This window comes from Dryobates pubescens, chromosome 1, assembly GCF_014839835.1.
Source record: "Dryobates pubescens isolate bDryPub1 chromosome 1, bDryPub1.pri, whole genome shotgun sequence".
NCBI classification, from domain to species: Eukaryota; Metazoa; Chordata; class Aves; order Piciformes; family Picidae; genus Dryobates; species Dryobates pubescens.
In genome coordinates this window covers 4377225-4499120 of record NC_071612.1, presented here as the reverse complement: position 1 = coordinate 4499120, position 121896 = coordinate 4377225, and the positions used below count along the sequence as shown (strand labels likewise).

The 121896-nt window shown below is 47.1% G+C and overlaps 3 protein-coding genes and 1 long non-coding RNA gene across 5 annotated transcripts; 1 reads left to right on the top strand and 3 right to left on the bottom strand.

Annotated features, from left to right (window-relative positions):
- Positions 1-506: 506 nt before the first annotated feature.
- Positions 507-12456, bottom strand: LOC104305112 (SRSF protein kinase 3-like). Its single transcript, XM_054167816.1, has 12 exons — positions 12388-12456; positions 10056-10167; positions 9771-9879; positions 9331-9418; positions 6945-7032; positions 6586-6692; positions 4350-4512; positions 3064-3146; positions 2535-2642; positions 2053-2122; positions 1875-1967; positions 507-694 (listed from the first exon to the last, which is right to left on the bottom strand). Exons 1-12 carry the CDS (start codon positions 12454-12456, stop codon positions 507-509), a joined length of 1278 nt encoding a protein of 425 aa, XP_054023791.1.
- A 5773-nt stretch (positions 12457-18229) lies between these two features.
- Positions 18230-102298, bottom strand: PLXNB1 (plexin B1). Of its 2 annotated transcripts, XM_054180065.1 has the most exons (38): positions 102279-102298; positions 78587-78648; positions 60871-62014; positions 55349-55531; positions 54805-54933; positions 52899-52999; positions 52103-52235; positions 51205-51361; positions 48286-48394; positions 48084-48192; positions 46618-47481; positions 44545-44670; positions 43312-43434; positions 42263-42356; positions 41758-41924; positions 40574-40725; positions 38593-38698; positions 37113-37249; positions 36400-36576; positions 36034-36202; positions 34704-34946; positions 30862-31038; positions 30383-30531; positions 29887-29987; positions 28774-28991; positions 28405-28583; positions 27616-27682; positions 26924-27070; positions 26236-26413; positions 25259-25362; positions 24541-24625; positions 23647-23813; positions 20731-20891; positions 20336-20483; positions 19584-19648; positions 19416-19491; positions 19004-19078; positions 18230-18478 (listed from the first exon to the last, which is right to left on the bottom strand). In XM_054180065.1, exons 3-38 carry the CDS (start codon positions 62002-62004, stop codon positions 18374-18376), a joined length of 6615 nt encoding a protein of 2204 aa, XP_054036040.1. In that variant the 5' UTR covers positions 62005-62014; positions 78587-78648; positions 102279-102298; the 3' UTR covers positions 18230-18373. The 2 variants fall into 2 exon arrangements, with proteins under 2 accessions (XP_054036040.1, XP_054036050.1); XM_054180075.1 differs by lacking the exons at positions 78587-78648; positions 102279-102298 and adding an exon at positions 78376-78568.
- Positions 102299-110505: 8207 nt separating this feature from the next.
- CCDC51 (coiled-coil domain containing 51) lies at positions 110506-114641 on the bottom strand. Its single transcript, XM_009905904.2, has 4 exons — positions 114166-114641; positions 113691-114038; positions 112804-112968; positions 110506-111365 (listed from the first exon to the last, which is right to left on the bottom strand). Exons 2-4 carry the CDS (start codon positions 114006-114008, stop codon positions 110589-110591), a joined length of 1260 nt encoding a protein of 419 aa, XP_009904206.1. The 5' UTR covers positions 114009-114038; positions 114166-114641; the 3' UTR covers positions 110506-110588.
- Positions 114642-116184: 1543 nt separating this feature from the next.
- LOC104305087 (uncharacterized) lies at positions 116185-120447 on the top strand. Its single transcript, XR_008462876.1, has 4 exons — positions 116185-116315; positions 116395-116450; positions 118780-118867; positions 120273-120447. It is a non-coding gene; the product is annotated as an uncharacterized LOC104305087 (long non-coding RNA).
- Positions 120448-121896: the final 1449 nt, after the last annotated feature.

Here is a 121896-nt window from a genome sequence, read left to right as displayed (position 1 = left end):
ACTGCGGGCCCGGAGAAAGAGCCGTCGCGGGCGGCCACAAAAAGCCTTCGCTTGACCTTGCCCGATGATTAAACAGGCTTCAAGACCACCGGACGTTAATTACCGCTTCCAGTTCGCGCCGCAGGCGGACTACATGATAAACCGACGCTTAAGAAAGGCGAATGGAGCCCGAGTACGGGAGGAACTGCGGAGCGAAGCCGGAGGCTGCGCACAGGGAACGGCGGCGGCCACGGTCTCGCCGCCGAGGTCGCTCGGAAAAGGCTGTGACGCGTTGTGGGGCGGGCCGCCGGGCGCCAGGCAGCGCCGTGGGAGACGAGGAGCCGCCAGTGCCCGAGGGGTGGCCTGGTGCCACCGCCATCTTGTGCGCAGCGCCCGCCGCCCCCCGCCACGGCAGCCAGCCCTGGGCCTCGACACTCCAGCGGGAGGGCGGTTCCGGCTGCTGCGGCGCAGCCCGCTGGGCTGAAGGCGAAGGGGCGGCTCCGGCGCTGGTTCTCGCGAGGGGCCGGTTACGGGGTGCTGAGCCAGGCGTGCTGCAGGCACTGGGCGGCGGTGGCGCGGCGCTCGGGCGCGTACTGCAGCGCGGGGAGGAGGAAGCTGGTGAAGGGAGTAACCGAGTGCTTTGTCCAGCCGTGTCTGTCGGCCAGGATGCTGTGGAGGTCGCGAGGGGAGAGCCTGGAGATCCGCAGGAGAGCGCCTGGCAAAGACAGTGTAAGCGTAGTGCATTCATTACGCTTGCAGGTCCCAGAGGCTGCAGCTCTCACAATGCAAAACCTGAAGGATCGCTGTTGTCACCTTCGAATATTTCGCCTGTGCTCCCCCTTGCAGGTTTGTTCTCAGGCATTTCTCAGAAACGATCTTTCCAAGCCCCTGTTTAGAGTGTCCCTATTCATGTGTACTTAAATGAGCACGTGCTGATAGTGAATTAAGTGTTCGCAGAACAAACATGCCAAAGCCCTTGCCACTTGTTCCTTCTGCCTCTCCACATGCAATCCACAATGCGCCAGGCTATTTCAGTGCCAGAGCTCACAGGACATTAATGCTTCGTATGTTTTGTGCCTTCAACCTCTGTCGGGGCCCAGAAGAGTTGCTACTGACTGAGAAGCTATCCTTGTTCCCAGGGATACATGGGGTATGCGTAGTGATTCAGGTCATGCCACTTTGGTTCTCACAGAATGAATATAGAGCAAGAATTGGTTTTGATTCATTCCCTTTGAGCACCATAGAAGGAGCAAGTGTGAGCACAGGATGTGAAAGTGCAGGAAGGTGCTTGCTGAACTGCAGCATGAGACTAGTACCGCTGGATTGTGGGTAGGCTGAGGCTGTGTGGCTAGTGAGTGGGAAAGCAGGGGAAGAAGGTGCTAGGGTAAGTTGCAGGGGGGTGGAATTGTGCTGCCTTGCAGTCAAAAGATGAATTGCCAACCTAATGAGTTGAAAGGAAAGGAATTTGGGGGGATAGAACAGAAGAGTTGGGTTAGAAAACTAAATGCAGCAATCACATTGGAAGGATACGAGTGGCCCATTCCTGATCACCGGCAGTGAATGGGTGAAATCCAGCTAGTTATATATGCTTTAGTTTTCATGGCATGCAGCTGTTTCCTACCTGCATTTCCAGTCTCCCAAAGGAGAAAGAATGGGAGTATTTTCCCTGTTGGGTTTTTGCTATGATCATTTTTTCAGGATTTTGCATTCATCCCTGGAATGCTCTTGGATTGCAAAGGCAGGCAGGGCAGGGAGTGTTACTGCCTGTCTTTTGTCCCTGCTTGTAGCTTCTGTTGTGTAACCTAACTTTGGGGGAGGTTTCAGTGTGAGCTGAGTAGGAGTGTGTCAGAGATCCACAGTGGTTTACAGTAAAGTTCCTTATGCTTAGTTCCTACCTGGCCTGCTGAAAAAATTTGTTGACTTGTTCCAGAAGAAAGCAATTTGAGGAGGAATTCTCCCCAGGAGTTCGATAATTTGAGCAACATGGTCTAGAGAGAGGGAGAGAAAGCACATCTAGATGCAAAGATTGTGACACTTCTGTCAGTGAAATAACTAAAACTGATGAAGTCTTACCATCATCTCTGGAGAAATACTTTCCAGGTTGAGGATCAAACAGGCGCTCCCCAGTTGCCATTTCAAATGCCTGGAAGTGAAGAAGCATTGTTAATTCAGTGACTGACTTGGAGTTTTTATTCCCCTTACCTCTGACAGTACCAATTTCCCTCACTATCACACAGAACTGATCCTAAAATATGGAAATGCTCTGCTTTGATCTGTACCATGGTGAAGCAGCACCTTCAGCTCCATCAGTGTGGAAAGCAGTATGTGCCTGACTCAGTCCAGTCTGTGTTAACATACTTGGAGTGTGACTTGCTTGATAGCTTAAACCAATTAAGAGTGAATTCTATCAGCAGCATACTTGTGCTCCAGAGTGAGTGCAGACAGCCCCATTTTATTCCTCAGCAAGGAAGTTTTCTTCACATGCAGCATGTATAGGTGAATGCTGAGGCCATGCTACCCCTGGCCTGTTGGTTCCAGTCACTTCCCGGTCCTACCAGGCAGGCTGTGCTCCAGATGTCCGCAGGAGTGCCGTAGTCTAATCCAAGCAGCACTTCCAGGGCACGGTATGGCTGGGTCTGGATCTTCTTGGAAAAAGGTTTGTACTGAAACAGAAACAAGCTAAGCTCCTGGCTAGCTTCCATAAATGAGTAACAGCATGGCTTGCCCTCACAAGCTTCCTGCAGGGTGAGTAGGACACTGTGGGGCAGGACCAAATGCATGCACTAAACACTGCACAGGGTTTGGCTGGCACATTCTCAGCCTCATTGACACCAGCATGACCATCTCTCCCCCAACATTTCACACTGGACATGGTCTTGAATTTCTAATTGTAAGGACTAAGTGCAAGCTGAAGAAACATCCAAAATTGACAGTTTCCAGGATTCCCATCCTGGGACACTGAAAGAGCTGTGCAGCACACAGACAGCTATAAAAGGACAGACACAGGAGAGGGGGGTGGCAGGGTGGAAAGAAGCACACAGCATCCCTGCATCATCATGGGACTGAGACTGGGAGCAGACTCACCGTCCAGCACGCGCTGCCCAGATCTGCAATTTTCACTTCTATGTTCATCAAATCATCTTCTTCCAACTGACTGCCAAGATCACCTAAAAGGATAAGAAGTCAGGTCTTCCTGAACCAACAAGCACCACTACCCCAGAGAAGGCATAGATGCCTACCTTTACTGTTTTTCAGCCTAGGAAATCCTAGTATTTCTTATATCATCAATAAAATGCCCCCTCTCTATTTTTTTTGAGGAAACACAAGAAGGTGGTATCCAGTCAACACCTAAGAGGATGTTCAGGAAGAGAAGCATCTTGGACTAGAGTGGTGTGACCATGTACTCCTGTCCTGCTGCCAGGTTCCTCTAGCACCACAGTTAAAAGTACTGTGGGCTCAGGAGAACACAGCCTACCTACTAGTCAAGCACAAAATATCTACCATACCTTCTTAGCCTTCAGCAGGCCTGGCTGCTGTGGACCTTGGGCACAGCCTGCTTGGCAAGCACCATAAAGGGTTGCATTTTCATACGACCTCAAAAAGGGTAATTTCTAGTTCATTGCTTTGCAGTGAGCTGTCAGACTGTGCCTAATATTGTGCCTTTGTGCTCCAAGCAAAAAGACTCAAGTCACTAATTTACCATTCCCTGATTGCCCCAGAGTTTGAGAGACAAAACAGCATCCCTGTGGGAGCAGTGCTCATGGGAGAACATCATGCAAGGATAACATAAAGGGTCTCATTGCTAGGAAAAGAGCTGCTCCCTAGAGAAACTCTCCAGCCCTGCTTCTTATTCGATATTCACACTATTCTCTGCAAATAAATGGTGTCTCAAAATGCCTTGAAGATTAGCAGTAATACAAATCACCCACAAACCTCAGAAATATGGGAAATAAAAAGCAGAAGTGGTTTGCAGCTTTCTGAACAAACCCTGTTGCATGTAAACCTTTCAATGGTTGAGAACACCAGAGACAAGGGAGCTCTCCTGTACCTAAAGCTTTAAGAGCAAGCTCTGAGGTTGTGGTGTGGCTGTTAACAGCTGCCTCTGATCCGTAGTTGTCCTTCACACAAACCTTCCTGCAAGGCCACATTTCTGTATGTGCCTGGGGTAACCTGTAGCCCCTCAACCTGATGATTGTATTAAGCAGAGATAGGAGAGAGATCTCTCAAAAGCATAAACTGGCTGTACTGTTTTGTACTGGGCCTTGCAGGAGATGGGAATCTTTGCTAAGATATCACTACCTGCTGCCTGTTTCCCTCCTGGCAATAAATACACATTTGTTTTCATATCAAACACCCTCTGGAGTGCTCACCTGGTCCTTTTAGCCTCAGATCTGTTCTCTGGCCACAGTCAAGCGTATTGGGCTGCAGCTTTTGGAGGCTTTTGTCACGGCTGTAGAGCAAGATGTTCTCAGGTTTGATGTCCGTGTGGATGATGTGGCAGCACCTGTGCAGGAAGTGCAGGCCTGCCAGCACCTGGGCCAGTAGGCAGCACATCACATCAGCATTGCCAGGGTCCTCACTGCTGCCCCTGCCCCAGCTGCTCTCAGTAGCCGGGCACAGCAGGCATGCAAGGGGTGGACATTCTGACATTGAAGGGAGTGTGCCCTGGTGCTAATCATCTGCAATGAATCGTTCCTGTGTAGTGAGGGCCTTGCATTCTGCTGAAAGTGCAGCCGGCAAAATCGTGGTGCTGGCTGAGGTGGCCTTGTGGGAGAAGGCACAAGAGGTTTCATTGCACAATGTGGCAGGAGGAGTGGGAACCATAGCCCCACCTTCCTAGTAGGCAAGGGGCTGCTTCTGGGAGGTGGGGGTGACATGCAGCAGAGGCAGTGTGAAAATCCACATGCATCAGCCTAAATGAGCAAGCTCAGGCACACAGAAAGGGCATGGAGCTATGAGGAGGCATTATGATCACAAAGCTGAACCTTCCTCCTGAAAAAGCACTCCTGTCTGCGTGCCTTCCTGCTGCTGCTCATTCAGACGGAAGCTGGGGGTCGGTTACACAGCTGGTGACACAGCCTTGGGAGGCACACAGAAAGACGAGGAGGTGCAGTGTAACCCAGGCAGGAGGAGGGGGAGGCAGTGAGTGAGTGAGTATGTGCGGAGAGAACTTAAAGGCAGTGCAAGAAGGCCATGTAGGGAAACAGCAGCTTATGATGGAGTGGGGAGAGTCTGGCCTGTCACAGGGGAGAGATAAACAATGCCTGCCAGAGTGAAACAGTCGCTATCTGAAATCAATAACAGCAAAAACCTCTGCTGGGAGAGTTACATTTGTTTTTTAAACACTCTGGTCAGTCATAAAGGGCTGGCAAATATCCTCTGTATTATCAAATTCTATTCTGGGATGAACACCAGCCCCAGGGAAATACCAGCCTTAAATGGTAACTGTGAAACATGGGGAAATATTTAAACAGCTAAACTGGAATGAATCAGAAGTAAATACTACCCCTGTGCTGGGCTGAAGGGGGGGAAATGAGTCTGAGATTCTGCAATTAAAGCAGATAAGGAAATTAATCAAGCAAAAAGCTTGGGTGTGAAATGGGGCACAGAGATCAATGCCACCACATTTTTGGCTAACTTATTCAGGTGTTAGTAGAGCTTCTTTGGAGGAAGAAGAGGCTGTTCCAAGGAAGAAGAGACTATTCCAGAAAATAGGAGAAAGGAGAAAGTGGTTTTCTTTCTTAGTGTCCCTAGAAGGGCACAGACACAGCATAACAAATCTTCATCTTGGCAAGCGTGCAGACTTCTGATAAATCTCAGCATGAGAGGCAAAATGTCTGAGGCCTTACTCAGGCTTCCCATTCCTCAGCCATTCCCAGCTGATGCATAAGAAACCACATTTTCACCATGTTTGATCAGCACTCCCCATCCTTACAGGGGATGAAGGAGGAGTTGGCTCTGAGCAGGAAGACCTCAGTATGGATGGAGAACCAGCCAACTGAACCAAGCAATTTAGAAAAGCCCTGGAAAGACATCACTACTGAGGGACACCTCAAGCAGCCTTTGGTGGTACCTTGCAGACAGCTGCCAGACCTGCCAGAGGCTGGATGCTGAAGCAAATGCCAGCAGTCTGGCTTTGCTGCCAGGGCAGCAGGAGGACTGAGACGCATGCAGCGTACCCACAAGAAGCAGGCTGGTTGTTCCCTTGCTACTCCTGTGAGCAGCAGACCCTCTGGAGAATTCCATGATTACTGAGATGGTGGGAAAACAAGTGCCACCCCTGAGTCCCCAGTACAGAGCTGTGGGCTGCTGGTGGCTCTGACTCCTTACCAAACCCAAGGAGGCTGCAGGCTTGGGCAGTAACATGCAGTGCCCCTGTATTCATGGAAATGTGATGTCTTCCCACTTTGCATTTTAATTAACATTTTCTCTCCTTACACCCCAAAGAAGTAGCTGTTTTCCTTTAAAAAAGGCACACCTTGAGCACTCACTCTGGATTGCCCCAGTCATGAAGCTCATGGCAGATGACCCTAGGATGAAGACTCTGGCATGCCCCTCAGCCAGCAGTCCCTTGGTGCCCTCACCCAGCTCCAGCTAAGTTCTCACCTGCTGTAAAAACTTTTTCACAGATGGCAAAGGCAGTCCCTGGGCTCTGTAGTTATTCATTAGACATTGCAGGGAAGGGCCCAGCACCTCGAATACCAAGCAGGCATGTGGGAAAGAGTCAGGGATTCACCAACAGAAAGAAGATGCTACTGCCAGCTTTTGCCCTTCACCAGAGCAGCCAAATACCTCTTTATAACAGCCTCTCGCTTCCAGGCACCTCCATGTGCCCCAATCCAGCTGTTGTCCTGCTCCTCCTCCTCACTGGAGCACAGAGCTCAGTTTTACACTATCCTCCAACTCTCCAAGGCAAGCCTAGGCTTTGTTGACCCAGAGGTGCAGCACCCTCAGCGGAAGGATATGGAAACCACTCTCTCCAATCATTCTGAAGTCATCTAACAGAGAGACAATATTTTCTCCTGACCGGTCCTTCTTCTTCATATTGCTCACCTGAGGGGGAAGAAAGCTGCAGTTAGAGACATGCTTGTGCACAAGGACATCATGCTCCTGGTTTATCCCATTCTACAGACTTTCTCTTCCAGGTGTTGGTACTTCATGGCAAATGCCATGAATGCAGCATCAGCAAAACCATGCTCCATGTGCCCAAGCAGAGCCTGTACGTTATCTAACACTTGCTGAGGTAGGACCCTCACAGTGTCCAAATAACTCAACCTGAGCCTGTTAACAGTGTCTAGCATGCTTCTTATTCTATCCCACCCAGACCCAGAAACTTTTCCTGCTTGTGCTAGAAGTGGATTCCCTCAAGAGGACAGCACCCTGCTCCCGGCAGGAACACTTTTCCTTTGCCCTTCTGCAGGCTCTGCTGCTTCTCATTAGAGCAAGGATGGCCCTGCCCCACTCTGGCTGAGAGTAGCAGGCTGGGACCTTGCCTTTTAAAAGCCACACCTTTTGTTCAGCAATTTCTCACAAGGAGCTGCAGTGAGACAGAGTACCTGTGGGTGCCCTTGGCCTCTCAATGGCTCTCTATCCTATTGGGGTAGAGAGCAGCTTCCATGTTTGGAGGAACTCAGCAAAGTAGGCTGCTTTGGGGTGAAAAAGGGTTGGCTATGGGCAAGTAGTGCAGAGATCTGCAAGATCCTGAGTGGTGGCAGAGGGAGTGAACAGATCTTTCATACAAGAAACAAAGGCCATCAAAGCTAGCACTTGGAAGGTTCAAAATAAAAGCAGAGGATAATGTTCATCATGCATCATGTGTAATTGGTGGCAATTTTGGTCACAGGGGGCTGTGAGTGCTGAAGCCTGTCTGGGTTCACAGGAACACAGGGCAAGTCTCTTGAAATCCACTAACAATTACTGCCCACTCTTGGGCATCACTCTTGGCCCAAGAAATCTTCATCTGGAAAGTGTTGTAGGCCAGGGGAACATTCAGTGGGAGCAGCACTTTGTACTTGGCTGGTCTTTAGACTTGTCTGGATATCTGCTGCTGGCCCAGGGTGCCGGGCTGTGTTAACCCCTGGTCAGCCCAAGCACAGGTGTGACAGATCTCCCAGCTCTTGCTCCAGCACCTGTGTGGCAAGGTGTTCCCAGAGTTAATTCTCACAGAGCACAGATCCTGCTGCAGCTATTTGTACCTTTTGTTCTCTCTCCCCACAGCCACAGCTGGCAGGATTGTGGCATGCAGTACAGATGCCAGATCCGCCCGCCCCAGCACCAGGAGGTTTGTGCTGGCACGACAGAGGAGAGCAGCTGTGGAAGCAGGGGAGACGAGATCCTCTCCTGGCAGCTCTGCAGGCACTGACCACCCTGTGCCTGTGGGAACAGCCCTGGGAACCAGCTGTGTTCTGCTGACTGGGAAGGCGTGTCCTTCAGAGAGAATTGGTAATAAATCAAGGGAAAGGCTTGGTCCCTGCGCAGGGTTGTGCTGATGTGTGGAAAAGCAGCCCTCTGATTACACTAAATTAGTGCCACTTGGTACTTCCTCTTGCATCACCCAGTCTGGCTCATGTCCCTTTAGATGGGGCTTACAGATGTGAACTAAACCTTTCTCAAACATGTTGGAGAAAGGCCTCAGAGTACTTTGAAATGCAAAACTGAATGGTTTTTACTCACCTAAAGCTGATGGAACTTCATGTTTAGGCAAACTCAAAAAACTGTAACTGCAAGCCTTCTAGAAGTATCAGGTCAAGCCACTTTCAAAGGTAACTAGCTGAGACCCAGGTATGGGCACATCATTACCACATCCATTAGCAAAGGCAGGAGGAAACTTTCTGTCTTCAGAGGTTTATTACATTTTTGCTACATCCTACCTTTTTGTTGTTGTTTGTGGTTGGGTTTTTGTTTGTTTGTTTTCCCCCTCCAATATTTCCTTTTATTTCGGTATCAGCAATGCCCTCTGAGCTAGGAATACACTCATGCAGTGAACACGCTCCCATCTCCCACCTGAGAACAACATTACCTCTTCTTTTTCTGTTGGTTTTGCCTTCTCTTTCTGCAGGCTCCTCCTATTTACAGGATTTTGGTCTCAGCTGAAAGAAATGGGCTGACAGGGCAAAGGGAGGATGTATGGGGGACCTGTGACACCCCCAGTATGACACGGGAAAGGAGAAGGTGCCTGTTCCAGAGGCCAGTGCTGAGCCAGGCTGAGTACTATGAATTCCCTAACTTGATGGTTTTTCTCCTGTTCATCAACTAACTTCTCAGATTAAGATGTGGAAGGAGAAGACACTGATGCTCAGACCTGAACTCAGTGGTTATCCCCCTGGAGCAAAGCCCCCAGAACACACATACGCAGCGGAGAAGAGCAACTTCATCCTGGGCAGCCTCAGCAAAGCCTTCCCTGCTCTTCAGAATCTTCACAGCTACGTGTTTCTTCTTCCTGGAAAACAATTCACAGCTGCCAGCCAGCATATGCTGGAGTGACCCAGCTGCCCCAGGAACAAGCAAGGGCAGGAAAGAAAAAGGCAGAGCATGAACACTGCAGGGTCTAAATAAGACGAGCCAATATAGAGCAAGGGTTGATCCCACCTCGTTTATGTTCTTTGGTTTCCAAGGACCAGCTCTGCTCACTGCACCCCACTAATTTTGCTACCAGGTTTGTCCTGGCTCTGGGGATGCTGATGTACCCTGGCACAGGCAGCTGTACTCTGCTGCTTCTGTGAGAGGGGATGGTCCTGTCCAGGAGATCAGGCACCCATTCCCACCTCCCCAAAAGCCAGTCAGCCCCTCACCTCATGTCCTGGCACAGCCAGACGGTGGCAAAGGTGCCACAACCCAGATTGTGCAGGGCCTGGTACCGTGTGTTGAACACATCTCCTTCTCGCACAGGGTGGTGGCCTCCTGTGGGGACCGTCACCAAGCAACATTACTGACCTCGCTAAATGCTCTTAGGCTGCCAGAGCAGCTGAGGACAGTTGTCCTCCCAGAGGAGAGGCTAGCTGGTACCCGTGGCCTTCTTTGGCCTGGGAAGAGCCCTGCACAACCTCCGGTCTGGAGCCACACGCCCAAGGACTGACCTGTGCCGTGGGATGCTGGCAGCTCCTCCCGCGGCCGCTCCTCCTGCAGCCGCTCCTCCTGCGGCCGCTCCTCCTGCGGCCGCTCCTCCATCACCCAGCGGCGCAGCAGACCCTGCCGTGGGGGATGGAGGCAGTGGGGAACTGGGTCACGGGGCTCAGGTGGTGTGATCTTCAGCACTTCACTTCTTTGAAGAGAGTTGGAGAGCTGCAGGGCAGCTGTACCTCTACTGCATACTGCACACATTGATTCCCTTTTCTACCCTGTTATCCTCTTGCCCCCTCCCTTCCCATCTGCTTCAGCAGCCTCTGGAGCTGGGCTGTCACAAATGCTTTTGGCACTTCGTAGAAGCAGGGATCATTTTAACAGCTCAGAAGAGAAAAGCTGGCTGGCTAGGGCTGGGCTGGAATCCTGGCAGTATGCTCTGGGCCAGGGCCAGAGCCAGGTGGGAATCTCAGGTTTCCCTGTGCCCAGTGTGGATTTTCAGGGGCTTAGCAGGCACTATGGCATCCACCCCCACAGCCCCAGCCAGAGAAAGCACCCACTCCCATCCTGGCTGAAGAGGGGGCACATCTGGGCTTTTGCTGGCAGATGGGTGGGGAGCAGAACCTGGGACACACCTGGGTTTTAGTTCCAGGTAGGTGGGAAACAGAGCCTGCATTTTAGACTCTGCAGCACTGCCCATCTAGCTGCAGCCCAGGTTTATCACTGACTGTCTCGTGATGCCCTAGAAAGAGGCTGTGCTCGAAGGGGAGGCTGTTCCTGGGGTGTGTTACTATGGCAGCCCAAGGTACAAACACCAAGGCAGTGCAGACAGGCTGATGCAGCTGCTGTCCCCAGCCCTGAAGCAATGGTCCCCTGAGTAGCAGCCAAGAGCCTGTGTTGCTAATGGAAATACAGATACAAGGTACTGTAGCTAGGGTGCTCCCAACCCAGCCTTGCATCATTTAGAAATGGCACTTGCTGTGGGGCCAAAGCTTCAGGCTATCACACATTGTCAGAGCTTGTGACAGGTGATAACAATCCCAGCAGACCATTAGCAGGGGTCCTTCAAATCCAGTAGCTAAATCCAAGAGCCCATCTGCATGGAGGATTTTTCAGAGATAGTTATAGTGGGCTGGCAGTGGTGGTGGCAGCAGGAGCCACCTGGAGGGGTGGTGTTCTAGGACAGGAACATCTTCCAGGTGCTGACAAGTGTGACGTCTTCGAAAGACTAACATTTCTTTCCACGTGCTGATGCTTCTCTCCCAGCACAGCAGCCAAAGGCAGAACCTGCCTTTGGGCACCCAGGAAGCTCTCAGCATGGTTCTAATCAAGGGTCACACAGGACTCAAGACTCTAATCCTCTCAGGGACAAGCTAAACTGCCAGAGCTGGCATTGCTCTGTTCACCCAAGCCACACAGCAGCCAAGAGGAGATAAAAATTCCTCATGCACCTTGTTTTTTTACACCTCTAACCATGCTATTTACACTGATCTGAATTAGTCTCTTCTAGGCACAAACCTCTGGGATGCTTTTCAGCAAATCCTTACTAATGTGCTAGCTATGAAACAGATGAAATAAGAATGTTCCTTATTTGTGCACAGACTGAGCATGCCAGTATCTTCACAAGTTCCTGCACCATCAGAATCTGCCCAGTCCCTCTTCACTCACACCATTAGGGCAGTGAGGGCTGAGCTGAGAGCCAGGCCACAGCCTTAAATCTGTTTTTAATGCACTCACCATTCCTGTGCCAAAGGAAAATGTGGGAGTGTGGAGATGGGATCTCAACAGCATCTTCCCTAGGTGGATTGTTATGGTAGCAGGACACGTCAGTAGGAAAGTAGGACCCACAGACAGTGTAAAACACATCCTAGCACTAGGGCTGATGGAGCTGTTGGGCAGCTCACTGGGCTCTGGTGTTCTTGATGTGGAGGTGGGGCAAGTCTGCCCATCCACCCTACTTCGATGGATACCCCAGCAAAGAATGAGGAGTGTTGCTATGCAACTTAGTATAAGAGACTAAACCGTATTTTTCTAAGCTTTGTGATGAAGGGCAACCAATGCTTTGAAGGCCTTCATAGCTTGACATCTTTACATTAAAATCAAGCTATCTTGCTTTTGTCATTCAAAGCTACATTATGCAGAACTTACTGGCTTACTGAAGGCCCACACCAGGTCAGGGAACTTCATCTCAAATAACATACTGGTCCTGCCAGGTTTGTGAGCGCCATGAGCAGGGAACAGTGGACAACTCCACCTGATCTGCAGCGGTGTAAGGAGCTGACCACCAGCAGCTGCATCTTATAATGCCTGGCCCTCTCGAGTTGCAGAGCTCCCCAGGGCAATACACACCTTTGTCTCCCACATGAACACAGACGTACAAGCCTTTGCTGAGTGCAACATCCCTGCAAGTTGCAACATGCGGCATAAAACCAGCCCTGTAAGAGCACGGGGCTCCGAGCCCCGGGGCTCTGTGCAGACTTACCGTGCAGCAGCTCGCAGGCAGGGCACGCCACTCTCTCATCCAGCAGCTCCCCAAAGTGAGATACCAGCTGGTCCTGCTCTCCTTTTAGTCTGTGCTGCCCGGGAGGGGTGTCCTTGAGCAGACCAAACTCTTCTGTGTCGCTGGATGGACGTGGTGAGGAGCAGGGCAGGGTATCAGATCACAGCACTGCTTCTGGGAACAGCCTTGGCTTTGGGGTAGCAGGAGACCTAGGACAGCTGCCATGAATTCACTTCACTGCTGGCCTCTCCCTGCCTCCCCCAGCTTCCCTGGCAGAAGGTCTGTCAGCCTGCTGCAGCTCCACAGCAACTATTTATAGAGGGAAATTCACAGCTCTACTGACATGGAAACAGAGAAATCCTTTCCCTCTGTTCCACTGTCCCCAGATCCAGAAGCTGTGGGACTGCCTGGCACTTCCCACTGCTCCCAGCAGCACGTCGGCAGGACTTGAGGCTCAGCCTCGGTACTATGGCACCCTCTCCTGCCTGGCACAGCTAACCCCAGCCCCTGCCTGACAGGGGACAAGCTCCACAAACCCACAGCCTTGCTTGCCTGGCAGCCACCGAGGTGGGACCCGAGCTCCCCAGCACCCACACAACACCGAGGAGCAAATGGCCACACACAGTGCAAACTCTGTGGGGTTTTATGGCTTTGGTTTTTTCCTCCTTTTTTTTTTTTTTTTTTAAAATTCCCCCCCCCCCCCCCCCCCTTTTGTTTTTCCTTTTTCATTTGTTCCCCCCACACTGCTGCCCCCCCCATCCCTGCACCAGAGCTGGGCATGCCCCAGCCTCCCCCTTACTGGGGCCCTGGGCTCCTACAGCTCAGGTTTCCTCACTGAGGCTGCAGAGACCCAGCCCCATCCCTGAAGCAAAGGGTTAAGACTGCCTCGCAGTAGCTCTGCTGCAGAGCCGGGTTGCCAAGCTGGGGTCAGGGCCTCCCGAAGTGCTGCTCCCCTTGCCTGTGCCCCTCTGCTCTCACCTGCCTTCCCTGCACTAAAAATAAAAGGGGAGGGGGCAGAGGCTGCAGCAGGCTGTGTGCCCGGGGCAGCCCCCGTGGGATAAAGGATTGATCACCCCTAAAAGGCCAGCGAGAAGGCGCAGGGATGGAAAGGAGGGACTAAAGCAGCTACATGACACAGATAAGGAGAGGGAAGAAGCAGCCTGTATCCAAAACGCTGCTAGAAAAGGAAGAGGGGTGGAGGGAAAGACAGAATAGATAGGCCAGGAGCCAGCTTTATGTCGGGCAAGAGCTGTGTAATTAGAGAATTAAATTGTTTTGCTAATTCAGGGACACTTGTTCTGCCTCATGCTGGTGGATGACAGTGATCAACGTAAACTGTACCTTAAGCAGCCCCCTCCCTGCTTACCCACTGTGGGGAAAACCACTAGCAGAGCTGTAAGATGCCACATGCTTTCCTGCCAGCCTGCACAGCCACAGCCCAGCTCCTTGTCTGCAGAGGGAGGGTCCTTGCTCTGCCTCTGGGAACTGCGTAAGTGCCGCCATGTGGGAGCCACCCCTGCAAGGTTAACTCAAAGAAAGGCAGCTGATACCTCACAGACTATGGAGGGGACAGAAGGGAAGAGTGCCACGCTTCTGGCACAGCTTACAGGACCTGGTGCTCAGGAGTACCCAGTTTCCACTTGGGAAGCAAAAGATGCAAACAGATGCTGAGCAGTTTCATCACCGTGCAAGGCAAGCACGACAGGCAGGTTGTATATTAAAATTTATTGAATTATTGTGTAAGAATTCTCTTTATTAAAATCATTTGGACTCTAAACAGATTATTTACAGACAAAACCTCTTATATCACCAATAGATTCCTACATCTCAGAACAGTATCTACAAACAGTTATTACACTATGTAACAAAAGTCATTTTATCTTTTTTTCTTCAAGCTTTTTATATTAATTATTAATTCCAATTTGAGAAAGACAGTACCTCAGGTGCTCTGAGCAGAACTCAAAGGTGTGACAGGGCAAAAAATGCAGGTCAGGCCATACCGTAACAGACAGAGAGAGACAGCAAGTCACCAGGCTGGGAGAGGGCAGAGTCACCAGGACTGAGGACCAAGAAAAAGACTAGGAGAGCAGATGCACTGGGTGTTCTGGAAACCAAAAGAATCATTGTGGCAGAAAAGGCACCGAGAAAGCAGCATCTTGCTGCAGCTGGGGCACACCCTGAAAAAAACCAAAATGGCATTCCACTGAGGCATCTGAAAGCCCTCTGTTTTCACCAGTTAAAAAAACATAAATCAGCCATCGTTGCTCAAAACAACCACAACAAAAAAATCAAGCAACCAAACAAAACCCCAAACCAACCAACCAACCAACCCAACTGAAAACAACAACAACAAAAACAACCAGACAAAAAACCACACCCCCCCCCCCCCAAAAAAAAAACCAACCCAAACCAAAAACCTTCCAGGTAGAGCCTAAATTTGCCACCTGACAACCAAAAGCAAGCACTCTCACATCGACATGGTTTGGGTGCCAGCTACTCTTAGTCGTGCCAACAGGAGAGACATTCAAATACTCTAATGGATATTTATCCTAATACTGATCAGTTCTCAGCACCTCACCAGACCAGGGTGGAAGCAAGTTTCTGTCTCTGACCCCAGCACTACATAAATCTCAATGCCTGCCACTGAAGGAGGTCACCTTTCCGAGAATAAGATGAAAGCAGCGCCATCCCCTTGCTGCACTTGTGTCTTGCAGAAGGGGAGCAGTGGCTGCGGCAGGGCACTCTCAGCTGGTGCCCACAGACCTTGCTACCTGCAAGAAAACAGGTGATTCTTCATCCTTCAGAAGGAATGTCCATCTCCAGAGCATCTGACAAGCTGGTCATGGAATCAGGCAGAGATTGGAAGAGACCTCAAAGGATCGTGAGAAATAAATAAATGAGCCTTCCCTGCAAGGGGGAATTTCAGAACAAAACCTGGTTTTGTGCAAATTTAAATGCAACAGAACCCTGTCATAGGAATGGATTTTGCCACAGGAGAGGGGCATGGACGGAGAGGGGAGGGCCATGCCTGAACACCCAAAGTTGATCCCAGTGAGGGGCCTTCAGTGCGTGTCTGCAGGGAAGGAAGATGCCGGTATCTAGAACACCGAGAGAGACAGATGGAAGGAGATGGTCACTACCAGCTTTCTGCCCTCACTGCACCTGTGCTGGGCAATGCCTCCTGTCCAGCTGTGCAAGGACAAACTCATGATGTTAAATAAGTCAATGACTTACATTTAGCTCTAGTTTTAAGTCTTGATTATTGCTCTAATAAAAGCAGACTTTCACAGATACACTCAGACAAAGCAGGTAATTTCCAATATCCAGGAGCACTACTGAGAAGCCAAGAGGACACGAAGCCCATTTACCCTGCAGCTGAAGTCAGCCACGTGGGCAAGGGCACCTGGACTCCTGTCACTATTCCAGGAGAGCCACCAAGTCCTCTTACCTTGGCTGATGTGAGGTGGATTCAGAATTAAACCCCAAACCACCCATCTCTGGGAGAGTGCAGAGAGAATTCTGCAAAACCCCAGGGGCAGACACTGAGAGTCTGCAGAACCATAACTCCAACAGAGTGTCTGTGACTCCTGCCAGACACTCAGCGAGCTGGAGAGGACATGAACTACACCTTGCTGCCTAGAGCAGAATGTCCATCTGTCAACATACTCTTCCTCTGTACCTACACCTGCCTCACACCAAGGAATTACCTCCTGCAGTTCCTAAGGGAATGGGCTTTACTAACGTGCATTGCATCTGCTTTTGCTATCTGCCAGTCCTTTCCTCCACTCAGCTGTTTTGGGACTGATTTAACCTGATTTGGGGGAGACAGGGGTTTTGGAGATGCTAAGTTCCCATAAGTTTTGGTGGAAATGAGTGCTCAGGCAGAAGCAAGACCCAAACTGGTGCCCAGCCAGGGGAAGTGATGTAAACTCTGCCCCCTCTGTTTCTGGCTACCAGTAGCCAGCCAGCTTGCCTGCTGCTCCATACAGCAGTATGGGAGCAGGAGGTGGCACAGGGACCTTGGTCATACTTGGGGCATACAGAGTACCTTGGGAATACTGCTGAGAGAGGGTCACAGGGGAGAGCTGGCTCTGTGGGAAGAGATGCCAGCATTAGCTTGCTGTTATATTGCTCAGAGAACAGTTTTGCAACTGTGCAGCACTGGCACAAAGCCACAGGGCTGCCCCAATAGGCCTGGAATTGCTGCTCTATGCAGAGTAGAGAGGTAGGGACATGATCCTGACCTGTTTCAGCTCCGGTCCCTCCTCAGGGACAATCACCACCTCATGGAAGTGACAGAGGAGTCAGACCTATCTACCTGTCCCAGGCATGCAGGACAGCAGTGTGGAATTAGCAGCAGGGGATGAGAACAAGTAGGACATCCTTACACATAGGAATTTAGTCCCAGAAGGGCAGAGCACCATCCACAAGGGCCAGGAATGGAGGGAGGAAGCAGCAAGAAGCTGCCCAGTGACAGCTGGCACCTAACTGTGCTTGTGCCTGCTCCAGCTTCTCCTTCATCACGATTCATTCCCATTTGCAGGACACCTGACACTCCTTGAGAACACCACAGTCGTGTTTCGAGGCTTCCTTGAGTTCATGGCTCACCAAATAACCCTTCTATGTGCCACAACAGGAGAGTCTGGGGCGTGAAGCTGTGAGTAAGGTATAAGGCAAGCCTAAGAGGAGAGCACACAGCTAAGCCTTGCCCTGAGCTGCGGGGAGAAGCAAGCTGCTGTTACAACGACGGGAACATCTATGAGTTATCCCTGCAGACAAAGCAGTGGAGAAAATTTTGCTCCAGTGCTGACAGACGTTTGTCAGTAGAAGTGCACAGAGATACTTCTCCAAGAAGAGCTTTGTCTCAAAGCCAAGAAATTAAACATTCTCCTTTAGCATTTAAATACATTAACTTTCTGAGGGTATTTACAAGTCCAGTTCAGAGCAGCAGAACAGCTAGACACTAGAGGAAGAGGAAGTGGCACAAGGCATTTGTTGTGCTTTTCCAAAAAGAGGGCAACCTCTGCCCATGAGGAACCAGGAGGATGAGTCGTGAGCTGGGTCAGTGGAGACTGAGGCAGGCCAGGCAGCAACTCCTGTATGGTGAATTTGTCCTGAGGGAAAGGGTGAGGGGGTGCTGTCCCTTTACAGTGAGGCCCTGGGCAAGCACACACGCTGGTGAACACCTTACATCCAAGCAGGTGTCACGCACAAACTGTCAGGGACCAGAATACTGGGAAGCAAGAGACCTTCAACCATCCAACATCCGGAACCAGTGGGAAGATTGCCGCAAGGAGGTTTCTCAAGTTGGGTATTTGCAGGAGTGCTTGATAGCTGGGGACAGAGGGTAGCACAGCTGCCAGTGTTGGGAAAGCTTCCTGCATCCTCTCTGAAGTGAGTGGCTGCAATGGGGGAGTCTCCCAGGGCTGGGCAAGGGCATCCATGCAAGGCCAGGGACTCCACAGACATGGTGCTCAGTGTTGTTACCTGGCTCTTCAACGATGCTGTCTGGAAACTTGGCACATTCATGTAATATCTGTAGGCAGAAGCTGTGCGGTCCCCCCCGACAGTCTGCTGGAATAAACCCAAAGTTTGTGGGGGTTTTTTTTTGTCTTGTTTTGCTTTTTAAAAAAGAAAAAAAACCCCAAAAACCTGTAAAAAAATATTCTCTGAGATGCAAGGACTCTTGTATGTGGTACTGCGCTGGCCATCCCTGCTCATTTCACCCGCGGGTTCCTTGGCGAGCCTGGTTCCAATGGCAGCAGGACACCCTGCGTACAGCTAGGATGAGCACTGTCCCTGTTCAGCCAGGGCAGAGCAGTCTGTCTGTGCCTGTCACAAGTCTGTGACTTTATTCTCCACAGCTGCTGCGATCTGTTGTAGCCTATATCCGAGCTGCATCTTCTGTGCCGTTGGGTCTTCTTCCAAGGCGGTGATGATCTGCAACGAGACAGAGCTCACTGGCAGCCCTTCTCCAGCACACAGCACTGCCAGCAGGCTCAACTCTCTGCAAAGTGGAGAGCCCCACACTGGAATCCAGCGTGCTCAGGACTAGAGTGGCTTTGTGGTAATTCCTCTCAAATGAACCCCAACGTTCTAAATTTATCCTAACTACTTCATAATCTTCACAGTACAAAAAGAAAGCTAAACTTCTCACCTGAAAGTGCTGTCTTTAGGAAATTAATCTGAACTAACTGCATCTCTTTTTTTGAGTAGAGTATTTGGACAGTGTACATGAAATCCCAACAGCCTCCAAGTTAGGGATAAGTCTTCCTTTGTGGTCTCCTCCCTCCCTCTTTGATAAGAATAAAGCAAAGGCAAGATGTGGAAGTCAGGCATGCCAGTTTAACAACACACACCACTGTAACAGTCTAGCTGGTCTTAATTATTAATTTTTGGAGGGTTTTTTGGCTGGATGGCAAAAGGAGAAGGGAATATTCATACCTGCTGGCAACACAGACTCACCTGGTCATAGTACTTATTGATGTATTTGTACAGTTCATGTAAAGCCACCAGGGAATTGAGGTCACCTGAGTAATTCTGAACATGAGAGAAGAAGTTAGACAAAATCATAAGACATCTAACAGTCATCTTCTAAATTCTGGGCCCTCACAACTCTTTAGGAGATGTGCCTGCCCCACAAAGTAACAGGAAAGGGAATTCACCACGAGTTCATGGCAAAGGGAAAAATATCACATGTACTTGCTCTGAAGCCTTGACTACCCTTTCCAGTGCTGGACGGGCAGACCCTGGCCCTCCCAGTGGTGCCACAAAGCAGAGCAGCCACTGAGCTCGTTCAGAACTGCACACTCAGCATTACCTTCTCTTAGATGCAGAGGTGAGGGGCAAGGGTGACATCTGAAATGATTGTATTTACCCGTGATAGCTCAGCCAGGGCAGAGTTCATCTCCTGGTCACTGGCAGAGATGGTCTGACGGATGTCCGCGTAATACCTGCCCAGCGGTACACAGGCAGTTAGTTCAGCCTCCTCCTCCCAGCCTCCCTCTCACTGCTTAAACTGTGACTCCTCACACTCACTGCTTACCTTTCTACCATCTGCTTGTAGCGAGGAATGTCCCGGGCATAGAGCAGCTTATTGATCGGAGAGTCCTTGAAAATCCAAAGCCAGAACTGATTACAAAGAGCTCCTCCACCACGCTGTGGACTAACCTTAGCAGGTAACACCATCACCACTATTTTCTGTCATTCATTCAGCAGCAGGACTTTTTGTCCTCTGCATGGAGAGGCACTTCAAATACCAGGCTCTTGTCTAGTAAGGCAGTCTGAGGAACTCTGGCGAGGGGCTTCTGAGACCCCTAGTCTAGCCTTCCACTTGGAGCTGGGCAAGTGTGAGATAGCATTGTCTAAGGCATTGCATAACTAATTCCTGAAATCCTCTAGAGGTCCACCCATCCCATCTCTGGTGACCTCTGCAAGACTTCCACTCTTGGTACAGGGTGAATAGTGGTGGTAAAAAAGTTTTCCTGATGGCCAACCTGAAATCTCCCAAGATGCATCCTGTGACTTACACTGTCTGCCACAGCCACCTAGAGCTGAGATCTGTCCCCTAAGCAGCTGTAGCTATAAATAAAGAGCATCCCCCAACAACAACTTCTATAAACACCACCAACCTCTCCCTCTTCTCTTCCCAGGAGTCCCCATCATTCTCCAGTGGCACATGGGAGCAAGGTTGGGCCTGGCCTGCTGTCCCAGTGGTCCTGCATAAATACCACTGCATTCCTGGGGCAGCACTGCTCAAACTCTGCCAACCTTGCTCCCTTCTCCCTCTGCACTTACCCGCCCTAACTTGTGGTCAGCTATGGTACAGGAGTCCATGAAGGTCTGTGCAATGACAAGGAGCACAGCATCTACGTTATCTGATGTCTGCACATCAAAAACAAACTGGGGATTCTTGATGATGTTGATCCAGAACCGCAGGGGCAGGCTGCAGAGAAGACAGATGTATGAAAGGGTACTAGCAAAGGTAGCAGCTACAGTGCTGAAAGATGCTCTGCACATTACCGCTTCTCCCAGCTCTGCCCTCCCAGCAAAGCCAGCTTTTCACAGCATGCTCTGCTGCCTTCACTCCCATTTTGCTTCTCCTCAGTAGGCAAAGGTGGCTGTCACTTGGCAAGTCATCAGCTCTAGGCAGCTTAGCAGTGCCTCCCCTGGAGCCTACAGGAATACCATACCTGTTTGTCTTCCAGATATGGATGGTCTCGGGGTCTGCGATCCCATAGTGCATGGCCTGCTCATCCAAGAGGTCAAAGAAGTATTTGACTGCCAGAGGGACAGGGCGATTGGTACTGAGGATCACCTGGAACAAGTCATCCACAAATTTCTGCAGAGTGCCCTGGGAAGAACCGAGCAGGACAGAGTCAGCACAGGCAGAAAAGATTGGAGAGCCCAGGTATCAGGCAGATGAGAGGATCCCCTCTTCTGCTCAGCATCCTCCCCTCACTGTTTCAAAGCTACCTTTCCTCCACTGCAGAGAGCAGCAGCACAGGAGGCAGAAAGACCCAGCAGGCTCTAGAATAGAGGCTAGGGAGAAGGTCATGAAGAAAGCAAAATGTGGAGGGGAGTAAAAGGTACTGAGAGCTACTGCAGGTAAAGGGGATTGCTACAGGGAAGAGAGCTTGCACCTTGATGGAATGGCACCAAACCACAGAGGCTGCCTGCTGGAGCAGGACTGCTGGCTGCCAGCAGCTGGATTCAGCCAGACTGAAACAAGGTGAAGGGGTTGGCTCACCAGCAAGAGGAAAGTTCACTAAATATGGGAAGAGCACACCTCCTAGAGAAGGGCAAGAGAAGAGTTTGTACCAAAAGGAGAGCCCTGGATGCATTGGAGTTGAGTGAACACACCCCTCCAAAAGTCAGAAGACCCCCTAAGGCTGTGAGTGACACAAAGGACACCTGTGGCAGTTATTCTGCAGGATCTTAGCACTGCTGAGTAAAAGGTGGATAATGTTTACATGATGTATGCACTGAGTATGTTCTTCCTAATAACAACTTCTGGGGAAAAGGAGCATGACATCAAAAAACCCCCCACATCTTGAGACTGTGGCTCTAAAGATTTAAACAATTGCCCTTGTTATTTAAGGACACCTTTTCATAAGTTTGTATCAAAACCATGTGCCACTGGCCTTTTAAGGAGGACACTCTTTAGAGAAGGGAACAGGATTGCCCAGAGGCAAGCCCTGACCATTATAGTTGGACAAGCAAGCAAGGGGATGGAGGGAGAGTAATTTGGCTGTTTTTTTTGAATGGGAAAGTATCATCTTGGTAGTCTTAGGAACAAGGGCCAAAACTATAGCTTGCAACCTTCTGAACGCAGGTCATGACTTGTCCTTCTCAGAGCACAACAGGACAGGTGTGGGCAGTGCTGAGCAGAGATCCAGCAGGAGAATGTGAGCTCTTTGGGAAGTGATGTCTCACTCAACAGGGAGGCAGTATTCGAGGACAACATCAGGGCACTGCACTATTTTAGAGACTAGGTCTCAGATGTAATTAAACACAGCCCAATCTGGAGTCATCATTGAAGAATTTACAGCTGCTCTTGGGAAAAGGCCTATTCCCAGTGATCTGATGATAGGCAAATACCTACTGTTTATTCTTCTGGAGCTTAGTCACTTTGGAAGTTTAAGCAAGAAGCAAACATTCTTCACTGCCTGTCCTGACAAACCTGGTGATGTTGTTCTGGGTGGTCTAGCAGCAGTGCCTTAGAGAACTCCATTTCAAGAGACATAAGGCCTATGTGTGTATCACTTTTTCAGTGACCACTTTGAATATGAAGTGCTGTTGAAGTGCAGGATCTTACCTGTGCATAGTCACAAACATATTGGTTTCTTTGCCCAGCAGGCTTTGCCTAACATCATGCCAAGTCTCCCAGTCTTGCTTTCTCTGTTGTAGCATGTTCCAAAGGGAGATAGTAGAAGAGTCATACTACTTTGCTCATCAACTATAAGCCATGTAAATAGATGAGTGCCTCATTTGCATGTACATATATCTGATAACAGCATGTAGGGCAAGATTACCAAAAAGAAAAGTAAAAGAAAAAAAATCTCTTTTTTTTCCTCCTGAGGTGGGACTGAATTTCCACAAAGTGTGAAGTAGAGAAGGACCACTCTGGAATTGGCTGGAGGGTCACCCTCAAAGAACTGCAGTCAGTGGCTAGATGTCTGAGTGGAGATCAGTGATGAGTGGTTTTCCTCAGGGAAACCCCAGTGACATCTTCACTGGGGATGTGGACAGTGCACCCTTAGCAAGTTTGCTTATGACACCAAGCTGTGTGGTGTGGTTGTCATGCTGGAGGGAAGGGATGCCATCCAGAGGCACCTGGACAAGTTTGGGAAGTAGGCCCATGAGAATCTCATGAAATTCAATAAGGTCAAGTACAAGGTCCTGCACGTGAGTTGGGGCAATTTCAAGCACAAACACAGGCTGGGCAATGAGTGGATTGAGAGTAGACTTTCAGATAAGGACTTGAGGGTATTGGTAGATGAAAAATTGGACACAAGCCTGCAATGTGCGCTTGCAGCCCAAAAAGCCAATTGCACCCTAGGCTGCATCAGAAGAAGCATGACCTGCAGGTCAAGAGAGCTGATTCTCCCCACTTCACTCTACTCCTGGAGTGCTGTGTACAGCCTTGAGGCCCCTAACATAAGAAGGACATGGACGTGTTCAAGTAGGTCCAGAGGAGGGCAATGAAGATGATCAGTGCGCTGGAACACCTTCCCTGTGAGGACAGGCTGAGAGAGTTGGGTTTATTCTGCCTGGAGAAGAGAAGGCAAGGCTCCAGAGTGACCTTATAGCAGCCTTCCAGTACTTAAGCAGGGCCTACAGGGAAGATGAAGAGGGACTCCTCCTCAGGGAGTGCAGTGATATGATGAGGGCTAGCAGTTTTAAACTGATAGAGGGCAGATTTAGACTAGACACAGGAAGAAACTCTTTACTGTGAGGGTGCTGAGGCATTGGAACAAGCTGTTGTGGGTGCCCCATCCCTGGAAGTGTTCGAGGCTGGGTTGCATGAGGCTTTTCCATGGCAAGGGGGCTGGAACTAGATGATCTCTTAGATCCCTCCCAAGTGAAACCATTCTGATTCTTCTCACTTTCATTGAGAGTAGACGTGTGAGATAGATCTCCGGGATCGCCTTGGCTCGCTCCCGATCTCTTAAGCTCCCACGCCGATGTTTGGGAAGCTCTGGCTCTTCTGTTGGTTTTACAAGGTGCCAAAGTTTGATGCCACCTTCATCTGCATCCTCCAGCATCGGTGTTTCTAAAACAAGCAGTTGTTTACAGGTGAGTGCTAGCTTTCTCTCAGTACAACTTGGCCAAGTGAGCCCCAAGGAAGCAAAATTTCACAGTACGATAGAAGTGCAAACAGAAAGGAGCTTCTGGCAGCCTTTAACCAGCCTTCTGTACAGAGTACAACTGTTATTAGCACTACAGCAGGTTGCCTTTGTTCACCCAAAACCTTCAAGGTCGTGGAAATTTCTCCTCTCCACCACCACCCTGTGGTCTGTTTCCAGGGCTGCACTCTTTTGCTGAAGAGGGCTTTTTTTCACAGTCTAATTTGAACCTGTTGTGTTGCAGCCTGTGGCTCTTGTCCCTTGCACCACAGGAGTATCCATAGAGCTATTTGCTCTGCCAGGCAGTAAGGTAAGTGTCTGGTGTTCCATCACCACCCTTGGGCCATGCTCAACACCTGAAGCTATTAAGATTCCCACAAGTTGGAGACTGTCCTCATCCCTAGGCAGTCAGAACTAGAGAACTGTGCTTTACCCTGCATTTTCATGTCCAGCCTGGTTCTCCTCTGTCCTTACACTGTTTTTCTCTTCTCTCATCTCACCTCTCCAAGCTTTCAATTTCCTGACAGTCCTATGAGGGTCCAAATCATGTACCAACCTTCTAATAGCAGCATAGAGCTGGGGCTATGGCAAGAGCCTTGTCCCACTCTCTGGCAAGAGCTAGAAAATAATTTTATGAGAACAGGACAAACTCACTCTCTCCTGGTATGTAATCCTGATTCTCCCTATGGATGTGCTTGGTCAGACGTGGGACCAGTGCTACTGTTGCTCCATCAGGTACCTGCAGACAAGCAAACATCAGCATTCAAAACAAATGGCACGCTTCTCATCAGCACAACAGGCAAGTGCTTGTAGACCAGAACACTCTTGAAACAGGGATGGAAACAGGGATTCTGGGGAACCATCACTGTCTTCCCTGAACATTGGAGAAGCTTGTTTTTACCAATTAAACAAAACCAAGAAACGTGTGCAAAGTCCAATGAAGATGATAACACTCAGGGACTGAGGTCATTCACATCTGGAACATGTTGCAGCAAGGCATGATGTATTGCTGCAAGGCAGTTAACCCCACACTCTTTTCACTCCTAGAAGCTACTTCACAGAGCAGTGCTCCATCACCTGCTGCTGATTTGGAACATTAACAGATCCAGCATCATCACCAGCATTGCAACAGCCACCAGCCCTGAACTTGTGCATCTCCTTCCCTGCTCTACACCTGCCCATGTCTCAGAAACAGGTTGAGGAGGGGGCTATGCTTGTTGAAGTCAGAGTGCAGGGCACAGCACTGACACCACTTGAATGTTGCTGCTCCAACCTTTCTGACAGCGATCCATCAGAAGCCAGTCACAACTAGAGCTTAGCAGTATGCAGAAGAGAAGAAGAGAGACAAGGCAATTGTAGACCAAATTCTGACCTTGTAATGCTGAAGAGTGTTCAGGCGTTTCCAAGTTCCTTGAACAACAGAGGTCACATCCTCATCAGACAGTATCAGGTGACCTGCCAGCCCTGATCTCCACTCTACAGCCATTGAGACAGAAAATTAAAAGACACACTGTTCATTTGAGGCATCTTTGAAGTTTGCTGTGCTTTAACTTTGCTGTGCTTTGTCCTGGCTGACCTCGTCACATACCCATCGATCCTTGTCAACATCTACCCATCCTATTTCATACACTGCATAACCTGAGCAAGTGCTTGTAACAACACTGAGTCCTGTAGTCACAGGACAGTCACTCAGCATAGGGACAGGTGGCCTTCATGGCTTCCCAGGTTCCACTCACACACAGTCTGTCAGACTGAGACTCCTCAAAGCAGGTGATTATCAAACCACAACTATACACCCTTAGTCCTTATTAGCTACTATTACCCCAGCAGCTGCTCATCTAGAAATGTCACCACTACTCAACAACAGCCAAAGGGAAAAGGTGGAAAAATGATGGTTTCCCTAAAATGCAAGTCCCACTTTTCACTATGGGCAAAATCCTCCCTGACACACATCACTGAGATGCTGCCATTGATTTCACTGGCAGGAAGAGCCAGTCTATGAATCCAGCATTTCTGTGCTACACTCAAATAATCCTCTTCTCCTCCATGTTCTCCATGCTTCCTATGCCCTGTCCAGCCCGTGTCTAAGCCATTGCCATGGTCCAAGCTGGCAAAGAACAACATGAAATAGAAGGGGCTGGGCTCAGCTGCTTCTTTCCCATCCCTGCCTCTTGCTGTTAACCTTCTCCCTGCATCATGCCCTGTTGGGTCCAGCCAAACTGCAAGATCCTTGGTCACTGCACACTCAGCAGAGAACAATGTCATGCATGCCAGGGTGCTGTGCAGAAACAGCAAGTGATAGCTCTTCCACCTTCAAACTGAGTTTTGGTGCCAAGGAGTTCTGCTCACCGAGGTCCAGGGTGTCTGGGTCTGGTCGGTGACAGTATGGCGTCCCTTTGTAGATCTGATCCAGGATTTTCTCCTTCACCTGTGTTATGGTGTCACAATCTAAAACTTTTGCAGAAATCCCTTGGGAGTCCTCTGCCCCTCCTGCAGCAACTCCTGCTTGTGTCAAAGCAGTCAAAGTCTGGGGAAGAAAAGAGAAGGTCATGGCTACTCAGCCGATTAAGTTTGCATGTTACACATTTGCTCCTTTGACAGCTGGCATTAAGGAAAGTTAACAGCCAGTCCTTTCACTTGAGGTTTCAGACAAGTAAACATCACAGGTATTAAACATTGAGTGCCCAATCTTGAATCAACAGTTGGAAGTCAGTTGTGTTGGGGAGAGCCTTCGATGCCCCATCAGCAATTTCATCCCCATATTTCTAGACACAGAGCACAGCACAGACACCAGGTTACTGTGGTGATGGCTTCTGCTAGCCTAAGGCAAAAATGCCTGAGATTCAGCAGAGCTCTTGCTCATCTATGAAGTTGCCCTGCTGGGATAAATATAGCTCCCAGGAGACAGTGGCAAGATGCTGCACTTTTGCCTCCACAATGTGAAGCAAAAATTCATCTCATGGCATCATATGAGGGCAGAAACATTCAGCCCTGTTGCACTGGAGAGCCCAGAGGGAACTAAAGATTTGGTGCTTACCAGAGTCCGGTACTCCAGGTCCTCTCTCAGGAGGCGGTTGTCGTTCAGAGTGTATTTGGCTTTCCCTGTCACCCAGTCGACTGGCCCTTTGTCCACCTGGTGCTTGATTCCTCGAAACAGCATGTAAAGAGGCTCCCCAACAGAATCCTGGTGCAGAAAGGACAGTGTGTCACCTGAGAAATTCAGCTTGCTTCTCCCAGCAGAGCCCAACAGCTTGGAAAGATGGACACCCAGGACTGAGGATGCAGTGGCTAAGCCACAGCAGGCAAAGACAGAGCCTCTGCCAACAGCTGCTGCTCCAAGCACAGGGCAAGTGCACAGGCCAGTTACCAGGTGGGTGCACAAGACCAAGGAATTGCTCTGCCTCCACATCACTCATATGAGAGACTCTCCTTGCTGCCTCTTCTCCAGGACAGAAATTACATTAGAACCTCCTCTCCCCATGCACAGACTAGCCTATGGCCAGTGTGTCTCAGGATAAAGGAGCTGCACTGAGCCCTTCATCATCTGGTGAGACATCCTGGAAACAATGACCAGTATTAATGCCAGTTTAAGCATTGAACAGCCCAGGTCTCACTTCCCACCCCAAAATACAGGATGATTCTGTCAGTATTTCAGCTACAAGCAAAGCAAAGTTGTGGCTGAGTCTCCCCTTTTGGCCCCTCGGCACCACAAAAGGACAAAGAGCTCACCCTCACAAATGCATACAGGCAGATGGACATCCAGTTGGTTAACAGCTTCTCTACCACAGTTTCTGTCCTGAAAGGGAAAATAAGATTGCTCACAGAAATAAGGTGCAGAGCAAGGAAGTATTTGATGATGATGATGATCACTCCCCTTGAGAAAAGGCCACACTAAGTGATGATAAAGGGAAGGGGGAAAAAAGAAGACTTTAGAGCCCAGTAAGGTTAATGCTTTTGTTACCACTCATTCAAGGCACTTTTCAGCCTGAAGGAGGCACCAAATTACTGAGCTGAAGAGACAAATGAGTAGGGGACAGAAAGCAAGCTTCTGGTGGGTCTCAAACAAGGGAACTTTGTTCAGATCAGAACGATGGGCCAAACAAGAGGCTAATGGGGGTCTAAACAGTGGAGATATTTCAGTTTAGCTTCCAAACATGGCATGACTGTGAGGCCAGGGACCTCTAAATAGCACAGTGAGATTAGCAGACTTTGCAGAGCCCAGGTACTTGAACACAAGGACAGAGTTAGTATGCAGCAGCTTCAAAAGAAGAGGAATCTGGGGTGGGCAACTCCAGCTTCCTACTCCTCTCACACTCTGCTGTATTCCCTGCCAGCTGCTGACTGGAGAGAGAGTTGTCACTGTTACTGCTTCCTCCTGTGTGGACACATGCTGGTCTTGCAACCACAGCCCATACCATGACATTACCCTAGTCACAGGAGTTTCAGAGCTTGCCAGCTGGGCAGAAAGGCTCTGGCCCCTCAGGTAGCTAGAATTAGGACCATGGCTGTCTCTCTTACCTCCGCAGCATCAGCTTGGGGTTCTTGGCCACATACTGCTCCACAAGGTCATTCAGGAGTGTTTTGAGGATGTCAGTGAAGTACTCCAGCTTCCCATGCAGTGACACAGTAAGCAATGATGCCACATAGGCCCGGTCTCTGGGAGAGAAGGTGCGCTGGATTTCCAGGGTGTGGATGAACTAGTGGGGAGAGAGAAAATCCAGGGTGTGAACCCGCTAGAAACAAGGCAGCCAGCCACCAGCTGCTGGAAGCAGTGGTACAGCAGGGAGCCACTCAATGAACTTCAGGCACTGCCTGCTTCCTGCCACCTGTTGCCAGGGACATGGCCCTGACCCCAGAGCAGGCTGCAAGCAGAGAGGGGGACATTACCTTGGTGAGGAAGAGCTTGCTGTTGAGTAGGTTGGAGAGCTGGACCAAGCCCTGCTCCACAGTTTGCCGCCGGCACTCAGGGATGTCCAGGTCCCTCTGCAGAGGAGACTCACGGTGGCCCGGGAAGAAAATGCGCTCTGCATAGGACTTGTAGTCCAAGAAGGGGATTCCTGTACCCACGAGGTCACTTGTGAGGTCCATCATCTCAGTCATCAGGTCTGAGGGAAAGGAAATGCCCCTGAGGCTGACTACATGATCACACCACTGATGGTGCAGAGCATGAGGTGAGTGCAGGAGCTAGGGCCAGCAGGATGGGACTGAGGAAGAGGAAGGATGTTTCCTGTTGGGAGGAGGCACACTGGGATCTCATTGGTAGAACCTGTAAAAATGGACTAGGCACTGGGAGAAACTGCACAAGAAAACTGCCAGCCTTGGAGAGGAACCAAAAGGTGAATTTGGTGGTTATTCTGATTTACAGTCAAAGGCCAGCTTGCAGTTTTATAAAGAGGAAGCTGCTGTTCAGCACAGATCTGTGGTTTACAGCCACTACCTACTTTAGAGATTGAGTATTACGGATCTCCGGCTCCTCACTGCTTCCCACATCAGTTGGAGATCATAGTCTGAGTCACCTGCACAGTTTTCATAGTATCACAGTCAGGGTTGGAAGGGACCACAAGGATCATCTAGTTCCAACCCCCCTGCCATGGGCAGGGACACCCCACACTAGATCAGGCTGGCCAGAGCCAGTGCCCCAAGTCTCCCACGCAAGGGCTCACTGCTGCAAGCAGATGAAGTACAAGGTTTGTGGGCTCAGAATATGGGGTGTAATTCAACTTGTCCTACACAAAGACTCAGCTAGTTTTCTTTACATTCTTCTCTTCATGAGAGTCTGGAGGATGAAGTGGGTGATCAGAGAGGTTGGTATAGGCGTTCTGAGTTAAAGAGAAGAATTAAAAATGGAAGAGTTTGGCTATGTGTTTCAATGCACCAGTACTGGATGAAGCTACTGCGTGCTCTGGGCTACCCAAACAAGGAATGGAAAGACAGGCAGAGGTGAGAGTGGCTCTTCAAGCTTCCCTGAAGCTGCAAGAACCTATGAGGTCTGTGACTGACCTGTGAATTCCTTTTTGCATCTGTCCCGAACACTAGTTTCCAGATTTTCCAGCTGGATTTGAACTTTCTTGTAATCCCTCAGAGCCTGTTTGCTCTTCCTCCTGCAATAAGAAGGAGAATTGTTTCCAGTGGCCCTGGCCCAGGGATTGTCCTTGCTAACTGTTGTGTGGCTGCCAAAGACACCAGGGACAGCGGGTTTTGGATGAGGTTTCTACTGAATATCATCTTTGCAGGATACCAAATGGTGTTCTGTAAACTAACTGTGTCTCTTGGAGGATCCATCAGATGTGGGCTCTGAATGAACCACAGTGCAGGCTGTGACCAGCAGGTCAACACACCTCACACATCCAACAACATCAGGGGGCTCCAATTTTGGCACAAAGTAAAACCTGGGATCTTGTTTAGGTTCAAGATAGACACATTTGGCCACATCCACTGAATGGTGTTAGAGAGGAACTCAAAATAAAAAGCTTTCTATAGTGCCAGTGTTTGTTACCTGTATATGAAGACAATGACCAGAACAATCAGTGCCACGAAGGATGCACCAACACCCAAACCAATCTGTGCTTCCAGGGGGAAGGTGAGCTGGCTTTCTGTGTCATACTGCACTCGGCCCAGGAGGAAGTTCAGGTTTCCCATCTGGACCTGCAAGAAAGCATGTGCCATGATGTAAGCTCAGTGCAGCAGGGAAATGCAAAGCCACAAGGCTTCTCCAGAATGGGTACAGGGGGTACACAGCTCTCTAGCAAAGGTGGCCCCACAGCACAGCTCCCAGCTGTACTGTCTGTTTTCAGGTATTGTTTGGCACATCAGAGCAGAGAACAAGAGCAGCTCCTTGCCACACCTGCTACCTCCGCTGCCCCCACCAGGGTTTTTAACCTTTTCTCCACTTCCCATCCCACTCCCTGCCTCCACCACTTCTTGCTTGTGCTTTAAGAAGTTACAGGATTCCTTGTGGTGCTGCCGATTCCCTACCGTGAACTCTGGGAGCAAGTCTGTACCCTCCCGCTTCGTGCGGTGCCGCGGAGCAGGCTGCTCGGAGGGAGGCTCACAGTAGAGATGATTCCTTGTTAGTGTCTTCACCACACAGATTCCTTCCCCAATCATAGCCATAACTTCGTCCTTGGAAATAGCCAGGTCTAAATTTTCCCCCTGGAAAAGACATAGAACAGCACATCAAATCAGGGGGAAAAAAACAAGTCCACATCAGAATAGAATAGAATTAACCAGGCTGGAAAAGACTTTTGAGATCGAGTCCAGCCTTTCATCCAACACTATCTAATCAACTAAACCATGGCACCAAGCACCCCATCCAGTCTCTTCCTTAACACCTCCAGTGATGGTGACTTCACCACCTCCCTGGGTAGCACATCCCAATGGCCAATCACCCTTTCTGTGAAGAACTTCTTCCTAACATCCAGCCTAAACCTCCCCTGGCACAGCTTGAGACTGTGTCCTCTTGTTCTGGTGCTGGTTGCCTGGGAGAAGAGACCAACCCCCACCTGGCTACAACTTCCCTTCAGGTAGTTGTAGACAGTAATAAGGTCTCCTCAGACCCTCTTCTTCTCCAGGCTAAACAACCCCAGCTCCTTCAGCCTCTCCTCACAGGGCTGTGCTCCAAACCCCTCCCCAGCTTTGTTGCCCTTCTCTGGAAACCTTCCAGCAGCTCAACATCTTTCCTAAACTGAGGGGCCCAGAACTGGACACAGGACTCAAGGTGTGGCCTAACCATGCAGTGTACGGGGGCAGAATGACTCCCCTGCTCTAGAATGACTCCTATAGCTCCAGAGAAGGTGAAAGAGTTCAACACTACAGAATGAAAGCAGCCTTTTTGTCCCTCTCATCTCTGACAGGGCTTGCATCTGAACTGGTTACAGAAATTAATTCTGTAAGCTTTAAAAAAAAAAAAAAAAAAAATCACTTGCATACAACTTTGATTATAGCTTTAGGACCTGTACCATGCTGTGCTAAGTACAGTCATAAATAGGCTGTCTTCTTAAAGCTCTTCGGCCACAGCACAAAGCAGCTCAACTCTTCACTGCGTGTATGTAAAAATGTACTCTCATGTTAGTTAACCTAAGCCCTCCAGTGAGTCAATCAATGCCTTTCAAAGGTGCAACACATTTATGCTGCTGCTCTTATCTGCTACACAAACCTGCTTTCATTTTCATCAAGGGCAACAAGGATGGGGAGGAGTCTGGTGCACAGCCCTGTGAGGAGAGGCTGAGGGAGCTGGGGTTGCTTAGCCTGGAGAAGAGGAGGCTCAGTTGGGGAGACCTTATTGCTGTCTACAACTCCCTGAAGGGAGGTTGTAGCCAGGTGGGGGATGGTCTCTTCTCCCAGGCAACCAGCACCAGAACAAGAGGACACAGTCTCAAGCTGTGCCAGGGGAAGTTTAGAATAGAATACATAGAATAGAATAGAATAGAATTAACCAGGTTGGAAGAGACCTTCGAGATCATCGTGTCCAACCTATCATCCGACACCACCTAATCAACTAAACCATACAACCAAGCATCCTGTCAAGCCTCGCCCTGAACACCCCCAGCGTCGGCGACCCCGCCACCTCCTCAGGCAGCCCATTCCAGTGGGCAATCACTCTCTCTGTGTAAAACTTCCTCCTAACCTCCAGCCTAAAATACATAGAATACATAGAATAGAATACATAGAATAAACCAGGTTGGAAGAGACCTTCAAGATCATCACGTCCAACCCATCAACCAATCCAACACCACCCAAACAACTAACCCACGGCACCAAGCACCCCATCAAGTCTCCTCCTGAAAACCTCCAGTGATGGCGACTCCACCACCTCCCCAGGCAGCCCATTCCAATGGGCAATCACTCTTTCTGTATAGAACTTTTTCCTAACATCCAACCTGAACCTCCCCTGGCGCAGCCTGAGACTGTGTCCTCTTGTTCTGGTACTGGCTGCCTGGGAGACGAGACCAACATCCGTCTGTCTACAACCTCCATTCAGGTAGTTGTAGAGAGTAATAAGGTCACCCCTCAGTCTCCTCTTCTCCAGGCTAAAAGGTGAAGAGAAAGTTCTTCCCAGAGAGAGTAATTTGCCATTGGAATGTGCTGCTCAGGGAGGTGGTGGAGTCACCATCCCTGGAGGTGCTCAGAAAAAGGCTTGGATGGGGCACTTGGAGCCATGGTTTAGTTATCAGGAGGTATTAGGTCATAGGCTGGACTTGATGATCTCTGAGGTCTTTTCCAACCTTATTGATTCTACGATTCAGGGATTAAGACTTTATTTTTTTTAATTAAAAAATAATCAAACCCTGCTGCCTGATGTCAATTACATTTTTATGGTTTAATGCTTCCTAAGGTGAATCCTGCAGCAGTCTTGTCGTGCTTTTGGCCAGAGCTCTGTCAGGGTATGCTGACAGGCTCCTAGATCAACTTCCCTACTCTTTGAAAGCTTACATCTTGTTAGCTCTCTTTTAGTCTTCTCTAATCTGCCTTACTTCTCTAAGAAGCATTCAATACCAATGGCAGAAATCTAGGTATCTCTGGACTAGGATGTCCTCACAGTTTTTACTCATAGGTGAAAAAGAGCACGTGGAGAAAGTGCATTAGCAGCTGCAGCCATGAGCTTTTCTAATGAATACTAGGCTAGAAAACACCTTTCAAGACAAAAGAAATACCTCAGAAATTGTCTTCTCACATGTACAGGAAAAGAATCCATTACCCACCCTGCCACTCTGCATCTCTTCAAGGAGAGGTTTTCCTACCTCCACCTAGTATCAGCTCTTCCCTACTCTCAGGATTCTTTTACTCCTAAGTTACTCCTAGAGGAATCTTAAGAATTTACAAAAAACCCAACCCCACAAAAAACATCAACAAACCAAAAAACAACCACCCAGCAGCTGGGAATAGGATGTGGGGTTTATTGAGTACGCCTAAACATGAGCCAGCAGTGTGCCCAGGTGGCCAAGAGGGCCAATGGCATCCTGGCCTGTATTAGGAATAGTGTGGCCAGCAGGAGCAGGGAGGTCATTGTGCCCCTGTACTCTGCATTGGTTAGGCCACACCTTGAGTACTGTGTCCAGTTCTGGGCCCCTCAGTTTAGGAAGGACATCGAGACACTTGAAGGTGTCCAGAGAAGGGCAACAAGGCTGGGGAGAGGCCTTGAGCACAGCCCTATGAGGAGAGGCTGAGGGAGCTGGGATTGTTTAGCCTGGAGAAGAGAAGGATCAGAGGTGACCTCATTGCCCTCTACAACTACCTGAAAGGTGGTTGTAGACAGGAGGGGGTTGGTCTCTTCTCCCAGGCAACCAGCACCAGAACAAGGGGACACAGTCTCAAGCTGTGCCAGGGGAGGTTTAGACTCGAGGTGAGGAAAAAGTTCTTCACTGAGCGAGTCATTCGTCATTGGAATGGGCTGCCCAGGGAGGTGGTGGAGTCACCGTCCCTGGAGGTGTTCAAGGGGAGATTGGACGTGGCACTTGGTGCCATGGTCTAGTTGTGAGGTCTGTTGGAACAGGTTGGACTTGATGATCCTTGGGGTCTCTTCCAACCTTAGTTACTGTGATACTGTATCTCATACACAAATAGTTCCTTAGGATGAAAAATAAAGTACAGAAGTTTCCACAAGCCCTACGAAGCCCCCAGCAATGATTTATGGGCTCAAGAGACTTTTTGGATGCACCTTTTTGCCCCTCTTGCATACCATCTCTTACTGACCAAAGCAGATGTAAGCCTGGCCAAGGCTTTAAAACCTAGGATGCTGCATGACACCCATTTAAAACACTCAGGTTAGAAACAGCTTTGCACAGGAACATCACGTCCAGAAAGTTTTCGTGCGTTACCTCCACAGAGATGACACTTCCCGGCTTGTGACGATATGGTTTGGCAGGGTCTTCAGCATTCAATGGTTTTAGGATGGGGTTGACTTCATAAGAGAAGGGCATGGGATGCAACGAGTTGAAATCAAAGCTCAGATTATCCAGAATAAATTCCAACTTGATACGGACGCTCCGCAGCAGCAGGTTAATGGCTGGAGTTTTGCACAGGATCAGGTAGGAAGAGTTAACAAGACATGGTTCCTCAAACTAAATGTGAAAAGCAAAAAGAAAAAAAAGACTCAGCAGCTTTGCAATACTTCCCAAGCCTGAGCACAGTCTGGGGCCAGTCTGCATTCCTCTCACCTGGAGCAATGCCAGAGTAACCCTGCTTAATTAGAGAGGGAAAAATCTAAGATCTGAGGAATTCCCCAAGTTGCTCTAAAGGAAGTTTTCATAGTATTGTTTCTGTGGCAAGTACCTAGGTCTCAGCAGTGGGAATCCGCTCTAACATTCCCTGGCAGCAGATTCTGGAGAGCAACCAGCTTTAGCTTTCCCTGCTCTGAAAGAATGGAACTGAAGACCTTCAATGAGAGGCTGATTTCCCAGCCTGAATGCCTCTGCGAAAGAAGTGTTCCTTTGTCCAGTTGCGTATGTTTTATATGTTTGCTGGAAGTACTGGAGTATTTGCTCACCCCCAGTCACTAATGCCTTCCTAAGGACATGAGCAAAATCAGATCTCACTGATGCCCATGCATCAGGAGCATATTCTCCCATCTCATGTCCAGGAAGCCCTCCATCATTTGCACTAATGATGCAAATTCTTCTCGTGCTTTGGCTGTCAAACGTCCTTTACCGGTAGAAATTCTGCTGCATGCTCTGTGACCTTAGTGATCACATCAACATCTTTGTAGTGGCTTATCTCAGGATAGTGGCAACAAGAGTGCAGAAAATATTGGTGGAACTGGCAATATCACTGTATCCCGGGGGAAAACAAGCCCGGGGGCTATAGACGTGGACTGAACTACACAGGGACACACTCAGACACAAAAGTTCTCTGGCTCAGCTGTAGATTTCTTTATCTCCACACTGCTGCCCTGCTGTTTCTGTCTCACATCACAAGTCCTGCACATCTCTAAGCAGAGGCAGACCCAACTCATGGAAGCGTTTGTGCAAGTGTTTAACCTCTTAGTCTGGCAGAGAACACTTCCACTTGGCAGAGACTCTTGGTGTGGTCTGAGCAGCTAACAGCAAGAAGAGGGAGGGGAGAATCCTTTGGGACAGAAAGTCCACCTCTCTAGGGCAGTATGTCAATCTTTATGCTCCCTCAGCTGCACTGAGCACTTTGCCATGCTACCTGTTGGACACTGCACAGGGCATCCTCAGGGCACTCGGAGTCTGGGATGATTCTGCGCCACCGTCCCAGTCCTCGGCGCCGGCGTTCAGATGGAGAAACTGTAACTCGGATCTTTGGTTTCTGTACAACATCCAAGTTGTAGCCATGAACTCTGAGCACTCTTCCTCCACTGCAAGAGAAAAATAGTTGATCTCACCCACCAATTATTCATTAGCTCTATCTTGCCCATACTTCCACCCTTCTGCTTATGATCGTTCCTACAAGCCTGGCTTTACTCCAAAGCGCAGCTCAACAAGCAGCTGCTGTTGCTGTTGTAGTACCTGCCACAGCACACAGCCCCAAGGAAGGTGCACTCAGTCTTTCTACCTGAGGAAGCTTTTAGGTGGCTCTGCAAAGGTGATGTTGGGATCCAGAGTATATCTGAAGAGGGCTCCTTCCAGTCTCCGCTCTTGGTCCCCATATCTGATAGTGACTGGGAGTTCTGCAGACACATTGCTGGGACTTGTCTGGCATGCCAGCTGATCCTCTGTCATCTCAGAGAGGCTTGAAGAGACAGAAGAAAGACCAAGGGATTAACACAGACACTGCACAGAGAGGTTTTATTGTACTACTCTTTGCTCTTTGCAGACAGTTTGCAAGTATCTGCTGGTATTTTCCTAGATTTAATGCTGAAAAGTCTCATGCCTCATTGCTGGGCAGTTGTGAGAGAACAGCACATGGACAAAAAGCTGGTACAGCCACTGTCCACACTGAAGAGACTGGAAACAGGCTACCAAGACACATGCACTTTCTGACCAGCAGTGCTGTCAGGTGTACATTTGTCTCAGAAGGCAAGAGAGCAAGAAGCTCTTAGTTTTAGTCTGCAGGAGCCAACTGCAGTTCCCCACTAGCAAAAGCAGAGGTGTCAGGATGGGATATAGTCCCATCAAGAGATATGCATGATATCCTTCTGGAACACAGAGGAGAGCAGAGCTCCAACAGCCTGTGCTAAGGGATGCTAGGCAGCATTGAACCCCACAGGTCTCTGGGAAGGACTTAGCACAGTGCACAGCCAGCACATCAGCAGGCTCTGGTCTTACATGTGGCAAGGGAGGTCTCCAAGCAGGACACTGATTTCACTAGGATGTCCAGTCAGCAGCTTTGAGCCCAGAAGGGTAAGGCAGGTTCCTCCTGCTTTGGGGCCCTGAGTTGGAACAATGGATTTCAGCTCTGGGTTCTAAAAGAGGAGGGGAAAGGGGCCGGGGGGGGGAAGGGAAAAAAGAAAGAAAAAGGAGGTGAGTGACAAAGGCCTTAAGAAAAGAGCAAAACATGTTCAGTGAATTTCAGTGCTCTGAAATAGAAGCTACAGATCCCAGTCACAGGCAGGCCTCAGCTAGGCTCCAGCAGCTACCCTATGGAGAAGAGGAAACAGTGGAGCAATCAATCACACCAGCATGAACCATGAATCAGGGACCAGCCTCTCCACAGAAGTGAGGAGGCAGATGGATGCTGCAAACAGCAGAGCTGAGCCCCACACACAAACCCTAGGATTAACAATTCAAAGGGATTGTTCAGGTCAGTAACTGGATTAATAACTCAGGTTAGGAAAAACAAGGTGGCAAATAAATTGTCTGTTTGTTTAGTAGATAAGATTACCAGCAGGGAGTCCTAAGAATTTGTCTTGAGACCTGTGCTGTTAAAACACACTCATAGGAGACCTGGAAAGGGGAAATGAAATTTGACAGATTATTCAGAGTAGCAAAAATTTACTACCACTGAGGAGCTGCTGCAACAATTAGAGGAACCAGGTAGAGTGGCCTATAAGTCACTGATGATACATCAAGAGCATCTTGAACATAGTATGCTGCCATCACCCTGCCTCAAAACAATGGTAATAGAACCAAGACCAAGAGCAGAGCACCAAGCAAAATCCTTTATATTGAATGGCTCTGTACAGCCAAAAAAGGAACAGCCTAAGCCTTTCCAGGCATCTTTCTCCTTCCCATGGGAGAGGGAGACATGTAGCTAGGTACCTAACTTGGAAGTTACACAGCAAGGGTGAAAAGTAATTATACCTACAAACTGCTTAAACATTATTTCATGGTTTCTGGGATTAAAACATAAAAAAGTTATCAGAGAGGTGTTTAAAAATAATAGGAAACATTTCTCCATACAACACACAGTAACTTTGGGCTTACTGCCACTAGCTGGTGAAGGTCAGAAGCTCCTGTGTTCAAGCAAGGAGCAACTTGCAAATGAATGGAAGTCAGAAGTCTTAGTAAGATGTTAAGTCATCAATAATTAAAACCCCCTGCAGATCAAGATGGTACCCTGTATTTTTCCTCTTTAAGCATTTCATAGTTACCTTTGTAAAAAGAGGACAACCCCCCAAAAAAAACCCCAAAAAGACTCCAACCAAAACAAACCTACCCAAAATACAGCACAAATCCTAACACAATCAGACAGAGATACCAGCAGCAAGTGCCTAGCAGAGTGCTGTACATTCCTGCAACAGACAGCCATTTAGTATAGATCCTGGAGGAACAGGGAGAGGTATGAAAGAAGCAACAGTTATGTTACCTGATAGGTGAAAATATGCCCAGAAACTCCACGTCCTCCTCCAGGCACTTCCACCACTATGTGCCCAAATTTCTCTGTCCAGCTCCCGCCGGTGACGCAAACGATACTGCAGGGCAATCCAAAAACAGTGTCACAGCATGGAAGGGATGGCGAGCTGTAGCCACTGCATCACGTCCCAAAGCCATCTAGTAACCATGGCTGCCTTCTTTCAGCCTTATCTCATAAAACTGAACATTGAGAAACACCTCTAAAAGATGGAATAGCAGAAAGAAAAACAAACCCACACCAGAGGACAGTCCCCAGCAGGTCCATCCTAGCCAGGATTACTTTTTCTGGAACAGACAGGATGAAACCCACTGTATCACAGATACACAAGGAGTCCAAGAACTCTGCTGTTGTCCAGAGCTGATCAAATCAGTCCAGTCTGGAGTGACCCCAGGCTAGCAGTGGTCAATCCACACATTAATGCTGTGTCTGATGCAGAAGAGAACTCGAGACTGTAGGTTTAGCTGGCATTGGTCTTCAGTCAGGGGCCTCTGGCACCAGCCAGTTCCCCTGATGTGCACCGCTTGCTCTTCCCAGCCCTTTTTCCAGCCATAACTGGGTATGGGAGATGCTGACAGATTAAGAAGTCCATTTGTACTTAGAACAGAGGAGGAAGGGATCCCATGTTACAGCACTGATTTGCTAACTGAAGAACTGCTCTGCAGAAGAAGACTTCCTAGCCATCCCACACAGAGGATAAGTTTTGTCTGGGCCTTGCTCAGGAGCGGATTCCAGGTTCACAGCTATATCTCCTCAACCAAAAAAAGCTCATGAATTTGAACTTAGGCAGTGCAGTCTCAAGGCAAGAAGCTGTGATGCCAGGTGATTTACAAACACAGAATAAAGATAGTGCTAACCCCAGAAAGATTATGCTCCGATTCTAGGATGAAAACAGAAAGCAGATGGAGCCAGACAAACAAGGTGCACAGACAGGACAACACTGCTCAACACAGCAGGCCATTTCCCAGCAGGATCTTACCTGGCTCCCAGAGGGTAGTGTGTTACAACTACTGCTACCATGGAATGGAAAAATGGATTTGTGACAGCTCTGATGAGAGGTTACTCACAATTGCTCTCCATTTCTGCTGGTTGATTGGCTCTTCTCCCTCCCTTGTCCAAGGTTCCCACCTACCTGCCCTGTTAAAGGCCAACTACATAAACACTACTTTCTTCTTGCTTCCTAGCTGCTCCCCAGTTACACCATTCAATAACTGACTACATTGCCTTGTTCTTGGTTCTGCCTTAGCCAGATGCACCAGTAACCCATTTCTGTATCACTGACATAACTAGACTGAGCAGGACAGGTCTTTCTGCTTCTCACCCTCCTCCTAGCCACCACTTTCACCAGCACTGTGTGACCTGCCAGGTGCTCCAAGCCAACATAAGAGTGGCACAGGGTCTACCAGGACTCCATAGTCCTGGTTGAGAGGGTCCTTTCATTGGATTTGTTCCTGGAAGGTGGAATTCTGGCTAGAAGTGAAGAATAACAGGAGTGTGCCCACTCAAGCAGAGGCAAGAATCAGGGCTGTAACTCCATCCTCACCCTGAGTTAACATGGCCAGGATATTTACCTAGCAGTGACACTTGCATAAGTCACGTCCCTCACTTCGTTGAAATCATCCTGTGGTTGGGAGTGACACTCAGGAAACTGCATGGTTCTGAGCTTGTGACTCCCTGATCCAGCTGGCCTGTGGGCTCTGCACTGGCAGCGTGGTTGGTGTACAGCAGTGCTGTTTGGCCATCACCTTGTACACAACCTTATTTAAGTCACTGTCTGAGTAACTAATCAGACAATGCCCTTACTCAAGGGCACTCCCTGAGGAATGGGCAAGGCTCAATACCTGCTGCAGCAAAGCAATGACATCTCAGGCTGGTGTCAGCAGCCCAAGGAAAAGCCAGTGCCTGCCTCTGGGAGGAGGTTTCACAGATACTCTACCTGCTAGAGATCTCATACTCTTGAGCATCTACGGCACAGGGAATTCCTGCAACAGTGACAGTTTCTGCAATGTCTTGATGTTTCTGCCCGAGGTTTGAGCCAGTGATGGTGATTCTAGTGCCACCTTCCACTGGTCCAGACAGGGGGTACACCTGCAAAGACATCCGCGCATGTGTAAATGTCACAGCATCTCAGAGCTCTGCAGTCTGGCAACTGATCTACAGCACAGGGCCCTTCAGCTGCCCCATTGCAAACTCTGCCTGGTCAGGTCACTGCTATGAATTCCTTTTACTGACTTGGACTAGTATCAGGTAGCACTCTCATCAGAGGAAAGGCCATGAAGACCACCACAGTTGGAGCCTTCTTTCCCATCACTCACTGTTGCCAGCAGTTTCCCCAGAGGTGATAATCCACTATAGACCTGTAAGGCAAGTGACTGCTCTGCTTTGCCTTCTCATCAAACATGCTGATCACTCACAGGGCTGCTGAAGAGTAGAATGCACAAGCCAATACACATTACTAGTACTGAAGCAGCAAGCACCATTCCCCCTCAGCATCAGTACAACAATGAATTGCATGCTGCACAACAACAAAGCTCTGTCCCTGAGCAGCACCCAAAATAAACTAAGACAAGATGCAGCACATGGATGTTGTGTGCCACTGGAGGGAGAACAAGCTGACAGCAAAAGGGACACATGGCTACAGACATTCATCATGTGGCAGTTAGCAAGAAACATTTAAAATAAATAGACAAAAAAATCATTAATTCCAGTAAGCTATCATGCCTTTCTCATCCTTGCTGTGCTATTGGCATGTGGTTTTGTCCTCCTTTGGCTCAGACTCAGTTGGGCCAACTTGTTTTAGGATCTGGATTGGGACAGGTGGAGGAGCCAATCTGTGGACCCTTTCCCAGTTCCTGAATGATTCTGCTCCTTTTGGCACGATGGCTTCAGCTCACATGACATAGAAGTGCATCTTTTCCCACTGTTCTCTATCAGCAAAGTGAAAGCCCAGTGCAGAAGTCCAACATCCTCACTACACAGAGGGTTCACAACAGAATGAGATTAATTTGCTCTTCAGATGACCAGCGTATTACTGAGCTGCACTGTTTGCACTCTGATTTCAGTTGAAGAGTGGAGCCCTTCTTACCCCAGGGGCAGTAGACTAATGAGCAAGTTACTCACAGAATGAATGAGAGGTGCTGGACACAGGTCTTCTATCTCTTCCTTGCAGGACCCCCTGTAGATGCAGCTGGGGTTGTCTCCTCCACACCAAACACAGTTGTACTTGGAGTCAGCTGTTTGGCAGCGGCTACAATCAGTGTGTCCCACAGAGCAGTTGTAAAAAGTCACTGCAAGGAAATAAAATTCAGAGGCATCTGCAAGCATTCCCTGGGATGCAGAATAATCCAGCAACTTGGCACTTTCCACAGAACCCTCCCCTCCTTCCTCCACTGTGACAAGCAGCAGAAATGAGGCTGTGGATGTTCAAGCAGCATGTAGACCTGGTGCTTAGGGACACAGTTTAGTGCTGGGTCAAGGGTTGGACTGAATGACCTTTGAGGTCTCTTCCAACCAGATACATTCTATGATAGGACTACTACAGGTGAAAAAAGCCTCATCTGAAGATTTCTCAATTCTTTTTCACCTCATCTGCTGTCTTTTTGCCAGGGAAGTGTTGCACTCCTACCGTGAAGGTCTGCAGCGCTGTCCACTCGAAGGTGTCGTCGCCTCTGCACAAACACCACGGCATTAAATTCGAGTTGAGGAGCTGTGTAACTGTACTGCAAAGACAAAGACCATCAAGACAAAGGACTCAGAGGCACAAACAAGCCAGATGAATAGGCAAAAAGCATTAGCATCCACCCTGCATTGTGCACTGTCACACACAGCTTATGCACAGAGCTTCCTGTGGATACATACAAGCAGCATTAGCTGAGGCAATGGCAGCACAGCACTATTCTCACTGGTTCACAGACTCACAATTCTGCTCTAGAAAGCACAGCAGGCATTGGTTCACTAGAGTAAACACTCAAAACAAATATGTGCTCACAGCAATGCTTGTCTAACTTCCTAACTGCTCTCCTAAATGGATAATTCCTATCTACAAGCCACCTGCTCAGGAAACTGCTCAAGCTGTGATTGCTGTCATTTCAGTAGAGCTCAAGATGCAGGATTACAAGTGGTTTTCAGGGCTCATGGACACTAGAACCTATGCTATTCCTCTCTTCAGTTATAGAAGTTGTGAAATAAAAACATCACCTCTGCTTGCAAATCTTGCCCTAAGTAAAATCCACACATCATCCAGAAATGCAGATGGATGGTTTAATTTTGCCTGTTAATTCTATAATCCACAGGCTAGCTTCCACCACCTAGGACAAAACTGCTATTAATATCAGAAAAGAACCACCACCACAGAAGTTACAAGCCAGAGAATCATGAGCAACAGTGCTTCAAGCTAAAGCAGAAGTGGCACTGTCCTGGCAGGTTGCAATGAGGGGCAATTCAGAGATGGCATCTCCCCATACCACAGCAAACGCATCAACAGGTTGCGTGCCTCAGACTGCTCAATCTTTCTCCAAGCTGAAGATCATGTCAGTTCTGCCAGGCAGCAGCAGCACACATCAGGGGCTCCTAGTGCTCAAGACTATAAATAGTTTTGCAGAACATGCTCTTTTTTGCTGAGCAAAACCAGCAGCAGTGTGAACTTTAAAACTGCATCATATTCCAAGCACTCACCTGGCTCATCTGGCAGGTGATATAACAGAGGGACTGGTTTGTTTCTTCTCCTTCTACATAAGCATCCATCACCACTGTCCTCCCCTCCAAATTAAGGACACACTCATAGTCCCACTGATGGTCCTGCAAACAAGATACACATGGTACCACTTCTCTACTACACAGAGCTTCCTACTACAAGACAGCATACTCCCGTCTCTCTGATTCAGTACCTTTTGGCAAGCCACTTTCTGTGCAAGCAGTGTGCTCCTCACTCCCTTTGCTACGCCAACTCTAAGCTATATTCAGAGGCTCTCTGCTCTCTATGCTGTCACTGCCTCCATGTATGAAAGGTAAGTCAACACAGAACACCTAGAAAGGAGCACATGTGTGTCAGTGCAGGGAGGCCTCAGCACAGCAAGAATGACAGCAAAACCAGCAGGGCTGTGAAGTGATGCCTGTATGTGTGTGTGAAACACTGGCTTGGAAATGAAGGCTGGAGGACATGCATTAGGGGCAGTGCACCTCAAAAATCACTAAATGTATTTTTCTTCCCTCTCTCCAGTAAATCTTCAACTGACTTGCTTAGATGCTTCCTGTGAAAAAAAAAAGATGGATATGCATCTGTAACCAGCTCTGCTGCTCTAAGCAGTGCAGCATATCAGGTTTAACATATGAAGTAACCATCAGTCTGTGGGCTGCAGAGGCAGTTGTTTGCAAAAGGTTACTAAATCAGCCTTCTGTTTTGAGAAGCAAAGAGAGCTTTTATCAGAGGCACACCCAAGAAACAGCTTTCAAGGGTGGTTTTTCCCATTGCAGAAGTTTCAGGTATGACAGGAATGGCCACATTAACCTGAGCATGCCAGAAAGGAAAGGGAACAGATTATTTATCTTTATCTTATGGAGACAAAAACAATCAGCAGAGCTTCATCAGGAAGCTATTCAAAGAGCTACCATTTGCAGCACAGCACAGGTGCAGCTTAACCCAAATGCCTGCAGATCTTCTCCAGCAGGTTGGTGCACACCTGTACTCTCTTTCCTCTGGGTGACTGCCTACCCACCAATAAATGTAGCTATGTAATTCTTTATTCACAGAAGTAGGTCATTCCTCTGGGTGTTTCCACAAATTGGAGAAATCTAGGCAGAGCCACCACTGTGTCTTACATGTATTTTGAGCACTCCAGTGGACAGGGTGCCCAAACAGGTCTCTGCATTCATATGGTTTGTCAGTGCTGATGGCTTTGAGGTGACTACCTGATAGAGGTGGAAGTTCTTTCCCAGCAGGGTTATTTTCCTCGCCACATTGACTGGAAACAGCGAAGAACCCTGGATTCCCTGCACACAGGGGCATGCATCTGGACCCCAGCTAAGCTCTTCATTCTGAAAACAAACACAGGCATTAAAGAAACCTCCCTGGCTCTGATACAGGGAATCAGAGCCTAACATGCCAACAAAAAAACCAAGCCCTGCCTGAACAATGACATGGCTGTGTGTCTTCACCATGAAGTCACAAGAAAGCACAGCAATAGCCCAAAGCTGTGAATACACTGGACATCACAGCAGCTGCCACATTCACATCAGCAGCTTTTCTATGAGACCTGGGAACCTCATGTACACTTTCTTTCCTCAGGCTGACACTTCTCATTCAGTATCACAGTATCACCAAGGTTGGAAGAGACCTCGAGGATCGAGTCCAACCTCACACAACAAACCCCATGACTAGACCATGGCACCAAGTGCCACGTCCAATGTCCTCTTGAACACCTCCAGGGATGGTGACTCCACCACCTCCCTGGGCAGCACATTCCAATGACTAATGACTCTCTTGGTGAACTTTCTCCTCACCTCGAGCCTAAACTTCCCCTGGCACAGCTTGAGACTGTGTCCCCTTGTTCTGGTGCTGGTTGCCTGGGAGAAGAGACCAACCCCTTCCTGGCTGCAACCACCTTTCAGGTAGTTGTAGAGGGCAATGAGGTCACCCCTAAGCCTTCTCTTCTCCAGGCTAAACAATCCCAGCTCCCTCAGCCTCTCCTCACAGGGCTTGTGCTCAAGGCCTCTCCCCAGCCTTGTTGCCCTTCTCTGGACACCTTCAAGTGTCTCGATGTCCTTCTTAAACTGAGGGGCCCAGAACTGGACACAGTACTCAAGGTGTGGCCTAACCAATGCAGAGTACAGGGGCACAATGACCTCCCTGCTCCTGCTGGCCACACTATTCCTAATGCAGGCCAGGATGCCATTGGCCTTCTTGGCCACCTGGGCACACTGCTGGCTCATGTTTAGGCGGGTGTCAATCAGCACCCCCAGGTCCCTCTCTGTTTGGGAGCTCTCAGCCACTCTGACCCCAGCCTGTAGCTCTGCATGGGGTTGCTGTGGCCAAAGTGCAGCACCCAGCACTTGGACTTGTTAAATGCCATCCCGTTGGCCTCTGCCCATCTGTCCAGTCGGTCGAGGTCCCTCTGCAGAGCCTTTCTACCCTCTAACTGACCAACATCTGCTCCTAACTTGGTGTCATCTGCAAACTTGCTGATGACTGACTCAACCCCCTCATCCATATCGTCAATGAAGATGTTAAAGAGGATGGGGCCCAGCACTGATCCCTGGGGCACACCACTGGTGCCTGGCTGCCAGCTGGATGTGGCACCATTCACCACCACTCTCTGGGCTCAGCCCTCCAGCCAGTTCCTAACCCAGCACAGAGTGTTGCTGTCCAAGCCACGAGCTGACAGCTTAGCCAGCAGTTTACTGTGGGGGATGATATCAAAGGCCCTGCTGAAGTCCAAGTAGACCACATCCACAGGCCTTCCCATGTCCACCAGACGGGTCACCTGATCATAGAAGGAGATCAGGTTGGAGAGGCAGGACCTGCCCTTCCTAAATCCATGTTGGCTGGACCTGAGCCCTTGGCCATCCTTCAGGTGCGCAGTTATTGCCGCCAGGATATTCTGCTCCATCACTTTCCCTGGCACTGAGGTCAGGCTGACTGGCCTGGAGTTTCCAGGTTCCTCCATCCGTCCCTTCTTGTGGATGGGGACCACATTGGCCAGTTTCCAGTCATCTGGGACCTCTCCAGTGAGCCAGGACTGGAGGAAGATGATGGAGAGCGGCTTGGCAGCTCATCTGCCAGCTCTCTCAGCACCCTAGGATGGATCCCATCCGGTCCCATGGACTTGTGGGTGTCCAAGTGGCCCATTCCTTATATTACAGTGATCAGCTTCTACACTTTTGGAGGGCACCACCTCTCCTCTATGCTGAAATACATAGAGCAGTCTGTAAGAAAATGTCTAAGTGTTACAGCCTTGGACTGAATTTCAAAGCCCAGCAACTTACCTCTTCCCAAAATTCAGGGGCATCATACTGATAGTCAAGGTCAGGGTGGAGAATCCTGGGAAAGTCAGGGACATCTCTCTCAGAAGAATCACCATCACCCGACAGAAGAGTAGAAGCAGAGAAAGGAGATGTGTCATTCTCAGCCTGCAGCAAATCCATCCAGTCCTCTGTATCCTGGAGCTCTGTGCCTTCCTCCAGCAGCCAGTCTGGAGGAGCTGATGATGGAAGCTCTGAAGCAGGTAGTTCAGTTCCCAGCAATCTGGGAGAAACGTCAGAGGCAGCAGGGCCTTCTGGCACCTGGCTGGGGGTCTGGGGAGATGGGATGGCAGATGTCAGTGCCTCTGTGGTAGGAAAAGAACTTGGAGGCCATTTGAAACTGGTGACATGAGGGGAAGGTGTTGCTGCTGCTGCTGCAGATGTAAGCAGAGGGCTACCGACTAGTGTGGTGGGTGGGTCAGTGTGCCATGGCTCCTGGGCAGTGGCTGGTCCTTCAGTGGGCAAGGCTGCATCATCCACAGCTTTGGATGGGCTGGTGAGAACAGATGTAGCAGGAGAAGTTGTCTCTGGCACAGTGACAGCAGGTTTGTCTGCTGGTGGTGGTAGCGGAGATTCTGTGACAGCCTGGAGAGAGGCTGCTTCAGTCAAGAGAGTCAAGTATGTATAGCTGGGGGTTTCTGCAGGCTCAGTCATCACATCTGGGGCTGCAGAGGGCGTGAAGTGGTTGGGCTCTGTGGGAGGCACAGTGCTTGGCACCACATGCACAGCAGGAGTGATGGGTTTTGTGGCCATGGTTGGGGCTGTGGTAGAGGACTTGGTGAGGGGAGCTGCTGAAGAAGGAAATACACTCGAGGGTGGGATCTGGGCCTGAAGGGAAACAAACAAGGTGGGGTGAGAAGAGAGAAAGACACGAAACAGTAAAATGGAAGCAGGAAAACACTCCTTATTACTTCCCATAGCAGTGCTTGCAAGAGGCTGCTTAGCCCTCTGGATTTCAGTGAGAGCTACGCCTCATGCCATCTTGTCTTGGACTGGGGAATGCTCACGATGCAGAAGATTCAGCAACATTCCCTCTTCTCACAGACACCTGCACTTGCCTTCACTTAGAAGGAGGTCTACCTGCCTTCGTTCCCTTTCAAACTGTGGCAGCCACAAACTGGGCATCAGTTCCACCTCCCTGGTCCCAGCCTCCCTGCCAGCTTGCTCTTGCCCCTTGCTTTGAAAATACAAGCTGGATAAGCCCAGGAGAAGGGTGACCTGCTTCATCTGAGAGCACTTCCCCAGAAACCTAGTGAGGCCTTGTAACATCATGGATGCAGAGCCTTGTGCTGCTCCATGGGAAGGCTTTGCTCCAACAGCTCACTTCCTTGGTTGATGTGACAGCTGCTATTTTACCTGATATGAGATCTGACTCATTGCAGCTCACTGTGGCTGCAGCACACAGGACTAGGACTGGGTAGGAGACGCACCTTTTCATTGTAGATAATGGCTCCCTCCTCGCAGGCTGCTTTGTGAGTGCAGAGGTGCTGCTGGATGCACCAGTTACATCCCCAGAGACTGCTCACACACTTCTGACACCTGAAACAGCAATGGAAAAGCAGCTGCTGAGATGATCCAGGAGGGGACAGGCACCTCCTCTACAACTACAGACAAGAAAAAGCAGGTGCTCACGGTGCCGATTTCCACAGCAGCGCCACTGCAGCACAGTCATAGAAAGAGAAGTCCACAGAAGCAATGAAGATGTCATGGAAACGCACTACGAGCTTTATGGTGACATGATCTGAAAATGAAAACAAAAATCCTTTAGCAATGGAGTCACTGTAATTCTGCCATGTTGTTAAGAGACACAACCTGCTGTAGGAGAGCCACTGTCAACCGTGGAGACAGACTGCCATCCATGCTTCTAGCATTTCAGTCACTGGATTATCCTACAGACACTAAAAACAGGTTGGACAAGTTTGTCAGGAGTAGCTCATGACAGCTCTTGCCAACCCATGGGAAGATAGACTAGTCTGAAGTTCCCTCCATCTTTATCTTAAAATTCTACTGCCATCTCTCTATTAGAGGAAGATTCCAGGCACAAAGTTTATTGTCTTCCTTTGTCACCCAAGGGAAACACAAACCCTTAGAACTGACATGTCCTTCATGTACTGCCTTCATCTTGATCTTTGTTCTATGTCCAGACTAAGACATCTGTCAGTGAAGAGGTTTATAAGACTTATAATCTCACTTGCAATGACTGAAGGCTTATCTGCTTTAAATCCCAGCCTAACACCAGCTAAAAGCCTCCTGACAGCCCAATTCTCTTTTGGGAAGAGACCATCACTATTTTCTGATACATCATATAGCTGCAGATATGCTCAAAACTTACTGCAGCTGATAGCATGAGCCTGAAGGAGATATTTTCCAGATGAGAACATTTAACCAGATCATTAATCTTGTTCCAGACAAGTACCTCCCCAACCCTAGAGCTGGGTAATAGCTCTCCAAATAATGCTCTGCTCTGCTCAGCTCCAGGAGTTGCCATTTCTGTGAGACAGTTTGCTATAAAAATAAGTAACAAAAAGCTTGTCCATCATTCCTCTCAGAACTCAGACCTCCTCTTGCAAGCAAGCTCTATTCACAACAAAACAGTTAGTATGTCTGGTGAAGGATCAGTCAGGCCTAAACTGGGTTCCTGAGAGTGAACAGGTGAACCAATATGCCAGTAAAACAGCTGATGATGAGGTGTGTATGAAAACCCACAATTAGGAGAAAAATAAAGGTATCACATGCAGCTGGAGGCAGGAGTAGCTGCAATATTGTCAGCTCCCACCACTTTCATACAGGTGATTGCATTTGGCAGTGGTGAACAAGCTAACTCCTCTCAGGATTTCAGGGTTGTGATACCATACTTCTAAATATTCCTTTCTCCATCAAGTCCATGACTACTAATAATGCTGGTCAGCAGTAGAGAAGATGAGGTGAAGCACTTGCAAAGGGACAGCAAGAGTTTCTGCTGTCAGCTTGGAGCTCAACAGCTTAAAAGTGACAGATAAGCTTTACCTCTAAACAAAGCTGAAAAAAAGGGCTAACATTTTAGTGAGCTGCAAAAAGTATTATCAGTAGAAAGAGGAAACTGATGGTTTCTAAGGCCTTGATGAGACCTCATTTAGAGAAGAGTGTATGACCCTTGTTACCAGCTTCAAATTCATCTTAGCAGAGCACAAAAACCATGCAAAGAAGGGTCAGCAATAACAGCAAGGAGGAGAGGAAGTCTTGAGTAACAAAAGAACACATAAAAAGCTGACACAGTTAACATGGTAAAACTCTGTTCTGAGTGCACTTGGGCATAGCTCACTGAGTGGGAGAAGGGCTGTGGAAGTAAAAGGACAACACAAATAGATCAAATGGACACAAACCACTCACGAGCAAGTGGGCTGCAAAACAGAAGCAACCCACAGATGCCATATGAAAGTAACATAGGCAAAGCATCTATGGAACCTTGAAGCAAAAGCAAGACTGACTTAGAAATAAGTCATTAAGAATACCTAAAGTCCAGAATAATGAGAACTAGATCCTGGCTTTATCTACACTGATTTTTCACAACTGTGCTTATGTTCAGGCCCACATTTGCAGAGCTAAACAGGGAAGCCAATCCTGCCCACTCCACCTGCAGAGGCATGTGTCTGATCACCCTGAATGGAGAACCTGGTTGATTTGCTCCAGACTAATGTAGTGTGAAGTGCAGATATAACAATATTGAAAATAATACTGAAAATGAAGGAGTTTGATATTGAATGAGGGTGTTGGCTGCACTCTGCTGTCACATTATGTCACTGGAGATTGCTTCAGACCTCCTTCAGACCTATTAACCAGCTGCATGCTTGCACAGAAAGTCTGTTTAGCCATTTGGGCGAATCAGGTGGAATGCTTCCCATCTGGCACCTGCCTTTTACTTCAGATGAAGCAGCTCTTTGAAGAGATCAGATCCTCTGAGGTCACACTGAGAAGCTGGGTAAAATCTAATGGCAAAGACTCCCCAGGTTCTTTAGAGTGGCCAGTTAGCAGTACTCAGCCAGTTATTGTTCACCATAATAGAAGGCTGAATCTGTATTTTCTGAGGTTATTCTGCATTGCAGATTTACTTCTCACTAAGGACCATGGAGTCTTGACTTTCCATATATGTATTTCCTTCTCCCACTACTATGTTAATTTTGAGAAGGTTTGGTTGATTTAAATAATAAAGAATTATTCAATGGAAAGAATTATCCAGGAAACCTCTACAGGTTTATGACAAAGCTGCCAAGCCATCCACCACTCTAGAATACATTTCAGATCATATTTGGCTTTGCATGCAACCCTTCAGCAGGATCTCCTTTCCAACTACCAGAATTTGGCATTGGAATTTGGCAACAGCCCAAAATAGCAGAGGATGTGTGACACACAAGTAGAAAGCAACAAGATATTATGACAGAATGAAATGAACACCTGCTGACAGACCACATACATTTCATGGCTGTTGTCCTGGCAATCTGATGGACCTACAATGTACTTTCCCCCAACAATGTTATCAGAGCTATTGCACTCCATTTAAAGCATTTCACTGACCTGCTCCTGCTGGCAAAGCTGGTGCTTGGCTTGGATCTGGAGAAGGACACATGATCCCTGACTCTGTCAGAACTGCTGGGCTTTCATAATCTTCAAAGTAACATGAGTAAAATTCTTCCTCACGCAGAGAAGGTAAATCTGAGATAGCCAGGAATATCTACCAATTCAATAACATCCAATAAATCATTTGCCCTCTAACACAGTCTTTTTTATTTCAAGTAAATTTTCTGGTTCTATTGTTTCAAAGTAAGAGCCCCATAAAATAGTCAGCTGCATATATACCCAACTGTCCTGCAATGCCTCCCAGGACTAATTGTTCCACTGATCATCTCTCTTGCCATTCTCCAAGTGAGCTTGGTATCCACCAAGAAATTGGCAACTTCCTCCTTTGCCCAAGTATTTAGCAAAAGGCAGGTTTTTGCCACGTCCTGACACAATGTCAGACTTCAAAGCACTGCAGCACCTTCTTAGCTTTCCTACCAGCTCTCAAATGCCAGACTGAGGCTATAATTTTGGGTAAATCCTTTCAGTTCTTCCTAACAGCAAGTGTCAGAAACACTGTGAAACCAGAGACACAAGCATCTTGTAGATATTAAGACAAGGAGGAACCCCCATCCAAGCAGCCATAAAACACTCCAGAATACCCAGTGAACTCTTATCAGGCAAGGACATTTAGTTTTAGGGGAGAAGACTCTTCCAGCCAGATATATTCTGTCATTCTGTGCAATTATCTCTGGAGAGAGCCAAGCTGTTAAGTCTCTTATGTGAAGCAGACATGTGCTTGAAGGCTCAGTGATTCAGCACCCTACTGAAAGCAACAAGACGACTTGGGCCTCCTCAGAGTCTGCAGGGGACTTTCTATATGCTGGAGCATCATCAGAGAATCATCACCCCTCACATTTCTTTTTTCTTCTCTGCTGATGTTGGCTGGAGTTAATGACTGGACAGACAGACACTGCTGTGTAGAGTTAAAGCTCCAGAGCCACTGCTCACTCAGTCTGGACCGTAAGCACTCAGAGCGACGGCTGCACCTGCAGGGAAGTAGGAAGAAGTCTTGTGAGAGATCTGTGCAGCCCTAGCAGGTCACATTCAGCTTTCAAGCTGACAGTGGCTGTCTATATCCTTGCTAGCATACTGGGGAAGCTGCTACACAACCAAGCCTCCCACCACTTTCAGCAACAGGATGAGCTGCTGCCAAAATATAGATGGGTAGACAGATTGTGGGCTTCAGGGGCCACTCCTACGGCATTTTATAGGGAGAGGGAGATAGCAAGTAGATAGGCACACTGGAATAAACCATGTTGCATTAAGCAACATCAGTAGGGGAGAAGTAAGTGAAAAAGAATGCTAAATAAAAGAACAGCAGGAGAGAGAAGTTTGTTTCTCTGCATTTGAAATGAGGCAGTTTGAGAGCTGCAGACTAAAATCAGGCTGAAATCTACTGGGTAGGAGTACAGCAAGCGGTGACCAAAGACCCAGAAAGCAATGGAAAGACACCCTTGTGTGCAACTGTGACCGCTGGTAGCAGTTTAGGGAGGCAGGCAGAGGTAAGTTAGAAAAAATATCCCATAAAGGAACTTAAACTAAACTAAAGCCAGACACACATACACAGACACAAGAAAGAGAGCAAGTGAAGACAACCCCGAAGCACTTGCCCTCCAAAATCCTTGCAGGTGAACAGGGATCTATCTTACCGTCCCTGAAGGACACACCAGCCACAGTAAGGATCTTTCAGTGCCAGACAGGATTCACAGTCCATATACAGGGAACATTCCATTATAGGAACCTTTACCACCTGTTGGAGAAAGAAATTACTGAAATCAGCACATAAACCAGCCCCAGGTCTATGACTTCTGCCTAACTCACAAGTCCCATCACCTGCATGCTTGCTGAAACAGCTTCTCAATCTTCAATACTGCATAAAAACAAAGAAAAAAGATCAGGTTTCCAGAGCCCATCTGAACAGAGTCACCATCCCTGGAGATGTTCAAGAGGGGATTGGACGTGGCACTTGGTGCCATGGTCTAGTCCTGAGGTCTGAGGTGACAGGTTGGACTTGATGATCTTTGAGGTCTCTTCCAACCTTAGTGATACTGTGATATTGGTGAAGTGCATTTAAGTATCAGGCACTGAGGCAAACAAAGTGTACTGCTGTTTATGGGTTACCTGGGACACTTTTTGAAAGGAGACTTTATTTAGTGATAAAACTGTATATTAACAAAATAGATCAAAGAACAGCAGACTGGATGCCAGCCACTCTTTTGCTTTTCTGGACACTATCATGAGAGACCATCTTGCTTGACATAAAGGTGACTTAAGCTGGAGACAGCAGCTCCAGCTGAGGCCTCTGAATGCATCTGCACCGTTGCCCAGCTCTGTCTGGCAGAACTATCATTTTGACTGAATGTAGAACGAGTTTTGATCAACACAGAGCAAAAAGCTTCTCTCACCTGGGGTTTAAGTTTTGCTTGCCAAGCACTTCTGCCTTAACTTGCTATCCTTGCTGATTCCAGTCTCTTGCCCTCTCTTTAATCTGCCACTACACTTCAGCTCCTGCACTGTCAGCTACTTTAAAATACCAACTTTAAATCCCTGATCTATTACTTTGGCTAAGTAAATTGTCATGTGCATTTTTTAAATGACAGAACAATTACTCTTAAGGATATATATATATCATTTCAGATTTCCCTAATCTTCTTCCACTCACAGATTTCAACTCCTTTGAAGTGTTACTAAATTTCTCAATACCTCAAAGTGCACTGGGAGGGTGAAGGGATGTTTTGATTTTTTTCTTTCCTTCAGAGGACATCAAGGGCTGCTTTTCCTGTTGCTAGGAGGACCCTTTCCTACCCAGCTCAAGAAGCTGATATAAGTGGTGTTGCACAAATCCTCTCAAATAAAGCATCCATAGCTGGATTTCCTACTCAGCAGACACCAACATTCCAAGAGCCTGCAATGCTTTCTCCTCCACCTGCCACTGGGCACAAAGAGAATGAAGAGGATGCAGGAGAAGAGGGAGAGGTGCCACTATGATTCTTTACTCAGCCCAATTTCATCTACAAGACTGCCATTATGCACCCAGACAGGGCGCATCTCTGCTGTCTTTTAGCTGATTAAAAACAGGAGAAGCGCCACAATTTTTGACTACACTAAATCTCCCTTTTCTCTTTTTCATCTTTTGCAGAACCAAGGCAGGTCATGTTACTTGTGTCCTCAGAAGGCTCACATTCTTCTGCTCAGATGGAGATGCGAACTGTTGTCCAAACAGCTCCTGCTCACCACAGAGGAAACCAGGAATTTGCAGCCCCTTGTCTTCATGTCAATAGAGCAGGCTTTTGTAAGCCTGCAGTTCACATTCCTCCATCGCTTGACTGACTTAGGGAAATGCACAGGCAAACAGCCCATGGTTTAGGCTTCCTCCATGTTTCCACTAGATTTTGCAAAAGCCCAGTCCCCAGTCTCTGTAAACCAGACTGGCAGGCAGCTGCTGCCTAGCCCAGGTTTAGCTGTACACACTTTGTCTCTCCCACTCCCGTTAGTAGTGTGTCTGGACCTCAAATGCTTTCAGCTCTTCTGTGGAAGGAATTTTCTCACTCTTACCATTGACTGGGTCATGACAAAGAGGTGCTCCTGCAACTGGTCGAACAGCAAGTCTCCACTCACTGCACTGTTTGATTGGATAGGTAAAGAAGCATATGTGTGTGCATCTCCCGTTGCTCCTAAGTACACCTGCAAGAAAGCCACAGTTGTTTGCAGGCAAAGTATCATAGCAGTAGTCATCTGCACTACATGAAGGGCAAGTTGGAACCATTGCTGTGTGTAAGGATTTCAACCTCCCACCAAAATCCCAGTGGAGTGACTTCAGGCACATGAAGCATGTGCCTGGTAATGCCTGTGGAAGCCACAGAGGATGCACCAGCCCTGAACACTGGCTCAGTGCAGATGTAACCAAAGACAAACATGACCATTGTTCAGTGCACCCACATTCTCAACAGCCAGTACAGTGTGAGAAGACACCATCTGATAGTTAGGATCTTGTGAAGTCGGGCTCCTGAGACAAGAAAAACTGCCTTTATGCCCCTTCCATCTGAGCATAGCCAATTACTTTTATAGCTCTTTGCTTCCTGTTGCATCCAGGCCATACCTTGTGCAGCCTCCCTCTGCTGTCTCCCAGAAAAGCAATGGTGTGGCCATCTTCCACATTCACTGCCACAGCTGTCAGACGGGCCTCTCTTTTCTCCAGGACTGGGGCTGCTTCCAAGGGCACCCGGCTGGCCATAGGGCTGGGAGTGTGGTCAGAGCCACAGGGGTATGCATACAGAGTGTCCTTTTTTGGAGGAGTGGAAAAAATAGGGAAATCAGTACCAAAATACAGATACAAGGAACATTAGCACCTTTAACACTTCCTATCATCCTCTGCCACCCAGACTCTTTAAACAGGTGGTCCCAGTAGTGAATTCAGCTTTGAACCTGTCTAGGCCTTTTTACTGAGAGTAAGAGAGCCCAGATTTTAATAACTAGTCTAGGAATGCTGCCTGGTTATACTCACTGAATCCTGCAGGCATTTCAGTAAGTTCATGCAGCATCAGTAATGAAATACACTGAGACTGTACTAAACACTTAAGTTGTCTAAAAACATTATTTGCTGTACACTACCACGACAAAGCTTTGGGGAAGATTCATTGTGTTCTTCAGGCCAAAAAGATAAGAATTCCTGCTTCCAGTGCACAACTACCTGGTCACAAGCATCACCTCCAGCAAACAGTGAGGTTTCGTCGTATTACCTGAAAATTCTAAGCCTGAAGTACAATCACAAAGCATCAAGATGTACACAAACACAGGGTGGAGCATAACCTCCTCCAAAGAGCCTACTAGCTGCACAGAGAAATCACAGAGCACACACAACCGGAGACCCACAAAAAGTCAGCCAGAACAAGAGCTGTCTCCACACACTGCTTCAATTCTTCCGAGTCTCGTGAGATTTCCGAACATCAGCTCCACAGCACTGTACAAACACTCATCCTTCTGTTCCAGTTAGATCCCTCCCAGTCCCACCAAACCTTCCCTTACTGAATTCTCATGGAGAGAGAGTCCAACACAGCTCAGAGTCCAACGGCATGAGATTTAACACATCCAAGTGCCGGGTTCTGCACATTGGCCACAGCAACCCCATGCAGAGCTACAGGCTGGGGTCAGAGTGGCTGGAGAGCAGTCAGGCTGAGAGGGACCTGGGGGTGCTGGTCGACGGTAGACTGAACATGAGCCTGCAGTGTGCCCAGGCAGCTAAGAGGGCCAATGGCATCCTGGCCTGCATCAGGAACAGTGTGGCCAGCAGGAGCAGGGAGGTCATTGTGCCCCTGTACACTGCACTGGTTAGGCCGCACCTCGAGTCCTGTGTCCAGTTCTGGGCCCCTCAGTTTAGGAAGGAGGTTGACTTGCTGGAAGGTGTCCAGAGAAGAGCAACAAAGTTGGTGAGGGGTTTGGAGCACAGCCCTGTGAGGAGAGGCTGAGGGAGCTGGGGTTGCTTAGCCTGGAGAAGAGGAGACTCAGGGGTGACCTTATTACTCTCTACAACTACCTGAAGGGAGGTTGTAGACAGACGGATGTTGGTCTCTTCTCCCAGGCAAGCAGTACCAGAACAAGAGGACACAGTCTCAGGCTGCGCCAGGGGAGGTTCAGGCTGGATGTTAGAAAAAAGTTCTATACAGAAAGAGTGATTGCACATTGGAATGGGCTGCCTGGGGAGGTGGTGGAGTCGCCATCACTGGAGGTTTTTAGGAGAAGACTTGATGGGGTGCTTGGTGCCGTGGGTTAGTTGCTTGGGCGGTGTTGGATTGGTTGATGGGTTGGACGCGATGATCTTGAAGGTCTCTTCCAACCTGGTTTATTCTATGTATTCTATGTATAGCTGTCAACTTATTTACTCTTTGTATGCGTAAAGAGAAATCCCATTGCGATTCCTCTTTTCCGGGCGTAACAGACTTAGTCTTGTCTAGGATAGTTCCTCTGTGTCTTTCTCTACACCTCTCCTTCTATGACCACTTCTCATGGTGCACACAATTTTATACTGTCCTTCTGGAGACAATGCAGGACTCTGCATGCAACAATTACTGTTAAACCCACCGTTGTTAAACGGCTCACCAGCTTATCTTCAAACAACGTGGCTTGTGAAAACTAAGGACTTTCCATCACGAAAGCCCTTCTGCATAACATTTTCACGCTCTTCTCCAGCCCCTTACTAATTACCCTTGCAAAGCTGTGTGTGGAGCAGACATTAACTGAGCAATCCACACTGACTCCAGCCCCCTCCTCTCTCGCCTCAGGCAACGTTGTTGAATTTAGACTCCTTGCGAGCAGGGCTGCGTATTCTTTCTGTCTGGTGCCCGTGGCTTTGCGTTTGGCAGCTCAGAGCCGCACGGTACCATCCGGCACTAGGCAATGGAGCTGACCCCGCTGGAGGTCAATGATAACAGCACAAGCTGGCATTCTTGAGGCATCTACTCATCTCTCACCAAACCCACGGAAAACCAGAACTATTTTCCTCCTTTCCTCCCATTTATCTGTTGGGGTTTTTTTTGTCTCACTCCCCCCACCTTCTGTTTTGTTTGTTTGGGTTTTGTTTGTTTATTTGTTTGGGGATTTTTTTAATACTTAACTGTAGAAACTAAAAGGTCTATGGAGATCCCACAGTAAGATACATTTAACCTGCTGACCTCTATTACTTCTCAGCTGTCTTGCTATCTTAGCAGGGAAGCAAGGCTTGACAGCTGTTCCACCTAAGAAGCCATGCCAGTCAGACTTGCACTACCTTCATTAGGAAGCTTTATTGTTTTCCTTTCAGATACTAATTCAACTGATTTTTCTGCACACTAGTTGTAAAGCTCTGACTTAAAAGCCTTGGAAGAGGTCACAACTTTTAATGATTGTTAATTTTTACTGTCCTGTAAGCTATCATTCATTTTCAGGGGCGGATGCATTTTTCTTATCAGCTCTCTCATTTGATTCTTAAGCTTCTTCCAATCACATTCTTGTAATTGAAAATATTTCTGTTTCTATAGCTGTCCAGTTCCTGTAAGATTTATTAGGAGATGGACCACAGCCAAATTTCCATGCCCAAAAGCATCAAGTGCTTATTTTAAAGGGGGTTATAGCTATCTTTTGCAACCTTTGCATCAAATCAGACAAATGCCAGAGCCTACTAAGGTTGATTTTTCAAATATTGAAGAATTACCTCCCCATGCAAGTCAGAAATAGTTGTACCCCAGTTGTGCTCAGCCTATGTGTGATGCCAAGGATGTCTCATTTCACACATGATGTTATCTACCGTAAACAATGTGACCTGTGCAAGCTTTCCCAGCACTGGCACAGCCTGTCTGTGGCCTCACAGGGACTGTCTAGGGTGCAGTTAGTCACAGTCAAGAGCTGAAGCTTGTTCCATTGTACAGGATTAAGACCATGATAATTGTATGAAGTGCTTATATAAATTTACATAGGAACTGTTTGAATTGTTTTCAGTGGATAACATCTTGGCAGTGCAGCAGAAAAACACACTTCAGGGATCATCCAGCATCCTACTGTGATGCAGCAAGTTTGGATGAAGCTGCTGAGACGAATTTTGGGGTGCTCTTCCTGTGCTGCATAGGTGGGAAGCAACAATAGGAAAAATCTGTATCTGTATCTGTGAAAGTTTACCTCACAAGGACAAATTATATACCTTGACAACTACACCCACAGAAACATGTTTCACACTTCCAGTTACCAAGTCACTAACAGCATCTCAAGACCAATGGGCCTCCAGTACATTGAACAAATTAACTGGTTCTGGTATTCTTCTAAAAACAAGCACTTTTTTCCTCCAGTTGAAGAGACTGTCTCAAACTGCAAAACTCAGCCTTAGCCCCTCCTGGTGGGTTAAAAATGGGAGTCTGTGCAAGCTAGGGGAAAGGGCATGCCTTGCACACAGGCTGGCCTGGAGGAAGAAAAATGTGAAATTAATTAGCATTATCCTTAAGATACAGCATAAGCTGCCACCATTGAAACCAAGTTAAAACTGTTTCTGCATAAAATGGTCATTGACAGCCGCTTCCAGTCGGCATTGAATGGAGCAGGCTGGAGCTGGCACAAACCCTTACGCGTTGTTAGACACAATCTTAATGACAACCGCTACCATGTACTGAATGGTGAAGGATAAAGTGTGTTAGGACATTTACATATCATTGGACACACTTGGTAATAAGATGCCATACTTTAGTCAGCCCACTAGTGCCAAATTGTGCAGCTGGGACCCTGGGATGGAGCTCCAGGATTCACGGAGCAAAGACTGGCCTTTTTCTCCCACCCTGCGTGCTCACTTCTCCACTGGTACATTCGCTATCCTGAATGAAGGACTCTTCTAAACTGCTCACACCAGTCTGACATTTAACTCCCTTGAGCTGCCCTAAAAATCCTTCCATGCAGCCCTGCAAAGGACACATAGGACATGGCTAAGAAATACAGTGAAAGCTGGGCAGTGTCTTGCTTCCCAACTCTTACATACTTCTCCTGACCTTACATTCATCCTGCACCAAGTCTGCTTTTTCCCCTTCCTTAGTCCTACAAGTTTTCTACAGCTGGCTTTAGCTACCAAAATGAAAACTATAATTTTAAAACTGGTTTTGGATCACACATCCAAACTCAGTGACTTCCAGAGCTCTGTGGTACCAGTTTGCTCTTTGTGGTACAAGGCTGGGAAGAGGCAATTATCTGTACCGCCTGTTCTGTAGAAGGAAGACACAAGATAACATGCTGCTCTGCTAAGGTCTAGCAACACCCTTGGTGAAAGCAGGCTACTCATAACCACAGAGCTTCATGCTGGGCCACTGCATCCAGCACCACCCCGAGAGAATGATGCTGCTGTGTTTGTATCACTGTCCCTAATATCACAGCACCTGATAGTGTGGCTGACAGACTGCAAGGATTCAGGGTCACAGCCACTTCAGTCTGCATTTTTATCCTGCAACATCCCATCATGCCTTTGCCATAGAATTTAAAGAAGGATTATCACCTCTTACAGCTCTGGAGACAAAGAATCACCAGGTCAGAAGAAGGTCTTCCTTGAGCACAAAGTTTTGGAGGACTAGTAGGAAATGAGGATTTTGTTGACACTTGGTTTTAAAAGGTCATGTTGTTTTTAGTTTCTGGGTGCCCTTGCAGGAAGTTGTTATGAGGTGTACCTCACCAAAACCATCAGGGAGCCAGCATACCCCTTGAATTCCCCTCTCCAACATACAGGCGCATATGCACATACTCCTCTCCTCCCCTGGCGTGCAGACCAGAAGATGAAGACACTGATAAAGGACAACATGAACTGCAGCTTCATTATTCTTGCCTGGTACTGCCACGAGACAGGCCTTAGGGCCAGGTCACACCAGATGCTCTCCCCACTGCTACATATAGTACACCTCTCTCTGCAAATAAACCTGTCCATGTGGGGCAGAGAGCTGCAGCAACAACGAGACAGATTGCAGTTTTTGCAGTGGGAAAGAAACAGCCTGCAGAGAGGGGCTTTTAACCCAAGCAGATTTCCACATCTAGCTGTGAGAAACAGGCTTACTTTAGGAACACAAAGCAACGGAAGAACACGTGGCAGACTACTCTTTAGCCTGGCAAAGGTGCAAAGCCACTTACCGCTGGCAGCTGGACGCAGTTGGAACTGACGTCGTATTCAATATATGCCACTTCTGTCCCTTCTTCTGACTTCCCATCTCTCATGTAGCAAACATCCCTAGTATAGTTGGTCAGGCGATCCACCTCCTCCATCGCATAGACGCAGAGCGCAGACTCCTCACTCAGTTTGCCAGACGAGGCTTGCCAGGCAGAGAAGGCTGCAAACAGCACTTCTCCCTCGGCCTCCAGCCGCCCCTGGGCCATGCCTTTTCCCGGCTGTGTGACGTAGGCTGCTTGCAGGAGGCTGTAGGTATTGGCTTTGCTCTGGCAGAGCAGAGGTAACTCCACATAGGAGTAGTAATGAGAGTCATCCAGGCAGATTCGCGAGATGTAGGTCTTGTACTCCCGCGACTGAGACTTGAGGTCCCGGCGGTAGAACAGGAAGTAGACGCTGGAGCGATAGGTGAAGGATTTGATGAAGTGGTGGTTGTACTCCGAGAGACGGCCCACGGCCAGCTTGGCTGTTTCCTCGTAGGAGAAAATGGAGTGAGAGTCTGTTGCTTGAACATCCCCTCCGTGGGGCCTCAGGTTTCGGGTAGTGATGGGAGGAATGCCTCCTCCAACTCCTCGGCTGGTGTATCCTCGTCCCACAAACAGCAAGGGGACCTCATCCTTCGAGTAGGCTATGAGTCCCACAGTGGTGATATTGGGATCATTGGCAGCCACGTACTGAGTGTCACCAGGGCTCTCTGGTCGGAAGAGGACGCGGTCAATGGACGTGAGGCTCCTTTTCTCACAGATTCCCTGGTGCACACTGCCACACACGATAAGCTCCTTCTGCACAGTGTTCACTAGCAGCAGCTTGTTGTGATTGTCAGTGTGGTGTGCCTGAGGGCACTCCAGCTTTGAGACTGGGGGGAGGCAATCTTTACTGTCCAGAACTGGTCCAGTCTGGACCACATTCTTCATTAGCAGGTCTGATGTCAGCTGAAAGAGAAAGTTGGTGGCTCCCAAGTAAATGGTGCCAGATTCCAAGTCCATAGACAGGTGGAGGAATTTTGTGGCGTTGCGTGAGAACGTGACATATTGCAGTCCCCGCGGAATTGCTGCTCCCAGGAAACAGAGAACAGGAAAGAAGAACGTTCCCAGAGGCATGGTAAACACTCTGAAAGAGAAGAAAAGCTGTTATGACTCCTCACAAACCAGCAGAGAAGATCAACACTCATCAACATTCTTCACTAGCACTCTTGTTATGAGAGGCAGGCAAAGGAGACGGGGATAACCACAGAAAGCAGAGCTAGACACAGAAGAGCCAACACAGGACATCTGAAGAAACACCAACAGAAAGAGGTTTGCAGAAGTATCAGAGATTTCACTTGGCCACCTCTACATCAGGATGACAGGCATAGCATTCAAGAGAAGCTGGAATACTGCAGGTAATGTTCTTGGGGGCTTTCCCAGAGACTGCTGGGTGGTACTTGGAAAAACTTCTCTTCACAAGCCCAGGACTTGTACTAAACTTGCTGAATAAACATTCCAAAGCACAGATTCATCAATCCAGGGACATAACCTATGGAGAAAGGTTCTATGTGGTAACAGAAGGTGTTCCAAAAGTTGATCACTATTCTTGTAACATCAGAAAAAGCCATGTTTAACCACACTCCTGCACAACTCTATGATGCTATACTGGAAGTTCTCCAGGACAAGACCACATTTCTATGGCAGCCAGCACATCACATACATTGTTAACAAGCAACACCACAGTAAAACAAAACACTGTCCAAGACAAACACAACCTACAGGACCACTGTTTAAACAAACTGCAGCAGGGATCCAGTTCAGAGCAAACTAAAACCCTTCGCTCTTCGATATAATTAATCCTTCTCTCTTCTCACTTAAGACTCTTCCACTAGTGCTTCATGAGAAATCTTCCCCTGCCGTCTCCGTCTCTGAGCACCAACCACCCAAGCAGAACCCGGGTGCCAGGATGAGGCCTCCCAAGAGTCGGTTACAGTGGTACCCAGCCACCCCTCTGGGGCCACCAGTCTGGCCCCGAGCCCTGCTAAGGCAGCTCCTGTAGGTCTCCATCTCCTCGGGCAGATACAGCATGCCTGGGCAAGGGGGAGACAACCTTATCCTGCTCACCTGCTCCTCCACTTTCCAGGGGAGAAGTCTCTTGCTGGCACTCATCTCTCACAGCACCTCTACCAGTACTATAAAAGGTAATCTGAACAAATCCACTTTGTGGATCCACTCCTTCCCTGTCCCATCCCTCAAAGCGCATGGAAGGCCAGATGGGGTGGGTGTCACAACTGACCTGTTCTGTTCCTCTCCAGAGGATCTTTAGATGAACTCCTCTCAAAATCCACCAAGGTCCACCTAAACTATGCCACAGATGGGAACTGTCCTGAACAGCATGTGGAATCCCACAGCATGGTGAAAATGTACCTGTGACATTTAGATCAATGCTTTCCCCATGAAAAAAGGGCAGCAGCTGCAAGTACTCATCATTTACTACGATTACGAGAAGTAGGTGGTGATACAGCTGTGAATCTATTCCCTTCCCTCCCTCTTTCAGACAAGGTATCAAAGCTACATACAGCTACACAGATGCCAAACTGGGCCAGAGGCTCAACACAACTGATGGGTACAGCATCTCTTCCAGAACTGGCCTGTAATCTGCTGTGCTCATTTTGGCAACTCAGCTCCTCAAGGGTGATGTTAATTTTGTAATTAAAGCTCAGAAAACTATCATCATTTCCTTCCTACAACATCAGCCCTCTTGGATCTTCTTGGTAAGTTCAAAGTGCTCAAAGTGCTATCAGCCCAGAAGCACTTGGAGCACAGAGGTGGAAAAAGAAAACCTTAGCATTTATTGCAGCACTTAACCAATTTAGGTCACAAACTTCTCACCATGCAAACTGTGTCTTGCACTTGTTTTGTACAACATCTGCACACCGTGCAGAAAACACAGCAGCAATGCTGACAACAATAACTGTGAGACTCTAGATCCATCTTATTTTGCTGCTATTGCAAACAAACAAACAAACAAACAAATCCCAAACCAAACAGAAAAGTCTGCTCTCCAGCTCCTTTGTCAGGAAAACTTTGGAATCTTTGCTCTACCAAAGGACCAATTGAGAGGATTAGTCTCCTTGTGAAATCCAGCGGATGGAAGGTATTATAAATACAACAGGTTATTAAATATAGGCTTTGTGGAGCTCTGGAAAAGGTCTATTTCACATGGTTATTGTAGGTAAGTAGGTAGCACTGTCAGGATATACCCAGACGCAGGAATGCTGGCTCTAGGCTGGCAGCTTTCCCCTGAGCACACAGCCACCGATTCACACCGGACCAGCGCTGTGTTTAGGTTTTGTGCACACTGGGGCTTTTGTTTGCCCTGATAATGGACACTTAGTGTTTTCTGCTCTCAGTGCTATGAACACACTCTGCTTCACCCAGATTTGCAAACAGCACTGAACGGGCCCTGGAGTCTCTTCCCAGGGTGGTGAGAGAGTGCGTTGTAGCACTTGACAGAGGTCCTTATCACATGGGAGATGTTATCTGTGAAGCCTGATGAGGGATATTTATAAAGCCAGCAAGTAGATATGTGCTGACTGAAGGATGGAGCTCTAACTTAACAATGCCAACTTGGGTTTCTATCAGTAGAGGATATCTTGCCCCACCTCCAACCTATGACTTATTTCTTATGCCTTCTCCTCAGTTTCTACTGGAGAAAACATTACCCGAGGAACTCTTTAATCACACAGCCTCCTTGGTACCTCTGCACAGCCATCATGCACACATCCAGATGGTTCATTGTGCAACTCTGGGTCTGGAGTCTCCCCAGTTTCAAAGCTTAAAATGCCTGCAAACAAAACAATAAGCTGATGACCATCCACCAGCAGGAGCTTGACTACATTGTGACAGAGCCACGCTGACATGGAGAAGAGAGTCTTTGATCTGAAAGCAGCTGAGGATCACAAGACGTCATTACACTACACCACTTACAGGAATCTCTAAGCTTCTTTCTAACTAATGCAACAGTAGAAACAGCATGTGTCTTTGGAATCTATGAATTCTGAAATACTGGCTTTCTAGAGAGAGAGGTTCATGCCTACAAGCTGCAAGACTCTGCTCTGTCCCACACACACCATCATTAACAACTGCTGGAGCAGAAGTAACGTTCACAACAGGCCACCAGTGGCTGAACTCAAAACCCAGTGCAGGACACCACTCTAGCAACGCAAATCTTTCCATAAGCCTTCTGATCTAGATCTACCTCTAATGCTTCACTGAAAGTGTTTTACTGGAAAAGAGATGGAAAAGCAAGGAGCCTTCCCTTCTAGTAGACCACAATCAAAAGCAGATCCTGCTGTGGTCAAAGCTCTGACCTGAAGCTATTCTTTCATTCAGCAATACGCCCCTAGAAATTACTTTAAGAGCTATTCCTCAAAGGTGTTGCAAGTTAGAAACTACTATCTAGTCCTCTCAACAGAGAGAATAGGGCAGTTGAGAAAAAAAAAGGAATAAAGGGAAAAAGGTAGTACAGCATGTTCTACAAGCTAGTTCTAATCTCTCTGAGTGAGGGGTAAACACTGAATACAGTGCTCTTTTCTGCTCTTTGTTGAAGAGCCATTAGCAAATGAACCTGTATTTATTGCTAGGTGAGCAAACACACATTAGAAATGAGCAGAAGCCTGTGCCAGCTATCAGTAGTTAGAAACATTCCCATTCTATATGAAAATTGAGATAAAAGCAGCCAGCAGGGTCTCTTGATTCAACGTTCCAAGCCGTTTGTCAAGCACGGGCATTCAGTGCCTGTGTTTTATTCTTGCTCTTCAGCTAAGCCCATCACAGCCTCTCTGGGAGGACAGGAAGGAGGAGGATAACCTACATTTAAATCTGATGCCTTCATGACAGGCTACACTACTGAGCTCTTTATGGATTTACTGAACCATTCTGCTTCCTGTGCTCACTGCTAGTGTATAACACAGCTGTTGCAGACAGATTGCACTGAAAGTGTGTAGCCTTTAATTAATTCTGAAGGCAATTGCCAAGGCTTAAAGATTCTTTTTAAATATTCCATTTTTGTGATGAATTCCCATTAACTAGGGAAATGCTCCAGACAATACTCTGAACATTGCCTCTAACACACTGCAAAATATTAATATCCAAATGATACTTCTGAATGTCATTTATTTAATCTGGATCACAACAGAAGGCCTAGAGGATTAGTCAGTTCTGCCACAGAATATTTACATCACACCCACAAAAAACCAACCAGTAACATGGGAGCAATGGCACTATTTTGTTACTTGGAATTTGAAATAAGGCCATGTTTTCTGGAGCACTATTTTTACCTCTCTGACCTCACATACCCCTCTGAGAGGCTTCACTCAACACATTAAAGAAACAATCCCAGAACTCAACTGGACATATTTTAACAACATATCAACACAAAGATTATTTCAGTCCTCACACATTATTTCCCCAATACCACATCCTAGCCCCCCAACACGGAGAGATCAGATACGTTCTAAATTCTAGGCTAGATTTTATACTCCAATCACAGCAGGATTATCTTTGAGGGGGTGAAGGTAGGTCCCTGAAATTTGCACCTGCGATTTCCACTGTACCATTTGCAGAGCTAACCCACAGGGAGAGCACTAAAAGGTTCAAAATTTAAACATCTCATTCTTCCAGTTGCATGATGACCCTTATGCTCCAGCACGTTCAAATCCCTCAGCAGCAGGAAAATGACCACTGCTGTGTTCTGTGCACAAAAGCCCTGAATTACAGCCTCCCTTCTCACTTTCGTATGCTTAACAGAGACTTGTTGTTTTCTGCTGTGAAAGATGACATTCCCATTAAATAAATAAACCTTTTTTCCAGTCTTATTTACTACTACCAGGCCAGTTCCCAGCTCTGCTGTTTAAGAACACTCGCAGCAAGCAGTGCTGGCAGAGATGAACACAAACCTCTGTTTCACAAATAAAATTGACCTCAAGGAGAATCCCAAGCCCAAGCCATTCTGTGGGAGCAGGACTGGCAGAGACAAGAGAGCTCTGTTATAGGAGATGTGAGCACCACCAAAGCTGAGGTCAAAGTAACTCAAAAAAAAGAAAAAAAAAAAAAAGACCTCTAAATACAAAAAGCATCAAATCTCAAACAGCCAGGGATGGTGGAGAAAGCCTGGATTTTGGGGCTACAGAATTAACAACATATTAGATAAACGCTTGGGAAAATTAAGCTTTCGAAACCCTTGCTAGTTGTTGCTGACCATTACAACCTGCTGTTCTGCATGGGGGTTGAAGAAGTTATACTAAACCAACGTTGCACAAACTATTTTGTCACCACTGTGGTACTTTGGCCATTTTCAGGATGTTTGTGCATTGTTAGGGTTCCTTGGAAAGAGCTTCTAGAAGTGCTTCTGTACCCCTAGGCCTACTTAAATATTCATTTTAGCCATACTGGAATTAACTGATGACAGTGGATAGGTATTCCCCCTAAAACACATGAAAACATCCCCTTGCACACATGAAAACATGTTATAAGCACTAGTTTAAGCTTCCAAGCTGCTGGGGGTGGGGTGGTGGGGTGGTGGTACCTAAACATTTGTTTCCTGTGGGCCCTTAGCTATTGTAGTAGTTTAAGCTTCCAGTACAAGTGGTTAATGAAGAGCTACCAATTAACAGTACTAAACAGTGACCATTTTATAAATCAAGAAACTACACAAACATTTGCAAGGAACACAAAGCAACCACAGGCTGCTTGCTGTCAAAAGCAGCTTTCCTCAGATATTCTGTCACTGTAAATTGAGGGTTGACTTGTCGCTTTACTATCCTCTCAAACACAAACAAAATGTGAACTTGAGTACCATGTTGTACAGACATGTTGTAAAGGGGAAATAGAGGGAGCTGTTAGTTTCTCAGTATCTTAACACAATCAGAGGATAACTTTCTGTCAGTGTTACACGTTGGAAAATTGAGAGATTTTTAGGACTTGCTCCACCTTTCTGCATAATCAAACCACAGAATGCCACTAAGCAATCTCTTCCTCTAGCCCATGAGGTCCCGACTAAAGTCTTCCACTGGAACTTGACTTTTTTTTTTCCTTAGGGCTCCTAAATTACAGAAACTACCACCTTAATCCAGCAAGCTGATCCCTGAGGCTTCTTTACCCCAAGTAAAATACCTTGTCCTGCTTGCCACAGGATCTCCCAAGTCAAAGAAGCTTCTAGTTGCCTTCTGCATGAACAGTTTGAAAACTAATCCTGCTTCTTAATCCTCCTTGGGCAAGGAGATAACGTCAGCTATTCTAACTCAAAAGGTCCACCTACACAGCAACCCTGGCTCCAGCAACAGACAATAATAGATGCCCAAGTTCTAATATAAGGACGCTTGAGCATAAGGCAATCCTTTCTCTATACATACTGCCAGCTTTGGGTGATCCTGAATCCCAGACTGCAGATCTGTGTAATCCTTCAGATGGATACATTAGGTGGCCTGAGCTTTTTCAGTCAGAAAGAGTTCTTTTTTTCTAGTGGCTCTCTGAGCCCTCTACAGTTTGCCAGCTTCCTTTTTTAATACACCTGACCTAGATGCACACTCCCTTTTCACAGCACCTGTCCCAGACAAGCTCTCCATTTGGATTTCTAATGCTGCACACAGAGTGAGTGTTAGGTTCTCCAGTTCAAGCCATCAGCCCTCCATTTACCTGCCCAATGACCTCTTGCCCTTCTAGCTGGCACATCACATGTCAAGTACATAGCCAGCTAAATACCACCAGTGACTCAAACATTCTTCCAGGCAACTAGTCAGAAAAAAAAAAAATCAAAAGAAAAATAATCCCATTCTCTAGCCTTTAATGTGTAGAGTACATCCAGACTGCCTAGATAGGTTTAATGCAGCTGTAATAGAACCCAGCTGGCAAAGAGGTGCTCACTAAATTTACCCACCCAATTCACTCTGCTGAGCAAATCCACCTTTTCTACACAAACCTAAGCCTGTCACCCCCTGTAGAAACAAATTTGCTTGCAGAAGGTTCAAGAACCCAATTGTGGATCAAAAGGCAGACTGATATTGGAGCAGAGAGAGATCTCTGCAGTACTCAGGAAATTCCAAGAGCAGATTTCTCATTTTCAGTTAACTGAGATAAAAGAGCCAGCTTTTAATCTGTTTAATGTGAACTAAACTGATTTTAAAAGAGCTGCCAATTAAGGCTCTTGGAAAAAGAGAAAAAAGTTATGGTGGAATTAAAGTTACAGTCCCTAGCATGATTCAATAAGTAGTTGAAGGACAGGAAGTCTAAAGTGGAAGAGTTTCCCATCAGAGGAGGGTTATCAGCGAGATCTGCCAAGAATCTGTTCTGCAACCTGTACCATTCAGTATGTTCACCCACGATGCTGGAAGAGAAATGTGTCCAGAAGTGGCTCAGTTTATTAATTAAAACAAATAAGAAAAGGAAAAGAAAAAAAATTACATTGATAAAAGCCTGGAAAGAGTAAAAGAACTTGTACACTCCTGAGTGTATCTTGGACATCAATAAATACCAAACCCAACACCAAATCTACTAATTACATAAATTGGCTGTTACCACTCAGGAAAGCTTGGGAACTTGGTATGTCAGTTCAGTATTTAGTGTGGGGCAAAAAGGCAAATACAACCTTCCAAGTGATTAGGAGAGAGAAAACACACATCACCAGTGTGATGCTGCAGGCAGCTCTGCTCCCCACCTCTGAAAAAGGAGACAGAAGGACAAAAAGGACAAGGAGCGTGATCAAAACCTTTGGGCAGCTGCCATATAAGGAGAGACTTGAGCAGAGTAGGACTTCAGCTGGACAAAGAAACAACTAGGGAAGATAGGGAAGATTTAAGAGATCTGAAACATGAATGTCAAAATGAAACACATGGAATAATTGACTACCATGTCTCACAACACAGAAACAAGACAGCACCCACTGAAGGTACAGATAACTTTTCTAAGCCAGCTCAAGAATATTGTCACTGGGTGTTGAACATTGTAAATAACATTTAAAAGGCATAATTAAATAATTAAATTGTAGAGCTCACTGCTGTAGGATGTCATGGAGACTAGAAATATAAACAAGTTAGAAGAGGGATTGTGTAAATTCATGGAGAGAAGATGTAGGAGAGATCAGAGGATTAGATACAACTCCTGGCCAAGGAGGGCCCTAATGATTGTCATAAGCTGGGAGTCAGGAGGGGGAGAAAGGAAAGAAAACCAAGCCCACCACATTACACATGCCCTGTTTCTTACAGCCCTCATTAAATGTCTGCTCCTGGTTCTCATCAAAGACAGGATACTGAGCTGCACAGAGCTTTGCAGTTTGTCCCAGGATGACGCTTCTATTTAAACTTCTTATTTTTATGGTACATTTATAGATTGCATTTATTTTTAAATATTCAGAGTGCAACTTTAGCTCTGCCTAATCACATACTTAGGAAGCTGGGAACCTGACCTCACTGACTATTTCCAAAGGCATTATCTATCATATTAACATTTAGATACCATCTAACTGAATCCTGACAGCACAGCACAAAAGTTAATGTACAACAACGGCGAAGCAAGCAAGTGTCAGGCTCAGCAGACTGGGAAACCAAAGCAAAGGCCACAAGCCAGGGTGCACAGAAGTGGCAGAATTGAGTTTAATGCACCAACAGTCCTGCTTCCAGGAACAGCTCTTCCTTGTCTGCTAAATGTTTGATGGAAACTTCTCACTTAAACGCTGACTGAACAAAACAGATAACGTGTCTGCTGTACGTACAGCTGAGCACCGGGTAGCATTCAACCGAATTCTGACTGCTAAAAGTAGGTCAGGACTGCTTGTTCTAACCAGGGAGAAAGGAAAGCTAAAGCACACCAGACTGTTTGGCCAGGTATTACAGAAAACCTTCATCTGGGATTTCATCACTACTTCAAACAGACTGATTCATATTTTACCAGCCTCACCTTAAACAAGGCACACCTTCCCAACCGCACTGCCCTCCCCATCATTAGGGGCACCTTTCCCCAGCCTCTGCCAGGATCATCCTGTTCTCAGCTTTGTCTCCACAAACTATGAAAGCCAGAGCTCTGCTCTGTACCAGCTGCCTAAGCTATTCTCTGTTGATTTCTGTAAGCAGAAATGCCCAGCTATTTTGTTCAGAAGCAGCCACAGCAGCACATGATCTTTTCAATGTAATCATTTCTGCCTTAAGAGTTTACTTTCCTTGGCAGGGTGCCTTCCAGAAGGGAGGGCAAAGACCTCCTGCAACCAGCACATGCTTCCCAGAGCACAGCATCATGACCCCTAACCAAGCTCTCACATCCTAGAGGCAAAGGACATACTACCAAGACAAGTCCTTTTGCATCTAGGCTGGTCTTGGAGAGGAAAGCAAGAGAGCAAAAGAGCTTCAAATGTCCTGTGAAATCCCTGTGAAAGGAAGCCAGTCCTACACTTGGACTCCAAGAGAAAACCATGCTTTCCATGCCAGCATCAGCCCTGCAGGGCTGTACAGAGGAAAGGAGAACAGAGACCTCCCACAAAAGGAGTTCATGCTAGCAGTTACAGACCATAAGCAGACATACAAGGACCACATCCTGAGCTTCACCATCCGCTTGTTAAAACGCAAATCAGAACCATTAAACAGCAGAGCCTGCCTTAAATCCTTTGGCTCTGCAGAGGCTGAGCAGCGCAGGGCGCTTTGGGTTGTTAAAGAATAGCACTTCCTTGACACCTCAGAAGTCTCCAATTTTAGTACCACAACTATACAAAGAATTAATGTGCTCTGGGTGGAAGGAAGGAGAATGGGACTCTTCTCCTTGGAGTTCTGCTTCATTTCAAACAAAAATCACTTTTCTGCCCTCCCCAGTAATCTTCTGGGAAACCATACAGCCCCAGCAGCTGTTTGACAGTCTTCCCCTATCACTCCAACACTGTCAGCAGTTCTGGCTACAGCCATGAATACAGGCAGTAACATGCAAATAAATTCAATGCAATGCAACCACACGAGTAGCATCTATCCCCTCCCACTCAGAAATGACAGCAAAATCAACAGAATTCCACATCACTATCACAATCTGCTTGTGGTTTGCCTTCAAACCAAGCTGGAGTATGTTCTATCATCTGTTACTCAACTTACTTTAAAACATTAACAGAAATGAAGCTTTGATCAATTAATCTTTCATAAACTAGTGCCTGAGCCTGGAAGGCTATCAGTAGTCAGCTACAAACTATTAGGCTACAAAACTATTCAGGTAATGAGGTTACACAGGTCTGCTAGATAATCACAGAATGGTTTGGGTTGGAAGGGACCTCCAGATGTTAAACCCCCTTGCAGTGAGCAGGGAATAATGACCCCAGTTGATGTGGCTGACATCATTTTCTTCCACCTCTGCAAGACAATAGAAAGGCTTTTGTAAGGCACAGAACAGAGAGCAACACACTGTTATCCAAAAAGTCTGGGGCTCTCCCCAGCCTGTAGAAAACACAGCAGCACCCACTGCACTACTGCAGAAGACTAAACAGGCTGGCCAGGATCAACTTCACATCAGTCTCAAGAGCCCCAGCTGCTGACCCTCCCATGGAGGCTGGGATCTTTGCTATCCAGTGCTTCCAAATGTAGTCCAACCTGGAAAGGTGTCACAGGAACCATCTGTGACGTGCTCTCAAGGTGCATTTGGTTGACGAGCCACAGGCTGGCAGCCACAATGCAGCATTACCTTTTCACCCTACAATCACAGACCCTCATCCCAGACACTGTCCACATTTGGAAGTTCTTGTTTTAAGGACAAAATTCAGGGCACTAGACTGCATATGCTGGGCATAGGCAATCAGGCAACGCTCTTCTTTCATTCCACTGTGCGCCCACAAACTGGAGGACTAAAAACTTTCAACATGGAAATTAAGCCACAAAGGAAGCAGAAGCTACAACACTGCAAGATTTGGTACTTGGAGAAATAAACCATCTGGAGCAAGACTTCTCCAGTTGCTTTGTTAACAGGCAAACATCCAGTCACACCTTAACCAGAAAATGTAATTTTGTTACAAGACAAATTTCACCTTGATAATTGTTTAGACCATCAAGTGGTTTCGCAACATGAGCAGTTCTTATCTATTTGCTCAGATTGAGGAGATCTGAACATTCTCCTGGCAAAATATTTGAACTCCTGGTCCTGTTTAGGGCTGAGAAAGCTTCTTTGGTGCTCCCATAAAGGCACCTGCTCGTGGTAGCCATGCATTTTTAAGACTTTTCCATTGAGACTCTTCTCCATCTGGTTTGTTGCCCTCCCACCTCCACAGTCTGACAGCCACTGGCTGGGCAGGACTGACTGGCTCTTCCCTTTGCCTTTCAGGGAAAACTCAGACCTTCACCCTAGGGCCACAGAGATGCACTAACAGGTCTTCTGCATAAACTGCAGTGGTAGTCTGAAATGCAAACTTCTATAAGCAGGAATTTCAGCCAGTATAACTGGCTGACTGCTTGTATCTCAAGAGGGTCACCCCTGGACAAAAGTGCCCAGAAGACAGGAAAACCAGATTTATGGTAAGTTTGTTAGGATGAGCACTGAAAGTTTTACATCTGAGTAGCAGCTCTTCTGCTAGAAGGAACAGACAGACAGAGCAGAGAGGCTGGTAAGGGGAACAAGAGAAAAATCTGTACACACGTGCTGAAAAGACAGACCATAGCCTGTGCTTAGCACAGGGCTCTTTGCAGACTGTTCCAGTTCCAGGCACCCTTCCTCTGTTGTTTTAAGCTGGTCTCAGCCTCAGGCCTGTCTGTTCTCCTCATAGCTGTTACCTATGCATGCACTTTCACAGCCAGTCTGTGGAGTGACTTTCATTATACAGCATGAGCTGCAGGCAAGTCATTTTGTGTCCTTGCAAAGGGGCTATAGCTTTCCAAAATACATCAACTCAGATATTTTTAGTCATAAGAGAATGGCTCCTAAGCACACATCATCTTAGCTCTGCTACCTGTCAGCTTTCCACAGCTGTTCCCCAAAGGACCACAGCATCGAAGTTAGTGAACAAAAGGACACTACTTATTAGCAGAGGCTATGTCCCTAGGGACAAAAGACAGCCTGACAAAGTTCTCTTCCTTCTGACAGGGCAAAGAAAAGTTCAAGAGGGGCATCCAGGGCTGTTCTGTACTGTGCTCTCTGCAGATATGGCTAAACATCTAAAACCAAGTGCAAGACCAGACATTCAAGGGTGACACAGAGAAGTGAGCCCTATTTTTGAGTTATATTTAAATGTTTAGACAGGATCTAAAATAAGCCCAGTGTTTTGAGTACTTCTGAAGGGAACCTCACATAGGCCATGATGTTTTTAGCTTGAAAATGCTTTGGAACAGGGATGGTACTGTTTATACATCTGCTTATCACCCATTTTAGCTCAAATGAAGTTACAGTTCATTACCAGGCATGAAACTCTTAAAGGGGAGGGAAATTCTCAGCAGTAAGACAGTCTCTGTAACTCAGTAGAACATGTACCACCTCAGAGCAGCAGGAACAATATATGCCTCAGAGAAAGGCAGAAAATTGGCTTCTCTGCTTAGAATATTTGCCTTCCTATCACCCTTCCCAGGGGTGTTGTTTCCAGAAATACACTCTCCACCCCTCTTTAAACTCCAGTCAATAGTCTGCAGACTCCAACAGCCCACAGGCAATGCCTGTAGCCAGTAAGGTGTGCACAATACATCACAGGCAGCACAGAACCAACCTAGAACACAGGCTGTGCCTGTCTCTGTTTTAACAAGTTTCATTTGCAACCTCCTCCTGCTCCATGCTGACAAACCAGGCTGCAGTTGTCTGGCTCTGGTGAGAGCCTGAAACATAAGAATGAAGTAAGCATATAATAATGCTTTACCTCCCTACATAATCTCTCAGGCTTCAATAATGTGCAGCTCAGGGATTTCTTGGGACAGAGATGGTTTCTATGCATTCACTAATCTTCAGTAGCTTCTTCTTCTATAGAGCTGCCCTGTGTCCTCAAGTACACACAGATGTTTGGCATTCACAATGTCCTGGGGCAAGAAGCTTCCCAGGTTAACTTCACACACCAAGGATTAAGTCATTATTTGTTTTTAAGCTTACTACATGCTGTTTTCCATTCACTACCTATTCATACTTACAATGGAAGAGACAGAGAAAGGTTGCTCCCTCTCTAACCTTCCCATGCCATTCAGGATTTGAAGATAACAATCAGTCAGCACGTTGCAGGTGGAAGAGCCCCGGTTATTCAGCTGTTCTTTGTACGGAGATCTTACCTCTGGTCACTGTTGCTGCTATTCCATTTCTCACAGCATACCTTTCTTAAGAGGCAGTGTTTTGGGTTTTGCTTTTTAAAGCTGCTGAAAACTCAGCTTCCATAAAGGCTGGAGAAAATAGTGTGGGCTTGATTAAAAACAGCAGAGATTCCCAACTGCTATACTCGTACACTGAGTTTGCTCAAAAGCTGGTTTACTTTTAATCCACAGCATCCAGCTACACCTTCTTCCTCAAGAATAGGGTGCATTTTTCAAAAACTGCCTCTCCCCATACACAAATAACACCCTTGTAATTTGATTTAGCCTGCTATGGTGAAGGATATATCCCTTCTGTTGTTGGGTGCCAGAGTTTTATTCTCATGCTCTTTAGGAACGTTTAGAGTCCCCAACACGAGCACAACATTCAGTGATTTCCTGATGCTACACAACCCCCCCCAATATTCTTAACAGACCACATTCTTCTACAGAATCACATAAGAACACCTGGGTCTAGACACTGTTTTAATGAAAATCCTGAGTGATGTTTTTCCCCACAAGTGCAGTGATCCTAATTGCTTCCTACGTGCTTGATTATCATGTAAGACTCTGCTATTTAAACATGGTTAGCTCACTAAGCAACCTAACCTTAGCTGTCAGGCTGAAATATCTGGCTTTTCTCTGTCCTTTACCAGTTTCACTACTACAAGTTAAATAAGCATTTTTAAGATGTAGAAGTGTAACTGGAATTAAAAAAAAAAAGAAGATTAAATGCAGCCATCAAACCCCAGCAGAATTCAAGAGAGGGCAGATCTGTTACTTAGGGTTACAATATTCAGGGCTAACAGTGTTTTTACAAATGCAAGCCTGCCTCAGAATTTAGGGCTTTGGACCATTCTCTAAAAGCTAGAAGGAACACCTCACCCCACAAATTGCCCTTAAGTGGTGCTGATCAAAAGGGAAAAGCCTCCCTTCAAAGTGGTGGATATCAAATGGAATACAGGACCCAAAAGTCTATCTTAACCCAGCTTCCAATTTCTACCGGATCAGATGGGCAAAGCACCTAGCTCTCACTAGACACTGAGCTTCTAGAAAGCAGGAGCGGAAAGGTGACCACATCTTCAGTGACATCAAACTATGCCAGCTCAGAGTTACATAAAACCTGCACCTGGAACATAACACAAGGGTTTATTTTTACATAAGGCCTTCACCTAGCTCCAGGTATTACACCTGCTGTGCTTCTAGAAGCAAAATGTAGACACAGATGGGAAATGTTATTCTTCACCTCACTGTAGATGTACGTATGAAGGAAGTTCAGACACTACCAAAACAAGAAACTACTTGTTGTAGGTTAAATACTTAAACAAAAGGAGTGCATACCTCAGCATGCAGCAGGAGATGTCTTGGAAACAGAATTGCAAGACAAGATTCAACACCAGAGAGGAATTTGGACTTTGATTGAAATGCCACATTTGGAACTGGACTTGGGAGTTTGAAGTAGCTCTGCAGAGGCTTTACATCACTTGTGAAGGAAGTACATGGCCCCAGGTCTAGAAATATCCAGACCTCTCACTATCCTGACTGCTTTGCAGAGAGTACACAACACAGAACTCCACTCCCTGAAGGTGAGAGTTTCTCCTGCAAAGTCTTGCCTGGCACACAGCACAGGAGTTGCATGCTTATCTTTACTCTGAAAGTGATGGTCCACTACACTGTTTAAAAAAGGAGGGAGAGAAAAGGAGGGAACAAGTAACACTCTCTTAGGTAACACTGAATTGCTACTCCAACTGCACATGAATGAGGTAGAGCCCAACTCAGGTAATAACTGTAATTCACATTTCAGAAATTAGTTTGTTCAGCCATGATCTTTCACACTTAAAGGTATTAAAAAGCATGTCCTCTAGTGCACTTCTGCTGGAGCATTTTTCCAGTAGGATCTGGACAAAATTAGTTTGATACTTCAAAGAATAAAACACACAGACCTCTGCCCTCCCCATGGTCTTTTATTTTTTACATACTCTGAAACCATGGATCCAGAAGAGCCTGGCCTGAATTCAAATCATCTCAAGTATTTACTCATTCCCTATTTCAAACAGCTTTGATTTAGTGGTTTTACTTGAACCACCCAGAGCAATGCAAAGCTGAGGAAACCAGACCTGTGAATCTTTGTACATGTGTTATATGTACTCAGGATTTATTCTTGGAGGCTGCAGATTGAAATAGGTTTTTCAAAAACTTGCTCTTTACCGTCCAAGAGTTCAATCCAGGTCTACAACCAAGCTGAAACCACACAGGCTGTGCACACAGAGAAGTCTGGGCTAGGGGTTCCTGTCTGGCTTTGTTCCTTGTTTTTATTTCTGCTGAGTCCTTCTGCTGCTATAGCTGCAAGTCTAACATCCTTCTGATGAAGGGATCCTGTACTCTCAGTGCTCTTAGGAGATACTCATCTCTCCAGTGCAAGAGCTAGTGACTCATCTAAATCAGCACCTAGTATCCAGGTGCCAGAGTTTCACTCCCCAGATCTCCAGCAGCTCAGTCTGGGATCTCTGCTGTACCACCCTACATTTTATATTCAAATTCCCATATTCAAATTCCACACATTCACTTACAGAATGCTTTGCCAGGCAGTCTGAAATAGGAGTTGTAACTATCCTGTTTAACAGGAAACAGCCTGAAAGGAGAAATCAGTTTCAGGGAGACATTTCAAGGGTTATAGCTGTCAACACCACATAGCTCTGCCAGCACAAAGCAGCTCATCACTCTGCATGGTGACTGACAGCCAGATTTGAGCATCACTCCTACTCCAGGAGACAGTCTTCAGATTTGGCTATGCTCACTGGCCCGGTTCTGGCCATAGCTCACCATCAGAAAGTAGCTTTTCAGTTTTGCTTGTTTCCATCTGTAGGTTAAACTCACTCCCTCGCACAGAAAATTAGGGTTGAAAGTTATTTTTCACTTTGCATCAGAGGTGGAAGTGCAGCACTAAAGAGATTCTTGCACAAGGTCTACAGTGGCCTGACCTAGGTGCCACGGCAACCCACAGATCCCAATCAGTCCCTTAAGAAAGTGGAATGCAGCTGGGGATGAAGACCAAAAATGATAAGCAAATAGATAGGCAGCCTTTGGAGTAATTACACCTGCTTACAGCAGAACTCTGTAGATTGAAGCTTGTGTTGGAAGACGTGCCCTCTGTCTTTCATAGCGTTTCCCTGCATAAAGGGAGCCTTCCCCTTGCAAACGGAACAAGTGCACGTTCTCTCATACAGCCACTCACTCTTTCCAGGAGACCACGTGCCTGGTTAACCCAACTCGTCCAGCTAATCACTGGTGCAGTTCCTCAGGTGGGTTCATTCTGCATCAGCATCAAGAGGCTGGCAGCATTACACTGCCCACACAAGCCAACGAGATCAGGAGCACAGAGGAGCCCAGTGGGCTGCAGCAGTCCATGGGCGTCCCAGTGCTGACTCCCGGCGCATCTTGCTTACCATCTGGACTCTTGGGAATGGTGAGACACCTTCGTTTCTCTTATTGAGGAGCGTGCCTCAAGCTGGAAAAAACAATATAACATGAAATGCAAAGACTATTTTTCCAATAAATTAAACCTCTGTTGCATTTGACTCCCGCTGTGGTTCCCTTTCCCCTGAGATGGCAAGGTCTGGCCAGCTGCACAAAGTCCAGGCAGCCCTGGGAAAACAATGGGATCTTTTTCTTGCCAGAATGAGCCTTCTCGTTCACCCTTCCAACCATGGCACAGAGGACACCCCCAGTGTGTCTGCAGGGGAGAGGAGTCTGTTGGCATAGCAACAGTACACCCTAACTCTCTGCTAATGAACAGGGATAAAATGTTTTGTTCTCATTAGGAAAAATACAGACACATTCCTGATTGGTGAGTAATGTCTCTGCCTCTGGGAGATTAGCTCAGAGCTGTGCAGCCTGAAACAGCCTCAATTCAAACCACTGCAGTGCTTCCCTTGAACAGCCACTCTCCAAGGACCTCACATCTCTCAAGGGCAAGCCTACAGAGCTTTCTGCAGCACTTTGCCTTCAGGCCTGACACAGCTCAAGGCAAGAATAATGAGAAGAGGCTTGACAGGAGCAACTCAGCACAGGCACAATAGGAACACACCCCCAGTCCCTGAAGGAGCAGGACAGAAAAGCCAGCTCTTGCCAGTGTGCTTATTGCACCTGAGTCCAAGCTATTGTGGCAGCAGGCAAGGGCTTCTCTTTGTGCATCCACCACAGGTTGGTCTCACGTGGGACTCAGACCAGCCTGACTGCAGTTCCTGCTCTGCCCACATCTCCCATTACTGGGTGAGTAAAACAGAGCAAAGAGCTGCACTTCAAACCATTCAGTGTTTGAGTGCAGAAAACTGAACAAAGGGCTGCTGCCTACCAGTCTTTATTAGGATTTTGGCATCTAACAATCAGCAAGATCCACCAGAAGGAATCGCATTACTGTTTGCAGAGTATTTGCACAGATGATGTTGTTTCATCCAGGCTACTCTCTTGGCCTTGCAAGAAGTAAAGCCTCTGCTCCACAGAGGCAATACAGCTTCCCCAACCCTCTGCCCTCCAGATCTTCCAGCCAGAGGCCATCACAGCAAGTGCGAGGATGAGAGTACTTCACCCTTTGCAAAGAGGATCTGGGGCAGAGGCAAAGCCAAACACCCCATGCACAAACGAAAATCCAGCCCCTAACCACATATTTGTGGTGCTTTTTGGCATAACCTGGTCTCTCACAGTACAAACAGCCCAGCAGAAATCAACCATGGAGCTGCACTCTGAGCCCATGGTCCATCTCTCCTTTATCCTACTACTGGGTCCCATTCACTCACATCAGCTTGCCTTGCCTTAGATTCACAAGCTATGGAGAAGAGGGAATGTGCACCTTAGTTTTCAGAGACTATTTCTAGGGGCTGAACAGGTACACTGACTTCCTTCTCCTTCTGCTGGGAAACTAGTGATGGCCAAGGTTAGTACATAGATTTGGAGCTACCTCACATAGCTCCAAAGCAAATGGAGATGCGGCAGAGACCTCTGCACTACTGATGGAGAAACTGTGGGATTTGGGCTCTGAGCACCCATTAACTTCCTTCCCCAGTCCCTCAGATTTTCACCTGCTCTTCCACCTCTTCCTGCTCTTCAGGGCTTCAAAAAGCTTGACTCAGCACCTCAAAATGGTGCATAAAAAGAAGGTGGAGTCAGCATCAGGAAAGAAAGGCCCTGGTGTCTTACACCTTTCAGAAACTTGCATGTCCTGTAGGGAACTACCTCCTTCAAGTGCTGCTGCACTTGCACAAAGCCCACACCTTAATCTGTGCTGTGATCTGCTCATGGAACTGCTGGGACTTTATTTCCACTTTACATCCTTCAAGCTGGGATATAATTTCTGTCCCCTCAGTAAGAACCTGATGGCCGGAAAACCACCTGGGTCTGCCCCAAGGAGGGAAAAACCCTCATGATTATATCCAGCAGCTGGTCGAGTGGCAACAGAGCCAGCCTTAGCCGGCAACCCCTGTCCAGCCTGTAGTGAAGCTCGGATCCCTCCCAGCCCAACACAAGGCCACAGGGGCCAGTGTGCTGTTTTCCAGCCTCCGGGCATTTTACTTGTTCCAAGTTGATCCCTCCCCCAGCCCTAGTCAGAAAGGAAAAGCCGTGGGAATGGCGCTCAACACCCCGAGGTAGGCTCACCCCCAGCCGATCAGCAGCTCTTAACTCCCTCGGCGCCGGCAGGCAGCACTCTGCAGAGACCTCCACTGGAGGGATGCCTCGCTGGCAGTCCCTCCAGCAAAGGGTGACAGCTCCAGATCGGCCCCATCCTTCTCCCCGGGCTTCCTCACATGGACAGCTCCTGCACAGGGGTCAGCTGGCCTCAGCGCTGTGCCACGAGCAAGAGGACAGCCGAGGGCAGACCTGCCATTCACCCGCCATGGTCCCTCATGCTTTCTCAGCACGTCCATTGCTCCTGCTGACTGACCTCGCTGTGTTTCCACCCTCCACCAGCCCATGGACAGCAAACCAGGAGAAGAGAGCACTCTTCCCATCTTTCCACACTCCCAGCAACTCCCAGAGGCTGCCCACTTCACAGAAACCATCATGGCATCAAAGCACATTGTCTTGCTTTTGCTCCGTGCACCGCCGCACAAGAGCCGTGCTGCCGTACAGCACAGCCCCCGCTCCGCGCACAGCCTGCGGTCGGCAATTAGCCGGCATGTCAGGAGTTAAGTTAGCATTTCCATTCTCCTGACCTGCACCAACGCTGGCTGAATATCCAGCTATTCTTTGCAGCTTGATAAAGCATGAGAAAGCTGAAGGCCTCACACACTCCTCTTTTCATAGCTTGGCCCGCTGCCCACAAGCTGTCACTCCCTGGCACCCAGGGCAAACGGAGAGAAGGAGGCCAAACTACAGCCAGCTGCAATGAATCACTCGCTCCCCCGGCCCCTCCTCCCCCGGGAGCCTGGATCCCTCCTTCCGGCAAGGAGATAACGTCTGCCTGGTTACGGTGGCTTCTTTCACAGAAAAAGCCATCCTCTTCAGGGCTGGGGGGGCTCCTACTGCAAAAGCTGCTGCCGCAGAAAAGCAGCTCCCAGCAAGACTGGAGAACGAGGATCCTGCTCTGCAGCTGGATGGGAATGGCACTCCTGCAAGTGTTCAGCACAAACACCACTTAGAAATCTGATGTTGGCCCTTTGTCTAAATTGCAGGAAATTCTGGAGGATGGCTCAGGCACAGAATCTGGTTTGAAGGAGGCTGCTTATCCCTTCACGCCCTGCTCAGAGGTTTCAGGGTCTGACTTCCACTGCACTCTCTTCCTGGGTCACCTTCTCCCCCCCCTTTGCAACATTCAGCTCAATCATCATGTCTCATCCAAGCCTTTCCAAACACCATCACCTCATATCTATTATGATGGGTTCCATCATACAAACTGCTTCTCCACACTACAGTTTATTCTTCATTTTTAACACAAAGCATCAAAGGGAAATGCCTCCAAATCTGGGGGGCAGTAGATTGCAAGATAAAAAAAATGCAGCAAAGAAATCACAGGGACATCAAGGTCATTGTGTGTCTTCTGCATGCTACAGGCCCAAGATTGGAAAGCAAAGCCTTTGCAAGTTAAAGATGTCAGCTATTTACTTAGGAAGGGGATATTCATTAACGAAAACACAAACTCAGAACATCACCACCATGAACTGACCAGTGGCACACCGGTCCACATGGCACATGGGGCGCTTCTATCCACTCATTTGTCTCTTGCAGAGAAGTTGTTCACTGCACAGTAGGCAGTGTCTCTCTCCCAGTACAGAGAAAGGAGGTGCAGTCTACAGTTTTGCTGGAATAAAGGTTTAACCTAAGCCCAGCAAGGGCAATGCCTCACTGCCTTCACATGGTTGCCTTCCCAACAGCATATGCTGCTGTCTCATTCCTCTTCTACCACGAGTAAAATTTCAACCCTCCCTGGCCCAGTGCCTTATATCCTTAAGAGCCACTCAATACTGTCTACCCCCTCTTCCTCTGTAAGGCAGCTGCCTAGGCTCCAAGCTCAGCATACCTGTCTGCTGGTAATGTGCTTCAAACTCAGGCAGTGCCAGGGCAGGATTATACACATTTCTTTTATCTCCTCCTGCACTTGTGCTGTGATGAAGGAAGAGTTACACCCTCCCCACCTGGCAGCCAGTGTGTATTCAAACAGTGAGAAACTCACTGTCTTTGTTTGGGTCATCTAAGGGTCTACAGGGAGTTTCTTTTTACAGAGGGTTTTGTTTAGTTGATAGTCTTGTTATTGCTGTTGTTGTGTTTGTTTGGGTGTTTTTTTTTGTTGTTGTTTTGTTGCTTTTTTTAAACAAAACAAAATAAAACAGCCGTGGGAAGGACCTTCGCTGTTCCTAAAGCTACTTTCATCACAAACTAAACCAAGACTTTAAAATGTTCTTTCAGGGACATAGGCTATCAAGAATCAAAATAACCATTGCTTTGCCATGTAGTCTGTCAAACGACACTAGCTATGGATTTATCCCCTATGATACCTTTAAAGCACTTTGTAAGGTTTCTCTTGAAGGGTGCTTGTAGCCAGGTGGGGGTCAGTCTCTTCTCCCAGGCAACCTGTGACAGAACAAGCGGACACAGTCTCAAGCTGTGCCAGGGGAGGTTTAGGCTGGATGTTAGGAAGAAATTCTTCACAGGAGGAGTGATTTGCCATTGGAATGGGCTGCCCAGGGAGGTGGTGGAGTCAGCATCACTGGAAGTGTTTAAAATGAGACTGGATGAGGCACTTAGTGGCACAGTTTAGTTAATTAGATGGTGTTGGGTGATAGGTTGGACTTGATCTCAAAGGTCTTTTCCAACCTGGTTAATTCTGTATTCTGTAAACATCTACATCAATAAAAGCCTCCTCCATAACACCTGCAGCTACAGAACTAATATATCAAAAAGATGATTACACTGAGCATCCATAAAGTCAGTAAGCTCTGGAACTCAGGCTACCCCTTGTGCAAATCAAATACAAACCACTCCCTAACTGTACAGACACACACGTGGAGTGTGGCTGTGGGAACGGCAGCTCATTCAGCACTACCCTTCACTGCCAGAAGGATCTCTAAATGTAAAAGCTTAATAGAAACAGTTAATGTCCCAAGTGTGGCTCTGAGCCATCTGAGCTCTGTGTGTAATATAATCGGGTTCCTAATGCTCAGAATAGCACTCTGGAGTCCTAGCACAGACTGAGACCTCACTGTATTAAGCGTTGTGTAGATAGCTTAGTGAGGCCGTTTTCTCTTCTGTAAAATTACTGAGCACCATATACAGGAACCAACCATAAACCATATTTTACAGAAGCTCAGACACAGGAGAGCAATGTATACTTTTCAAATGTCTTTTTTTTTTTTGGCAGCTAAATCAAGTTATTTTCACAAACGCACCGTGGGGAGGGAAGGGAACACTGAGGTTACTCTCTCTGCAGAGCAGACAGGCACAAGTCCATTTCAGCCAAAGCTCACTGAGGCTCTTTATGCTCCCGTTCAGTGACAGAGGTCACTTGTCAAAGGCTGAACCAGATCTGGTACTGGGCTGCCTGCTAAGCACGCTGGCAAGAGGATCTGAGCCGTACCCTTCTCTGCAGTTGTTTGCGTTTCTTTGGGAACACCAAAGGCCTGGAGTCCCTCCCAATGCTGCTTGCACCACCTTTGCTAAAAACATGCCTTTTAGCTCCAAAGTAGAATTTGCCTTAAATTCCTCATGCTCTGAAGAAAGGAAGCTCCTTCACGTGATTTATGAAGAAGGTAATTGCTCGTGTTGGCCAAAACCACCTCGTTTGTGCAAATTCCCATTCTTTTGGCTCAGACTTCAGGGTATTTTTCTAACACAAATACAGGCCAGATCCATGCCCAAGACCCTCTTCAGGTTCACACTGCGCTGCAGGTGCTGCGCCCTGCTCATACCTCCAAAGCATCTGGAAGTCTCAGCTTTTCAATTCATTGATTTTTAAGAGGCACCAGGTCATGCTGTCTGGCCCTCAGTTGATCACAGCTCATGAGCTCTCTGCACATTTCTGGCTTGGGCACCGTATGTGCTTGAAATGAATAGAGACTGGATGCCTTCTGGCAAGATGCCGGAGGCAAAGGCCTCAGGAGAGAAACCCAGCATTTCCCAGGCTGATGCAAATGGACAGGCATCCCCTCGCTTCAACTCTTATTTTCTATTGGTGAAAAGACAAGGAGCTGGCTATTATGAGGGGGGAAAGCAGAAGCTGTAGGGTACAACACAGCTGCAAACCTGTTCTCAAAGCAGTATCTTACAAAAAGCAGCAGAAATAGGCAGCTGAGTAGATGGGAGCCCTTTGCAAAAACAAGGCAAATACCACTGCAGGATAATCTCTTGATATAGGTTGCTCTTCAGATCTGCACTAGCCTGAATGCCCCAATGCAGTGAGAGAAAATGCTATACAGTGGAGAGCAGGAAGGGACTATGTATGGGCATGAGAAGGAGCAGGCTATGTATGAAATAGGACATTTGTCTCTCAGCCAAAAAGAGCCAATATTTTCAGTACTGTTTTGCCTTTCCTCTGCTGTTTTTTTGTAGCTGAGAGGAATCCTGCCAGTCCATTGCACAGCGTTTCTGATCAGAGCTCATTGTCCCGCCTGCTGCCCTGGCAGAGGGCTCCCCTGGAGCTGACTACTCAAAGGGTAAGGGACAGAGAAAAAGAGGGCACTAAAAATGTGCCTGCCAAGGGTTGGGTGCCAGCACATTCTCCTGAGCTCCACAGAACAAGTGGGGAAGCAGGAAGAGAAACTTTCACAAAGCTTTTTCTTAAACCAGATTTACAGGGATACAGCAACACAGAGTAGAGTCATGAGAGAGGGGAGCCTGAACAAGTTAATAGCCAACCAGCAAGGCTGTCATGAGAGACTGCAACCAATGACAGATTTCCAGAAACACCAAATCCAAAACAGTTGCCTGCAGACCAACTTGAAGCTGCTGCTGCCTCCATTCTTTCTGCACCACTGCAATGCAATCATAACTACAGCATTATCCTTCCCCTCCTGAACTCTGTTTTTCTAAGAGGTGATCACACTGAAAACTATCTTGTCTCTTTTTTTGTATGCCACGAGCAATAAGGATCTGAAAGTCTGGGTTTTAGTAACTAAAGTAACTGCTGGGGAGATATTACTGGAGAGTTTTGCCAGAAGAGACAAGAAGAGCCTTGGTGCGTACAAAGGATTTGGTGCAGAGCTGTGAGGACAGCAATAATAGAAGTCCCATTGCTGTGGTGGATATTCCCAAGGCTATGGGCAGGAGGAGGAAGGGGAGACAAGGAGGAAGGGGAGACAAGGAGGAAGGGGAGACAAGGAGGAAGGGGAGACAAGGAGGAAGGGGAGACAAGGAGGAAGGGGAGACAAGGAGGAAGGGGAGACAAGGAGGAAGGGGAGACAAGGAGGAAGGGGAGACAAGGAGGAAGGGGAGACAAGGAGGAAGGGGAGACAAGGAGGAAGGGGAGACAAGGAGGAAGGGGAGACAAGGAGGAAGGGGAGACAAGGAGGAAGGGGAGACAAGGAGGAAGGGGAGACAAGGAGGAAGGGGAGACAAGGAGGAAGGGGAGACAAGGAGGAAGGGGAGACAAGGAGGAAGGGGAGACAAGGAGGAAGGGGAGACAAGGAGGAAGGGGAGACAAGGAGGAAGGGGAGACAAGGAGGAAGGGGAGACAAGGAGGAAGGGGAGACAAGGAGGAAGGGGAGACAAGGAGGAAGGGGAGACAAGGAGGAAGGGGAGACAAGGAGGAAGGGGAGACAAGGAGGAAGGGGAGACAAGGAGGAAGGGGAGACAAGGAGGAAGGGGAGACAAGGAGGAAGGGGAGACAAGGAGGAAGGGGAGACAAGGAGGAAGGGGAGACAAGGAGGAAGGGGAGACAAGGAGGAAGGTGAGACAAGGAGGAAGGGGAGACAAGGAGGAAGGGGAGACAAGGAGGAAGGGGAGACAAGGAGGAAGGGGAGACAAGGAGGAAGGGGAGACAAGGAGGAAGGGGAGACAAGGAGGAAGGGGAGACAAGGAGGAAGGGGAGACAAGGAGGGAAAAGTGGTGTTTCTGCTATTGCTTTGCCATTTAAGGCACTGTCATTGTCACCTTTCAGATGTGTAAGTATGAGAGACAGCAGCAGCTGAGGTGCAGTAATTAGGAGAGAGAGAAGTGCAGGCCTTGTCTCACATCTTTCTGTTAAGATGCACTTTATACTTTGGCAGGTTTAACAGTCCCCAGTGAAAATAAGCCATCTGCATCTACTCCAGTAGACTGTCCTCATTTCTGAACCTTTCAGAAAGTTCTGGAGAAATCAGTGTTGCCTCCCTGCTTTTTGTCAGGCCCAAAAGCAGTCACAAATCCATTAGTTCTCTTACAGTAACACAGGAACACTGGCTCTAGACCTGTTCACAAGACATCCACTTCAAAAAAAGGGTTTTTTCCCTTTTATTCAAGCATCTGCTGAATTCCAAGTTTCAGTGCTCTCTGAAGTGCCAGCAGTGAAGCCAAGAAGGATGGGACCAGGCTCATTCAGTTCTATTCACAAGCACCCTTCCTGAAGAAAGCCAATAACTTTCGGAGAGTCTCTGCAGACTTTGCTCAACCACTTTGCACACTGAAGAATGGCTGGTTGGTAATACTCTTTTTCACTCAGTGAGCACAGGCCCAAAGGTTTTCATCCCCATGAGCTCAGAAATTTCCATTGCCATTTGAGAGAGACATTTTCCTGGCAGTTCTCAAAAGATGCATTTGTAAAATAGGGAACAACCTCAAGGAATGCTAAAGCAAAGGAAGAAAGCTGTACGTGGACAGTCTTTCTACTTCAGCCAGGAAAGGAAATTCCTTCTCAGCACTGATGCCCCATAAACACAACCTCCTCTGCACCTACCACGTATCTGATCAACACAAAGTGCCCACTTGTCCACCCTACCTTTTACAAACATCTGGCGTTTTCTGAGGTGCTGTTTTCTCATCAGCTGGGACAACCACCAGCAAAGTATCAAAAAAAAGATAAAAAGTCCAGCAACACACATTTGTGTGTGCATGCCAGGCATGAAAGGAAAACAAGGGCTGCATGTCAGATGCCTGGAACCAACTGTAAGAGAGGTGAAGGTATTCTAGTGAGCTCACTCCAGGGAGTATACATTCATGTCATTGATTTTTGAACTTGCAGTCCACAGACTGTTGTAGTCTGCAAAGGTATTTAAAATAAGCAAATTCAGTACCATATCTATTAAAAAATGTTGAGAAGTCTGCAAAACCAAAGAAGTTGAAACTTTCTCCTTTCAAGTGCAAAACATTTAGCTGGCACAAAGCCAAGACCCAGGAAAAAAAAAGCCCTAGTCAGTAGCTCAGGAATGCCAGCTCTTAACACAAACCAAAAGCACACAAACCCTCTGGCTGGGCAATTCACAGGATCATCTCTCACCAAAGATTCACTTAAAATTGCACTCTTAAAATTACATCTATCGTCCATCTCCTTGATTCTGTGCCAGGGAAACCTAACCAAGAGTCTCCAAAGCAGTCAGCTGAGTGAGCTATTTTTCTTACCTTGCTTTGGGAAACTCTTTCTTAGCATCTCTCTAAAGAGAAACAAGAAGGCTTCCCATCACATCAGGCAGAATCCCTTCCATCACTCCCAGCTCTTTAGTAAAGGCATTCCTGAGGCACACTGTGCCCTAATAAATCAACACAAGGGCTCCAGGTTTCCCTGGCAGCTGGAAGCTGGAATTCTGCAGAGAAGGCAAACACCTCCCCAGCTAAAGCAAACACAGCCAGGGAGCCCCTGTGGTGCATCCACAGCTACTGTCAAAAGAGGGACAAGAAAGAAGGTGGGCATTTGTCTGACAAAAGGCAATCCAACTTAAAAACAGGAGATAGCCGTGAGTCCAGCCCTGACCTAGGCACTCCTCTGTGCAGGCATGTGCCTGCCAAAACATTTTATCAGAGCACAACCACAGAGCTTCATTCTTGGAGCAATGACCATCTTGCCCCTGACGTGGATGGTAGCTTTTGCCTTTAAGAGCATTTGCTTTAGCATTTAGGAATCTCATGTAAAAGATCCTGCAAAAACACAGAACAAAAATAGCCCAGTCTTGTGCAGCTTAACTCTAAAATAAACGAAGACAAAGGAAACAGCCCTGATCAGTATGAGCCTCAGTCAGCTCAGCAGAACAAGACGATGGCTGTTTCTAGGGGTAAAGGGAGGTGTTTGAGTTGGTTTTTCTCTCTCTCCCTGCCCACCCCCCCCTTCCTTTTTAAACTACATTACAGAAAAGACCTGATGAAAGATTTTAGACAAGAATTATTAGGTGGCTTGGCACACATTTATGGCCCAACCACCTCTCACATTGAAACCAAACCAGTATTTTTCAAACGCAGCACAAGGAAACAACAGAGGCTACTGTTACCAGACAAGCAGCACTACGAGTCCGACTTCCAGTGCTAACATTTGCTAGAATGCATACAAAAAACACCCCTGCTTCAAAACCTCATTTTCAGCTGCACTTGGCAAGTAAGGGAAGGGAGTAGCCAAGGCAGGGCTGAAACAGTGACAGTAAATTAAAAGCTGATTGTCTCAAATGCTTTTACAACAGGCACAAACCCACTGATAGCTTCAAAATACATCTTATTTACTAAAGTCAAGGCATCTTCCTCAGGCACACCCTGGGAGCTGGGGTAAATAGCCAGGTTTCAACATCTCTGACACTTGATGGTTATGGTCTTCCACAGGGAGTTTCCAAGGACAGCCTTCAGTGCACAGATGGGAGGTAGTGCAGGATAAGCATGAACAAACTCCCCTTAGGTCAGACCTGATCTGTACCACAAACCCAAGTCTTCAGCTTCCACAACACCATTTGGAGCCCTCACTTTGGGATCACTGTAAAGCATATTTTCCCCTTCCCACTCCCCTTAAGAACCACCAGATCCTAGTCTAAAAGCAAATAATGCCTTTAAGGGAGATCCTGGTCTACCTCTATGTGCATAATTGAGAAGCACACACGCCAGGCAGCTAACAGTACACAGCAATGGTGGAAAACCAACAGACCCATCAGTAGGTGAGGGCCAGGAGCTCCCCTCCAGCCCCCAAATAAACAAACTCACAGATTGCTGCATGAGATTCATCCTGCTGAGCTGTGTGCTGTTGTGGAAGACTTTTGAGTGGCAGCAGGGCACTCAGAAGCCCTGGGTCTCAAGAAAAGAATCACAGATGAATGTGTTGGGTGAAGGACTCGTACATATGTATGTGTGGCGAGACAGACACAAAGAAGGGGGTGGTGGTGGTGGGTGGGGAGGGCGCAAGACTTGTCTAAAGGCCTTGTGCTTATTTTGACCTTTCAGTTGAAGATTCTCCGAGAAGGCACTGTTCAGCCCCAAGCCTGATTAGATGTCTTGGGAAAAACAGAGCACAAAGCATCACACATGAATGAGCACAGAGCCATAATACGATCCCGATATTCCCACCCATCCATATGGCCAAAAAAGCTAAGTTCTTCAGTGCAAACATTGGCAATGGCAACATGAAACTAATGTGTTAATTAGCAGACTTTGCAATCCAGCACACGACAGAGATTGCCAATGTTGGCTATTATATAGTCAATCATGAGCCAAGCAGAACAACTACCACCTTAGTTAACCCATTCAGAACAATGTTAATTACTTGCAAATTGCAGGTTTCTAGAGGGAGCAGAACAAGGTCTGTTTTCCAAACTTCTTTTCTGAGAGATATCTTATAACTTGTTTTGTATGGCAAGCTCTCCATCACTTGCAACTCTTCTCTTTATTAACATTCAGTCTCAAATGAGATGAGCCTTTAGCTTTAAGGAAGTTCAGGTAAGCTCACTGCCTTGCTTTACACATCAGACTAAATGAGAGCTCAATGATTTATCTGGCCTTATAAAACTGTAAGTTCATTTTCAGCCTGTCACAAGTTATTCTGAAACAATTATAGGCTAAATGATAACATTCATCAGATTTAAATCTCATATGGGAGTTTCACACTGAATGCAAGAGAAGATTAAAGAGAGTAACTGAAATTGCTTAAATGCAATTGGATTTGAACACATGCATTTACACACCAATTGCTTATTAAAAGCCTACTTTCCTACAAAGTTTAATCAGTAAGATAATTGCCACCAAACAGGTCCAATAGAAATGATCAACATAATGGTGAGAAAAATATTGTGAGAAATAGAAAGATTTCATTCTCAAGAGACATCCTAAGCACAAACCTTGGGATAACACTCTCATCATGAACAAGATTCTTTATGCTCAAGATGTACTTACTTACATTGCATAAAACATTTAGACAAACTTCAAGAGGGAATAAAAGAAAGGGAAAAAAAGGAGGAATGCAACTGCATTAATCTTGGGGTTATTTCTAAAGCACAGCAAACCAGAATCAATTGCAGCAGGACTAGTGAGAGTCACATAATTTAAGGTAAGACCACTCTGACTTCCTGCCTAATACACAGGCACTGTTCCATTTCATCCACTCACACCTCCACAAAACCCATTAAGTGGTTCTGTGAAATGTAGCGGTTTATGGCATCCAGACTAGAGGCCTTTGGAGGTCAAAACATAAGTTCACTACTCTCCTAGTAGTTTGCTCCAATGGCTCCATCATTCTGTCTAGCAGTAAAGCCACTCTAATTTCTTATTTGTTTGCCTTCTGCCTTGAGCCATTAATTCCTCCTCTGCTGGATTAAAGAGGAGCTCCTCAGAGTGAATTATGCACATGCTTTAACCAAGTCATCTCTCAATGGCTTTTTTGGCAATCAACAGATCAGTCAGTCTCTCATTACAAGGTACCTTCTTGAGTGATTTAACAACTCACTTTAAAAACCAAAACAAAACCAAACCAAACCCAACAATTTTATTGTCATCCCCCCACCTCCTCCCCCTGCTTCAGGGTCACTGCGCTAGCCAAGCACACAGTCAGTGAACGATCTGCAGCTCTGGCACACAGAAGCCTATACTTGCCTGCATCACATGGATGCTATTTCACTAGACCCATTTTACAGCCTAACGGAGGAGCCACAGAAATCATAGACTGCAAAGATGCTATCAGTTAGCTAATAATTATCTGACTCCACCGAGTGTAAGGAACTTGTGTCTTAATCACCACTTAATCACTTCTTCACAAGCGCGAAGGAGAATTCCAATAATCGATCTCCATTCTGCCGAAGATTTACACACTGCTCAGGATCTTCAAGCAAGAACATCCCAACAGACCTGTCACTTCCATCCATGGTTCTGACTTTGCCCTCAGCGTTGCCTGCTTCTCTGCTGAACCAACACTGGCAGTGGCTTCTATATTTATTTCCAGAATACTGATGAACTATGGAACAGTTGAGTATAGTACCGATGCTCATTGAAGATGCCGACTAGGAATACCACCTTCCAACATGTCCTCAGTAACCCATGATTTTAAAGGCATCAGTCTTTTTATCTTTTTTTTTTGTTTGTTTAATTAAATAATTATGAGGTATGCTGTTGATGTTGGCACAGATCAATTATTCACCCCTTTGTATGCCTCCAAGACAAACATCCTAAAAAACACATTACATGAACGCATTCACCGGCTGCCCTGGACTCATGTGCTCATTTCCAGCTGCTCCTTCTTACTATTAACACAACCTCTGAAGCCTTCAGGGATGTATATCCTCTGAGGTATACATCAAACCCAATAAATACCTATCTCAAATCTCCCAAAAGACCCAAGTTACTCAAGATACATAGAATATACATACATAGAATAAACCAGGTTGGAAGAGACCTTCAAGATCATCGCGTCCAACCCATCAACCAATCCAACACCACCCAAACAACTAACCCACGGCACCAAGCACCCCATCAAGTCTCCTCCTGAACACCTCCAATGATGGCAACTCCACCACCTCCCCAGGCAGCCCATTCCAATGGGCAATCACTCTCTCTGTATAGAACCTTTTCCTAACATCCAGCCTGAACCTCCCCTGGCACAGCCTGAGACTGTGTCCTCTTGTTCTGGTACTGGCTGCCTGGGAGAAGAGACCAACATCCGTCTGTCTACAACCTCCCTTCAGGTAGTTGTAGAGAGTAATAAGGTCACCCCTGAGTCTCCTCTTCTCCAGGCTAAGCAACCCCAGCTCCCTCAGCCTCTCCTCATAGGGCTTATGTTCCAAACCCCTCACCAACTTTGTTGCTCTTCTCTGGACTCGTTCCAGCAAGTCAACCTCCTTCCTAAACTGAGGGGCCCAGAACTGGACATCACTGCACGAATAGCATTAATCCCTTGTAGATGTTCATCAGACACTCCATATCACAAAGACAAGCACCTCCTACTACTCCTGCTCTAACAGGAGGCCCATCAAACTTCTACCTCTAACCATCATTTCTGTTTAATGACAGTTCTCATTTTGTGTTCTGTGTCAAATGTACGTCTAAGTTCACAAATTCCACAAGGCAGAGAGCTCATGCTCTGTGTGCAGGCAGCAGCACAGGCCAGGGTTTGGGCACAGGTCAGTGTGACAGCAGGAGGATTCTGCCCATTGTCCCACTCAGAAGAAAACAATTCCAAGGCAATAGTACAGAACGAGATCTGGGGCTTCTATCCATCAAAGTAAGAAACTTGTTATTGTGAACTTCCTCATGCAGCTGCCTGGGAACACTAATATCTGGCAGGGACACTTTCCTCTTGGATGAGCTTCTCAACAGAGCTCCAAGCAGCAGGAATATGCAGCCCATGGAAAACTGGTGACAGGGAAGGCTACTCACTGGTTCATACAGAAGGAGATCTGCTCCTATTTATGCATGACTGCTCAAGTGAACTGTGTGACTGCTTTTGTTGACCTGCTCTCAGCGATCTGTTCTTTCAGTAGGAACTCGAGGAGGAAGCCATGCTGGGACTGGGCAAAGGGGAACAAAAACAACACCCTGTGGACATAGCGAATGGACAGAAAATTCCCCTGCATGTTCTGCAAGTTTATTCGCAGTCATGCTTTGCATTGGCATTTCTAGCAGCTTTCTGGGACACCTTCACACATCAAAGCCCAAGCTACACCACAGTAGTCATTTTGACTACATCTACTTTAGAAATTGATTAGACCATTGATTTTTTTCTTAGCTTAGATAGACATCAAATGACCTTTCCCTCCCACAAAAAAAGGGTGAATTTACACATGTAAACAGTCTCTTCATTTTTGCTCCCTTAGAAGGCAAGTCCTGATTTTCTTTTTCCACGCAGCTCTCAAAAGATCAAGTCTGCTTCCTCCACTTGAGTTTTTCACCTTTCTGTCCAAAACAGGCCAAAAGGACAAGACTTCTCAGTGCATATACAGAATAGCAACCTGAAGAATATCATGGCAAGATCACAGAGTGGTAAAAAGGAATAAATCAGTACCTGTTTGTAGACTAACAGATATACTTTAGTCAAGTGAAGAGGCATCATAGAGAATAGTCCCCAGTAGAGAATTTCATCATAAGCATACAGGTCAAGGCTTTCTCCATACAGAAAAGTTTTTTGAGATGTATTTTCATTACAGAGTGAAATAACAAAGATGCTTCATGTGTTTATATCAGTTGCAACCATTTCCCTCATGAATCATATGATTTCTACCTGCTTAAAATAAACACATAGCATTTTGGGCAAAGTTCCACTCTTAGGACCTTGTGCCTTCTGGTACTTCCTACGTGGTGCAGATAACAATCCCAGAGCTGAACAGCCAAGTGTCATTTGTGTTTTGATGATACAACAGGCTCTGGCAGACTGCAGAGAACACAAAGCCTGTAACTGTCACTGCAGCACCTGCTAGGACTGCCCTGTGTTGGCAGTGCTGGGAGGAAGGTAGAGAGATGCACTGCCCAATGGCTTTCAAACATTCAGGAGGCAATACAGGCAAAGGAGAAGGATGGAACCTCACAACTGCAAGTGCAGGTCATTCTCCCATCACAGCTTTGCTCCCATCCTGGGACTTGCAAGCTGCTGCTGACCACTGCACCAGACAAAAAACTGCAGGCAGCAGCAGAATATCAAGCTGCAAAAATCCTTACCCTGAAACATTCAAGTTTCTTGGGAATGCACAAGCAGAACACCAGCATACAAGTTCCTTCCAGCAGGATGCCCATCACTGACATCACTGCCTGGAAGGTAAACATCGTTTGGATGTCGTTTGTCTGCAATTAATGAGTTTGGCATTCACAGATCCACAGGAAGAGCTGTTGCTGTAGCAGGTCTGTGATGGTGGGATGCTGTAGATGCATTTGAATGGTTAGCTCCAAAATAACATGAGTGCACAATATGACCAACAGCTTGCCTACTCTTTCTACTCCTTCCAGCAGTTACTTGCAGACTTCAACAGTGGCAGCTCTCCACAGCACTGTGAAGCCTAATTATGTATTACAGAACAGTGGCCAGGGTAAATATGGGCCATCAAGGAAAGCTTCATGATGCTACCACCCTGTACATACAGGCCTCATTACCACAATGAAACAGAACAGTTATTTGCAAGACTGACGACGGTGAGCAAGCCCTTCTGTGTTTTGTGGACAGAAAATGCATTTACAAGGTTCAGGTATCCAGAACACAGTACTGTTACTGCAACACACAGGAATAGTTTTAAAACACAATAAGCAAGAAAGCATGACTGTCAGAGCTCTCCTTGAAGCCTTTAGATTTTTGTCACTGCTGAGCTTGTTACTGAAACTACTGACACAGGCTTCCACCTCCCCTGCAGATCAATTCAGTGTTGAGAAGGAAGGGGTCACGGTGACTTGGGCACTATGAGGACAGAGACTTGACTGTCCCAAGCCCAGAAAAGGCAGAACAGGCTAAATGGCTCTTTCATCTGTTCCTGTGCAGCTGCTCATATGGTGATGTTCCTGGCACACACAGTGCCTGCTCCACATCTCTGCTGCTGTGGAGAGTAACCTTGCAGGTAGGTGTCCTCTTGGTGCTGTAGACAAGAACAGCATTTCTAGGGCAGCTGCTCTACCTTATTTCTCCTTTCTCTTTAGCTCTACACCACATGCTCTGTGCCCAGCACTCCTGACAAGCAGACACTCCAGCACTGGGACTCCCAACTGCCTGTTACTGTGGCCAAAGAGTGCAGAGTACTCAGTCACTTGGAGATGGCAGGGCTGTAGGGACTGCCTTGCCAATTTAAATGCTGCCCACACTGCCAAGACGACAAGCTGGTAGCAAGCATGCAGGGCCATTTTCTAATTACACATGCACTTCTATAGGCTGTCACACTCCTGAGGAACATTTTCTGGTTACAAATCTCAGAAAGACAGGAAAAATCTGGATGATAGAAACAAAGAAACACTGAGAGAGTCAGCGGTACTCCTTACATCAGCGGTGGTCCCCCAAAAGGATAGTCACCTCTTCTTCACTGCAGCCATGAGAAAGCTGCACTGACATGCAGGCCAACCAGCAAAAGGCTCTTGTGATCTTTGCTTTAAATCTCTCTCAGCAGCTGCAGGTTAACATGAAATGCAATCCAAGATATTTCAGCCAAAGATCAGATTATAAATTTGCAAACGCCTTGTTCTCCCTGGGTCCTTCAACACTGCTGCAGCCTCATTTCACCAGTTCCTCTCAAAAGGCTAAGCTGGCTCAAAGGAGTTGGCAAACAAACAGAGCCCCTGCTTGCTACATCTCTGTTTCCCACAGTGGCAGACATAGCTCCCATGCAATGAATTCAGCTGCAGCCCCATTTGCCATTCTCCTGGGCAGAACCATTCAGTGACGGACTGCAACCTGCACACAAGAAGTCGAGCAGTATGCCAACACAGATCAAAACACTGACAGCAATGGGATTCAGAAGTCCAGGAATTACATTTGCACCACAGCTCTCCAGCACATTTTGGCCTCACTAAAGGTAGGAGACAGTTTAGGATAAGTAAAAGAGATCTTAACTCTTGTGCATGAAAGACAGCAGACAGATGATCCCAGAAGTTACCAAAATGCTCTCACATAAGATAATTTGCCACCAGGTAATCCACTAACAGAATTGTTCTTTCCAGCATTTTCAGGTTAGTCTGATGCAAAAAATCTTGGGATCAAAGCTGAAAAGTGCTTAACAGTTGCTCCAAGCTGTCCAAAACCCAACATCAACTTCAGTGATAACATTATTTCTGACTAAGTCTGGTCTGGCAGGTACAAGAGCATCTTTAAATCCCTTGTTCCTGTGCTTTAAACTCTTGTGGTCCAAAGGACTTTCAGCTGAGCACTGAACATTTGCAGGGCAGAATATGCCAGAGGCATATTCTCAATCATCTGCTTGGCCAGCTGTTCACAGAGGTTGGCAGCCCTTTATGGAAATTAGAGAGCCCAAAAATCCCTCACAGACTTATAGAGGAGGGTGGGGCATGGCTACTGGTAAGCAAGAGGGACTTCAAGAGCACACATCCTTCAGGAGTCAGGACCAGAGTGGGGAAATCAGCTGTGCCCCAGCTCTTAGGGTAACCCCACACAAAGAATAGGGAGGTCATCCAACCAAAATGTGAAATGGTGTGGTATAGGAGAGTTCAAGGAACAGAGACTGAAACAAAAGTAATTTTGAAATAGGCATACATGGGCAGAAACCCTAAGCTGAAAACACTACTTTTATGTAGCAATTTTCAGAATCATTATAATAGGGTAAGATGTCAAATACACCCACTCCATTTATAGAATGACATGCAATTTAGTCAGAAAACTGGTTTCATCAGCATAGATCCTGTTGCTACAGCATCACGAAATGCTTGAATACAATCAGTTTCCCTTACCTGCACAGTCCCTGTCACAACCACTCTGCCACGGCAGAGCTGCAGGGAAGGGCAGGACACAAGAAAGATCCCATTCTCCTTGTGATAACTTCAGCAGCAGTATGAATCCCATCACTGACAGGCAACACTGCATTTGGCTGAGATAAACCGAGACACACGCTGAAAACCAGAAGCTCCAAGGGCTGCACTGCCTTGAAATTCAGGATTAAGAAAAAGTTCAGAATAGAGTAAGAATGATCATGACTTGAAATTCTCTGCATCTGCTGATACAAAGCTTGTTAGCAATATAAAAAATTCATTTAGTTAATACATTAGAGTTGTGTATCCCAATGGCTCACCACAGATTCGAGGTGGGTATTCAGGTCACACAATTCCTAACCTTCAGTCCCTGGTGCAGAACTAGCCTAGCTAAACCAGGAACAAAGACCAACCCATCTACAGCCCTGGTGACACAGGGACAAAAGGCTTTCCATGTGAAATAGTAGCAAGGTAAAGCTACAACTGTTTCTTCAAGAAGAGGAAATAAATATAATTTCCTAAAAGGGAGTAGCTTTGAAGTTGCAGGAATCTTGAGAGCAGCAGCACTGGTGTAGAGCAGACACTGGGGAAACTCAACCCACCAGTTCCACGCTGTTCCATAGTTAAAACTTCAAAGGCAAAGCAATGAGAAATCTCACATGTTTGCCAGGCACAGAAGTGTTCCCCACAGTACTTGCAGTGTTTATACTACAAGTAAATAACTCAAGTTCACATGCAATTAAAGTCTGGCATCTGGGAATTTCCTCAGAACCTATATCATTTGAAGATTTACCTCATTTTGGTCAACACTTACAATCTTCCTATCAGATCATGCTAACAAAAAATTCTTTGCTACTTCATTTCCCCCCACACCCCCTGTTTCTGTCTCAGGGGTGGATTTTGAAGGTGAAATTCTAAAATTCAGAATATTAGATTTTTTTTTCCTTTAATTGAATCAATTTTTAAAACTCCAATCTACCTAAACTGACACCATTTGTTTATTTCCCCCCCCCCCCCCCCCCCAAGCATTGGGAGGTTATACTTCTAGTTAACAAAAAGGAGACTTCCTACAACCTCAAAATAGCTCAGAGGTCTTAGTTGCTACTTGGCTAGAAAAAAAAAATAAAAATAAATACTAGCAGTGCAAACAAGTCCTCCACATTTATTACTTCAGCAGCTGGAGAGAAAAAGCAGAGCCTCACAGAGATCACACCAAAGCACTGTGGTTCTTCCATTAGTCAAGGCTGCATGTCGGTACAGGTCGAAACATCCTGCTTCATGTTTTTCTACCTCTGCAGCTTAGCAAGTCTGAGCTCCAGCGACTACAACCCAGGCCAGTTTATGAAGCAGAGGCACATCTCAGGTATGGCTATAGCAGACCACAGCATGAAGGCTGATCCTACATGGTCCTAGAGAGCTATGCAGTTGGCAAAACTCACTTCAAGCAGTATTTAGAGTCCCTAGACTCAGTGTGCTGAGGGGGAAGGTCTTTGGGCTCTCACCACTGTGCTGGAGTGAAGACTGTGCAACACATGAAGTCACTTTTCCCAGCTGAATTAAGCATCTGCTCTGCCTCCTGGAACAGCAGCAGCATGTGTGCATACACGCCTAATGTCCCAAATGCTTGCCCCCGAAAAACACACCCAAGAATTTTCTAAGAACTGTCTTCCAGCACCGAGAGCAGACAACACTCAAACAACAATCAATAGAAACCTCCTCTAAAGACATGATCACAACCATCAGGACATCAAAGACACCTCCAATAACAGGACAAGGAAAATGATAGCAGCACAATGAAAGGCCAGCTGGCACATTCCCATAAAGGCAAAAGCAGCCCTCCTGTGGTTTTGACGAACAGCAGAAGATGAATCCTTTCCGATACAGTAATCCTGCAATCAGATACTCACAAGAACCGCAAATAAACACAAATCAAATCCAGGGCTTTGCCAGATTACAGGGAATGCAAAGGGGAGTCAGTAGCACACACCGGCTTTCCAGCACGCAGAGCACAAAGACATTTCACTGAAAATCCAGGTGAGCTAAAAGGGGCACCAGTCCAACCCCTGCTTCCTGAAACCAGCGCGTGTCTAGAGGGCTAATTCTTACAAGAAAGCAGGCAGGCTCATGCCTCCTCTGACTGCTACCACCCTGCACAGCCTGCAAGTCGGGATGAATCAAAGTCCTATCATCTTCCTCCAGGATGCCCTTATGCAAGATTGGGAGAATAAAGCTCAGAGCTTGGCTTCAACAGCCAATTTCAAGTTTCAGAGGAAAAAGCCCAACAGCTACAAACACAAACCAGAAGAGATGGAGAGGCTGCCAGAGTAGAGGAGAAACTGAACTCCTTGTGAGCCTGCTGTGAGGCAGCAGAAAAGGCTGAAACAAATGACCGAAGAGAAGTAAGGTAAATCTGACTGGTTCAGAGATAGAGCTTCTACCACAAAAAAAGACTAAGCCTTTGTGGGAAGTGGCTGCTTCACTTTCTTCCAAACTTCATCTGTTGTCTCTTTCGCCAGGTGACACCAAAGCCTAAAGCATTTCGTCTACTGAAAAAGATACCTCCCTGGACTCAACACTGCTGTCTACGCTAACCACTCTGGGAAACAAACAGCACTAGTACAAACCAGTGAGAACACTTGTTTATTTTCCCGTTGGACAGTGCTGGATAGCACACACCCCACACATAGACAACCTGGGTGGGTGCTTCTTCCTTCAGAACACACCCAACATACAACTGGCACCACTTAATGGCAGGCAGTCTCTCTCTAGGCACACAGGGCCACCTTCTGCAGCAATAGATACTTTCCAGACTTGTTCAGTCCTTGCAGGCTCTGCTGATGCTGCCAGGAAAGCTCACACGTGCCAGCAGCACCACTCACAGAAACAACCCTGCTTTACACAAAGACTGGCACCGAGGTGGAGGGAATGGCTCTGTGTGCTCCTTACAACCCTCTGTCAGCTATTCCCTCTGCCCTTATATGGGAACATACCGTGGCCCCGCCGGGAATATGATGCTGCTGGTGGACATGAAAGGTAAGGCAACACCTGAGCTGCCAGCATGCAAGGACAGGATTTCTCTTTTCTGAAAAGCAAGCAGAGTCGAGGAGCCCAAACTCTTCACAGCACTTATGCAGGAGAAAGCAGAGATTAGAGTGTTAACTGCTGACAGTCTGTGCCCACCTTTCTCAGGAGATTTATGCTGGTAATTTTAATCTTATTAAATATTGTTAATCGTATTACTAACCTAACTCTTTTCACGTGTTGGAAGAGATTTAAAGAGAAATTTCTGTATATGACCATGCTATGTTAAACACTTTCTAGCCAAATCTCACATTAGGGCAAGTCCCTGGTCTGCAGATTCCAGTTCTGCTACACACAGGTGTGGATGCACATGGTCTGCTTAGCACCACAATACCAATGAGCTGCCTTCCCTGTCAGATTCTTCTCTGCCCATAACCTGCTTGCCTGTTTCTCCCGGGATTCTGCTAGACATTCTTGGCCTCTGAAAGTGACCCTATTAAAACCTATGCAATTCCATGCCTGGCTTGTAACAACCAAGGGGAAGCACCACTTTCCCCATCAGAATGCAAACCCACGTAGCACAACAGCTCAGTGCATCAGCTCCCTCCTGAATTGGGGCAAGTGCCTCCGTCACTGGCTTAACTCCCAGCATCACACAGACACATCATTAATGTCACGCTCATCGATTTCTGCATTTTATACACACAGCACAACATGGGACTCCTGCGACCTCTGTTCAAAAAGTGAGACCAGAAACGAGCAGAGCACATTCAGCACTCTGCTCTGCACAGAATAAGGCACTTGTTTAGTAAAATACTGACCCCGCTGTTTTACAACACTCAGGATTGTAGCCCCTTCCTTTGTAATTACCGCAGCAGTCCAGATATTCTCTCAGGACTACTCCTGTTCCAGACTGCTGCCCCGAGATAAAGCAGCAGTCACAGAAAGTTTAGGTTTGAGAAAAGAAAGGTCTCAGATTGCACTGATGTAACAGAAAGCACACCTGCTTAGGGGGCACAGACACTTGCTGCAAACTGCTCAAAAGGAATGCGTTCAAGGTGGCAAATGAGATCTCCAGAACAACAGGACTCAACCACTCCCTTTCAGGACAGACAGTAAAATCGGCACTGATGGGAAGAAGGCCAACACATGGCCCTCCAGAAGCTAGAGCTATTGTGTTCATCGGGAAGGCACCTTTTTTACTGTTACTGCAAAAAGTGTTGAACAGATGGGAGAAGGCAGAGAAGTCAGCCTTCCCCGAGCTAGTAGTTTAAATGCAATTGTAAGTTAGCAAACCAGATTTAATCATTAAGCAACTTTGCTTTCTGTAGAAGACAGTCACTGCTGCCTCTGAGGTTGTAGGTTTCAGGAACACGATGATACTGACCTGAACACGGCCTGCCTTCAGCCCTTATTTACGGCTACATCTTTTGCTACCGACCATGGTACAGGGCCAAAGACACTCAAATCACGTGTTAGTCCTTTTGCTGATTAAAAAGGTACCCTGAGCTCCTCAAATAACACAGCTCCTGAGTAACTTCTGCTTCTTCCTTACATTTGAAACTTCCCAGCATCACACAGCTACACCGGTGCAATCCCAGGCGCAGGGCGAGGAACGGGCAGCTCTTTAACACGGCCGTAGGCTGTGCTGGAAGGGCTGTCCATTCTTCGCTCCGCGGCCAACTCGGTGCCACCACCGCCCCGCTCGGCTCGAAGCACTGCCACGGGTCCCACTAACCCGCTCCTCCCCGCCCAGCCGCAACCTCGCTTCGCCGCCGTTTATCCTCGCTGCCCAGCCGGTGCTCCGGCCGGTGGAGGGGCTCACCAGCTCCACCGCCCTTCCCACCGCAAAGCCCGGCTTGGAGTGGTGGACATTACCCTGTCCCGCTCGACAGCCCCCGCTGGGCCGCGGCCCGGCCCCGCTGCTCTGGAGGGGCCGCGCCCATCCCCCCGTGAGGAGACAAAGCGCGGCACCTGCCGCCGGCGGCTGACCCCCGGCAACGCGCCGCCAGCGCCCCCGCGGGCCGGGCGCGGCGGCGGCAGCCCAAGTACCCCCCACACCGCCGGTGTGCCGCCATCCCCACCGCCCCTCACCTGTCGCCGCCACGGCAGCCGACTCCCACTCAGCTCCCTGCCGCGCCGCCGCCGCGCAGCGCTGCCCGCACCGAGCCGCGGAGCCCCTATCCCGCCCCGCCCCGCGGGGACAACGCGCCCCCTCACTGCCACGCCCCCGGCCCCGCTCCGCCAATAGCAGCCACCCGCGCCGCGGGAACCACGCCCCGGACCCGCGTGGTCCTAGCGGCGGCCCGCTACACCCCACACACACTCTCCGGCAGCTGCTGGACCCCATTGGCTGCCGCCGGCTGGGCGTGGCCCGCGGCCCCCTCCTCGCCCAGCTCCCGGTGCCGAGCCCGGCTGTGCCCCCCCCTCCGCCCCATCCCACTCAAAGGGGCGTCGGCTCCAGAAACGGATGGACAAGGGGCTTCTGCGGTGAACGAGCTACCCCGGCGCCCTTGCCGGGCAAAGCCTGGGCTGTGGGCAGATAACCTGGATGCTGCCACCAGACAAAGTGATAGCTGCCGGCAGGACAAACCGCTGTTCCAGAGGTGTTTGCAACCGCTGCGTTGAAAGCGGGACTCAAACCGGTATATTCTGGAAGAAATCCAAGCGTTTCTCTTCTCTCTGTAATTCCTCACAGCGTAACTTTGGTGTTGGGTCGGAGAAGTCTTTGTGCGTGGCTGTCTTCAGCCGAGAGGTGTGAGCAAGTGGGCATCTATACAGAGCACAGGAAACGAAATGTGAAAGCAAACCCCGTATCTATCTACTGAGGACTCATCCTGTACAGGTTCAGGTGGCTCAGATACAGTATGGTTCCTATTTGCAGAGTAGGGGGGAAACAAGACATTAGCAATGTTCAAGACTGTGACAAAAGCGTTTCTGGGTACAAACCAGCAGAGAACACACTATGCCGTCTGCAAGGCAGTGGACAGAAAAGCATCATAAATTAAAAGCACCTGAAATGATCTATGTAATACAGTCTGAGTACTGGGTTTGTGATTTTTATTCATGTGAAGCTGGAATCTCATCATGAGAAGAGCAAATGCTTGTGCTCGGTGGAAGAGACAGAGGCATTTCTTACCCCTGAGAACTGAATGCATAAAACCCTCTCTCTGAATTAGGGGCAAGTTCTATCACTAACAGCTCTAGAGGGACAGAATTAATCTCCCATTTTTCTGGCTCACACTGTACCTTCTGTTTTCCCCAGATATTCTGGACTGTGTTGTGTCATTGATCAACACATGCAGTTAGTCTACACACAGTGACCTACTCTATGTACTGAAACTGATTACACAGCCCAGTGGCCATTTGCCTGCTGAGCCAACTGTCAGATGTTTGGAAATCCCAGACAAAAGACTAAGTTATTCTTCTATCACGCAGCCACTAACTCTGTGTGGGAAAAGGATGTGTCTGAGGACATGCAGAAGTGATACAGGAGCTGCAGGTTAAAGCAGACTCTGAGGAAGGGGGAACAAGTGGTGCTGGCCTGGGTTGTGCAAGTATAGAGGTCATGTATGCCAGGCTGCCCATCACTTTTCCTTTTTTGATAGAAGAAGCTGCAGATCTCTGCTTAAGACACAGAACTGCTCTGTAAGGAGCAGGCTTCCCTCCCACATGCATTTCTGACATTTCAGAGGAACATAGTTGGTGCAAGTCCCGTATCCACTAATGTCATTAAACATCTACTCACTTTTTTTAATCATTCATTAGCCTCTCATGCTCCTACCCCCACCCCAAAAAAGTGACTATTTTATGAAGGAAAAATACACCTGAAATTTTAGAGATGCTAACAGTCCCCAGGATCTGGCAGCATGATCACAGTCTCCCAAAGGAAGGAGGCGACTGCTGGCTGCCCCTCTGGACCTTTGCTCCTTGGCACTTTGTTATGCCGAGGAGTCCTTGGGACCCACTGTACACAGAGCTTGTAAGGACTCTCATGAGGAGACAGACGATCCCTGACTTGTTCCTCTTCCCACACAGTCAAAAACCATCCCATTACCACACTCTACCCACTCAATCGCTCTTCAGGGTAGAGCTCACTGAACAGAGTATAATCATCCCACTGATCAGAGACATTTTAAATGCACTCAAATTGCTTTCACCAGAATCCAGTTTGGGTGACTAAGAGCATTAAAAAAATCCCCAATTTTTCTTTGCTCCAACCTCTCTCTGACTCAAAACACTAATCCCCTTTGTGCCTTTCCTTCAGAGCCAGTCCCAACCTGCAGCCCCTTCTGTCTGGTAAAAAACATCTGCAAGCTTCACTTAAAAAAAAAAAAAAAAACAGCAAAAAGCCCCAGGAGAGCACACTGGGGGGGGGGAGGGGGGAAGAAATAAAAAAGCCCAAAAAACCCCCACCATAAAACAAAACCAGCTTTTCCTTCTGTCCCATGGAAGGGCTGGCACAGGGAGCTGGCTGCACGGCCTGCCTCAGGAGCAGGGCAGGAAGAGCTTCTGAGCACGTGAAGGATATTACATTGCTCCCTTCCTAGTTCTCTTAATGTACTTACAGCCCTCCAGAGTTAGAAAGATACTGTAAAACCACCGTGAGATTATGCACTCCCTTTGCAGGGAGGAGTTTAGTTTGGTCTGCACAAAAGTCTTCTGCAGAAGAAAGCTAGTTCTCAAACATCACACAGCTGAAAACAGTGTCACATAAAGAACAAACATTTTAAGGAACAAATCTAAAGAATTTTTGATTTTCATTTGTTCAGAAGCTTTTAAAAATACATTTAAAGCCATAAAGAATCCTCCTCTACAAAAGCCCTTGTTCATGTCTGGTTCTAAGCAGGTTAGCTAAGTTCCTTACGTAACTATTATGATAATCACAAGGCTAGCAGCTGCTTAGGCTCCTTTTGATTTTCTTCTTATTCTTCCTCCCCTCCAAGCCAGGGATGAGATGGGTTAAGAAAGTCACAAGGGATATCTGCATACTGTCTATAGCTTCTGGGAATAAACTGCATTTAGAGCAGTACTTCAGGGACCAGCAGAAGATTGGCTACATCTACCTCCTTGAAATCTGACTGTTCTTTCAAGTTTTTGGCTTGTCAGAACATTTAGAAACAACATTAAGGTCTTCATTATCCTCATTTGGGCACCTAGAGTTTTGCTAGCAGCAGCCTGTTGATGTTTAAGGATCTGCTTTTGAACATGCCTTGCACCCATTGTGGCCCCAGCAGTTTCAGCATCCTAGAACCTGCAGGAGCAGAGCAAGAATCCCTGAGCACACACCTACTTGCACAGGTTTGTTTTCTCTCTGCAGAACACAGTAAAACAAGCTTGGGGGGCTTGTGACTATCCCTTTATCTTAGAGCTCTGTGGCCTAAGCAGTTATGTTTTCCAGCATGACAGGTGATAGCTCTAGCCACACAGACTGTCACAATCACCTCCATGAAGATCAAGGATTGGAGGTCTCTGATGAAGTAGGTTACATGCATCAAACTAACAGAGGGAGCTGGGTGATCAGATTATGTGTTGGTACAGATGATGTGTTGGTTTCTTTCTAAACAACTCTTGAAGCACAGGGAAGTTCCTCAGCACATGTGCTAGCCAGTATTTAAACACAGCAATCTTTAATGGGCTAGCTTGCTTCAGGCAAACTCACAGAAATGACAGTGCAGGCTGCAACCATTTAAAGGCTCCCAACAGAAGTGTGCAAATGTCTAATAAAAACAGTCTTTAAACAAACCTCCTTGCCTAGTATTTAAAAATTGGTCAAGAAACCACCTTACAAATTTGATGCTGAAAAAACCCCACCCCAACAACTAAGGCAATACTTCCAGGGTCATGGCTCATTGCAGCTGTGCACTATCCCTCTCTCCTGGTGCCTAATGCCACATGCCCCATAGCAAAATGAGCTATCATTTCCTCAGCACAACACTTTCTTGTTCTACTATAACTTGCCATAACTTGCTCTATAGGATAACCAGTACAAGGGAGACCAGGGCATTAAATTGTCCATGTACCCTACCACTTTATTAAAGAAAACAATAAAAGTGCAGGTCTTAGAAAAGTGTAAAACTTCTTGACCAAATCCATCTTGTCCCAGGACAGGATCTGTCTCTATCTGTATCAAACCAAGTGATACCTCTTCTTAAAAACTTCCCATGACAGAAACTCCAAAATCTCACCACAACTCTAATTACCCAAGGGCTCAATTCTCCCTAGAAGCACAAATTATGGCCCCACTGTTTTTGCCTGTATTTCAGCACACGCTTCCTTAGATTATCCACTGATTGCCAAATGCTAGAAAATTGCACTTCTCTGCTTTAACAGGTCAAGAGTTTAACGTGCTGGCAAAAATATGGCAGTAACATACAGCTCTAAATACATTATGGACAAATCCAGCATTGCCTCTCTTTTCCTAGCTCATGAACCTCACTCCTACTGCAAATCTCAGTCCTGTTTCTGAAGTAAACAGGACATCTCTGCCACTCAGCTCCATACAGAGGGAAGAAATTGTTTTTAGAAGGTATTATGTGAAAGAAACTGTCTTTTCCAGACACAGTTACAATGAAATCAATGAGAGTGTCTGCAACTTCCAACCAGGATCTCAGAATGTTGGAACATTCAAAACCTAAGTGTTAATAAATATAGATATTCTGCTTATGACACTAAGTACAATTGCTTTTGTCTTGTATTTATAGGCAACATTTGCTGTTCATGAGTGGAAGGAATGGCAACTTTTCTCCTCAGAATGCACCTACTGTTAGAAGCCTGCAGTGACCTCATTAAGTTATTTCCATAGCCACCAGGCTGTTTGCTTTTGAGTTACTAGTGGTTTCTCACAGCACAGTAAGAACTCAAAATAGCATAGCAAGGGCCAAACCCAGGCCACTGCCATCCATTTTTCTATAGTCAATGTCTATCAAAGGGCTTCCTGTTGCTTGCACTGTACCCTCTTTAATTTTCTGTGTCTTGACTGACAGTGGAATTAACTTGGATCAGTGCTGCCTTTCTCTGACCTACACACGATGTGTAGGTCACTCCCTGGCCTCACCAGCCCTACATGAACTACTACAGCCACTACACCTCCTGGCTGATGAATGTCTGGGACACAGGGCTGGCTGAACCATCCTGCCCAGAGAGGATTTGACTCACAGAAAGAGCAAGAACTTAAGTCTCAAGAGGCCCTAGCAAGAAGAACTTCCTTCTTGAGGAAAGCTTCAGCTGTGAGACCTCATCCTAAAAGGAGATCTCAACTATCTATTACAAACTTTGATAAGAACACATAGGTAGGCAAAGAACACTCTTCTTAAAACCAAAATAGCTCAGAAGAGCGCAGGCAATAAACCATTCATTTAGCCATGGCTGAGTCATCAGGAAACTGGCACAGAGGTGTCACTGGGTGTTGTGTACATCAGTGTCAACACTGCAGAGGTACCCGAGTGCTTGGACTGAAGCCTCTGTACAGCTGTGCTGCTTTTGTTCAAACTTGTGCAGTTGCTGCCTGTGTTACCATGGCAAAGCTTTAGCGTAAAGCACCGAGCAGATTATGCTCACAGCTATGTTAGAGTGGCTCCCTGGAAACTGCCTTCAGCTAGCTCGGGCACAGCTGCTACTGTTGCAGCCACACCTTCTGGCTTTGGGGTACGCATAGGGCAGAGCACCAAAGTACATGTTTAGATCCTTCCCACAATGGAGCTATGATTAATCCAAGGTTCAGGGAATGCACAAATCTGCCCTCCTAATTGTTATATAGACGGAGTTAATTACAAGGCTTTTCCCCCTAATTGAAATTATTCTGCTGTCACTTTACATAGGAGGATTTAGCAAGGAAGGGTGGAAACGAGAAGCAACAGTAATCACTTTTAGCAGTGGAGTTCTGCCAGCTGGAGGATGCTGTGCATAGAATCTATTCGTGGATCTTCCAAACTCCCTACCACAGCTGGGATCCTGTTATTTTCACCTTGATATGTACCACACTTTCCAACTAGCACAGATTCATTTGCTTCTGAATCAAGGGAGTTTTTCTTCCCAGGACTCTAGGTGATCATAGATGATGATGGTAAAGCTACCTACTCTCATACCTTTAAGTGGGTAAAAAGCAGATCTCTTTAAAGCAGTAAACAACCCTTGGGTTTGCTTTCTCTTTATTGTATACAAGTTTAGCCTTGGACCTCTACTCATTTTTGATGTCACCAAACAGAATTCATTGAGTGCTGCCTTGACTTTCACGTTTAGCTGCCTACCATGCAGCTTGTAGATGCATGGCATCTACAAGCCATGCTCACATACACAGTCCACACTTCTCAGTGATGCTAAGTACCTAAAATTCAGCCACTTACATAACAATGAAGCCTAACTGTATGTAGTTAACTGAAGGGGGGGAACAGCAGAACAAAATTCTCACTGACTCGGGCTGGCAAATTGCAAATAGAACTATTGTACCTTCCCTTCCCCTTTAATTACACACTTGCCTCTCAACCTCATCAAGCTCCTGCAAGAACTATAACCTGTAAAAATACTTATGAAATGAGAAAATGACATATTAGAGATTTGAAACACTGTACTGATCTGCAAGTGTACTTCTTGACACCACTACTGCTTTGTGCATATTTCAGCTCTCTTACAGGCAGTGAATCATCACAGATCTTTTCCAATATAGTTTGTTTATTCAGTCATGTTATAATAGCATCTAATGATACCAAATGAAGTTGATGTCTCATAGGGCAAATGTCCCTGTCCCAAAGATCTGACAGTCTTAAAAGCTTATCACCCAAACTTCAAACTTCTTTAACATGGCTACTGGGCATAGGGAATTAGAAAGAGCTGACAGAAAAAAACCTACCAGAGCCAACTATACTAGACACAACTTAAGTCATTTTGAAATGCTTACACAAAGGCATTACAGTGTGAGGTAAGCTTGTCACTTCTTCCTCTGCAAAGGTTCCACAGAAGTGCTCACAGAGCAAGAGCTCCACACCTGATTTGCTCATCCACTGCTGTTGCATCGGGGAGAAAACTATTTCTTATCACAGCAATACCAACAACTGCATATGAGGCCACACACAGATACTGATAAGCCTTTTACTTCATTCAGCCATCTTTCATCCTTCCAGGAAAAACAGGCAGCTGGACCATTCACTTTTTTTCCCAAATATGCTTTTGGAGTAGTTTGCATAACACTATTATCATTAATGTACCAGCTTGAAAGCCCCTGCTGTAGAGTAGCATTTCAATTTCCAGACATGAGAAAATAAACACAAAGAATAAAAACTGAAGTTCCAAAAAGAAACCAGTGAGGATAAGAAAGTGATTGCTCCATAGATCATTACTGAAACCACAAAATACCTAAGGAATGACACCTTAATGAGTCTGTGAAGGAAGGATCATTGGCTTGCACCAGCAGATTAAACCCTAATACTTCTCTGTATCTGAACCCTTTTTCCCTGCCTGCAAGCCTTTAAGGACATGGAGCTATTGCTAACAAATAGCTAAAGCTCCAGAAATGCTTTTGGATGTATTGTGATAAAAGTCCCCTATGGAAAAGTTAGCAATCTAACTTAAGTGTTCTAAATGCATCACCTGGCTGTAAGGCAACATTGTATGATGGTAACTTCAATCCTCCTTCTTTACATGGCCCGGGCTGTTCATCATGTCACAAGTCACTGCATTGTATCTAGGATTAAAAAATAAACTAAACCAAAACCTTCAGGGTTAAGTATTTCTACCTGATTGGTAAAATGACTCCTCATGTGCTTTGTGGATGGACAAACTGCAAAACTGTGAAGAAATCAGGAACAAAATTCTAAAGGATTACATGTGAGGCACTTACACAAATGACAGATAAAAAAGTCATTTGAACAGAACATCAGGAATACAGCTCCAGAGTGGAAGTCACTGACTGGCAGGACACACAAGATGAGACAGTAGAAGAGTGAAGCAGTGAATGAAAAGACAGATGAAACTGTGGAATTTCCATCGCTTCAGGAGTTAAAAACCACAATGCATGACAGAGACTGTTAACATGGAGCCTGCAGCAGAAGATGGACTAAGTCTTCTCCAGTTTTCCAGGTATACAAGAGAAAGCATAATGAGAAACACAACTTCATTTGGACTTGTACTCCAAGCACTCGGAGTGCAAGTTTACTTTTATTAATCTAGTCAAGCGTGGCAATTGGTTAGAGCTCAGTTTCCTTTAAGGATCACGTAGAGTACTGGCAGAGTAACAGCAAACACAGCACATGTCACTGCAGTGCTGTAAATAGAATTTCTCTTGATTTGTGTTTCCAGTCTCTGCTCGGTATCACACAATTCTAAAATGACATCCCTCATGGCAGAGGCCTGGCTCTTACCCTCTGCTGATGACTTTGGGGTCACCCTTTCCATGGGTCTAGAACGGACTGCAGCTTTAACAGCCTGCACTTCGCCAATAACTTGCACTATGCTCTCCTGAAGACCGCTCAACTGCTGCTGTAAACTTCCGAGACACGAACTAACTTGTTTAGTGTAGTTCAGCTGCTCGTTCAAAGGAATCAGAAGAGAATCTATTTTCATGGAGTTACTCTTCTCTTCTCTAGTTAACAAAGTGCCACCTTTTATTTCCTGTGATGTCCTTGTTTGGAGCACATTTTTCAGGTCTGCTATGACATCACCGAGATCCTTCTGCTGTGAGTAATAGCTGGAGGCCTGTTCCTTGATGGCTTCTTGCAAATTTATTGGGCCCTTCTGTGCTTCAAGCACCAAGACTTTCAACTCTTGCAGCCTTACTCGATTAACGTAGGTGGAACCAAGAACACCTATAATGGCTCCCAGGACAGAACCAATAATAGACCAGTTCTTTGTTTTTTCAGCTCTTGTTCGCTCTTTTTCATGGCTTTCCCTTACAGCTGCAGAGAAGAGAGCAAATTTTTCTCTCTCAGATTCTTCTGCATTTAAGTATGCAGCTCGGTACCTCTTCTCCTCCTGCAAGAGATACAGTCATTTCAAGTAGAAGGTATAATATGAAGCTATGAAGTCTCTACTGAAAAAAACCCAAACCACCAACATCAAAACCCCAGTGCATTACAAACAGCCATTAGTTCTGTTTCAGAACTTTTCCTTTGAATGTGAGGTTTTCTTTATTAATCCTGCTTAAGTCAAAGAGACATCTTTTTACGTCAAAGCTGAGAAATAGGAAAGATCAGCAGAAATCACAGCTGAAGATGCTCTACACAAGAAGCTGTTGCATGCTGATGGCAGAAAAGGGGTATGAATGGGAATAGTCCTTCTCTTCCTGTAACAATCACTTTTTCAGCCCTGCTTACATCTTTACTACACGATGATCCTGATGGTCTCTTCCAACCTGGTCTATTCTATTCTATTCTACTACACTTTTCCAGCTCTAAATCCCTTGGTGGGAAGTGAAAATAGGACTGGAAAGGATGTCTCACATAGATTAATCTCATGATCACAAGCTTCTTAATTCCTCTGTATTCTTCCCATTCTCCCTGCATGTCTCACAAATATTCTCATTCTTCCAAGCCTGCATTTCTTCTGTGAGATGACATCACCACCTTACGGACAGTGATGATCTCAGTTCTGCCTTTCTTCATAAGTGTGCAGAGCTCTACCCTTTAAGTCTCATCATCAGAGACCTGATGCCTTGTTTAGAGAACTGCAGCTCTCTAGTTCTTCCATGATGCTCCATGCTCTGATCCAGGAGCTCCGTTGAAGCTTGGGCACTCCTTGCCTGAGCTTTGCCATAGGTGCACCTGCTTCCAGGCCTGTTTCTTGCTGTTCCTACACTTTCTTCTGGATTTCCTAGATTGACTTTGCTCCCTTGCTTTTATCTCTGATTGATGGACTGTTAATACACATTTCTGACTCCAGCTCTCCTTGGCTTATCCAGCAGAGGTGCTGTTACAAGGCTACTGCCCAGCCTGCGTTGTGATCAAATTCATCGTCTTGTTTACCCTCCCTCACAGAGTAGCCCTGCTGCTCTCTAACAAAAGCTTTACTGAATTTCCTGGGTGCCACAGCCATACAGAAGGCAGCTGGGAGAGTGTTCATGGATTAATAACCAGAAAGGAGCTTCACTCATTACAGGAAAGGTTAATTCATTGAATCCTAGCTTTTTGTTGACTACTCACGTGCAAGTCACCACTACGACGATTAACTCTCTAGGGTCACTATCTTCAGCTTTCTTCTCTAAATTTATTGCCCTATATTAGCATTAAGACATACAATTTCCACAGCAGATTAAAGCATTGCTAACAATCAATGAAAACAAATATCACAAGAAATGAATTCAAATAAGAGTACTTCAAAACCAAACTGCACCTAGAAGAACAGTCACAAGTGATGGAAGCAAAGCACATGCATTCTCATTTCTTTTGCCAGTGTTGAAGCACCAACAAATTACCTGCAGCAATCTATGCTCCAGCGTAGCCAGTTCTAAATACTGGGTGTCATCTCGAGAGACTCTGTCTAGGCGGTCCCGAATTTCCTTCAGTTTAATCTGCTGGGCTTCCACGCTTTCACGAGCCTCTCGTACAATCCCTCGAGCTACCATGAAGACATTTTCAGCCTGAAAAGGAAAGAGTATTTCTATTTGTAGAGACTGACTACCAGGCAGATCTAAATCAGTAATGTATGAATTTAGGGAGGAACTACCAACAAAGCAAATCACATTCCATTTCAATCACAGTATCACTAAGGTTGGAAGAGACCTCAAAGATCATAGAGTCCAACCTGTCACCACAGACCTCATGACTAGACCATGGCATGAAGTGCCACATCCAATCCCCTCTTGAACACCTCCAGGGATGGTGACTCCACCACCTCTCTGGGCAGCACATTCCAATGATGAATGACTCTCTCGGTGAAGAACTTTCTTCTCACCTCCAGCCTAAACCTCCCCTGGTGCAGCTTGAGACTGCGTCCCCTTATCTGGTGCTGGTTGCCTGAGAGAAGAGACCAACCCCTCCCTGGCTACAACCACCTTTCAGGTAGTTGTAGAGGGCAATGAGGTCACCCCCGAGCCTCCTCTTCTGCAGGCTAAACAATCCCAGCTCCCTCAGCTTCTCCTCATAGGGCTTGTGCTCAAGGTCTCTCACCAGCCTTGTTGCCCTATCTATGGGATACACTATAGCTACTAACATGCATAGCCTAGAACACATCTATAGTATCTACAAAGATAGAGCAGAAAAAACTGACAATTCTCCTTGGAGAATATCCCTGGAACTGATGTTTGTACTCCATGTAGCTTAACTAAGAATGTTTACACTTCCACATTATCTCCATGTTTACCTCTGTCACTTTTCCCTGAGCCTCTCGAACTTCATTGATTCCAACAAACTCTTCGTATCTGTCCCACCAGCTCTTGCACGTTGCAGACATTTTCTGAAGGGAGTTTTTTCCCAGAACAGTCCCAGCTTCTGTCAGACGATGAAAAAGAGCTGTGGCCACTTCTACTGCAGACTTGGCTTCAGGCCTCTTAGGTGCTGAGGAGCAGTAAGTCCGCACTATGTGCACATTCATTTTTGGACTCCACTTTATCAAGGAATGGTGATACTGCAGACCACAGGACACTGAGGACATGCTTGACTTATATTTCATTGGCCCCATGTCTTGATAAAAGTGCACTGAATAAAAGTGCTGCAAGGATGAACAAGAAAAAGAAGTTACTGAACCATGGCTGACCAATACTTAAACCAGCATGTGTACCAAAATGAGTTCAATTCAAGAATGGTTAAACCATCACTAGTTTTTCACCATCACTTACCCAGACACCTTTCCACAATTTTCAACAGAGGGCAGGTCTGCCACAGATTCCTGCTTTCCTGTTGTTAGGAAGTACTTCCACCATGCTTCTTGTTTACTAATTCACTCACTGCATGAATAGTGACCATGTGCAGATCCAGTACCAGCAAGAGTAGCTTCAGAGTAATTTAATGCTTCAGCACAGAAGTGATTGCCCTATGAAACTGCACCTTGGGCATGCACAGTTGAGTTTGCTGTACCATGTCACAGGTACTAACAATGCTGCAAAAGAAAAGGAAAAAAGGCAGAGAGGAGGGGGAAATATCTTGGAAGTGAAAAGAAGCAGGGCTTGATCATTCCCTTTATCTTGCACTGAACAGGTATATGAAATGTTGATGAACGAAATGAGAAAAACATTTAAGCACAAAGAGAAAACACAACAGTGCTGAAACAAACAGAGAAAGTATTCTCAAGAGCTTGCCTACAAAACTGAAGTTTAAGAGCTACAAAACTGAAGTTTAAGAGCTACAAAACCAGAAAAATATCAGGTAGTGAACACACAGCTGGGGTGACATTTTAAAATGAGCTTAAAATTCCTGCTCACACTGCAAAAGCAGACTGCTGGTTATGGTTCACTGGTTTGTGAAGAAGATCTTAACTTTCTACTGAGGGTATTGCTCCAAAAGACTCTAGGAAAACTGGCAAATACAGGTTTGTATGAAGTTTGAGTACGACTGTATTAGGTTTTGACTAATGCAATATAAAACCACAGACTATTAAGAAAGCTTGATAGTTGCTGCAGAGATTAAAAAAAAATAAACTAAAAGTTTTCCATGTTAAATTTAGGCAGCTAATGACATCAAATATGTGCAAATAAAGGCATCTCCACAGGAAAGGATTCTTCTTACTGGAAGACAGTTTAGCTGGTTGCTGATTCAGAATGCCACAGGTTCATTCCCTTTTAAGTATTTCTAACAAACAGTAAGAACACAAAACACCAATATGAAAATCTCAATAGTTGTTTTATATACACAATACTATGGTAGAGCAAAACCACAAGAACACATAAATGAAACAAGTTCACTCTCCTCACAGCATCATTCATATATTTACTGTTCCAACACTTGCTCTACATTGCAGGCCATGTACTAAAACCTCAGCTGAACTTTGTCTGCAGGATTTCTCTTTCAGTCGCACTACCACGTGAAGAGTTTTACCAAATATTCAGGCTACTGAGTCAGTGAGAGAAAAGTTGAGATTTTTGTATGAACAGACAGAATGCAAAGAAAGCAACCACAGTTTGAGCTAATAGGACCTAGGACAGTTATGAAAGTTTCATCTAAGATAACAATCCTTGTCCACCTCTTACATCCTCTGGTACGAAAGTAAGGTTTGTCTGTCTACAGTCATTGACACAAATATTCTTTCAGAGTTTACACCCTTGTCGCTATCCACACTGGAAACTGGTGGCAAGACTTGCGTTTAAGGGTCCTGTCTTACTTCGCAGCGTTTTTGTCACTGCCAAAATGTAAAACCAGAGCTTCCGACACGCCACCACACTCCACAGCTATACTTCTCACGCCTCAGGGGGTCAAAGACTGTTTGTCCCACACGACCAACCCCTTCCCTCTCGCCACACGCAGGGCTACAAGCCCACGCTCCCAGCACCCTATGGGCAGCACGACAAGAGCGCTATCGCCTCTGGTAGCCACGCTAAGGCCTGTGCGGCAGCAGCACGGTCTCACCTCAGCTACAGCAAGGGACCGGTGGGAAAGAGCGACCCGCCGCGGGGGGCTCCCCGCTACAGCCCCCGCCTAGGCCGCGCCCGCCGCCACCAGCGTCATGTGCAGCCCGGAGCTCTGTGTGCGGCGAAGACCGGGCAAGGCCGGGCCGAGCCGCTGCTCCCCACGGGGCAGCTGTCCCCGAGGAGCCCCCCGGGGCTGCTAGTCCCCGCCACGGTCACCCAGCCCCAGCAACACTTCCTACGTGCCCGGGGCCCGGCCCGGCGCGTGAGGCACAAGCGACAGCGGAAGCGCTACGGCGGCCGCGAGGGGCCAGGCGGAAGGGGCAGCTGAGGGCGCGGGCCCGCGTGCGCGCGCGCTCTCGGGCGAGGAGCGGCGGAGCGAAACGGAGCGGAGCGGAACCGAGAGGGCACCATGTCGGGGCGAGAAGGTAAGGCTGAACCTGGGCCCCTGGCGCCGCCCTCCCCTTTCTTCCGCTCCGGGCCTCACTGTCTCCTCTGTCTTTGCAGGCGGCAAGAAGAAGCCGCTGAAGCAGCCGAAGAAGCAGTCGAAGGACCTAGACGAGGTAGGGCGGCGAGCGAGCCCTGGGGGGCGGCTGCGGCACCGGGCCAGGGGCACCAGGCCGGCCCCACTCGGCTCTGGCCTGAGCCACGGCCCCGTTTGTAGTAGGGCTGCTTTCCACCTTCGCAGTAGCCTCGGCTCAGCTCTCCGCGGCAAGAGGCGATGTGTGAAACGTCACGTTTCACTAAGCGTCATTTTGACGGTAAAGCTCACGGCCACAAGGGACCCGGAGGTGTTGCCTTCCGCGGCCTCGGTTTTCCAGGCTATTTTTTTGTGCCGACATCCTGCCTGTGTTCATGGTAGATGCAGCAGTGCTGGGTAAGGGAGGATCTGGTGTCGCGGAGCAGGCTGGGGTGTTCTCGCCAGAGCAGCGGTCTGCTGTGGGAGGTCTTGCAAATTAACGCCGTTACAGAGCCGAGGACAAGAGACGAAAGTGGAGGACTGTCGAGTGGTTTAAGTAAATTAGGTACTGGTGGATCTCGTGTGCGAGGTACTGAAATGTTGAGGGCTCAGAAACTGTTGCTTCTGAGGGTGGTGGAGTATGGGTGAGGCACTGGTGGTTGGAAAAAGGCAAGTATGATGGGCCTTTGGAAAAGGGGGAAACCGCCCCACAACTTAGCTTTCCAGATCATCTGCATTGTTGCAGAGATGGTGGAACCAATGAAGTGCTTATAAGGATCCGGGTCATACTGGTGTGAAAATGAGCAGCCAGTACAGATTTTAGTCCAACCAATACTGTTTTGTGGCAGGGCAGTGCCCTGCAAAAGAGGGGAATACCTGTAGATAGGGGATCTTGATGCGAGCTCATGCCATGCTCTCAAAACACAAGGCAGGGGCAGGTCCTCCACAGGGGATGGGAAGCAAGTGTGCAACTTGCTGGAGTGCCACATTCTGAAGGTAGTCACTGGCAGTTCAGTGTCTGACTGAAAGGACATACTGAGTGCAGGTTTGCAAAATTTGGTTAAAGTTTTAAGTAATGCTTTGATTAGTGTTGGTTATTAGTAATGCTTTGATTAGTTGGGCTGCTGGCTGACTGGCAGCATATTCTCTTTGTGGAAAACAAATTTGAAGGGGCCTCAGACTGTCAGAGGAGATTAGTGGTCAAAGTAATCTCAACCAATTGGAGAAAGCAGGGAAAAAACCATTTGATTTAATTAATCATGTATGCTAAGTCCCCTTATTGGTAAGACCTACAAAATCCAAGGAGAATAAAGAGCCCAGCTCCAGGTTAAACTCCTCCACCTGCAATGATCTGATACTTGGGTCATACACGGAATGTGAACCTGCAAGATCAGGTGTTGCAGAAGAAGAAAATCATATAAGATCCACAAACAAAATGTTATGTGTGAAACATAATGTATAATATTTCTTTTTCCTCTCAGCACTGCAATACTGCAAGCAATGCACTGCAAGAAAAACCCACAAGTGGATAGATGGGAGGGATTGATTTACTAAGACACACTAGTCTGCAGGGAAAAAATCAAAACAAACCAACCAACCAATGAAAAATCTGTAGAGAGAAGCAGAATCTTCTGTTCTGAGTGGGGTAGTTAGGGGAAGTAATAGGCTTAGATTGCAGCAAGGGAAGCTTTAGCTTAAAGAAGAGAGAAGTTTTCCAGTTAGAAAGATAGTTGAGCCTGGATTGCTGAATAATCTATAAAGTCCCAGTTGTCAAGGTCCTCAGTTAAGGTACCCCAAATCCTGAGTGCCAAGGCCTGTGGACCCTTTCAGCCTTGATGCCTGTAAAGAATGTGTCTGTAAGGGTCAGAGTATGCCCAAGCTCCCTGGAGGTGGCCTTAGCAGGGGGTGTGCCACAATTGACCAACAGTCTCATTGGATGTCTTGGAATGAATACAAATGGATTGAACTTGGCAAAAAGAGTGGTGTATATGTGGAAGGGTTTTTTGGAAATGAATGTGTTTTTAAGTAAAAGCAACCTTACACCCCCCCCCCCCCCCTAATATCATCTAAGTTTTATTGCTAGACAGCACTTGAGTGCTAGGCTTCCAGTATCACTGATGGCAAATGAGTGAATGGTTTTAGTGTAGACTTTTATCATTCAGATGAGGCTATGCCACAGGAGATAATACAGGCTGAATTTCAGAGAGATCAAATGTACAAAGTTAAATTTGGGTCACTGCATTCTGGTACAGTACAAAAACTGTCACAGTTCTGCAAGGTCTTGCATGTTTAGTGGTATTCAGCCATCTTGTATCAGTTCAGTCAGGTTTTTATTGCTGTTAAAGCAGCAATTTTGTTTCTCATTGCTTGTCAGTTGCTTTTGAATTTTTTTGGGGGAGGAGATGTTAACAAACACTTTTTCTTTTTTTTAGACAGATCTGGCATTTAAACAAAAGCAGAAGGAGGAGCAAAAGAAACTTGAGGAGATGAAAGCAAAGGCTGCTGGAAAAGGGCCCCTGGGTAAGTGAGGTGCCATACTGACAGGAAAAACAGAGGGGTTGCTGGCTAACAAACTTTGCTGCAGAATTCTGGCAGATGCTGTTTGAAAATGTGGATTCCCCTGGATTCCCTTTATTCATACACTTAGAGTTCCAGCAAGTCAGTGAGGAAGGATTTACCATTTGCAGAGGTCCTGTTAACTTTCTGAAGACTCTGGTTATTGTCTTGCTTTATTACAGACTGTTATCTTCTCAGAGTTGAAGGTCAGACTTGCTGGTTTGTAGTTTCCTGGTTCTTTACTGAACCCTTCTCTGTATCTGGGAGCTGTGCTGACAGTCTTGTCAGTCCTCTGACATGGTGGCTGTAATGCAGAGTTTTAAATGATAGCCAGCAGTTCTGCATTTTCATATGAGAGCTTGTCAGGACTCTTGGGGGGAATGCCATCCGGTCCCACTGATTCAGGGTATTTCTCGTTCCAAATTGCTATAGCTCCTCTGATTTTTTTGGTATACAAAAATGTGCCATGTGGGACTCAGAATGTCTTCAATGCAAAACAATTTGCTGAGCTTCTCTTCAGTGTCCTTGCCATCCTAAACTTGGACTGCTTCAGGCACTTCAGCTTACAGATTTCTTCTTAGTTCTTTCCTGCCATTTTTCTAGTCATCTGGTCCTTGTCCAATGGCTGCCAACGCAGATAGTGCTTATTATGCTATTGTGGGAGGGCTAGACTATTCCTGAGCCTCAGCAAGGCAGTACTGTTGGAAGCATACTGCAATGCAAAGTCTGTTGTTGACCATTAGCCCTTGCAGCCTCTCTTGCTGTATAGCCTTGCTATTTTTTTCCCTTTTCACTACTCATACATGGTGTAAACCCCTGCATTTGCAAGCAATGCCATGCTCATTGCTGTGTTAATATGTCGTGTTCTTTTGCCCTGCTTTAGTCTCTTCAATAGTAGAGACTGCAGAGAACAGATAATTCCAGAGAACTGGAATTCTCATAATTGCAGTGCCTGCTTCTGTAGAGCTTTGATTCCAGATAGAGACTCTGGTTGCTGTAAGGATACCAATTATTTTATTCCCTTAGCCTTGAATTTGACTTGACCATATAATACTCCTGCATAAGAAATAAACCATGGAGGGTGTACACAGAAGAACAAAGGAGTTACTGAAATACATACTTCTGTTTTAGATTTATGTGGCATATTTGGTTCCAGGAGAAGCTTGGTTTCTAATATAAAGTAATACATTCATTTGAAGTAAATGATGTGAGATCACAAACCTGTAGGAGTAACACATGCAAAAAGAATTCACCGGTGGGGATATGAGCTCTGCAGGCAGTCTAGTGGGGATTTGACTTTATGAGGAACTAAACTTGTAGCTAAGCTATGTAACAGTTGTCTAACCAGTTGTGTTGTTTCTTTTGGCAGCCAGTGGTGGAATAAAGAAGTCTGGCAAAAAGTAGTTTGATCAAACTGCAATGTAAGAAGTGATTGAGTTACTCAGTGGACCTGCAGACTTCAGAGTGTCATGAAAACTTGGCACCATTTGGGAAACATTGTACATTTTGTTTAGTCAGAATAAATCTTTTTTGTTAAGATGTGATATTTTCTCTTTACCTGTAGGTTTTGTTTTTGAAATAGCACTACTGTTTTGTACTGGAAATGAAACTTTTACAGAAGACCACCTTATTCATCCTGAGTGCATCTGCTGATTTGTTAGCATTTGTGAGAATAAATTTCAACTTCTCTCTTTTGACAACAGCAGCTGGGGCTTGAGTCTTAAAGTCAGCAGAGTTTTAATCTGGAGGCTTAGGTTTAGCTGCAGTTGTGCCAGATGTAGTTCTATCAGTGCATGCTCTCCTCAGAGCTGAAAGTTTACTCTAAACAAAGGGTTCCATCCCCAGCGAAGTGGTTACCTTAGGGTCAACACTCGTTTTCATACTGCTGTTTAAGTACACTGGTGCTGGGACCTAGAGACCCAGTGGCTGTGGAACCTACACTTGCCTTTGTCCTACAAATAGTCACCCACACCCTGTTTTCCGTGAACTTCTGTCTGCTGGTATCACAGCTCCTTTATGGTCGCAGGAACACCTTTTGGGGAAAGAGGAAAATAGTGTTTATGGGCCTATATCTTGAATTTTTAAATAGACAGCAGTGGGTATAAAAACTTTACAAAAGGAGTATGATGTTCCCATAGGTAGGAGTTAGAGACGGGGAAGAATTGAGGTGGAACACTTCTTACCCAAGTAAATGGCAGGGGTCGGGTACAGGTTGCTCACTTTGGTGGGAAAGGCAGCTGTTGGTTGTGAGTGGGGGGATCGCTTCAGTAATCAACTAGGCACTTCTAGGTCACCCGTGGGGAGCTACACGGTAAATCCGAATACACGTTCTGGACTTCTAAGGAAGGGATGGGAGAGGTTTGTTGTCAGTACGTACGATGCTGCTCTGAGGATTTTCTTGTTAAGAAGCTCATTCGGGGGCGGCGTTGCCTCCTGAGGCTGGCTGTTTCTCGGGAGACGAAATACTCGCGCTCTCGGAACGCGGTCCCGTTTCAGCAGGTGCCTGGAGCGGACGAGGCAGGCCTGCGCCGGTGCTGCTCGGGGTTGACTGCGGCGCCCCCGCCGCGGGCAGACACACGCGCAGGTCTGGGCTCTGCTGCCCCCGCGCGGCCGCGCCCCTGCTCTGCAGGGAGCGGTGGGCACGCGCGCGCTGCAGCCGCCGAGTCGGCGCCCGCCAATGCTGCGGCCGGCGGAGGCGCGCGCGTGCCCCGCACTCGCTCCGAGGGCCTGAGGCCGGTGGGGCACGCGCGCTGATCACGGCCGCGCGCGCGGAGGCCTGGCCTGCGGCCCCGTACTACAGGCGTGCGGCGGGCGCCGCTCTTGCTGGCCGCGCCGCGGGAGCGGAGTGCCTCTCCGGAGGTCGCAGAGGGGCAGCGCGCCCGGTCTTTAATTCTCGCCGGCTCAGCGGTGCCACCGCACTGCGATTCCACGGAGTCGCCGCAGAGCTACGGCCGCCGGTATTCCGGGGCCGTGCCGGCTGAGCCCGGCATGCG

Bases quoted from the DNA above. Each gene is read 5' to 3' on its own strand.
- CCDC51 (XM_009905904.2), bottom strand. From the start codon at position 114,008: ATGGGGCCAATGAAATATAAGTCAAGCATGTCCTCAGTGTCCTGTGGT. The intron at 112,969-113,690 runs GTAAACATGGAG...TTTCCTTTTCAG, and splicing joins CTCAGGGAAAAGTGACAGAG to GCTGAAAATGTCTTCATGGT. The intron at 111,366-112,803 runs GTAATTTGTTGG...TATCTCTTGCAG, and splicing joins TGGAGCATAGATTGCTGCAG to GAGGAGAAGAGGTACCGAGC.
- LOC104305112 (XM_054167816.1), bottom strand. From the start codon at position 12,456: ATGTTGCAACTTGCAGGGATGTTGCACTCAGCAAAGGCTTGTACGTCT. The intron at 10,168-12,387 runs GTGTGTATTGCC...CCCCCACGGCAG, and splicing joins TGTTCATGTGGGAGACAAAG to GGTCTGCTGCGCCGCTGGGT. The intron at 695-1,874 runs GTAGGAACTAAG...TGTCTTTGCCAG, and splicing joins AAATTTTTTCAGCAGGCCAG to GCGCTCTCCTGCGGATCTCC.
- PLXNB1 (XM_054180065.1), bottom strand. From the start codon at position 62,004: ATGCCTCTGGGAACGTTCTTCTTTCCTGTTCTCTGTTTCCTGGGAGCA. The intron at 34,947-36,033 runs GTAGCATGGCAA...TTTCACATTTAG, and splicing joins CCCTGTGCAGTGTCCAACAG to TTTGAGGAACCATGTCTTGT. The intron at 28,992-29,886 runs GTCAGTCACAGA...CCTTTCCCTCAG, and splicing joins ATGCAAAAAGGAATTCACAG to ACCTGATGACTGAGATGATG.